At 40.8% G+C, this 119,311-nt stretch overlaps 2 protein-coding genes and 1 long non-coding RNA gene across 5 annotated transcripts; 1 reads left to right on the plus strand and 2 right to left on the minus strand.

Annotated features, from left to right (window-relative positions):
• Positions 1–3,800: 3,800 nt before the first annotated feature.
• Positions 3,801–96,889, minus strand: znf385d (zinc finger protein 385D). Of its 3 annotated transcripts, XM_037785557.1 has the most exons (9): positions 96,586–96,889; positions 84,064–84,206; positions 50,278–50,385; positions 34,344–34,512; positions 16,320–16,664; positions 12,881–13,065; positions 9,477–9,578; positions 8,529–8,591; positions 3,801–4,763 (listed from the first exon to the last, which is right to left on the minus strand). In XM_037785557.1, the coding sequence occupies exons 1-9, from the start codon at positions 96,710–96,712 to the stop codon at positions 4,512–4,514; spliced, it is 1,494 nt and encodes a 497-aa protein (XP_037641485.1). In that variant the 5' UTR covers positions 96,713–96,889; the 3' UTR covers positions 3,801–4,511. The 3 variants fall into 3 exon arrangements, with proteins under 3 accessions (XP_037641485.1, XP_037641486.1, XP_037641487.1); XM_037785558.1 differs by lacking the exon at positions 8,529–8,591; XM_037785559.1 differs by lacking the exons at positions 84,064–84,206; positions 96,586–96,889 and adding an exon at positions 74,068–74,192.
• On the minus strand, positions 41,692–43,275 carry LOC119497429 (tetraspanin-8-like). Its single transcript, XM_037785560.1, has one exon. The coding sequence runs from the start codon at positions 42,483–42,485 to the stop codon at positions 41,790–41,792; it is 696 nt and encodes a 231-aa protein (XP_037641488.1). The 5' UTR covers positions 42,486–43,275; the 3' UTR covers positions 41,692–41,789.
• LOC119497430 lies at positions 70,082–89,389 on the plus strand. Its single transcript, XR_005208917.1, has 3 exons — positions 70,082–70,410; positions 78,765–78,771; positions 89,379–89,389. It is a non-coding gene; the product is annotated as an uncharacterized LOC119497430 (long non-coding RNA).
• Positions 96,890–119,311: the final 22,422 nt, after the last annotated feature.

The following is a 119,311-nucleotide window of genomic DNA, read 5'->3' on the forward strand; positions in this document are numbered from 1 at the left end:
CAGTGTTGAGGCGCTCAGATCTGCTCTTGTCAGTGATATTATTTCCTGAATGGAAGAAAGCCATCTGGGGCTTTAAGATGTCAGACATCATGGATGTATTTATGGTGTGTGCATGCGAGCATCAGTGATGTATGAGCTGACATTTGTCTGCCACGTGTACATCTTTCATTAAAACCTCTGCATGTAGTTACGACAACATACTGCATCTTTGTCAAATTAATATGATAGAAACAGGTTAATGGCTGCAGAAAAATGTATCCATCATGGTTATGTCAATCAGTTGTTGCATGTGCTGTTAACTGTGTTTATTCCGTTTGTGCCCGATGTGTGAATGTGGTGCACAATGTTTCAGACTGACTTAAGTCTTGTCCAAATGACTTTTGTTCAACATATTTTACAGAATCAAATAGCTGACACGGGGGATGTTATTATGTAGTTGTGCTGAAAGCAAATTCCACATAGCCGTATCATTGAAGGATAAGGTTTAGGGTTATTGTTAACAAATCCCATGAGAAGTCCAAAACCAACAATGAAATTCTCTTACTAACAAGTATTGTCTGTGTAGCCAAAGTATGATATATCTTATTCCTCTATGCCATATAACTCCATTGTCCAAAAACAAAATTAAAAACAAATACACTGTTGCACTGGGTGACATGTTCCTTCATCACCATGAATAATAAATAGAATATGAATAGAACACACACACTGTAGTTTATTTTCCCTCAAACCTACATACACCGTCCTGCTGCTGTAAATACGCATTATAGCACCAAATGTGTATCAATCCACAGCTGAAAGTAGTTCCCACCAAATGCACTATTTACATCTGTTTGAGTAATGTTTTTAACAACTACAGTGCCCAGCTGTTTAAGAAAATTACTTAAAACAACGTTTAAATGAAAATATGTATATTTGTGACTTTGAATGTAGGGAAGAAGATTTGGGGCCAAAGACAAAGAAGGGAAATGTGATGGACTTCCTCCACAAACACAAATCCTTCTTCACGACACCAATCTGAATATGTTCAATAAGTTACTCAAAACTCACCTTCTTAGAACCGTTTGATTTAATGTATTGTGCTACCGTGTGTTTTTCAGTTATCTGGAATACTTCATTTAACGGTAACGGTTTTTAACTTGTAAAACGTCTTTGAGTATCTTGAAATATATTCTCTTCAAATAAAATGTATGAGCGTGAATCATAAAGTTTTGAAAGATGTAGTAACACATGAATTATTTTGTCTTTTCATGGGGTTTCTTGACCAATCCTGTCTCCTACAAAAATACGTTCCCATACAACTAACCTGCATTCTCAATTACGTTTCAAGGGAAACGTATTTTCCCCCGGATTATGGTTGCAGTTTTAAACACGTGATTAACACTGTAAATACAAACAAAAAGGATACAAAACTACATGATTGGGTTTAGTAAAAAAGCATCATGGTTTTGCCAGCCCGTTCTCATTCCCAGGGCGTCAAATACCGAGGCTTTGTCACAGCCGTCGGCGTTCGATACTGCTGCACAAGGTACCCTTGAGCGCCAGTATGAGACGCACCTGGCGTTTCTTTTAACTATAATGTAAACCCACTGCTGTTTGTGTCCCGTTAAATTTCACTTTCGCGTTACAATCAGCTGTTCGATCGTGTCAAATGTTCTCAACGTTCAGTGTCATTTTTAATTTACAAACGTAGCAGTTTTAAGCCCAACCATGTTGTCCCTTCCTAAACCTAACTAAAGTGGTTTTAATGCCAAAAATAGCGTGACGCCAAGGGGCGTGGTGTGACGCCAAGGGGCGTGGTGTGACGCCAAGGGGCGTGACAAAACGGCGGTATGTGACGAGTTGGGATGAGAACATGTTGGTTTAGCTTAAAATGACTACGTTTGTTACGTTATTAAGATACGGACGTAAATTAAAATAAGTCAACGTTGACTTTTGGTTTCACACGGGACACAAACAGCGGCTTCCTGGGTTATAGTCCTGTGTTTGTTTGACCCGTCCATCGTATGCGGACTATCATTACAAACGTATTTGTGAAACGTCAAAAACAAACGTAATCAAAATAAGGTTGCCTTGAAACATAATTCACAATGCAGTTTCCTTGTATGGGAATGTAATTTTTAGGAGACAGTGCTGTGTTGACAGAAAGAAAAATACAATTATCCTTTGACGTAAAGTGAAGTGAATGTAGTACAGATGCTGTATATAGTCGTATGCCTAAATGTCACGGTGTTCAGCATCAGCCGCTGCTGGAGTATAAATGACTACATGCAGGTAACAATCTGCTGCATTATTACTCCAATAGGTCATCTGTCATTCAGTAACATAGCGTGTTTTGTTGAATTTACCCGAATGTAATAAATTTAACATCACTTGGACGGGGACGCGTCTGCTCTGCTTGCTACTTAAATACAATATGATACTGTGAATAATTTAATAGAATCCAGCAGGAACATTTACATCAGGGTTATAGATTTGCCTCTGTATTACAAGCACACATCGTGATACAAACAAGGAGAGTGCACATCCTTCAGAAACATATTTTGTTAGTAGTGGAAATGGAGTTGTGCAAGGAATTTTAATGATGCATCCTGAATATGAATTTAGTACTGAATGTGAGTCAGTGAAACACAACGTTGTGATAAGTGTTGCTATGAATGCACATCTTCATACAAACACTCTAGGAGAGTGAACATCCTTCAGATACATATTTTATGTACTGTATTTTTTGGATTTCCATATTCTCCCCTTAATATTTTTTACCCCAGATTCATTTCAAGTACTGTACTGAACTACACAGGATGACCAGCATTAACAAATTAGGACTCTTTTTATTTGAAATTGTTCACCTTTTACACACTGACAGTTAATATACACAAGCTTTTGTGGTCCCTCTGGCCCGAGACATGGTCAGTGACAATGTGTGCTGTATATCAACTAGGATGGCTTATGGTGGATGGGAAGCTCTCTCACACACACACCAGCCTGATCGCACGGCAATTTGTGAAATAGTCACGAAATTTAATGTATTGATTCGTGTACATAGACACAAATTTAAATTTTTTTTCGTGATGGTCAGCATGAAATCAATTCGTATGTAATCTGCGCAACAGTGAACCGGGAAGTATAAAGAGCGGCGAACGCCACGTAGGGAGGAGTTTGGGGTTGATGGGTGTGTCAAAAAACACAGGAGCTTTCGTACTTAAGTTACGGTCCTTCTGGAGTTATTTTAACCCAAACCACGATCTTTTCCTAAACCTAACCAAGTTGTTTCCTGCATAGACGGAAGTTTATTTTGAAAAGACTCTATGCATGTAATGAGAGAACGCACGAAAATGAGGAATAACTTTTCATAAGATATCATACAAACTGTTGTATGAGGATACATTGCGTAAAAACATGTGTTGTCGAACATTTGCTGATGAAACAATTCTGTCTCCCAAAAAATTTGAGCGCTTTTTTTGCTTACAACGGAGCCTCTTTTCCTAAACGTATCTAAATAGTTTTTGTCACGTAACTTCCGTACTACTTCCGGTGTTAATTAAACCCAAACCGCAATCTTTTCCTAAACCTAACTTAGTAGTATTGTTGCCTAAACCTAACCAAGTCGATCTATTCCTAAACGTAACTAAGTAGTTTTATTTTGAAAAGACTGGAGCGGAAATTGTGTTTCACATGTTGCTGGACATACAAAAAATACATTGTTGAAAGTCGCGAAAGAAAAGGGAAATTCGTGTCTATGTACACAAATCAAATAGATTGAATTTTGTGACTATTTCACGGATTGCTGTGACACACGCACACACATACACATCCAAATACACACACTCAAACACACACGGACTAGCACACATGCAGGAGCACACACTTGCACACACATACACACAGATATGCAAGGACGGATACAAAAACACACGTCACGACACGTACTCGAACAATTCTAACACAGTCTAGCCATCTAATGTAGACATCAACAGAGGAGGGGCTTAAAGTGCATACAGGAACAGAGGAGGGCCTTGCTCGCTCTATGATCAGTAACATCCTCTTAAATTATGAGCGACAGTAATCCTCCACTAAAGCAATGATCTTAGTGCCACGCTGTATCTTTACAAAAAGCACATCCCTACCGTATGTTTAGCTCAAACTGTGCCTTGCATCATGAAATAATGACACTGCATAGTTCACGGGGTCAGTCTTATACATTATTGCGGTACAATGTAGGTCCAGGTCCGGGGTCCGGGTATGAGACTGCAGGATGGCACAGAAAGCATGTTTACTGTAGTTTTCAGTGGGATTAGAGAAATAAATCCATCACGAGAAAGCACCCGATGATTCGCTGCTGTCCGGTTTAGCTTTAAATGTGGGATAATCCGTACAAGGAGAGGTGAGAAGATGTCCCCGGATGCATAGAAGGAGCGCAGATGCTGACACGACTCCTCGGCCTGGTCTTGGTGACGCACAGGGTTTGGTCCTTGACAGGAGGCGGTGTGGAAGCGCCCGGGTCAGACAGGTCAATAAGGGGCAAATAGGACTTGTGGATGGGAGGTCCTGACAGGCCCGGGGGCCGGGCGGAGCAGTGCAGCGGGGAGGGTCTGTGTCTGGAAGAGGGCAGGGGTCGGGGCGTGGTTGGTGGTGTGGTTCGTGCGGTGCGCGAATGAGTTGCCGAGGGCGGCGGCGGCGGCTGCTGCCACTGCTGCCAGGTGAGCAGGTATGATGGTGGGAAGAGGCGAACACTGGCGCTCCTTGGCCAGGGACAACTTTATCTGATAGGGGAAGACAAAATTCAGTCAGTACAGTAGACAAAATAATGGAAACACCAGGGACCAGATTCTGATACAAAGAACAATCATATTTTTACCTGGGCAAGAAATCCCCTTTTTAAATTTGCAACACTACAGATACCAAAAACAATACCTTTCTCAATATCTTACAGTGAGAAATATAAACAAAGCCCTTTTTTTCATTTAACAAAAGAAGCCAAAGTCTGTTCATTTTAAATGTCTTCTAAACATAAGCTGCTATAAAGTAACTTTGCTTAAATAAAAACCAGATCAGGAACTATTTGATCAAAAAAAACAAGGAAATAAGAATGCAAGTCTGGCAGGACATTCGATGCCAACCTTTAGTGCTTTTTCGATATTTGATTAACAGAAAGTTAATCAAGAACTATCTTGATAATCGAGTAACCACTGGAGTCGTTTATCCAGGGACAATGCAAAACATTTCTGTTTCTGTTTCCAGCATCTCTGTCTACCCGATCTCATGGGAAGGTGTATAAATAGCATGACATAACAAGGACATTCTGCGTGTCATGAGGACGCATTTGTGTCATTTGTACGTTGCTTTTTGCTTGTCATTTGAACGCCACACAACAAAACCACGGTAACGTCTGCAGTTAGGTTGAGGCAACAAAACCACTTAGTTAGGTTTAGGAAAAACGTTATGGTTGGGCTTAAAATAAGCACGTAAACTAAGTAATGTGACTTACAAAACAAAACAACGGTCTCCTGGTTGAAAGTCCTGTGTTTGTTGGACACATCCACCTCCTCTCTCGCCCACCATAAATGGTCTTTCTCGCTTTTTATTCTACGTCACTCACTCATATTTACACCGATGAATTTACATTGCTGTCAGTAAGAAAGGTGTTTTTATTGTACGCTAAAATGTCTTGGCATTCATACACCCTTTCGTAAGAACAAGCTGCAAGTGTGAGGATTTTCTGCTTTTATTGTACATTATATATCCTTAGGGGTTGGACTGTTGCTCGGACAAAACATGCAATGTGAAGACGTTGCATTGAGCTCTGGGTGGCCCTTTTTTCACAGCTACATTTTACAGTCTACGCTTCATAGTGCAGTTTATTTGTTTTGTTGTCGTGATTTTCCAGACTGCTCGCTGTTACAATCCTGGATCAACAGAGGCAACATGGTGGTATCACAAACCATAGACTTATCATAAGAAACATGAATAAACAGAAAACAGAGTGGCTGGGGACACCGCTGCTGTGGTGCAGTCTGCCGGCACAGAGAGGGTTGGGGGATGGGGACCAAACAGGTGCCAGAAATCTAAGCTGCTAATTACTGAAAGTGTTCCAGGTGATCTGTGAGACACCAGAGCTCACACAGGAAACTGCAATAGACATGTTTCATTCTATATAAGTGTTCAACTGCTTAACCAATGTACTTGCAATTTAGACAAGAGACATCTTTTATGCGTGTTTACAGTGGTGATTAAATTACTACAAAGTCCTTTTTCCCATTAAAAATTGCTATAAGTGTGAGTTTTTATTGAGAAAGAATAAGAAAGAAGGAATAAAAGAAACAACAGATGGACAAAAAGAAAAAAAGCGCCCAACCTCCAAAAACAACGTAATAGGGTGAAAAGGTCACCAAAGTTATCTGGCTTAATCTTCTGTATCAGTAATGGAAAATCTACGGTCTCACAGCACCGCGATGGCAGCCGTTGTCATGGGTTATCAATCACTGACTCAGGCATCGTAACCCTATGGGAGGCATTCTTTACTCTCCGCTCATCAAAGAAGCTCCTCTCCGTTAACTCAGTCAATGATGGGTTTCAGAAAAAGTCATTTCCCCCACACTGGTAACCCCCGCGCTTTGTCTCGGCAAACAGTGGGTGTGATTAATGCCGTCCTCTGAGAGCTTCTGTAAGACGGAAAGTCAGGCTCTCCTTTATCTTCTCCACATTGAATCCACATGGCTCCTTCATGCATCCGATCAATCCCGCGTCACGTGGCACTCAAAAACAACTTTTAACACGCGCCTGGAGTGCAAGAAGCCCGGGGGGTTCTCCACAAAGGGGGACGGCGAGTACCAGAAAGTTAAACAATCACCTCAGGAAAGTATTCGAAACGTTATTTGCAGTTCGCTTCTCTTATTCCGCGGTTTGTAAACTTGCCTGACACTAATTGTGTCTTGACGCAGGAGACCGCACGGCGAGCTACTCCAAATAAGTTAAAACCGACATTTACGATTACTTATAAATAGTATTCGACCCCAGTCTGCTTTCCGCCTCCAGCGGGCTGGCTCAGAGGAGTCTTGATACATGCCATTTTTGTCAATAAAATATCAAGTTTTCGAATTGCATCCTGCTGTTCCCTGCCAGGGCTCTTTAATAAAAGCCAGGTAACAGGTGAGCCGGTTATGAAGGTTGACATTTTATTGAATTAGGAGCAGTCAAGTGGATTGAATGTGCCTTATCAAAGAACAGACACTTTGGAAGAGGTGTGGAGGATTTTTTGCAGACAAAAAAGAAACATAAAACTGCCACAAACCTGCATGTGGTTGGGTCCAACGTTCTCTCCCATAAAAACAGAGCAAGACAGAATGGTGCTATTGGGGTTGGGCACACAGGAGAAATATGGAAAATATAGAAAAAGTGAAATGTGTTTGTTAAGATTTCTTGAAATAAAATGTAATATTTAGGCCTTTCAAGATAAAAAGAGATCTTGAAATTAGCTGGGAAAACTCATTTTGTGCCATATTTCACTGGTATTGTGAATTGTTGTGTTATAGTCTGTAATGCTCAAAAGTAGTAGTTATTTTTTCCACTTAAAGAACCAGTGTGTAACAATTAGGTGGATCTATTCGCAGAAATGGAATATAATATTAATACGTTTTCTTTAGTATATAATCACCTGATAATAAGAATCGTTGTGTCTTCGTTAGCTTAGAATGAGCCGTTTATATCTACATAGGGAGGGAGTCCTCTCTGCTATGCTGCTGAATCTGCCATGTTTCTACAGTAGCCCAGAACGGACAAACCAAACTCAAACTAAATTTTCCTGTTCGGACCGGAATCGATAACGTTAATCGCTCCCGTCGCCACCGCTCTCTCTTTCTTGCTTCACCACTCACTTCCCATGTACACACACACTCTACGCAGTGGCCCTGCTCCAGATGACCTCTTACAACAACAGGCTCTATAGAGGGGGCCATTCACGTTTTTGCGTCGGCCACTGTAGCTCTCCAACACGCTTTACATACGAGAGAGGTTGGTTGCAATCTCCTCACCTTACCGGTAGCTACCACCATATCCTACACACTGGACCTTTAAGAAGATATTCAAGATGCATTGTTTAAAAGCAAGTCCCTGTATCTCACTTATTAGGTTATTGTGTCTTATAATAAGTGTTATGAGATATATTGACTAGTACTTAGAAAAATATACTTGGTAAGATTTTGCTTTTTTGCAGCGACATAGGTTGCGTCTGAAATCCCATACTAACACGCTATTCTACGCTAAAACAGTTTGTGGGATTTTTTAGTAGACTGTGTCCGAGACCTTAGTATGAAAACAATAGTACGCAAATTGCATACTGCGGCATAAATATCCCACAATGCAATGCGGTAGTGACGACAACATTCATAGCAGACGTTGACGGACAGCTCTGTAACGTCAGTAACACTTCAATATGAGTGTAAGTATAAGATTTCACTTTGCTAGCCGTAATATATATTTTTTAATTCTCACAAATCATCATTTGGTCACATGAGGTTGGCATAGGTTACCGTGTTTACGTGTTTCCAACCGGCAAGGAGGCTCTCAGGAAGTGACGTGGTAATTAAGTGCGTCTGAAAAGATACATACTACTGTTTATTCACACAAAAGAGGTTGCATCTGAAATTACATACTAACATGCTATTTAGTACGCTAAAACAATATTTGAGATTCTTTATTATGTCCGAAACTTGAATAAGAATACCAATAGTACGCAAATTACATACTATTTCCAGTAATATATTACAGTATGCCGTGGACACTACGGCGATATAAATATCCCACAATGCAATGCGGTAATACTGACAACATTAATAACAGACAATGGCGGACAGCTCTGTAACGCCAATAAGATTGTAAGTGTAAGATTTCACTTTGCTACATATGATATAGTTTTTAAATTTAAATTTTAAATTTCAAAGTTCTTGATTCTGACAAATAATTGTTTGGTCACATGAGGTTGTCATGGGTTACCATGCTTACGTGTCTCCAACCAGCAAGGAGGCTCTCAGGAAGTGACGTGGTAATTACAGTTTAGTGCGTCCGAAAAGATACATACTACTGTTTATTCACACAAAAGTATGTTGAATGATGTACACATATTGAGTATGTAGTACATAGTATGCATAGTACGCATACCATGCATACTATGTAGTGCATAGTATGCATAGTACGCAGCATAGTACGCATAGGCCTACCATGCATACTATGTAGTGCATAGTATGCATAGTACGCATACCATGCATACTATGTAGTGCTTAGTAAGCGATTTCGGACGCAGCACTATGAATTTCATGTGACTGCAAACAGAAACAGGAAGTGACTGGAACTGAAGGATGACAATGAACACATTCTCAGATATCATACGACATGTCTATTAGAACCGTGTCTGTGTGATTGTTGCGTCGATACCAGGACATTTGTCGCTGATAAGATGCCTGAGGCGTGCGGTGACTCACCGGCGGCTTGGTCTGGCCTTTCAGCGGTTTGCTGTAGGGGCTGTATTTAGGTTTGGCTGGTTTACCTGCTGCTCGGTCTTTATGACGCCGGCTGCTGATGTGCTGAAAAGGAAACAGAAAACAAGTTTCAAATGAGGCAGACCAGATACTTTTGGTTTGTTTTCTATTGAGTCTGGTTCGGTTTCACAGTGCACAAATTAACGTGGACCAAATTAAAAAAAGATATATGCTGAGGGGCGTGTACGAAGGAACGAAATTATCTTTTTTGTTTCGAGAGCTACCACTTCTATGCAGGGAATCACGGACTTTGATATACGTCACTATTTCTGCAGGCTTAATTTAGCATATTCTGTATGTTCTCTTCGGCCCAGATGTCAAGCAAACATGGGACTTCTGCAGAAGTCCACTTCAGTCCTCTCCTACTCATGTTTACCTGTTGTTTACCTGTGTCCATCTATACAAATGCCCACACAGGCAGCCTGCATTTTGGTTCGCTTGGAAACCAAAACAACCGGTCAGACACTGTTTGTGTCTGACCGGTTGTTTTGGTATTCACAACCGCCCAAACAAACCGCACCAGACCAAACAAACAGACTAAATGTTGGCTTGTGGAAGCGCCCTTAATGTTTATTCATTTTATCTGATAAACATTATTAATGTTTGGTTTATTAACCCGCCCCTGGCCTCCTGTCATTCTGACAAAGTGGCCCCAGGCAAAGTTGAGTATCCCTGCGCTAGAGGAAAGGCCTTGGGGTCATTAAAATCAAAACAGATCTGTTGGCAATTTTGATATTTCTTGTGTGCAAGTGGCCTGATAGTGGGGCCAAAAACATAGGATCCCTCTTAGATCATGAATATCCACAGCAATATTACATTTCAAGATAGCTTGTCAGACAAATTAGCTGGTCAAGGGGAAGGTTTGACCAGTTTCATGATAAGAAATACTACTGGTTTAGATACTGCAACCTTCTCTGGATATTCCATAGAAAAAATTGTCATAATCTTTTTATTACAGTGTTGCTGTGAGGCTCTATAGATGCCTCAGGCTGGATGCCATTTCAGATAGCTTATCATGCGTTGAGGTGGGAACCTGACCAACAGAGACGGAGGGGGCTGGACTAAAAATACACCTCCTGTCTCACGGCGGAGAGTATTACAGCTTTAAAGGTTTCGTTGCGACTGGAGCCACCCATGGTGAAAACGACTGCAGTTATGGCACTGCAAAGTACAGTGCAGAGAGCATGTGTTAAATGACACATTATGCTCTTATGTTAAATACAATATGTTATTAAAGCGATATTAAAGCTTGTGTGATTTTGAAAGACCAGAGACAACCAGTGGATCCGAATAAACAAGAAAAATACAAAATTCCTCAGTAACCTCAAGCCAATAAATAATTCAGCGTCGGTACACGTTGACAACAAAAAGGCAGATTTCTGTCTGTCTAAATTTCACAAGTCCTTGCAGTGGATTTAACAATCACACTTTTCCTCTGATTTCAAGCTGTAACTGGAATTTGTCATGCTGGATTCTCTTCACAGAGAACCGCTGCTGTTTTAGAAGTTCTCGGTAAAAGCCCCTGCATGAAAAATTCATACAAAGCCTGTCTATTTTCAGTGAGAAATCTCAAGGTTAGCTCAGACAAAACAGAGTGGTTTTCAAGTATTGTAGATGAAATCCCCCCTCCCGTGACAGAACGATCAGCAGCTACAAGAAAAGAAGATTTGTGGGGTGCCCCAAAGCAACAACCAAGAGACACATTCCAAGGAGGAGTTTTCAAGCCAAACCACAATAAGGGAAATATCACAGAGAGATCAGATTATTGTCAGCTTTCTAACCTGATTTCCTTTAACATCATGTAAACTAGAAAACCCTTTTTCCTTATTTGAGGAGAGGGATTAGGAGAAACTTGGGAGAAACCTCATTTCTTGGCCATGTACAATTTATGCTTAACCAGGTTTCTTGCAAGTTTTTGCAAGAGATTTGTGTCAGGGAAAGCTTTGCTGTGACAGCAGCGCAGCAGGAGGAAAGGAAAGATCATTACTAGTAGCGGTGCATTTTTGTATCCAAAATATTTCCACCTTGAATCCAACGAAACTGAAATCTGACACTGAAGTAAATGAGTCTAAATAAGTATAATAATAATAATCACAACGTAGCCACGCCCTAAAGCATCCCCTGCTTTATGGACTATTTGACTCTAAATGGGACCATAATTTACTGAATGAACATCATGCTGTATTGAAGAAGACTTGAAACTAGGGATTGAGACCATAAACTCATGTTTACAATGTTTACTGAGGTAATAAATCAAGTGAGAAGTAGGCTCATTTTCTCATAGACTTCTATACAACCAGAGTTCTTTTTGCAACCAGAGGAGTCGCCCCCTGCTGGCTATTAGAAAGAATGCAAGTTTAAGGCACTCAATTTTCAGACCCGGAGGTAGCCCACTGGTTCATACTTGTATTTGGGGTTTCTACTAGAACATGTTTACGTGCTTTAATGTTCAAAAGCACATTATTTTTCTCATACTGTCTGTCTGAATATACCTGTATTCACCCTCTCTCTGAAACGCTCCATTTGAGCGCCTATGTTTTTAAGCCCCCCTCCTGAAAAAGCCCAGTCTGCTCTGATTGGTTTGCGAGAAAAATATGGTACACCTTTGCAAAGGTAGTTATCAAGCTGTGGGTGATATATTCTAATGAGCCTGCATGTGACATAGGCAGGGGAACCAAATCTGAATGTCTTGAATCACTGTTTTTTGATCCTGAAACTGACTGGGTTGTCTTATTTCACAGTTTGTGGTTGGTAGGAACTCCAGATACCCAAATGTATGTGCACAAGTACTTCATTATATGTCCTCTTTAAATTAGTCTGTACTTGCTAAGCCACGCAACAGTTTGAGGGATTTAAATCCGCCCGCAAATTCAGTTTCTCTCTGGAATCTGTCTGTTTCTGTTGTGACTTCAAAAGAATAGTTTGAACTTTTATGAGGGGGTTATGTGCTGCACTATTTCTTGGCCAGACAGTGAATTTAGAGGTGACAGATGAGAGAGTGGTATTAATCTTCTCAACTAACTCGATGGCAATAAGGTCAATAAGCTAATTTTGCAAAATGACGACTATTTCTTCAAAGGCAAAATGATAAATAGACAGATTTATGTGGGATATTGATGAAATGTAGTTTGTCCATAACGCAGTAATATCCAGTATAATGACCTTGACCTTGTGATTAGTCGTTTGATTATATTCCAGTCCAATCTGTATCTATGTCTTTCCTTCACTGACTCTCTCTTTTGCTTGAATTTATTTTTTAAAGCTTCAGTTAAACATGCTTTGTGTGCGGGAAAGTTGAATATCATTAAAGTATTTCAGAGTTTTCAGAGATTTCCTCTGTACCTCACCTGCTTTAGCTGAGTCTCTGAGTTGACATGCACATCACACGTCTCACAGTAAAACGTTTTGTTCTGCAGGCCTGTTGTCGATTTGGTGGCGGTGACGGCCAGTTTGCTTTTGACTCCCGGCCGGGGGAAAGACTTGATGGAGCCCACGCCGGTCCTGGCCTCGAGCATTGTCTTGTGCTTCGTACCTGCAGGTTCAAACAAGAAGTGGCGCGGTCAGTACATTAACGTAATAGATGCTGCCTGAAGGAAAGGTGAGGTCAGAGGTTCACGTCTGTTATCCCTTCTCTGGTTTGGAAAATATAAGAGTCAGTGTGAAAGGGTCGACTTGTAAATTACCCTAAAACGTCCCTGATCAAAGTAGAGAACCCTGTTAAACCCATCCATGCAAAATGTCATGGTTCGCACAAATCTCTCATTTTTCGATGTCGCTGCAGGGCACTGTTAGCACAGAGGTTTAGCTCAGCCTTTAAGTGACTGGGCTTTCATGTGCAAATACCATTTTTATGTCCAGTTCGATTCCCTGCCTCTTAAAACAGCAGCAGCAGCTGCCTGCAGTGACACACATTTTCTTCAGGAAATGCAGTTCTAGGTATGATGATAAAAGGAACAGGGCATTACAACAGCGGCAGCGCTAAAAATAATAACAAGAAAAGTTCTTACTTCACTGCTTAAAAAACATTTTCTCTGTTTGTTTTCAGTTTGGATTGAACATATTCTGTTTCATAATTGAAACCTGTTATTACGTAACATTATGTACGTAACGTAACAACGTAACTACTTTAAATAAATAACAACCGCCCTTCACCTTTCTTACGTAACATTATGTAACAACGTAACGTATCGACTGTAACAATATACTGTAAATACTGTAAATAAATAATAACCACCCTTCACCTTTCTAACATAACGTTACGTAACAACGTAACGTAACAACGTAACTACTGTAAATAAATAACAACCTCCCTTCACCTTTCTTACGTAACGTTACGTAACGTTACGTAACAACGTAACGTATCAACTGTAACAATATACTGTAACTACTGTAATAAATAACAACCACCCTTCACCTTTCTTACATAACGTTATGTAACAATGTAACTACTGTAAATAAACAACCATACCCTTCACCTTTCTTACGTAACGTTATGTACGTAACGTATCAACCGTAACAACGTAACTACTATAAATAAATAACAACCTCCCTTCACCTTTCTTCTGTAACGTCACGTAACAAAGTAACGTAACAACCGTAAGAACCTAACTACTGTAAATAAATAACAGCCGCCCTTCACCTTTCTTACGTAACGTTATGTAACAATGTAACGTAACAATCTTAACAACATAACCACTGTAAATAAATAATAATCATCCTTCACTTTTCTGACGAAACATTATGTAACAACGTTAACGTAAAACAACGCTACATAAAACAGTGTAATGTAAAACAACGTTATGTAAAAAGCACAGTCAATTGGTTACTATACCACATAACTTTCAATAACGATCGCTTGATATATTACATCACTTGCTCTGACTGAATGCAAAAACATAGATTTAAATATTAAAATATTATTCATTGTGATATCATGACAATTTAAATGAATGAATCTGAAAACATTTCACAAACCGCCTGGCAGAATGTCACAGACCCCCGGGGGTCCCCGGACCCCACTTTGAGAATCACTACTGTATATTATATGCTAAAGAAGCTGTTCCAGATCTCTGCAAAACATCATCTTTGGCCTGAACCACTGAACCCAAAGGCTTTTCCTGTATTCCTTCCTTCGCTGTTAGAACAGCTAAAAGGACACTGCTGAGACTCTGGAGGAAACCCACTTATCAAGAATGGCTTACGACAATGGCTCAGCTGGCTGGTTATGAAAGGGTCACATGCTCTCCGTTGAACAAGGCTGATGAATATGAATTCGCACGGGACCCTTTCACCGCCTGGCTATCTGTGGCTTTGAGGTCACTTGTGTAATCTAGCGTGGACTGCTGTGCTTAAATGTGGAGAAGATGTTAGTGTTGTACTGTATTGTAATTGTGGCAGTATTTTTTGTCTACCATGCCCCTGTTGATGGAATAGTTGATTTGTTCTCTTGTTCAAACCCTCAATAAAATGTTCATTATAAAAGAATTATGTAATGAGGCAAAAGCAGCAGGACATTCCTGTGCATGAAGCGCCGACTGAAGTAATAGATGACTCAGAGTACTGTCATATCTCCACTCTGTGTGTGTGTGAATGGGGTATTAGAAATTAGTTTGGAGCGCCTTGGCAGCCGAGTTATTACTGCGCATACCATATAACCACAACGTCCTGGTTTCGGTTCCGGCCTTGGGACCTTTGTTACATGTCATACCTCCCCTCTCTCTCTCCCAACCCCATTTCTATACCGCCCTCTGTCAAATAAAGGCGAATCTTAAAAAACAAAAACAATTTTTGTTTTGTAAAGCAAGGCCGTCTCATAATACCTGATCAAAGTTGGATACACGGTTTCTATGGAAACTGATGACAACCACCCCCAAAAGGGGGTCTGACAGTTATTGTTGAAGACAGCCAATATAACTCAATAATGATGAAAAGAACATTTCAACATTGGTGCTGTGTAATTGTGTAGAAATCCAGCACATAACCGTCTTGACAAAAAAGCATCAACTGAAAAACAAAACTATTTCAACACTGATGCTAGTGTGTGTTTTTCATGGAAATTGCACGACATGGAAATGAATAATCCACCCACATTGAATGTTATCATGGGTGTTATCAGCGGTTGTAAGCCCCATAGATATGGGTTAGAGGGGGCCTGCTACACCTATTAGTAGTTTCAGAAGGTCGTTATCTTGCATTGACATGGTTGATCACCGATACGAATACAAGAAGACGACACCGACCTCTAGTGGCCATAATAATTATGACGATAAGGAGGAAGTCAGGTGTCGTATTATGAGCAAGTCCGCATGTGGTGGTGGTCAAAAAGTCTACACTGACTTATTTTACTGTACTTTTGTTACATACTTCACTAACACCAAGTTACGTAGATTACGAAACAAACATACTTATTTGAACCCAAACCATGATCTTTTCCTAAACCTAACCAAGTAGTTTTGTTTCCTCAGCCAGTTGTTTTGTTTCAATTCACAACGTTAAGTTTCACTTTCACAATGTGGGAGGTGCAGTTTGACCCTTCTGGAGCATTAGAATGGTAGTGATAACCACTGATAACACCCATTCAATCGGCTAATAACATTCAAAATGGGTGCATAATCATGCTAAAATCATGATATTTAATGAGAAAACCACTTTTGTCTTCTGTACAATCAGAATTTGGTTTATTGCAAAGTAGGTTTCACGTACGAGGAATTTGCAAATACCTCATAGTTATTACAATGCTCAAGTGATGTTTACTTTTGCAGCAAATGTCTCTCGCACGTCTCTTACCGCTATTGTGAGCCTCCAGCTGCGACGCCGAATTCACCGCCACTTTGCACAGCGAGCAGTACAGAAGACGTCGAGCTTTCTCCTCCTCTGTTTCCCCGTCTGTCTCCGCCTCGGGCTCGGCCTCGGGCTCCAGGTCTGGTTCTGAGGGAGAGTCGAGAGTTGAGTCCCCTCCAGCAGCTGAGGTAGTCTGTGGGGCGGCGGCTGCCGTGGTGCTCGTGACTATCGGCGAGGCCACAGTTGCCAGCGTTGGCGTTGTGAGGGTCGTCAAGGATGCCAAGGATGCCAAGGTTAGCGCCGGTCTGAGCACAGGGGACAGCGGCAGAGGCACTGCTCCAGGAACGCCATCTGCAAAGAGGAAATAGATTATTTGTTTTGAATCTTATGGCTGCATTTATCATTTAGGGCCTAAGATGTTTTATTCATGTAATGTTCAACCAACAGGTGGCTGAACATGTTTTTTCAGACTTTGAGATGTGGACATGGAAGAGAAAGCGTACTATCAACACAGATATGCAAGACTATTACCATAGTTGAATCTGAATACAGTTGGGTCCAGATAAAGACAGACATTCTGTTGACGTGCACATGTTGGTGTGTTTAAGACACTGCAAAAAACATGTTCAAAGAGTTTGAGAAGAAGACCAGAACATAAGGAGGGGGCGATACAAACAAAACACTAAAGCAAATGAAGAAAACATCTTCCAATTTGACAACACCTGTGCTGCATTTAGGAAATACACGACAGAGTGAGAAAACATGACCAAATATAGACATGCTGCACAGAAGACAACGGAAATGAGTTACAAAACCTCAACAGTTTCCAGGGAACAGAATGTAAGCGCTAACAGTCTCAAACACCAGAAAATTACATCCGTCCGGCTCTCAGAGTAAAAAGCCCCCACAACAAAAGGTATTGGCTTTTTCCAGCACTAATAGACTTAATAAATACCTGCTGCTGCCCTTTTCATGGTAAAACACATGGTGACGATATGTAGGGTCGGAAATGTGGAATTTGATCTGGTGAACTGATTATAACCCGTGGCTGCAAACTCTTCACAATGTGTGATTTTTAAAGATTTAGATTGACAAAATTCAATATTTTTGAGTAATTTATTTATCTAAATAGCAAATTTTCTGTTTGCAGCTCACACAATTTTTGGTAATTTTTCAGGTTTAGAATCTCCTACTAGGACATTTTAATCTTTAGGAAATATTTACACTGTCAATTGATTAAAATATTCAATCGCGATTAATCACAAATTAATCACACCTTTTTTATCTGTTCAAAATGTACTTTAAAGGGAGATTTGTCAAGTATTTATCACTCTTATCAACATTGCTTTATGCAAATGTATGTATACATTTATTAATGGAAATCAATTAACAATCCAAAACTATGACACATATTGTCCAGAAACCCTCACAGGTACTGCATTCATCATAAAGAAATATGCTCAAATCATAACATGGCAAACTGCAGCCCAACAGGCAACAACAGCTGTCCGTGTGTCAGTGTGCTGACTTGACTATGACTTGCCCCAAACTACATGTGATTATCATAAAGTGGGCATATCTGTAAAGGAGAGACTCGTGGGTACCCATAGAACCCATTTTCATTCACATATCTTGAGGTCAGAGGTCAAGGGACCCCTTTGAAAATGGCCACGCCAATTTTTCCTCGCCAAAATTGGATTCGTAAGTTTGGAGCGTTATTCAGCCTCCCTCTAGTACGACCTGGTTGGTACCAATGGATTCCTTAGGTTTTCTAATTTCATATGACGCCAATATCTTCACTTTAGCTTTAAAACCTAAAAATCGGAAGTTGCGTAAATACGTTAAAGAAATTAGTGGCGTTAAAGCAAATTTGCGTTAACGCATTATCGATAGCGTTAACTTTGACTGCCCTAATCATAATTGCAACTTTTTGCAATATCACCCAGCCCTAAACATACCATACCATACCAAAACATATACAATTCTGAAGACTGAAGTAGAAGATAAACAAACTGTACGTCTTTCTAAAATCACAAAATTACCTATTTTTATTTCTAGATAGGCAGGAATATTGAGTCGAGACTAACACAAGCAAAACAAACTGGAAACCAACTCGATTTTCAGAGACAAGTAGCCCTGATTTCTATTTATGCTGGTAAAGTATATAAGTGCTGAGTTATTCAGGAGATAATGGATTATATGTCATAGTATGTATGTACATATCCAACAAATGCAATCTATATTATTGAGAAAGACTGCTCAGCAGAATAATCCGACCTCTGATCCACTGTCGGTGCGTGAGATCACATTAACATGTTACACAAATAGCTGCTGTGTTCTGAAAGAAATGTCTGATATTTTTTTAGGGCACGAAGACAGCAGCGGATCGATATATTTGACTCATAACACAACACCACATGTCAGTGTACGGAATACAGAGGACTTGCTGCCACATGTACGAAAATTTAATTTTGCCTCGGGAGCACCACCTGATCGATGCCAACGCCTCTGAGTTCTCCGCACTCCGGCGTCACGAAGTGAAGATCAGCCAGCCAGGAGAGAAGATCAATAGTGAATTATGTCATGCTATTTTTGTGAGCCATTATATATGGTTCTTATTTATCCTAGCAGAGGTGTTGGAGTTCGGCGCCGCATAAACTGATCCATGTTACATCGTCAACGGGTTCACTTCTGGCAAAGGTTAGAAAAAATAAATGAGAGGTTGTGAGCAGCAGGTATGTTTCTGTTGTGAAAGACGTACATCTTTTATGTAGGAAGACTCAGAAAGAGCTTCTGGTGAATGTTGTCTATTTATTCAAGCCGAGGTATTGAATGGCATTAAAGGATTGCAGCTTATTGCACCGACACTCTTGGCAAAAGCTTCAGCTAAATGCTTTAAACGTATGTAAATGTATGCGTTGTGGGGGTTTTGTCTTTTCATCCATTAATCTTTGAAATGGGTTTATTCGTGTTGTAATGCTCTCCTCTTACAGCTGAATGACTCCAACTGTGAAATTTGCTGCACTTTCATGAAATCTTTAAAGTAATGAACAGGAGCAGGCGGTAAGTAATCTGCGCTGAAATGAAGGGGAGAGCTACAAAAGGGTTTGCTCTGACAATATGTAACAATAACAACATCATAAAACATGTGATAACAAATGCCTTGTTTTTCTATAGGGTTGCTGAGCAACAAAGTATAGAGGCTAAATGATGATGATGATGGTATCTGAGTGGCTTCCCTAAAGCAGTGTGACAATGTATTGGTCAGGCTCCGCTCTCATTTTACTGGGGTGTTGGCTATATTTACGCAGCAGGCTTACCTGCTCTGAATCAGCAACAAAAATACACAGAGAGGCGTCCAGGAGGTATCCTAACCAGATGCCAGAACCATCTCATCTGACCCCTTTGAATGCGAGAGAGCAGCAGTTCTACTCTGAGCTCCTTCTGGATGTCTGAGCTCTTCTACTTATTTATAACAGGGCTTTCACAACAAAAGTGCAAGAGCAAGGACATTATTTCCAATGGGTTCTCTCTCCAGCAGCTATATATATATACTCTGATATACTCCACAGAACGTGTCCAGTGGGATTTAGGCATTGTCAGGAGGAGAAAGTTGGCATAGCGACAATTTTATTGAAGAGACTGAAGTTCTGTAACTCTACTCTCTGATCTTACTGGGACTTCAGCAAAAAATCTAGTGACGGGAGGAAATATTAGAGTAGAAGGGGATGCCAAGTTATCAAAGTGCTGCTATGATGCTCTTCATTCCGTGCACTACCTCACGCAAACTATTTGTTCTTTTGCATTCGGTCTGAAGGCATCGTTAAGACGAGCCCAACCACCCTTTTGAAGAAAACTCATTTTGGTCGCTTGTATCCGTGATCAGTGGGCAACCTCCGGGTCTGAGAAGTGCCTTAAACTTGCATTCGTTCTAAAAGCCAGCAGGGGGCGACTGCTCTGGTTGCAAAAAGAAGTCTGATTATATAGAAGTCTATGAGAAAATGAGCCTACTTCTCACTTGATTTATTACCTCAGTAAACATCGTATACATGAGTTTATGGTTTCAATCGCTAGTTTCAAGTCTTCTTCAATACAGCATGATGTTCATTTAGTAAATTATGGTCCTATTTAGAGTAAAATGGACCATAAAGAAGGGGATCCTTTAGGGCGGGGCTAGCTTGTGATTGACAGGTTGCTACCACGGCGTTGTCCGTGTTTTACAACTTTAACCCTTTCACAGTGTGTTTTCAGTTCATGAAAGTTAATTGTAACATTTTGATTGCCTAAAAATGTTGTATTCAGCGTTCAGTTGTACTTAGCTCCACCTCTCATGTCACTACTGGATGCAAAAACAACAACATGTCAATGGCCAAATACTAAGATTGCGAAGGCCAAAATGCAGAACTCGAGGCTTCAAAACAGCAGTCCAAAAACAAATAGGTGATATCACGGTGGCTGCGTCCACTTCTTATTTACATTCTATGTCCGTTTCTGTCATTACCCAAAGCTCATGACCATATCTGAAGGAGGAAACATCAACAGTAAATCAAGAGCTTTGCAACAAACTCAGCTCCCTCTTCACCACAACACTACAGTGTCCACATTACTGCAGACACAGCACCAATCCAACTGTCGATCGCCATTTCACCCTCGCTCGTGAATAAGGTACTTGAACTTCTTCACTCGATACTCATAACATACTTTATATTTTTAATGATAAACTGGATTACACAGTGTGGTCATTGAGGCTGCATTCAGCAGCTTTTCTTTTCACTCCGTCAGTGTTGCTGCAGCAGTTCTTTCATGCTATTCGGACTGCCCCTGACAGGATCTGCCCATCAAGTGACCTTAAGCAAGGACGTCTATAGATTACTGTGGGCCAGCAGAGGATTGAGCGTCGGTGATGCAATGTGGTGCAGCTATGACTAATTGACCTCTACCTGTATGTCTGAGTGCGTTTTCAGTCGACGCTGCCTGTGGACTGATCCAAAGAAGAACATCTGGCATGAAAAGGCCATTATTCCAGGCTGTTACACTCAATATGGAACATTTATTTAAAGTCTGTGGACTCTGAAAAGGGGACCAGTGACTTCAATTATAAGTTGTGCCTCGTAATTTATGTTCTGTTTAATTTAAGTCGAGGCTGAATATGTTACAGGCAAGAGCCAGAAAGGTTCTTCCATCCACATAATATATAAACCTCCATGCTTAGATTCAACAAGATCAATCTGAATGCAAAAAATGAGCACATGAGCACTCTTACATTTGAACTTCAGCTAAAGCCAAACACCTTTTCGGGTATGTTGACAACCATCAGTTTTGATCAAACCCTAATGGTTTAAAAGCCATCAGCGACCCGAGTGTAACTTTACATTACCATGTCCCATCAAGCCCGAGCCATTACCACAAGAACAATAATTAATCTGTGAACTATTTATGATGTGGCTGACCTTGTCACTCCTGATGAATAATGTTTATGCCACGAGCAGAGCGGCAGTGACCTCTTTGCCCCCCGTAATTAGCAACCGCCTACTCCCAGTCGGCTCCGGTGTGCCAGGCATCAAAACAACCTGAAATCACGGCGATTAACTCACTCGATCTCACCAGCAAGCAAAAAGCTGCCATCACACCTGCTTCTCTGGGCATCTTTTCAATGGCACGGTCACCGGGCTGAGTGTGGGCCCAGAAAAGTGCAAGTGAAGGTTTGGTGTTCATGTGAGCCGGCAGGCTTTTCCCTGTAAGTGACTCATCACTGAACTGCTTTTGGCAGATATTTTCACCATGAACGAGCTAAAAGTAATGCGTCATCAGAATTATTTTAACTCTCTGAGACCTACAATAGACTCGTGCTTGTCTTTTTTAGGGCGGTGCAGGGGATCTTTAGGGGGAGATAGCAGGTCAACAGTAGATCTCACATAGAAGTGGTGTACATCATCTGAAAGCTGGGAACCTGAAGATTAATTTGAGATGCAGCTCAAAAACTGTGTGTCAAGTTGTTCTAGTCATAAATCTGAAATAAACCTGAATTAATTAATTAATAAAAAGATTTCTGCAAGAATTGCATTTTTCGGTGATTGGATGGTGAGCACTTCTGTTCTGGAAACTGCTCAGAAACCCCGTTATTGTCAATCTACCTGGGAAGACCATCCATCCTCTGAATGCTCTAGGTCTGTAGGTTGTGGCTGTAAAGTTTCATGAGGCTGTGATTATCCTAGGGGTCACCACCGGTCATTTTATACAGTGAGGTCAAATTTGAAAAAAATGGTCTCACTACAATGAAATGTCTCCTATGGGGACTGACATCATCACACATGAATACAGTTGGACTCTTGGATCCACAAGAGTCTCAGCTTTACAGTGATACCCAATTTATGTTATTCCAAGACTGTTTAGGGACCCCAGTATGCAGAAATATTCAAACATAAAATAACAGATTTATACTGCATGCAAAAAACAGTTTTTTTTGCCCCAAACTGCATGTGATTATCATAAAGTGGGCATATAACTAAAGGGGAGACTTGTGGGTACCCATAGAACCCATCTTCATTCACATATCTTGAGGTCAGAGGTCAAGGGACCCCTTTGAAAATGGCCATTATTTAGCCTTCTTCCCGACAGGCTAGCATGACTTGGTTGTTACCAATGGATTCCTTTCTAGTTTCATACATCTGCAGCTTCACTCTAGCTCTAAAACTGAACCTACAGCCTCTGAAAGACAGTAAAGTTGGTCGGGGAGAACCATTTAGGTTCTCTTCTCATTATCATTTTTTGGATCCACGTTGTCTTTGCTGTGGCGTTTTTTTCTGCTGAACGTCACAGATTGCTTTTGTTTCTTTATGTAGATGGCCCTCATTTCATTTATCAACAGCTGGGAAATATAATCTGCATCTTTTTCAGAGAATATTTCTCTGGCAGACTCTACAGTGACTCAGTGTTTTGAACAGCAAACACCAGTTGCGCAGAGTAAATTGTTTGGGTGCCGTTATCAAGAAATACTCCGACATTTTGGCAATCTGCTTGTGTTCTCTGATACGTGGAGCGTGACGATCAATATCAATTCAATTTTTATGAATTCAGAAGGAAGATGCATGGCTCCATGATTTGTTTAGCGCAATGTAGCACAAACACTGGAAGGAGGAGGAAATAGCCTCCAGAGATTCTCACTTCTAATATTGAGTGTGGACATTCATTCTTCAACCTAGAAACAATATCTGACACCTTATCGTAATCTCAACGGCCACCTGCTGGCTTGTTACTGAGCTTTTTAAAAGCATCTCACAGTCCTCATCAGGGGAAGGAATCTGCTCAGTTTGTTTAGTGTGAGTTTGCTAAAACCAGTCAACAATACATCAAACAATCACAAAGGTGTTGGTCAAAAATGTGCAAAGACAGCACCAATGAGGCCACGACATTGTCACAAGAAAATAGCCATCGTTGCTGTGTCTAAAGCTTTGCCAAATCTATGTTTACACGTTATTTAGCACTTTCTTGCTGAAACTAAGTTGGGAAGATTGATACCATTCTCATGCCCGTGTGTGTATGATGCTGGAACCCAGAGGAGATTAGCTTAGTTTAGCTCTTAAAACCACAATGGTGCGAGGATGACGTATTTTTGTAGGCCAACCCGGAAGTTAGAATCGCACTGGTTCCCTCGACAAAACAGCCAATGGGATTTTGGTATTTTTGGATTGATCAAACACAGCTTTAGAGTTGTGTCGCCAAATTCACACCAGGCAGTGGCGAAATGCGGCTCGCCACAGTAGTTAAATCTCTTTGCGGCCGGGAGGCGTGTTCATGTGTTTCAGGCGGGAAGAAATTCTGTGTAACATAGGTCAACATGTCAATTTTACTGATTGGCTGCGGGTCCTCTCTGGCAGAACTTTGCCGCTAAAAGTTAAACTTTTCCCAATTTTTGTTTGGCCGCTCTTCGCCGCAGTATCAAGTGGCCGCAACTCGCTGACCTCGTGAGCGGCCACCACAGCTTTTCATAGTCATTGCATGGCAGCTGGCCACTGGCCGCACTTCGCCTCTGCTCTGGTGTGAATTTGGCATTAGAAGACATTTTTGACACATCAAAGACGGACATTTTCTTGTTAAACATGTCAAGAACCTACCACTGTCATGAATGTAATGAGATAAAATTGATGAGAAAAGCTTCTTGTCTAAAAGCGCCTTCATGTGCAAGCATATTGTCCAACATGGCAGAGTATTCCTTTGATTCTAGTGACAGAAGTCAAAGCTGATGGCTGTTTAATCTACGATAGAGTGAAGAAAATTAGTATTAATCAACAAGAACGAGAAAGGCTGTATTCATCTGCCTTAATTATTATATACATTGTCTTGTGGTTGGTGAGGCCTCCCATGTTAAGCCATGCATGTCTTTGCCCTTGTGTTGGGGGTGAACCCATCTACCACGGTGTCATTAAAGAGCCATTTTCTGTTGGAGGGGCAGGTGATTAAAGTGTACTTTGGCTGCCCTAGGACGCCGTGCACTCTGGGAAGCCTCCAGTAATCCATATCCCCAGCCGGTGTGACCTAACTGGCTCTGCGAGGCCCAGTTAAGAACTCAATCCCCTCTCATTAATGGAGGTAATGACTGTGATCAATCTAAAGTTGGTATGGGCGAGTGGGGCCCGACAGCAAAGTAGGAGGAGAATGAAAGAGATAGAGAGGCCAGGTAAAAGAAAGGAGAGGATGAGAGACAAGAACAAAAGAGGATAGATTTGGAAGACAGAGAAAAGTGGAGCTGGAGAACGAGAAAAGTTAAATGAAAGTGAAACTGGAAAAAGTAAGCAAACTTTTACAAAGTGGAAAATCCAAGTGTGTGAAATAAGGAAGAAGAAAAAAGAGGGAGGCAGGTAAGGGACGTGAGAAGGTGAGAGGAAAGAGATAACATTGAGAGAGAGTAATCGAGTATGGGACACAATTAAAGAGAGAGAAATTGAGAGGGTGGGAGTGTTGGAGGTAACAAAGATAGAGAGAATCAAGAGAAAGGCAGACCAGGACAGGTGCTGCGACCCTTCGAGACAGGACACCGCCACTTTTCTTTCCTCTATTTGTCCGTCAGCCTCTCCCGACGCTCCCCCGAGATTTGCTTTGGCGATAGACGAGAAACGCCGCTCTGAAACCCTTCCACTCTACTTAGGCTTTCAGGCAATCACAGGACTCCCCGGAGATCTGATTACCTTTCTCAATGAAGCTGGATTAAGCTCTTTAATTAAAATGATTGGGCCTTATTATATGCTGTCACAACTTAAAGGACAGAAATCCCTCATGGCTCTTGAGTTCTGTCAAATTTCATTTGACGTCTATGATTTTTTCCCCCCCTCCTCTTGTCAGTTTTCAAAGAGAGTAAATGAGAAAAGAGTCACGGCTGAATATTCCTAGAATGAAAGATTGATAAGGTGAAAAATTTGCATTCACAAATAAGTGCGCATCGACGCTTGCAATCGTTTTATTTTTGTTGAAGGGAAAAAAAAGGGACACTGAATTGAATTCACTCTGATTTATCTCTTTCCAATTTCATCTGAAAGCAAATGATCCGTACCTAATTTGTGTTGGGAAGTTTTCTGCGGTTACACATCGCCTTCCAGAATCCTCACAAATGAGAACATTTGCAGCGCGGCGCAGGTATGGAGCCAATCTAATCACACACTCATCAGGTTTGCTGCTGTCTCTGACGTCTGTCTGTAAGCGCTTTTTCCAACCCAGCGCGCATCTACGGAGACTTAGACACAAAGGCAGTCTTTTTTGGGAGGGGGGTGGAGGAAGGGGGAGGTGTGGGGAGGGCGCCGGCAGCCGACGGGGACGTGAGGAAGAAGGCTGTGGAAGGAAAAAGCCTGAGCTAGCCTCCTGCCTCCCTGCAGCTTGCTCCATTGTACAGCTGCTGTCAGTGCTGGCATGGCTCCCCTGACAATCTGCTCTTTAATAGCTAATATCAGGGTACATTTCCTCAGGCACTGGACTGGAACTGAGAGATGGCAGGCCGTGCTGTGGGCATACCTCTCTCTCCCTTTCTCGCTCTATCTCTACTCTCTCTGGCACTGGTGTGAGGACACACAAACACACACACACAAAGTTGACAGGCGACCGCTGAGTCACCCGGCTAATCTATACTATCTCGCTGTGTCCAACTGTCCATCCATCTCAGCACAGACACAAGTTCAACGATAGAAGTAAAGGAAGCGGACGCTCGGTGCGTTTTATGAAATCTACCCCGTGATTACACGCTTTCACGCGGACTCATTATTCCTCGCCGATGCACTTATGTTCTTCGCACATCAACTTAAACCGCCCTGAGCAGACGGACTAAATGAACGGTTTCATTCCACAATGAATTTCTTCCATTATGTTGTGTGAGAACTCGTCTGTGTGTGTGATTACACTTAATATCTGAGTCGGTTTTCAAACCTCACGAGACGACTTTGAATGAATTAGTTCAGTTGACTCACATTTTTAAGTTGAACCAGCTTTAAAGCTGCAGTGGGTAGAAATGGAGCAAATATGATTAAAAATAAGTTATTCTTATAGAACTGCACAACTATATCTTGACAGTTGTGCATGAGACAGGTAATCTGAAAAACAATCATGTGTCTCTGTGTCCTCTGGTGCTCCTAATGGCATCTGCAAGACTTCACAGACCGGAAGAAAACAACCAATCAGCGCTGATCTGGAGCCTTGCCGTCTCTGAGCAGCTGTCAATCACTTGTGAACTCCGACCAAACGGTCAAACTAGACAGAGCTGACCAATTGGTCAGGTGGTCAGCTGGCCCACTCTGTTGTGATTGGTCAACCGAACCAAACTCTTTGGACTTTGCTCCAGCTCCGCTCAAACTAGCTCTGTTTGAGGGCGTGCCAAACGAGCCAATAAGCAAATGAATTACTTGGTGACATCACTACGTTACACAAAAAAAGACGGGACTTCAATCAAGGTGTTTCAGACAGTTCAGGAGCAGTGTTTCTGTGAGGGAGAGTAACTCCCTTTGGCGTGGACTTTGTAACTTTGCAGACCTTTTACATGCACAGAAATAACACACTAAAGGAAAGGGAAAAAGCATAAAAGCATAATAGGTCCCCTTTAAATGTTTTACAGTGTATTCCTAAAAAAATAACAGCTGCCACAATGAAAAACACTCACAATTAATCATGTAATTAGACCTCTTGTTACATAATAGCTCTTGAATGATACAATCAGGTGTATTTTTGTAACAAAAAATAAGCAATAAACTTACATTGTTCCCGGCATGGATATGTTGTGCTTTGGAATAAAATTATTACAGACCAAATATGTTTTTTGCTGGTAATTTGAGAGCAAAACAAACCCATTGAAAGGCCACTCTGCAAAAGCAAATCGAGCTCCCTGTTGTTTTTGCCTACTCTCACTACGGCCATTACTCTTCCCTGAACTCTGCTTTTCATTAGAGCCAGTTTGGTGCCACTGATATTCCGTCAAATACTTCAGCCTTACAGATAATGCAGCAGTTACCCGCCTCGACAATTAATTCTTCTGACATCTGAGCACATTAATATTCATTACTATGCCACTTGTGACAAACCGCCGCCTCCGTGCACTGTAGATACGATAGTGAGATGGTGCAGAAATGTGCTGGTGTTTTTTTTTTTTTTTTAAGGCCACTGAAATGATTAATAGCTATTTGCCTGTTTGGTTATGAAGGCTTGTTGTTTAATGTCTCTTGAGTTCTCTACCAATGTGTTTACAATGTTGTATGTTTTTAAAGTGTATGTTTCATGTCAGGGCTGTGTAGAGTCCATTATAGATGGACATCTCAGTGCAGGAGACGAGGTCTATGTCTTAATCCAGCTTTACTGTTTAGCGCTCATAGAGGGATTATGTATGAAGAAGGCTACAAATGTAAATGTTCACCCCATGTGGATGCAAACACCAAAAATGAACAAATTAAACAACATTTTCCCTTCAAGTAGCTTTAAAAATCATATTATTCCTCACTTTCTCACATATATTATTCTCTATCAGCATCTTCCAGCAAGGCTTTATGATGTTTATAATCAAATAGTCAAACCAAAGTCTCTAAGATCTCAAAGATCCTCTAGAATTTAAATTTAAAGCGCCCGGCAGCAGCGGCTCCTCCTCCAGCCGGCTTAGCCTCGCTGCTCCGCCGGTCCCCGCTGGGAGCCGACACCGACACCACGCTGCTGGTGGACGAGGCCGTATTGGTTGGCATGCTGGAGGGAAGGGAGATATGGGCGAAACAGAACCAGGACACCGCGGGCACAGGCGCAGTTTGCGTTGGATCGGGGGGCTCACTGAACCAACTAGAAAGGCTTTTATATTTCTTTGTAAACACGTAGAACTAATAATTTATTGTATGCTGAATGATATCGACTGTGATGTGTCTTCATATTGACAGAATAAGACACCAACAACATAAGAAGATAGATTTGTGGTATTTTTATTTACTTATAACATCAGACAGTCTCTGTCCACACACTGTTAAATATGCACTTCTGTTACGCCATGTACACAAACCAGGTATCTATCAGCTGTTCGGTCAAGATCAGACTAGAGACGTAACCACTTAAAAGATGGGTGAGTAGTAGGCTACTTGCTCCCTTTCGACGTTTGTGTTTTTTAAACAGAAAACAGGTTTTATACTGCGATATTTACAGCCAACAGTAGCCTATGTAAACTTTCAGGCTCCTGGTTATCTCCCTCCAGCCAGCTGTCACCTTATTTAGGTGAATGTAGTGAAACGAGAAGGTATCAGATAACTCCACATTTCAATTTCACCAATCAGCCGTTCCTCATCCGTTGGAATAAGGAATAAATAGAAACAGGGCGTCTGACAAAAGTTCAGCTCAAACATGCACGCTGCAGTGTAATCAAACTGATTTTATCACTGACTCTTGCTCGTGTCACATTCTGTTTGGAGGTTTGTAATATGTAAGCTACACACATCGCAATATACATTAGACCTCTCTGCATTGTACACATTACAACCCCCCAACCTTAAAGTTCAAACTGTGCCTATGACTAAGGGGCAGACTGTCAGACCCTGCTACAATAAAATGAAGGAGTCTGGTGCGCGGAAACACTACCGCTTTTGTCCACAGGGACCGCCAAAATCAACACAATGATAGTTCTTTGTAGAAGCTTTAAAAAAAATCAATGCTGTTGGTTTGTTGTTTAGTTTGTACACAGATGCAAAAAAAAATATACTATACTACTTTCTGGCTGCTCTTTTGTGCACTCTTTAAAAAATAACAAACTTGCTTTCACATACCTTTTTTTCCTCTATAATCAACGCTATCTTTCTCTAGATGCTCACCAGGGAAAATAAATACAGATGTTGCTTTTATCTGAATAAACAGACAACACACACACACACACACACACACAAACACACATACACCTGGCTCTGCCCTGTTTGTCTTGGTTGACTGACAGAGACAAGTGGGATTATGAAATAAACCATATGGATGGAGTTGTGAAATAAAAACAGACAGGCCGACAATAAACTGAAAAGAAGCAGCATGAAATAACATTTCATAATAATAACCTTAATTTTATACAATTATTTGATTATTTCTCAATTTGATGGTTATACATTTTGTCTCAATATTCATTTTAAAATGTTTTATTTAATCATCTAATACTGGACACATTCGGTCTCCATATATGGCTTTGTAGTAGCTAGATACCCGAGGAAGATAATTAATTTAGCTACTATTAAAGCTGCAGTTAGAAATAGAGCAAATATGATTAAAAAAAGTAATTTTTATAAGACGGGTCACTATATCCTGACAGCAGTGCACGAGACTGGTAATCTGAAAAAAATCATGTGCCTCTTTGCTCCTAATGGCATCTGCAAGATTTCACAGACCGGAGGAAAACAAGCAGTAAGAGCTGATCTGAAGCCTAAAGTCTCCCGTCACGAGCTAGATTTTTTAAAGCTTGAAAACAGAGTCATGAGGAGGTGCAGAAGTCTAGTTTTCTCTCAAAACACTTGCATTACAATATGCTGAAAGGTTATTATGGATTTTTAGCCCAATGATGCCAAAAATATCCTGCCTACCCTCGCATTAACTCCCAGTAGATATATTAATTATTCAATGGGCAATTCAGATGTTGGCTAAAAGCTGACATTTAAAAATAAATTGTAAGGAAAACAAAAATAAATGTTGTCAGTCAGTGTTTTGTAAGTAAGTTGTGTATGAACGTTTTGCAGATATGTTCATCACATTTCTTTATTAGACTGATAAAAAACATATTCCTGGGCAGCATTATAGTCCTCTTTCTTTACAAACAGTTTTTGGTGCACATCGATTAGTACTGTATGCTTCTTTCATTGAAGCTTCTTTCATTGAAAATCTGTTAATTGTTGAGTTTGGATCCTCAAGGTTCCCGCAGCACATGAACGCCCCACAGTTCACGTCCTTTATGTGCTTTTAAAAAGACGAGTGAAGACGAGTAAATAGTAAAAATACACAGTTTTAACAAAAACTGCACAAAATGTGATCCTGTCGAGAGGACACAGGTTATACTTTTAGAAAAAGCATCTAAGATTTTACAACACTGTTGAGCCCTTGAGACCTCCAAAATGGCAGCCAAAGCTCTCTTACGGTAAATGTCGACAAACTGCAACGTGGATTAGCTCAAGGGTTGCTTAAGTGCAAATTGCCCCACTTAACGGTGTGACGTTTGTGTAGCAGCTTAGTAACTCTGTGGGATGCGAGACAGAATGCTGCCAGGTGTAAAGCTCTTAAAATTACATAAACGTTAGCGTGTGACCTATGTGAGGTTAAATATGTAGAATTAAGTACTTGGTAATACTGTTTTTCTCACCTATTTTGGAACTCAACGGAGGAACGTCATTAACATTTGTAGCATTTATGAGCCAAAACCACCTGAACACCCCCTCCGAGACGTGATATGAATACCTGGCTGGGCATCTCAACCGTTTAATGGTTCAGCTTTCACCTCAAGCAACCTTTAAGCTTCAAGCATGAATAGGTCAGACTTGACAAATAGGTCATGGTACACAATGAGCTCAAGAAATGTGCTCCTGATTTAAATACTTGTGGAACATTGGAAGGAGGCATGGGCAGGGGTAAAATTAATCCCAGAGCATGATGGCTCAATGTGTTTCCAATTCCTTTAAAAAACGTCTATTGTTACAGTTAAAGGGAAGACTTTTATTGGGCCAAATTCATGACATAATAACAGTCATCTTAAAGAATATTACAGAGAGAGAGAGAGAGAGAGAGAGAGAGAGAGAGAGAGCTGGGCTGCCTAGGCGTTATCCTCCACAGAATCGATATGAAACACAGCATGTAAAATAATTTCAGATAATCTGCATCTGGTTCCCGTCAGGTGTTGGAAGTTGCATCTAGTGTTTGTTTACTTTCCCAACATGTTTTAAAGCAGGAGTTCCACCGAGAATAGGAATGTTTATTGGCAGACACCTGGGCGAGATAACCGGATTTAAACAGCCACCTGGCTGCGACGTGATGAATATTAAGGTACACACAGTCAGCACAAAACAATGCGCACCAGCAAAAATGTAATTAAAAATGGGATAATAGGCAAACATAAAGTACAAATCCAATATAGGAGGCATGAGTTCTGGAGCACATGGTTATATAAGTTGCAACGTTTTTTGCAAAATGCCAGCAAATTGGAGAATTCAGTGTGCTTCAAACAAACTAGTTCGTACAACAACTACATCTAAAAGCGTACCTGTTCTGAATGGCCAAACTCAAAGCCTGCCGTCATAGAGTCCCCCTGGCTGCCACCCTGATCTCTCTCCAATACATTTTGTGTAGAGCTTTTGTGTGTCTTTGCATTGTCAACGATGATAAAGGCACTCCCTTTCAGACAGTCTCTCCTCAGAGGCATTCAGGGTGTTGCACTTGGTTTTACGAACAAAAAAGTGACAAAAGTAGTTGTGCGATAAATGAAAAAGAGAGTTTGAGAGAGATTTCAATTTAAAAAATCCAGTAACACTTGTCCTCTAAAGAACACTGTGAGACCAATAAGTTTCAGCTTGTTTTCATCACGGTTATCCAACACGTTCTCATCCCAACTCACTGATGCTTTATCAGACCCCTCGTCATCACACAAACACAAGCGTAACGCTGTGAATTAAACAAAAACACTTGCTTGGTTTTGGCCGGTGGTTCTTGAGGGAGTTCCCAGAAACATGGGGAATAGTTTACTTTCACTATACACTCTACCGTTATCTTCTCAACTGTAGTTGACAACTACAGAATTCTGGTCTTAATCATATCTAACAACCAAAATCTTTTCAGATGGAGGTCCCTGAAGAAAAAATCTTCTCAAATGGGGGTCTGTGACCTAATGTGTATCAATTTAGGGTGTCCTTGACATGAAAAAGGTTGAGAATCTTCTGGTTTAGGCAACAAAACTACTTAGTTAGGTTTAGGAAAAAACAACATGGTTGGACCTTACTTCGTCACGGATTACGTTTGTTTTTGACGTTTCACAAATACGTTTGTAATGATAGTCCACATACGAAGGACGGGTCAAACAAACACAGGACTTTCACCCAGGAGACTGTGTGTGTCCCGTGTGAAACCAAAAGTCAACGTTGATTTATTTTAATTTGCGTCCGTTGCTTAATAACGTAACAAACGTAGTCATTTTAAGCCAAACCAACATGTTCTCAACCCCTTGGCGTCACTTTATTTTTGTCATTAAAACCACTATAGTTAGGTTAGAACTACTTGGTTGGCCTTAAAACTACTACATTTGTACAGTGAAAATGACACTGAATGTTGTGAACATGGGACACGAACAAACAGCTGTTTGTAACGTGAACGTGACATGGACAGCCGCCTCCTGGATGAAAGCCTTGTGTTTGTTGGACCCATCCACTTCCCCTCCTACAAACCCTGTGTGTGTCTTTGTCGCTCCAGCAGCACTTTCTTGAAGTGTTTAATATTGACACAAATGGGTTTACTATGTAGCTAATTGAAAGCCCAGTGCGTTTCATATCGCCACTAAAGGGTGCCTTGTGCGTTGTTATCACACGCAAATGGGCGTGACAAAGCATCGGTAATGTACTCCCTGGGAAAGAGAATGGGCTGGGTTATAATCATGCATTGTATGATGACCTTGATGAAGGCCACAAGCTAATATTGGCCGCACACAAAAGTTATTCTTTATATTATAAGTGTTGCTGGAGTTTTTACCATGAAAGTTAAACCCTCCTTAATTTTGTTGTCAGAGAGCAGCCCTGTCTCTGACAACATTACTCTCCCATACAACTAAACTGCACTCTCAATTAGGCTTGGTTTTGAGGGAAACATATTTTCTTTTCAGATTACGGCTGCAGTTTTAAAGTTGCGGTTAATGTTGTAAATTTAAATTGTTGCGTTATTAAGCTACGGACGTAAATTAAAATAAGTGAATATTGACTTTTGGTTTCACACGGGACACGAACAGCGGTCTCCTGGGTGAAAAGTCCAACACGTCTTCCGAGATAATGTATTCGAGAGACGTCAAAAACAAATTTAATCTGCAAAAAAAAAAGTTTCCCTCGAAACATAATTCACAATGCAGTTTCACTGCAGTGGAACATATTTTTTAGGAGAGATGGCTGCAGAGAGGGGGATTAAGAAATGAATGATGGAGTTGATGATGTTTTTTCCATACAGTGCTGTTGTCTGTCTGAACTCGGCTTCAGATGATCAGACAGGCATTTAGTTTGAAGCATACTGAGGCCCTTCCTCATTTTTCTAATGTCTGACTGCCCGGTGTGTCCTGCAGAGATCTCTGAACTCTAAAAATTCAATATATGAGCTCAGAGTGAGTAGCCAGCCATCGGCAGAGCAGCCAGCACAGGGCTGATATAATCAACAGTGAGTCATTCCAACTCCTAAAGTGATTGCATGTTGTGTGCAGCAAATGGAAAATGCCAAAAAGGTGTTTTTTTTTTTTTTGGGTCCATCATTCGTTCTCAACAGAAGGGCAGCAGCTACAAAAAGAAACCGTGTAGGGGAATGTGCAGCAAGCAGGAAAACACAAACCTTTCCTGTCAGTGCCGTTGGGGACCTGCGAGGTGTTGATGCCCTTGGCGGTCTCCTGGTTGGCGGTTTCCTTGGTGACCACTGAGCCTTTGAGCTTACTCTTCGGAGCGTCCAGGGCTTTTAGCTTCTTGGCATGTTTGGTCCCCTTGTAGTGGGCCAAGGCCTGGCTCTGTGAGGAGAACAAATAACAGGCTCCATTTAACGCTGGGGAAGCAGCTGAACACAGAGCCAGGATGAAATGGAAGATGAAAACTAGAGGAACACAGTCAGAGTCAATGAAGCAGGCTAAACATGATTAGCAGAGGACAGTTGACATGTCATGCAGTCCTGCAAAAACAGTTAACATTTGAAGAAAAATCTTACAAAATGATTAATACACCTAGGTAATTGGGTTTCTAAGTAATTAAGGTGTTATTCTTTTTTGGATGTACTGGGGGAATAACTTCAAGAGCATTTATTTTTATTTTACCCAAAAGGCTATATATTAGTAAATGCAATTAGTTGTTCTACAGCAGTGAGTTGCTTTAGCATATTTTTAACATATTGTTTTTGCAAAATGTGTCAGCCATTTCCCTCATTTCCACCCCTTAAATAGATGTTGAAATTTCAAATTTGTCTGGGGTGGTAATAAAATGATGATTCAGTGTGAATATGAATTTCTTTAATAATAACAAATATCTGGACGTCAGTAATTTCTGTATTTGCTTTAAAGTCTGAACACGTAGCAAATATTCACCTTCACAAAATATTCAGCAGGCACACAGAAGTGGGACATATGCAAAGACTTTGAGCTGTCCTTGTTTACCTCTGCACACGGCCCTGCATACTTTGCCTGTGGCAGTAAGGAAGGTATCAGGAGAGATGCAATTGCCTCTTGGAATATATAAGTGCCGCCAACCACGCATCCCCATCTTTATTTATGGGCCACAGTGGGGATATTCACTAAAGACTGCTGGGACAAAGAGACCATTCCAGGTAGTCCCTCTTTGCATTACCATATAAGCAAAATGTTGTTCCTGTTTTTCTTTTGTTCCTCCTCAGCAAGTAGTGTCAACTGTTTTAGCCGGTGGTGGAAGAAGTACTCAGATTCTTTAGCTGCAACTCAGTCGCTAGAATAAAATGTTGGCATTTTACGTCTCTGCAAACCTCAGGATACATTGAATCTTGACGTTTCTGGACCAAATATATGTTTCATGTCAACATCTCTACACTGGGGATGTACCCAAATCCAAATATGTTATTCGGGAAAGCACAAATAATGCGATTGAAACAGATATTCCTTCTACACAAAGTTGCTCGTTATTATTTGTTGTTGTGATACGTCAAATACAAACATGATCTTGGAGAAAAAGACGTTTCCTTGAAACATAATTGACAAAGCAGTTTTGTTATATGGGAACATAATTTTTAAGAGACCAGGCTGTTACGTAAGTAAAAATAGAAATGTTATAGTCTAAAAATACTCCATTACAAGTAAAAGCCCTGAATTCAAAATGTTACTAAAGGAAAAGTACAGAAGTATTATCGGCTAAATGTATTTAAAGTATCAAAACTAAAAGTACTCATGGTGCATAAAGGCTCATTTTACAGTGTAATACTATTATTGTGAAGAGCCCTGAGGTGTCATTTAGTTTGATTCACCTGTCTGTGTGATCGTTAGAGCAACCGGGAACACCTAAGGCTGTTTGCATGATCAGAAACTTACAAGTGTATGTGACAGGTTAATAGAACGAGACAAGTAAAGAGATCTCATTATATTAGAGGGGAATAAAGTTGCCATAGTTCAATCATTTTATTGGCAGAGGTTGTGAAATAGCTTAAGTATTTTCCCCTCGTCCTGGAAAACCATTTTTGGGATGAGGCGTCACTTTTTCAAACTGAGTGAACATCTTGTTCTGGCATGAAACGATTCATTTTGACCCACATTCATCACCGTCAAGGTACCCAAGACATAACTTATCTTTTTTTGTCATGAGACTCAGGTGTTGTGGATGGGTGTTTAATGCGACTACGCCAATAATTCATCTTTCATTAGAGCAATGGAGTGGAAGAATTGCCTGAATTCCAAGTCTGACACATGCATGATTAAAACTGGGAGGGAAATCATTTGTTTTCCTTGGAGGGGCTCTATGACGAAGGGGGGGGGAAAGACATGAAACAAATCATAGTCAGAGGGTTGTAGGATTTAGAGAGGCTGTCTGGAAACCAAAAGGTCACGGTTTAAACCCCCATGTATCAATCAACAGACATGAGCCCATGAGCAAGATGACCGGTTTTGGCAATACAAAGTAAACCTGAAGTGAACCTGTGAGTGACGGCTAAAATGGAGATTTAGCTACGTCCTTCCATTAAAAGCCCTGAAAACATATTTACTAAATCCACCAACCCAGTCACCAGAAAAAATGTTGGCATTGTATGTTTCTGCGAACCACGGGATTAGTTGAATGTTGACATTTCAGACCCAAAAAGACGTTATAAATACGTGTCATATCAGCCTCGTGTCACACTTGCAGGAACGCACAATGACACATGGTTAATGTTGTGAAACGATTGGTTAGGTTTAGGCAACAAAACTACTTGGTTAAGGTTAGAAAACAGATCATAGTTTGTGTTAAAATAATCACATAAAAACTTAACCATATAACATGAATAAACAACAACCGGCCTCAGCAGAGGCGTAACATTATGTAACAAGTGTAAAGTCAACGTTTACTTTTGGTTTCACACGAGACGCAAACAGCGTTTGACCCATCCACCAGCCTGACCACCTGCCCTTAAAGTAATACTCATTAATATACTACGTAACTTTTCAGTCACTTGTTGTACTACATCATTTGTTCTGACCGAATGCAAAAAAAACGTCCGCATTCAACGTATCCGTGGTTTGCGTACGTACATTTTGCGTACAACATTTTTTCCTGGCAACTGGGCTGCCTGAACACAAAATGTTCTGCCAAAGATAGAACAGTTTTGGTCATTTTAGATGAGAGATTTCTGCATTTGTGTTTTTCCATGTGCTTCTGTGTGCCAGTTTTTTTTAGCAATATTTGAGCTCTGGAGTGTTTAATTGATGATAAATTGGCTATAGAACCTTAACTTTATTGTTTCTTATTTAGTCCTAAATATTGAGGTGTATTATGGTTGCCGACACGGAAACGCGAATGGCTCTCTCTAGAGCCAGTGTTTAGTTTGTCCGTTCTGGGCTACTGTAGAACCAACCCGATCTCATGGGAAGGCGTATAAAAAGAACGACATTACAAGGACATTCCGCGTGTCATGTGAATGCATGCCCGCATTTTAGCCTTTTCACGTCTCATTTGTACGCCATGCAACAAAACTACGGTAATAGCTGCACTTAGAACCACTCACTTAGGTTTAGGAAAAATATCATGGTTGGGCTTAAAATAAGTACGTAAAATAAGTAAAATATGTACGGAAACAACGTAACAGAAGTACAGAAAACACTTCACAAATATCACAAAAAAATGACAATTTTTGGACATGAACACTGGTCTCGAACAACAGTCTCCTGGTTGAAAGTCCTGTGTTTGTTGGACCCATCCACCTCCCCACATCACTATGTCACTGTATCACTGCGTTTACATTGCAGTCAATACAGACTACATGGCGTAGAAATGACATGTCAAAAGCAAGCACGTTATTATTACATGCAAAATTACTTGCAATTAATGTGTCATTCATACGCCATTTATTGTGACCAGGCTGGTAGAAACATGGTGGTGCAACATGGTGGGCTCCGTGAAGAGGACCCGCTCTGATGTAGATATAAACGGCTCATTCTGGTAACAAAATTACGATTAAACACTAAAGAAAACATACTTATTAATATTATATTCCATTTGTGCTAATAGATCCCCCTAATTGCTACACACTGGTCCTTTAAATATGATATATAGTCTGTGGTTTGATGCAATCATCCAAGGATCTGAGTAAGAGTGTTGAGGACGTGGCAGAAAACAAGATCAACTTGAAATGTTCCGTTCAAATGAATCAAAGCTTTGTTCAGAAATCTGGAAATGCTAAGAATAAAACCTCCCTGAAAAATCACAAGTTTAACAATTTAATTGCAACATCAAACTGGTCATTGTTTTGCTGTAAAAAAAAGAGGGGAAACTGTAGGTATCAAGACAACGGGGGTTTCCGTAACATGTTGTTCTGGTTTCATGATTCAATTATCTCGATGTGATTTAAACAAGATCATGACCAATTTCTTCCATAAACAACAGACGGTTTCTGGTGGTCAGGGTTATTCAGAACAGTCCAACCGTGCTCCACACGGAGGAAAGTTTACAAATGTACACAGCCGTGTGTGTTTTCAGTTGCTCAGATTCATTGAATCCGGCTCTCATAAGGCATCCAACAAATGCTCATCAATTTAATGTTCTAATAGAAGTATCTCCAGAGCCCAAAATTGATGTAATTGACAGTAAACCAGCATAAATCATTTTTATTTGTGGAATAGTTTACTCAGTTTTTTTTTCATCTGTGGATTTTATCCGTTTTTTTATTTATGGAGTTGGAGTCGTCTCCCACTTTTATTTTTTGTACTGAGTTTATGCGCCATTTTTAGTCAGTCATAAATCTTTATGACCTAGATTCATATGCCAAGGCGTGTAGCCAGTAGTATTATAAGGATGGAGGGACGGTGTCTTTAAGGGCAACAGAGAATGTAAATTAAAGCCTATAGTGTTGCAGATTTTTTGGGGGGTTTCATCGTGGGGGTTGTTACCAAAGAATCAACAAACCCACCCACCCAGCCACATTCCTGTGGATAAGTTGAGACCCCAGTAAACAATACCAATTCACAACAAACATCTGGAGGTCATTGTTTTAACTCATAATAGCCGGTGTGGGAGCCTCAGGGTCTGTGGCGGAGAGAGATCAGGTATCATGGGAGTAGGCATTTCTCTTAGCAGACAGTTTGACTTGTCATAGTAGGAAAAGCACAGGTGTTACTAATAACACTAAGGATGGATCCGTTGTATTTACGCGCTCCAGTGAGAGTAACAGTGAGCCAGCATGCACAACACCAAGGCCAATTGAAGGAGGCTGGGATATAGGCAGACACGAGTCTTGGGTATAGGGTATAACACGTGCGCATGTGTTGTACCCCAAAGATGTGACGCCTTGATGAAGCATGACCCAGCCTCTTTCAATTGGCCTTTCACAATACCAGGAACTAGGGCTGAACGATTTTGAAAAATATCTAATTTATTTTTGACTAGTATTGCAATTGCGATATGATTTGCATTATTTGAGAGAATGAAAATTATTATGATGTAATTTTTGTGGGATCTGTACCAAACAAATATGTTATTTAAAGTGTTATAGGATATGATGTGCAGTCTAGACATCTTTTCTATGGACAACAGAACCTGCCAAAATAAAAAAATAAATGAATAAATAAATAAATGTCATTAAAATAGCAAAAATAATATAACAAATAAATGTAGCTATTAATTAATTGATCAAATGTGACATAAATTGATATTTATATATTAATTGGCTTCTTTAATTGTTTATCTTTGTATTAATTACCATAATTATTTACTCTTCTGTTTAATTTTCCCTTTTAATATTTATATATTTATTTTTTTACTATTGTTTAAATTAATTTATTTGATTTTGCATTTATTATTTATATATGTTTGCATTTTTTTAATTTATTTATCTTTAAATGTATGTATTTATTCATCCATTCTCTGCAGCATGACAATATTTAATTTAAAATAGTACTTTGACACATTTCGCCAGTGTCAAAATATTGCGCCTTCTGTGATTTGAAAATTGCAGTGGACCAAATTGCAATTTCATCAAATTAATAAACGATTCATTGTGCAGCCCTGCAGGAACCTGAAATCAAAGCAGCTAAATTGATTCAGCCATCATTCATTTCATTATTTACACCTGTGGTCTTCCTGTGGCAAGTTAAAATGTCTTCTGTGAAAAAGGCCTGTCTGATTCGTTGTGTGAGTCTGTGAGTCAAACGTGGTGTGTCTGATGTCTGAACCAAACAGAAATAAACACATTCTTAAAATATATATTCCTCTGGCACAAGGCTGCCACCAGCACCTGCTTGTTGCTGAGTATATTTATATTTCCTCTCAATAACGTTACATCCTGATCCAGACCTTCATCAGTGTGTACTAATGCAGGGATACAATCAAGGAGGCCAGGTGAGTTAACAGGTGAATGCAATCACGAATCACCTTCATCCAGCATGGAACGAGCCCATGTATGCCATTCAATCAATCTAAAAATAATACTTTACAAGTAAAAGCCCCGTGTTTGAAATCCTACTTAAGTAAAAGTACAGAGGTATTGGCAGCAAAATGTACTTAAAGTAAGAAAAGAATGAAAAATGGCCACTGTGAGTGATATTTTGGATCTTATCAAGAATAACCGGAAGCTGAATAATATAGTTAATATTGCTCTCCATCCAATAGAACACAAAATATAACATTACATCAAATACATTAATTTGTATGTTAGTACCCATTTTCCAATTCATAGTTTTGCATATCTGTCCAAACTAAATTTGAATGTTCACAGTGCAAGAACAAATGGAATATTGTCTCTCTCACACGTGTAGTCTATATTTACCTTAAATCTTTCCAGCACTTCTTGAGTGATATATTATTATGTACTACAATTATTCTCATTGTGTCAACCTTACAATATCATCGCAATATTGATATTGAGGTATTTGATCAAAAACATTGTGATATGAGTTTCTCCATATCGCCCAGCCCTACGTTATATACAGTTTCGTGCAGTGGTTCCCAAGCTTTATGCACCTCACGTTTTTGTTGAACACAAGTTGAAAAAAATTCTACTCAGAGCGGAAAGGCGCCCAACTTTATTAGCGTTTTTTACTCATTGCAGTGACTTTTGCTGGATACCCGGAGCTACATGACTTTGACCATAGTTACCATGATCTGAACAGAGAACAACAGGCCTGGAGGCAAATTAGTGCGTTACTTGAGATTTTGAGTAAGTTGTTTTCATTCCTTTAATCTGTACTACTAACTATTTGGTAGCGTACAGTTCATGATTTGTGTTAAGCCAACTCATTCGGTGGAACTAGCAACAATAATATTAAAAAAAAGATTTGGCAAACTGCAAATCGCGCTCTGACTGATCAGGGCCTACTGGGAAAGTAGAAAAGAAAAAAAAAGTTCTGCTACACAAATTTATATCCATTTTTTTGGACTACTAATTATCAGTTTCTTTTCCACAAAAACAACAGCAGATGGAGATTTTTCATTGTAAAAAATGTTTACTATGCAATTCATATACGCAATCTACAAACGCAGGTACAAAAAAATAGAAACCGTTAAAAAATGTACAACGCGGCAACGCCCAGTAAAGATGCAATTAACACTAACATGATGATGTGTCCTTCAGTCGACACCTGTGAACCTTTTAAACAATGCCTTTCTTCCAACTCCTAATCTGACAGATCAGGGCTAGTGAGAAAATCATGCCCAGAATCATCAAGATGCCGAATGCAAGCGCAGTCCCGATGAGTGAATCTGACATCCTGTCCAACCACGTCATGATGTGCGGCATACACGGCGTCGCGTATATATCCCGTCCATCTAAATCCGTGCAATTTCTGGAGGTGTCTGTGCAGTTACAAGAGTCGGGCACCACTGTCGAGTTGCCCCAATCGAGATGTCCAACAAAGAAACCACAACAGAAGCCGGTCCTCTCCACGTTGTGAAACGTCTCCTGAACTTCCTTCGGCTGTTCGCTCAGCGGAAGCAGCTGCTTCAAGTGTTTCCTCACCAGCTCCTGGGCAGCTGCAGTTCTTGATACGGCTCCCAGCACTCCCACGGCCAACAGCATGAGGAACATTATGAGCAGGCCCTTGAAGAACAGGGCCAGCAGGCAGCGGTTCTCTCGGATCGCTCCGCAGAAACCCAGGAAGCCAAAAACCAAAGTCATGGCACCGATAAATATGAGGAGGTGTATGGCCGGGAGAAGTTCATCAGTGATCTGGTAGTGTCCTTTGTTGCTCCTGACGTGTGTGGAGTAAGTGAGAATAATGGCTCCACCCGCAAAAAACAAAAAGTTGAAGGTGAAGAGAAGGTATTTGATGACCTTGCTGACCGTCATTGTTCAACTCCAACATCAAGCCAGAAGCCAAAGGAGAATATCTCTGCCACTTCTGCTGCTTAAATATGGGTGGGAACTTTTAGCTCTGTGTCGGGGGGCGTGTTCAGCGGGTGAGGATCACCTTGATGAAAGCAGAGCACAATGAAAACTGACTTGAGGGGTTTAAAACAAGTTGTTCTCCCAATTGTTTCAAGTTACCCAATCACAGCACAGGATGCTGTCTCACAGCCCCCCAATGCAACAGTTGTTACTCAAACAATGGGATGGCATGGAGGGAAACAAAAGACTGGGAACCAAATTCATTGGAATACAACACATTATGCTTCTTTTTGACCAAATAATCAAAATTTAGTCCCATAACATATTAAAAAACATGTCTTTAGATGACTTTGGTTTGGGGTCCCACAGACCCTACAGCTGTGTGTGTCTAAGTAATACTAATATTAATAGTTATTTTCCTTCAAAACTTCTTTTCTTTTCTTGTGGCCTTATTAAAATCCAATAAGTATTGAAGTTGTAATATATACAGAAATGACCATGTTTCATTGTTATTACACAACATTTGGATAATATTAAATGTTTAAATTAATATGTTATACGAGCTATGCATGGATAAGTTTGCCAAAAAGTCATTCTACCAAGTATAGTTTGTTTTGGGATCAATTAGACCCCAGAGAGGTCTAACTATCTGGTAGACATTTATTAACAAACTGCCATAAAACTCCAATAACATAAATCCAAAGTTTTATAGAGCAGATAAAAATCCATTGTATTTCACCACGTTTAACAACTGAAACAGAAGTAACGCATCATTTTCTGCAGCAGATTTCTAAAACATGTCATCAGTTCAAAATCATATTTGTGACCAATTCTGTTAAATATGTTCTTGAGCTGTTAAAGAGAACCCGAGGTCTTCAGGATCCCAAACAGAACAGAACCGTTTTTGAGAGGCAATTTCCACTCACAAGGAAACAAGACAGTCATTGTGTTCTGTGTGTTTATTTCTGCTTTCACTACAAAGAAACAATGTGATCTCCGGTGTTATCTGTTTTGTGATTCATTTATTGTGCGCATTTATTTAAAAGACATTTAATCTCTTTCTCTATCCCTTATCGTAGATGTGTTGCTGTTTTTCTGTTGCTTTTAAATGATCCTTCTGCTGATGTCTTGTTTTCATCTCATTCCAACGAGGACCTTTCCTGGACCTTTTTCTCTTTCCTGGTTAGATAAAAGATTTAAATTAAGTTTGGTCTCATCTCATTCGTACACTCAATTTCTTTTTATCTCACTTTCTTCAGACTTCTGGGGAAGTCAAACTACACATTACTTTGTTTCAAACGTCAATAAACATTACGAGAAATGTCTGATTATTGACATTAGTGGCACCCAGTGCTGGTTTAAACTGCTTCAGAGCTGCTTATCTGATGGTTGAATAGCTTTGGAAACCTCCTCCCCCCACACCTTACCAATGTCAGATTACGAAACCAACAATCCAACAAACCACACCCAAATCACGCCATGATCGGAGCCAGGTTTTGAACTTCTCCCTTCAGCTCTTGTTTTTCTTTCTTGAAACAATATTTATGTCACTTTTTGTGTTCAACACTGAATGCATTGTTCATTTTTCCATGTCTGTGACATATTCTACAAATATTTAGACATTGAAACTGTAGTAAAAAAATAAGCGAGACCTCAAATCTCTAGAAGAGAGCCGAGCCACAGCCAGCACACACTGCTGACGTTCCCTGTGTGGCCCGGGCCTTTGGGATTTTTTAGCCATGTTTCTACTGCATGGTACAGCTCTGCTCAACTCGACTCACTTTTTGGTACAAGGTCTTTTTCTCTATTTGTTTTCCACTGCAGATACATCTTCAACGGGACACTCCCTGAATCATTTCATCAGCACCCAAACAGAGGAACGTCTGCTCTTCGTCAGTTGCACGGCGTAGTTTTGGGGGCTGACATTTTTTAAAAATATGGGTCGAGGGAATAAAAGAAAAGTTGTGGCCGTTATTGACGGTAGCTTGGCGATTCACAAATGCCGTATTTGTACAGGATGTCCCGTGTCGCACAAGTAACGACTCTCTCTGACCAATCAGTGTGCTGCATTATATTAACTTCACCTTCTAGTATCATCTCAGCTCGCTTAGAACCTCGACTGAGGTGGTACCAAAAAAAGTACCAGGTATCATCCACAACTTTGCAAATGGAGACGTGAAAATAACCGTTCTGAGTAACGAACTGAACTGGTCTGCTTGGTGGAAACGCGGCTTTTTTGGGGCCTGGAAATATGAAAGAGTTGAACTCTGGTTCTCTCTGTTCTAAAATGCTTCCTGTCCTCCTGGAATAATCCCTACAGTGGAAAATAACTAAAATGAGAGGTGATGTGTACATTTCTTCTCGTCTATATCAAGGAAGTTTACAGAAAGAAATCCTCTTTAGATTATCAGCTTGTAAAAACTGCAGGTGGTCTGCAAAGTAAACAAGTTTGATGTACAAAAACATGAGTCAAGGTAAAGAGATGAAGGAAGTGCTGTGAATGCATCAAATGTAAACGGGTAATAAAGTATTTTCGCTTAAGGGAGCAAATCAGACTCTCTGGTGACTCACTCGCTGTCAACAAATTACAGACTTAAGTCCAGTTTATGACCTTGACTCACAAGCATGACTGCAAAGCAAAGCAGAAACATCTTCAAATCTTTTAAAACAGAGAAGTTCTTTTCTCTTTATGATCTCTTATGATAACGGGTTCACAAACAGACTTTCTGCTCTCCAACGGAGCAGCTTGAATCCGTATTTAGCAGAAAACCACGGGCTTCCTGCTCTGCATCATCTCTCACTCTACCTCATGATAACTGTCACTGCTGTAACTGTGGTTTAAATACAAAGAAAAACCTCCCTCAGGGTATTTGAGACCTCCCAGCTCACCGCACCTTGATTGACAGGTAAGCACAGAGTCTGTCTCTCTAATGAAGCCTTAAAATGAACAGCTGATAGACAGCAAGTATATACCGAGATAGATTTCCCCATGTACAACATAATAACCTCATCCGGAGTAATCACCGACACATTCAGCGGGAGAAATAGATTGATTACTCTTTTAATGAAAGAGCGATGACATTGCTATTTAGGGATGCTACTGATTTAACAACATGCAGCAGCGGCAGTGATTTTCCTTTCAAATGTTTTGATTACTTTCGAAATGGTATGGAAATTAGGTGCGAGGGAAATCGAAACCCATCTGCTGGTCCATCGGTTAGATTTAGCAAGCTTGTATTAATGCAATGCATTTCATTATTGTACTGTAGAGTGCACATATGAGCTAATGACTGCAGAAATACTGTGTGGTGAACTCAGAGCTTGTAATACGATCTCCTTCCTGTAATCTGTTTTGCTCATATGATGCATTATATTGAAACCAAAGAAAAAGACAAGAGATCTAGTCATAATCGAGCTGTCCTGAGCTTGGGTTAGGATCAGTGCTATGCAATGCTAAGAAGATGCTTTCACAGTAATGCCACAGACACACCAACCCGACACATACCGGCGGCGAAGGCAGCCAGTTGCATCGCCTCACGTCACCTTTGTCTTGACCAAAAAGTTGCTCTCGAACACATCACAAAGACCACAGCCAACAGGCAAAACTACCACGTATGTTCTGCGCCTGCGTGAGGTGAAATAACTCTCCACACAAGCAGGTCGTCTGTATTTGTCTCTCGAAAAGGGAAACCGGGAGACCGAGGAAGTTGTTGTTATGATACGTACATGACACAAAGCTGCGTTTTCACAACTATTTTCACACTCTTGTCATTCACCACTTAGCTTCCTTCCAGATGGCCATGTTGTTGTGAAAATATCCATGTATTGGAATGATCAGATGAGATGAAGATGAAAAATGAGAAGATTCAACATGCTGACTAGAAAACTAGAGCCGACGGTGCGGGACACACCGAAAAAACTAGACCGACAGACGATCACCGATGGCCCCAAACAGTCTGACGGCCGACCGTCGGCTTGGTATGTCGGGGGTTAACAGCTCCCCTTTCAGACAGGAAACTGTTCCAACAGCTCAGGACAAAACATTTACTTGACTCAATCACTTCTGTCGTTTTATCATCGTAAAGCTAACGGTGCATTATTTCAATATGAATGGATTTCTACAGGAAGCTCACTGATGGGTTCCATCGACATCATAAAATGTTTTGTTATGTAAATGGTGCAATTTGTCGTTTAACACATCAGTACGATCACAGTTGGGTTTAACCACTAGAAGCTACCGGGAACGTTTTGGCCCTGTTCAGTCCTGGGTGATCGGATCACAAGTGGACAACTCTAAGTACTAGGGATGTGCATTCCAAGCAAAAATACTATGTGATAATCACTGGGGACTAGTCGCCGCAGGACGCATGTTGATGCCAGGTCTGAAAGGGGCCTTTGAGATACTCAGGAATTGATTGCGGGAACCTTAACACCAGTTTTGGGTCCAGGCCAATAGGTTTCAAGGGAAAAGTATTTTCTCCCGGATTACGGTCGCAGTTTAAACAGTGTTAAAAAAAACATAATGGTTTGGCTTAAAATGACTATGTAAATTAAAATAAGTCAACATTGACTTTTGATTTCACACGGGACACAGACAGCGGCCCCCTGTTTGAGAGCCCTGTGTTTGTTTGACCTATCCTCCACCCTGACTACTTCATTAGAAATTAGGGCAGTCAATCAATGAAAATTATTAATCAAGATTAATCACATGATGTCCATAGTTAATCGCGATTAATTGCAAATGATTCACACATTTTTGTATCTGTTCAAAATGTATCTCAAAGGGAGATTTGTCAAATATTTAATACTATCATCAACATGGGAGTGGCCAAATATGCTGCTTTATGCAAATGTATGTATATTTGTATTATTGAAAATCAATTAACAACACAAAACAATGACAGATATTGTCCATAAACCCTCACAGGTACTGTATTTAGCATAAAAAAATATGCTCAAATCATAACATGACAAACTGCAGCCCAACAGGCAACAACAGCTGTCAGTGTGTCAGTGTGCTGACTTGACTATGACTTGCCCCAAACTGCATGTGATTATCATAAAGTGGGAATGTCTGTAAAGGGGAGACTCGTGGGTACCCATAGAACAGATTTTCATTCACATATCTTGAGGTTAGAGGTCAAGGGACCCCTTTGAAAATGGCCATGCAAGTTTTTCCTCGCCACAATTTAGCCTAATTCTGGAGCGATATTTAGACTCCTTCACGACAAGCTACTATGACATAGTTTCAATTGATCAAATAGTGTCCGGGCCTGATGGCGGCCTGTCGCATTTTTAAGAGATTAATTGCCTTGATGCGTTAAAGAAATTAGTGGCAAAGATTTGTGTTTACAAATTATTATCTCATTAATCTTGACAGCCGTAGTAAGTACATATCTTGGTCCCATTTTCACATATTGTGGTTGACACTAAAACAACAGTTATGTAGCCACCTTACGGAACAGTGTTTAAATAAAGAGAGGCGGTGAGTGAGAGGCCAAACATGATAAATTAATCTGTTAGAAGACGAAAGCAGAAAAATAACCAGAATACAGAAGAAAACAATTCACATACTTTGCTGAAAAAATCCAAATCAATCAATTCTCTTCTTCCAACTCTACAGCTTTGGTCTCAAACAAAACCATCTTCTAATTTTCCTGGCTCTTGGGGTGGAAACTTAAACCAAAATCACACCAAAGGACCATTTAGCCCATGATTTATTTAGATGCTGTCTCATATCACTGAATGTCTTGTATAAGATGTATTTTCAGAAATGGATGAGCCTCCTCTGGACCTCCACATTATTTTTCCATGATGGATCCAGCTTTGTAAAGCTAATCAAACCCTCACACTTTTCCATCACCGGCTGTACTGTGACACAAACTCAGAGACGTTATGATTTTTGTTTTCTCACATCTCTTGGTCCATCTGACAAATCAAAGCCTCACAGTAATGACAAAATATCAGCTAACAATGCGTGATTTTCTATCAACCTTTTGTCTGATTCACTCTCAACACCAACACTTACAGAAGACTGAATACATGGACTGTGTTACTGGAGTCAAATCTTTCAGTGACTCACTTATTTTTCTGTCCCCTTTCAGCTGCTGAACAAATCTGTTGTCTCTTGTCATCAACCTCTTATTCCTTCATCATACATTGTGCTTTCATTATGGCAGTATGAACTGTGTTCAGTTGAGTTCTCTGCAACGTTTATTTTATTGTTTTATCGCTCACTCACTATTTTTACTATGCATGTTGATGATAGTTGGTCCATAACAAAAGTGTTGGAATTGCTGGTTTGGCATCATGCTCAAGTCATTCACTACTTGTTAACATGTTTGCTGCTGCCGACACATCAGTGTCAATACTATGATTCATCTGACCTCATTTAGAATGGTATAGGTCAGACTAAAAAGTTATTCAAATGCTGTTCAACGCTATTCACATTCAAATGCTCCATTGACTAAAGCTTCAGACACAACTGAAGACGAGCTGAAACCCACAAAGACTGGACAAACGACACAAAGGTTGTTTCCACCAGCTTACGACTGACTGAATACACCAGACAACACGCTGAACGACTGGAGCTCTGGTGGTAGACGACCACGCAAATCCCACGAATTAGCACTAAACACAAAGTAAAGCTGAGGCTGATTGGAATTGGTCATTAGTTTTACAGGTATTTAGTCGTACACCAACATACCATTTTTGACCTGATGATTGCGCTGTAGATGAAAAGTCAGAGGATCATTAGTTATTACAATTCATCCTGTGGTGGAGTAAATTGTATCTGTAAAACTTGGATAAAAAGTCATTTGAATTTATCCTCTAGGGACCTTGAATATCATGTGGTGGCACTAGAGGGAAAAGTCAGAGAACCACCAAAGTTTGAATGATTCATCCTCTGGGGGGCACAAATTTATCTACCAAATTTCATGGCAATCCATCAGACAGTTTTTGAGATATTTGAGTTTGGACCAAAGTGTCTGTATGGACAAACAGACAAAAAGCCACAGTGCTGGCATGGCTGAAAAGACATGAAAGTATTCTTTATTACGCTATTAATACAAAATATGCCCTATCAGAATGATAACTATGTGAAGGACAGCGTGGCTGACACCAGAGCAGGTGAGGTTAAAAACAAAAAAATGTTGACGTTTGTAATGTGGCTGGGTGGTATTTCCTGTTTATTTCCTGTGTGTATGTCTGACCACCCCCTGTGTTTAAACACATGTAAACGTTGGTTAGGTTTAGTAAAAACACCCCTTTTTTTTGAGGTAAATTAACTTCCCAGTATGAACACTTGAATAGCCCTTATTCATATCATTAGGTCCTAAAAGTTGTAAAATGCACTAATAGCTGAATCCAGTTATTTTCCTTCCTCCGTGAATGAGCCCCAGACCGAGGCTGGAGCGAGGGCTGGGAGGCGGAATTAAAGGAAACGCCACTGCGCATGCTCTATGGGTCCAATGGATGCGGAAGATCGCTGGAAGATCCGGGTATTTTATCACTCGCGATCAAGCCATTTTGGCTTCATGTGCCACTGAGCAACTTTCAAAGGAATGAACGGGAGCCCGCCTCCAACGCTGTATCCAGTTGTCTTTATACATCCATGGAGAATATACATTTCCCTCTAAACGTAATTGACAATGCAGTTACGTTGTATGGGAATGTAACTTTTAGGAGACCAGGTTGCTCTGGCAGGAGCGCTTTTGAACTTTCCCTCCTCTTCAGAGGAAAACTTGCTCACCTGTGAGTTGAACCTCAGCTGGCAAACGCTGCAGGAGACGTGCCTCCTCTTGGCGGTGGGAGGGAGGCCGAGGGTGTGATGGAGGACGGCTTTCTGCACGGGGTCCATCTGGAGGACGGAGGGGGAGACAGACAGAGGCTAATTAAAACAGTTGCTAAAACTGACCTGTAAATCACCTTCACTCCTCCATCACTCACTGGGCTGTGAAGAGAAAACAGGCTGCCGGGAGCCTTTTAGAGAACGGGACGTTCATCTTTCGCTTCAACAGGTGCTTTCTGGCTCAGACATTAACACTCGAGGCACACGCTATATCAGTGTTTGACTGCAGGGACCGCACTGTAATGGCTGTAGGCAAAATCCCCCAAGTGAGCACTTTGAGGACACCACTGGCATTATTGCATCTCTTTATTATCATCAACAATTCCCCAGAAGAGACTAAAACCAACAATGAATTTCACCTACTAACAAGTATTATCTGTGTAGCTACAGCCCACTTACAGTATTTGACTGCAGTCCAAAAATATGAAAAACACATGAGAGTTCTTGAATTTAGTTAAATATTCCTTCATTTTTATTAGAAGAGTTTATCGCTTCCAGCTCATTAAACTAGCAAAGCAGTGTAAAAACAGAACCACACAAAAAAGGCTGACGTCTTTGGCAGAAGCTTTTGTCCAAAGCGACGTACAAATGAGGTACAATTCATGCCACAGTAGATCCAAGAAGAAGCTGTCGTCAAGAATAAGTGCCTGAATACTCCACATTGTTCCACTTTCCTCCTGACACAAGTGCCACAAGGTTTGCAAGGTTTGCCAATCTGAGAAACAGCTAGGCCTCGGGAAGGATCAAGAGAGAAAGAGTGGCGGCAAAGTCGCCACAGACGCCAGACACTACAACTCCGCTATACTGCGAAATACAGAGAGCTTTCCCTGGCGGCAGCGAGCTTAATCAACATTGTTTGAACTCGTTTGGCAAGGGCTTGAAGCAAACAAATGTTCATTTTCATGTAAAAGTCTTGCTGTGTGCTGCTGCTATCGGTGTGTCAGTTTGAGTTTGACCGAGAGCAGCACTGAGCCACAGCAGACAGGATGAAGGATGCCCTTTGCTGCATTCATTAAAATCCGGCAACGCTGCAACTTCCCGCAGGGTTGTGCGGAGGTGTGCAGAGTTAGTAGTGTGTTTATTTGTGCTTTAGAACATAACCGCTGGGAAACAATCAGAAAATAAAGTTTTTTATTTCTCTGATTCGCTGCTTTGTTTTCACTAACGTCGCTCCCTCTCTTCATTCACTCTACAGCTCGCTCCACCATCGCTACTCTCTCTCACTCACTTGCTCGTTGAGCCAAAGAGAAGTCGCCAAATTTGAAGGCTGTGTGTTTACAAACAGCAACAGACAAATGTAACGTATACCTTTAATTTGAAGAAACTTGCCCACAAATGAGAAGCGAGCAATTTACTACGGTGCAGTTAGGAGAGTTTGTTGAATCCGTACGACTGAAGCACATTGATCGTTTGAGAAAAGATATTAAAAATGGCATAATTATTGTCAATTTACCTGGATCGATTCACAAATTATATGCACACACAAACAAAAATGCCTCTGCTGCAACAAGCAAATACATTTTCACATACAAATTTTTTTACAATGCTTTTATGGAGATTTCAATCGTAATGCCGAAAGAAACACATCACTATACAAACATACAAAACGTTCCCCTCCATACACAATCACTTAGTCACACAAACGTTTCAAATCAAACAAATAGGAAAATGCGAAAAATGTAGTAAATAAAATAAGTATTAGATCATAATATATATTAAATAATGAAAGGCAGAATATTTTCTCCCATATGTTATCTATATTTGCATTTTCTTTTCGGTCGGTAAAACATGTTTCATTTTCCAAGAAGGACATAAATGAGTTCCAGATATAAACAAACTCTTTTCGCTTTCTTTCAACGATATACGTCATCCTCTCCAGCCCAAGGCATGCCAACAACTTCCCTTTCCACACTCAAAGTGATGGTGCTTCTACATACATTTTCATCCTGCTAGGAGTGGGCATCTTACTGCATTGCTGCACGCAGCTTGTCTGGTTGGTATGTGCCTCCCTCTGTGTGGTGAAGGCGCTTTGAGGAGTGAACAAACACATCTGCCTCGCTGAGAAAGGGTCTCAATAGGCACCACTTGGCTGCGGAAGGAGGAAGGGTGCCGGCAGTGTGTGGGAGGATTAATCCACCTTGACAATTGTGCTGCAGAAGGTAGGCACAATGATGTTATGCTGTCGCCTTCTGTGGACGCTGTTTGGCTGAACTGTGCCTGTTTTCATTATTTGAGCTTTAAAAGGTACTTGTGTGCAAAGGTGGAAAAAGTTTCTTGAGATATTCACCTCTGGAACAAAGATGGAAAACTACTACAGCAGTAGTCACCTCTGACAGTTTCATAGACATCAGTGTCTTTTCATAATCTCTATTGATACATCAGTCTTGTTGACTGAAATGATAACATTAGCTGTGTTTCCATTCAATTGTCAAGCGAATTTTAAGCAAACTTTTGAAATGTCGCAAAGAAAAGGAAAAGTGAATTAGGCCCTTTTTCATCAACTGGTTTGGAGCGAATAAACTCGGCTACAGCGTAGTTTGGTCAGAAGCTGGCGCTCCAGGCTACGCAAGGCTGTAATCCGCCAGTAAACAGAGCAGAAGAAGTAGAGGTTGTGAACCGGAAATGATTTATCAAGTATTTCATAATCTTATCAACATGGGAGTGGACACATATTCTGCTTCATGCAAATGTATGTACTGTATATACAGTATGTATTATTGGAAATCAATTAACAACACAAATATTGTTCAGAAACCCTCACAGGTACTGCATTTAGCATAAAATGCTCAACATCATAACATGGCAAACTGCAGCCCAGCAGGCAACAACAGCTGTCAGTGTGCTGACTTGACTATGACTTGCCCCAAACTGCATGTGATTATCATAAAGTGGGCATGTCTGTAAAGGAGAGACTCGTGGGTACCCATAAAACCCATTTTCATTCACATATCTTGAGGTCAGAGGTCAAGGGACCCCTTTGAAAATGGCCATGCCAGTTTTTCCTCGCCAAAATTTTGCACAAGTTTGGAGCATTATTTTGCCTACAACCTAATATCACCAGTTTTGTTCGCATGAAATAATCACTTAGTTATACGTTTATTATATACACCTGTATAGTCTAATGCAATGCAGTGGCACAACAACAAATCCCATTGTTATTAAGCTTATAATGTTTAGTTTTTGTTGTTTCAGAGAGACGTTGATTCAACTCTTTGGTCATTCTTGAGCTTGTAGTTAGTGTTAGTGGTGGCATTGCTATTTTGATTGTCAACCACATTGGCAGTAAAACCAGCTAAACAATTCTTAAAGGACAGAGGCAGGAAGTGGATTAATCCAGTGCAGGCGACAGCAATGGCTGGAATGCTACAGCAGCTTGGAAACACATACAATCTGGCAAAGACTGGCTGAAAACGGGTCTGTGTATTTACACTGTCACAGACTGAATGAGGAGCAGCTGGGTAGGCAGGTGACGGGGTCAGGTGAGCTCTAGAGGAGGTAAACTCACCGAGGGCGACTAGAGGGCATGTGACGCAAAACATGGAATGGAAAATTCCAGACAAAAACACAGCTGGAGAAGGAGAAGAAAGAGGATGACGAGAGGGAAGAGGGAGGCAGTGCAGACTCTACAGACAAACTTCCAACATCCCTCCAGGCCGGTCCAAGAACTTGGACACAGGATGACCTGGCTCAGAGAGACTGGATGGTGGAGGACTGGGCCCATAGGAGAGAAAGAGACTGAGGCAGAGAGCAGGGGGAAACAGATATGGGCCTGATGGAGACAAACTGGACCTGAAGCTCAGAAAAGGCTGAACAGATACAGACTCTTACGGAGAAATAGAAGCAGGTTCTGGTAAGGAAAAGCATTTTGCGTCACGTTACAATCAGCTGTTCGTTTGTCTCACATGTTCACAACCTTCAGTGTCATTTTCTCTGTATAAACGTAGTAAGTAGTACTAAGTAAGAAGTAGTTTAAGCCCAATCATATATTTCTTTCCTAAAACTAACTATAGTGGTTTTGATGCCGAAAATAAAGTGACGCCAAGGGGGTGTGAAAAAAGCTGCGGTATGTGACGATTTGAGATGGGAACGTGTTGTAAATTTTGGACATGTCAGTTTCCGCTTACATGCAGTGTCCTTTCAAAATAAACTTCCAACGGAGGTTTATTTCATTTATAGGTTTACTTTCGCAACAAAACCACTGAAAGTAAGTACGTTTGTTACATATCTGTCGTTGGTTAAGTACGCAAGTTACATAACAAAACTACGGTAAAATAAGTTAATGTTAAATTGGTTTCACACGTGACACAAAGTCCTATGTTTGTTTGACCCCTCCCCAACGCCCATGCGGACATCCTTGCTATACTACATCAATTGCTCTGAATGTCTAATAATGGCGCAAATGGGTTTACATTGGAGTTAGTTGAAAGCTTGGTGCGTCTCATACAGGCGCTAAAGGTGAGGCAATACAAGACGCTGAGGGGCACTGACCAAGCGTCGGTATTTGACGCGTTGGGACTGAGAGGAAGGGGGTGCAGAATCAGAAAAGAGGGACAGATGCAGGCTTGAACTAAATATTTGCACACACACAGGCTGAGAAGCAGCTATAGGCTCACCCAGAGGAAAGATCTTGCTTAGAATAGTCTTTCACTGAGAAGAAGAAAGAGTCACAATGAAAAGTAAAAGTAAAGTGGTTCTAAACGAGGAGACACATTCAGGTTCAGACAGAAACAGTCTGTCAGAGACCAAGTGAGATGCAGAAACTGATTCAGGCTCAGGCAGAAGAGACACGTTCAGGCTTAAAACAGACTGAGACTCAAATACAGGGGTGAAAAGCCAGCCGTCACAGAGAGGGACATGGTGTAATGATTGTTTAAATATGGGGATACCAACACATTCTGAGGAAGTCTCTCAAGGACGGCACTCATAGTGTTGCAATTCAGTCTTCCAGAAAAACTTCCAGTATTGGGTGATATAGAGTATCCCTTCACTGCTATCCAAACAATGAATCAATTTTTATACAGAAGCTACTCTGCAGCTACATTTTCGTTTTCCCAGTGAGTAGTTACATATCAGCTACTTCATGGACCTGCAAACCTTGTGGCACTTGTGTCAGGTGAGGAGTGGAAAGTGGAACAAGTGGAGTGTTGAGGCACTTATTGTTGAAAGCTTCTCCTTGATCTACTGTGGCTTGAATCGTAGCTCATTTGTATGTTGTTTTGGACAAAAGCATCTGCCAAATGAATAGATGTTAATGTCATCAGGAGGAAGTCAGTCTTGTGCATGTGGTTCTGTTTTTACACTGCTTTGATTAAGTTTAATGAGCTGTAAGCAAAAAGAGCTTGAAAGGAAAAGAAAGTTCAAATCCTGCGTACAGCTGGACAATTGCTGCGTGAAGTTGGTCGGTTTCGGAAAGTTACAGAAATGTTCGGATGCAGCCAATTCTGACGTCGGAAGGTGTGGTGGGAGGTGGTTTCCAAAGCTGTTCAACCATCTAACAGGCTGTTGTGATAAAGTATACCAGTGCCTTTAGACACAGAAACAAGTTCCGGCTCAGAAAGGGGGACAGCAGGGACATATTGTGGATTTATTGCAGGGTTGTAATGGGCTGCTGGAGTTATGAGCTCCCAATATGGTTCAGACATTGACTTTGGATTTAATGCCAAAAAAATTTAATAAAATAGTTGCTCATTACTGATGATTTGAGTGTGCAGTGAAGTCAAAATCTGTAAGTAGGCGATCTATACTGTACACTAAATACTGTATATTTTGTTATTTTTAATCCCTTGTATCTTTTTCTTCCACGTCTCAAATAAAGTGAGCTGTAACTGAAATATTTTTTTAATAGTTCCACTTTCACAGTTTGGATCCAGTCAATAATTTTAGCAAAAAATGAATGCACTTGGTTTTATACATGTAATCAAATTCATGCTACAACAATAAAATGTTCCTCTCACAGCAAAACAATTACAGCAATTGAGTTGTCAGCGAAGTGAGGGAGTCTCACATGAATCACTCTCAGCGCTTATGTTCACAGACAATACTCAGCGTCGCAAAGTAGTCCTTGGTGGGTGTTTCCAGACGCCGATGATCCACTGTGGCACTCAATATAAAAGATTTTCTGAGGAATGGCATTGTGCTTCAGCACTGCAGCAAATTCATATTTCTGATAAGAAATATCTCCACAGAGTGTGTTGACTCCGAATATGTGTAACCCAAAACAAAGTGCTGGGATTATATATGTGGTTTTCAAATCAAACCATAGTGTATAAAAGAAGCGGATGTAGTCACCGTGATGTCACCCATTGGTTTGTGGACTACTTTTAAAGTGTTGAGTTTGGCATTTTGACCGTCGCCATCTTTTGAGCCAGAATAGACCATATTTGGACGAGAGGGTGGAGCTAAAGAGGAACGTGGCCGCGCGGGGCGCTAAATTACAAATCCTGCTATGGCGAAGGCATGACCCACCCTACTCTTCCTCTAATTGGTTAGTACTCATTGCCTTCGTTGGTTTGATTGGTTAGGCTTAAGCATGAGGAGAGAGATTGGTTAGAGTTAGGGTAAGCCGATCAGAGGCAGAGAAGGGCAGCTCGTGGCGTTGCCACAGTAGGGAAAAAAATATTGCAAGTGGGGCCAGGTACCGTTAGCATAGCAAACACTAAGTTACCAGCTAATGCTAGTGCTGGGCTAGCTGTATCCGTAATTCAATTGGGATACTCATTTTGGCGAGCGAAAAATACTTAGCCTACCAGAAAAAAATGGACAGCCAACTCCTTAGAGTGTATTTTAAGACAACCGAACGCTGAAAAAGATTTTTTTCTATCCTGATTGACCGGTCACTGTGGTAGCAACCTGTCAATCACAAGGTAGCCACACCCTAAAGCATACATCATACTGTATTGAAGAAGAGTTGAAACTAGCGATTGTGACCATAAACTCATGTTTACGATGTTTACTGAGGTAATAAATCAAGTGAGAAGTAGGCTCATTTTCTCATAGACTTCTATACAATCAGACTTCTTTTTGCAACCAGAGGAGTCGCCCCCTGCTGGCTGTTATAGAGAATACAAGTTTAAGGCTCTTCAGCATTGGCTTCACTTTTCAGACCCGGATGTTACCCCTTGGATCAAACTCACAAACTGACAGAGCCATGACAGATCCTACACACTCATGCTTTTGGCTCATCAGCAAAATACATACATGTCATATTAGAGATTTAACACATGACTCTGCAGTTCATCTCAGGTCTACAGAGCTTTTTGGCATCTTTTAGCTCATTGTTTTTGTCTTACTGCCCGTAACTTTACTGTTTCGATTTTACTTGACTGTCACCGCTCTCGTCAACAGAATTTCCAGCGCAGGCGGCCTGTTATGTCTTCATTGAAAAAGTTGTTGACAAAGACTGTATGTTAATAAACACTTAAAATATTCTTATATCTGCTTGTAAATGCTTAATGGTTGGGCTAAAGCAAAGTGTTACCCAAAAGCTTAGATAAACCCACTGTACACTACCTGCTCATCACCAAACTGCAAACAGAAACAGTGAGCGACTAGCTGGTGAACATAGTCGAGCATTTAGCAGTTAAAGTGCCAGATATTTCCCTCAGGAGCTGGTGGAGACCAAAACAGAGCTACACATAGAATATTGGGCTTGACATTCATCAAGTCACTAAACACAAATCTAAATGAATGTTGCACAATGTCTGCTGGATGGTTAATGTTTACCAACACATTCATCATCTCAGCTTTATAAGGTGATAATATGTAGAGTTTACAGCATGTTCCGCCTGGAAGTGGCCAATAAAACCTCAGCTTCAAGGTAGAAACAAGTCCTTAGTTTTGCTCAGAATGTACATTCAGATATAACGGAAAATGAAATTCAGAGACAGCACAAATGCATTCCAGGTCTACTGAAAGACGCAGGTGGAGCAAACTGTGGCAAGGTCAATGTCCTCTTATGTTAAAAATGGTTACACTGAAGTGAAAATGCGCCGTTATTCTGAATAGTATGGCTCAGGAATGTCCAGAGACAATAAAAGCTTTTACAGCTTTAGCAGTACTCAAAAGGTAGAATGATCTAACACACCCACTTAACAGTTGGAAAAAAAAAATGGGATACATTATCGGCTTTTAATGGAGAATACATTTACTGAAAATGTCTCGGGAAAAGTGAAACGTTTAAAATATACAGCAGAGCATTTTAAAGTAGCTCATGTCATGACGGAACGGAGGTGACGGGCTTCTATTAGACACCGGAGTTCATATCAACGACATCTCTTCTTTTGTTCCATTGATTGCTATGCTACGCACATGAAACACAGTGCTCTAAATGTGTAGGCAAAGTCAACGAGGTAGAAGCAAATCACGCCCACTTCCTCAATTGAAATGCATGTGATGATATGCAGTGAAATGTGCCGCTTTTCACCCTGCAAACACTAAAAGGTCTGCATTACGTTAGCAGAGCGGGGGACTCTCTCCAGGCTCTGCCTTTGCCCTGACACACTTTGTTGCTAAATTGGAGAGAAAGAAAAGTGTTACGCAACAGTCTACCTTTGTACTGTAAATCTCACCCAAGCTTTTTGGGAAGGGAGAAGAGGATGACACATGGAGTTGGCGAGGCTCACTGGCAAAAACACTAGAGCAGAGAACCAGACGCACTGCAGCCTGCTGGGAAACTGGGGCCTGAGCTCTGGAAAGCTAACGCCAGTTAAAAACATCTGGGTTACCCGAGAGAATGGATGACCTCTTACTAGAAACACGCGCTGGGCTAGAAACATGTTATTTCTCCTTCACTCTGGTGCAGATGCTGTGAAATGAATCTGTGGCGATGAGACCGCAAGACATGGCACAGTCCTGCAAAATGATCAGGGGAGATTTAAGTGCGTGGCAATATCATTAATCACCGGGCTTAAAGTGGATTGAAAGTACTCTGTTTGAATTTATTCCACTGTGCTATTCTTGGCAGCTAATTTATCCACAATTCAGCGCTGAAATTCCACCACCTCCCGTGCATCTTTTCCGTGCATCTTTTTTAAGAAATCCCCCTGTCATGTAGCATTTTCTTTCCCTCCCTGCGCTGAAACATGATGTGTTCAGACCTCGTCTGCCGAGAGCAGCTGCAGAGCCAGGGACATGTTATTCCCCGAGCCCCTGCTCCCCATCAGCCACCCACTGAGCCACACACTCCACATGGGCCACGCCTGCCAGGGACGGAAATGTCGCCGGAGCAAATGTACCGCGACGCACATATGATGCACGCGCAAACACACAGTACAAACACCCACGCATGGCAAAGCGTATCACACACACGCCCGCTTTTAAGCCTGCGGCGGCGCACGGTGCACGGCGAATTCGGTGTCATCTTTCAAATCACTTCCTTAAGCTGTAATATGCAATTTTTCCTCAGTTGGGTGAGTTCCAGCCGCACTAACACTTGTCAATCATCCTGATGAGCTGTCTGCCTTCAAACAGCCTCTCGCCTGAGGCTGAGAGGTAACCGTAAAGCCGCCGCAGACGATCACAGAGCAGATGGCCGACAGAGCCAATCTGCAATTAAAGAAAAAGAAATGATTGCGGTGTCTTTGAACAGGTCTTGTTCTAACATAAACATCCTTAACATTGTAGAAAGAGCAATTCCAGGTAAACACGGAGGGTTTAGGATCTTACACAGAGTCAACGTGTGGTTTAGTTTATTTATTATTTTATGTGAAAAAGCTGCATAATGCATATTTATATTGCTTTTTTTAAATACTTGTTGCTGTCTTAACGTGTTCTTCTTACAGTAGGTCTGGTTAAAAGAATTGTAATTCTAATAATTAAATAAATAATTATTCCTAATTTTTGTTTGTCTCACTTAATCTCGCACTCATATTCACATTTTTAAATCTACAATTTCCTTTCTTTAACCTCCTTTTATGTTTTCTCTTTCTTTGTTTTGATGACGTCATGTAAGATTTTTTTTCCATCTTTTTTAACGTTCATCAACTCTGCAATCTCTTGAGTACTTTGATTACATTTAGGGCTGTCAAAGTTAACGCTACGATAATAACATAATATGATAATAATGCGTTAACGCAGATTCATTTTAATGTCACTAATTTCTTTAACGCGTTAACGCAATTTGCAATGTTTAGGTTGTTACAGGCACAATTTTAAAGCTAGAGTGAAGATACTAACATCATATGAAACTAGAAAACCTAAGGAATCCATTGGTACCATCTGTGTCATATTACTACTACAACTGGCATGGCCATTTTCAAAGGGGTCCCTTGACCTCTGACCTCAAGATATGTGAATGAAAATGGGTTCTCTTGGTACCCATGAGTCTCCCCTTTACAGACATGCCCACTTTATGATAATCACATGCAGTTTGGGGCAAGTCATAGTCAAGTCAGCACACTGACACAATGACAGCTGTTGTTGTCTGTTGGGCTGCAGTTTGCCATGTTATGATTGGAGCATATTTATTTATGCTAAATGCAGTACCTGTGAGGATTTCTGGACAATATTTGTCATTGTTTTGTGTTGTTAATTGATTTCCAATAATAAATATATACACACATTTGCATAAAACAAGCATATTTGACCACTCCCATGTTGATAAGAGTATTAAATACTTGATAAATCTCCCTTTATGGTACATTTGGAATGATAAAAAAATGTGCCATTCATATGCGATTAATCGTGATTAAATATTTGAATCGATTGACAGGCATAATAACATTATTATTACTACGTTTTTTTCTTTTTGACTGTTATGCTCATTGCTAAACTGACATTGTTTTCTCTTTTCATGCATCAAACAAAAAAATATGCAAATATATTTCATTTTTTAATTTGACCATAATGTCAAATCTAAAAACAGATTTCAAAGCTTGCAGATAAATAAAATGTTACATTTTAATCATCAATTTGATCTGTTGGGCTTCTGAGAAAATGTATTTCAGATTCAGATACCGTAACAATATGAGTAAATCAATTTTTTTTTTCACCCAAATCTCTGTCTGCGGGTGTCTCCTTTCATCCGTCTGTCTGTCTTTGATTCACACTGATGTGTCTCTGTCAGAGGAGACGGCGGTGGCGTGTCGACAGCGAGAGAGAATAAGCAGGTCATTTGCCGGATACTATCTGACAGCTCACAGAAGGCCTGTCCGTCTCAAAGTTCAGCACAGCAGCCGCCGCTGCCGCTCCCCCACTCAGCGCTGCCGGATAATGTGACAGGACAAGACAGTGATGAGCTGAGATGGCGGTCGAGACGGGCTGACTTTTACAACTGACGACTGATAAAAGGGACGAAAACACACACTGAGTGCTATCTGTTTTGGTTGCGCAAGGCTTCGTATGCCAACCGTCTCTGATATCGGTTTGTGGGTGACAGAAGGAGTTAGTGTCACACAAACAAGCTGGCATTAAAATACACAACAAAGGATCAAATAATCAATTTCGTGACATTTTGGTTTAATTCGGCTGTCTTTCTGGGGAGATTACAATCACTTTGAAGGAGCAGTAACTGCCCTACATGAACGTGTCTTCATTATCCTGCATCATGTATGAGGTTTGTTTTTTATTAGTTTGTAAAAGCATGATATTTGCTCTTTACACAAAGTCCCAATCCAAAGTACAAATATAAATAAAAGGTTTTCTTTTCTAGCAAAAAAAAACGACACATGACACAACCTGCTTTTCACGAGGCAATAATGATCTCCAAGTTATTAATTATTGATGTTATTATGGTTTGTTTACACCAGTAAAGCAGTAAAACCGGCATGTATTTGGTTAATCATCGAGGAACACACAAAATGGTGGTTTCCATCAACAGTAGCATACAACTCAAACTTCTTCATTATGCATGTGAATGTATATACATAATTGATGTGGTCAAACAAATGACAGATTAGAAGATCTTGGGGGTGTAAATGCTTGTTGGGAAAGGACGGTCTCGGTCCGCATCCGAGGCGATTCTGGTAGCAGGAAGCAAATGGACCGACCACAGGATTTTTCTAATGCTGTATTAGATTTGTGATTTTAGCCTGATTTCAAAAACTAAAACTCCCACACTGCTGATCGTGAACTGTTCAAGAAGAAATCTTCGATCTGTATAACCCATGTCTATATTTCAGCCCGGTCTCACCGAATGGTGTATGAATGACATGCATGAGTGAAATGACATGCAATGAGCCTAAAATGCGTGATCATGACACGCAGAATGTCCTTTAAAATATTGTGCTATTTATACGCCTTCCCATTTGATCGGGTTGATATATTTACAGTATGTAAACCATTTGGTAACCATGGTAATGGTGCAGGAATTTTCCTAATCATCCAGTGAAAAGCATGTTAAAACTGTGGTCTGCTGTGCTTTTATCCTTCTCTGTGTGGTGTGTCCTCCCACCCAGTTCATTAAAAGGGACTGGCATAGCGATCAGTGGATTTGCAGTGCCGATAATACTAATAATACTCAATCAGTTATTTCTATGTTAAAGTCCCGTGTCCACTACGCCGACTTTGATTAAAATGTACTTCTGCTGAACCTGGGAATTTGTGTGTCCACCATGAAAACGATCCTAATTGACTTTCCGTTGGCATTGTTTCAGCGTTCCCGGCATGTCATTTTAACACATTACGTACCGCCACCATGTTAATGCGCTGTTAACAATTCGTGGTCATTTCACGTATTTCTGTGAGATCATAACCACGGCTTTGGATGTGCTTCAAGTAATCGAAAGAGGAGAGCTGATGTAGCGTTAATCTTTTTTTTTTTTCACATTATAAAAAATATTTATAATAAGCACTTAATCCAAACAAAACCCAACTAAACATACGTATACATTTAAAACAAATAGGGAATTTATTTGAAGCACTGGCAGTTTTGGAGACCTTCTAATGATGTCTTGCAAAGACGTATGTCATGGTGTGTAGAGGCGCTGGATAGCACATACCTGTCCAACAGACGCCTGTGTTTTGATCTATTATATACAATGTAGGCTATATTTGAAATATGTGTATGACTGAGGCATGTAGTGTTTATACTGGCTGTTCTCTTCACATGCTCCGAAGGTACCGAGGAATCCATTGTGTAACTGCAACATATACATTCTTATCCATTAAAATACATATAGAGAGAGAGAATGACTGGTCAATGAGGGCTCCACTGGTGAGGTCTAAATGCTCTATTCACGGCCACCAGCCTCGCTTACTATTAACTAAAGTGGGATGAATGACCTGTCAAGTGTAATCCTCCCCCCTATGTATCTCCCAATTACCTCCGCTGCCTGGCCCAGTCCGTTAGTTCATCATCCGTCGATGTCGTAGATTGTTGCCACGCGGGAAGGACTTCAGGAATTAGCAAGTCAAATCCGAGAGGGGAATTTCATTGGCTTATAATGAGCGGGAACAGGCTTCCAGGTGTTCGTACGAAAACACAGAACTTTATGACACAGGAGGAAAGTGAGCGGAGTGGGACCGACAAAATATTAAGCCAATTCATTTATCAGGTAGAATATGCAGCGATGACTCCGGTTGTGAGGTTTCAAACGTAAAAACGCAGCATTAAAGCACTAAAGCCATGAAATATTTGCAGGTACTAGACTGTGGAGCCCCAAAACTGAGGAAATAAGATTAGACTTAGATCTGCAATGATTAATCAATTAGTTGTAAACTAATAAATTAATCGGCAACTATTCAGTTTGAGTAATCTTTTAAGAAAAAAATAAGTCAAAATTCTCTGATTACAGCTTCGTAAATGTGAATATTTTCTGCTTGCTTTATTCCTCTATGACAGTAAACTGAATATCTTTGAGTTGTGGACAAAACAAGACAGTTGAGGACATCATCTTGGGCTTTGGGAAACACTTATTAACATTTTATGATATTTTATAGACCAAATAACTAATCGATTAATCGTGAAAATAATCGACAGATTAATCAATGGAAATAATTATTAGTTGCAGCCCTAATTATATATTAGTTTGACTTTTTTGTATACCTCAGTGTAAATTTGTCTTTGGCTTCTCCCAAGTATAGCAAAGGTATGTGTTCAATGCTTGTATGGCATAGGGAGCAAAATGTAGGCTTATCAGACAAGTCAAAAATATAACTGACAACACAGATACATAATATTGATTGTTAAATAATTAAAATGGAGTGTACAAAGTAACTTTACACTTTTCCTCTCACCTCCAAACACTGCTCTGGCAACACGTTCTCATTGCAACATGTCACATACCGCCGCTTTTTCACGCCCCTTGGCCTCACGTTATTTTCGTCATCAAAACCCCTATAGTTACCATTGGCGTCACTTTAGGATTAGGCAACAAAACCACTATAGTTAGGTTTAGGAAAAAACGACATGGTTGGGCTTAAAACTACTACGTTTGTAAAGTGAACAGTGGTCTCCTGGATGAAAGTCTTGTGTTTGACGCCCTGGGAAAGAGAACGGGCTGGCTGTGAACATGCGTAGACACGCCCATCTCATTATATATGCATTAGAAACACTGGAAATGTGGGGAGGAAAAGGATATGTTGCATGGATAAACTATATGAATGATTAAATCTGTGCCAAGGCCAGAAAATTGGAAAATTAAGGAGTTTAAGTTTTTATCTTATCAACTGATTGGTGGTAAAATAAAACAAAACTATAAAAAGCTTCTTTTTTTTTACTAACTAACCAAACTTTCACTACATTTCGTCAGTTTTGGGGCTCCATATATGAGTAGGGGTAGGTGGGCCAAAGTGCCACCCATTTGAAAGACGGATAAATTGATCAAATGTAATGAAATAAAGAACGAGCTCAGAGCATAGACGCTATATTTATTCGGAAATCGTATGCTAAAGTGTGCAGTATAACGGGTGTAACGACTCTAACAGACACACATACACATAAGGAAGGAAAGACTGATAGGAAGGCAAAGAGAGACATTTCACTGTTGAGCGCTTCACTGAATAGGAAAATTCACACCGTCTGTGCTCTGAATGAAATTCATAAAATCTGCTTTCTGTCTTCAAACCCTCGGTTTTAACTGAGTTACTAAAGATCTATTTCCCTCCAACTTTGGGGAAAAGTCTGTTTCCACTTGATAACTTGAGAAAGCTCTCTTGTGCAGAACAAGTCAAACAGGTAAGTGTGTTTAACTTTTTTGCTAAAATGTAGAGCTTCAGCTCATTATTTAAGTCCAATTATTTAACCCAGAATAATGAGGAGCCAGGGACAATAGTAAAACAGATCATATGAACACATCTCATTATTTTTTTAAGAAGCCAGGTTGCTTAGGGATGGCAATTAAGGAATAGAATTGCCAAATGAAGGTGAAGAGACAAATAAATGAAAAGAAAGGTGCTGCACAGGCCAAACGGATGTGTTTTATAGTGAGGAAGGTCGAACAGTGCACTCTATTTGCTTTCTTTCGTTCTTTGTTTTTATATCTCTATGAATATGTTCTCCACCTTCTTCCCGCTCGAGACACCACTTTTTGTTTGTCTCCTTCTTTCGATTTCTTTCTCCATTTTTCTGTAACCCTGACCCCGTTTGTCTGCGCTCCCTTCCTCTACTCTCCTCCTCTCTCACAGACACAGTGTTTTTCACCAGGTATGAATGTTCCCTCCGGATTTTACCATTGCTCTTCGCCGCTGACCCCTCTCACATCCCTATCAGGATGAAATATTGAACTGGGAGAGCTCCCTCAAGGCATTTGGCAGCCTCACAGTCTGTCCCCCGTCCAGCTGAGATGAAAGATAACAATGTAAGAACGTAACTCCCACAAGCACCAGGTCCTCCCTTAAAGCATCACACTCCATCCAGCACCAGCATAGTGTTCCAGCTGGCTGCAAAGCTTCCACGTAGACTCTTTAAAGTAAATATATTAGTAATATTATATTTTGATCTAATTAGAGGTCTATTAGGCTTCTCTTTGAGGCCAATCAGTCTTGGATGTCCAGTGAATCAAAGCTTTTACATCCAGCGTCAGATAAAATACTCCATACAAACATACTTTTGGGGGTACAATGTTAGAAGTTCAAGGAGGTTCTTCTTTGACCAAAAGTACATTTTTGTTTGTTTTTGTTTTGTATTATTTTGTCGCACAGTGACCTTCATGAACAACAATTTTGTAGCCAAACCGGCCGTATTTTATGCTAAATACAGCCTGCACGGACTCAGAGCTCATTGGACTAAAGGTCTTTAATTCACACGTCAATATATATGTTTTAGAACTGCTGTTTATGTCATGAATACTTTCGCACAGAACGCGAATATTACACGGTAAAAATGCGATATAATTCTTTTTAAAAATGAGGTCTATTCTCTGAGATTTCGCACCACAAATAAAGGCATCAACCAATCAAGTTGAACGGAACAGGTTGAGTTACGCCTATATTTATAAAATAACAACCCTCTTGATAGTCCGAAACAATAAGGCAAACTTTATTACTCCTTTCATCCTTGACAGAGGCAGCGCAGAGCAGATCCACTCTTACCTTTCACAATGAAAGCCCTAGATATGTAATATTCGCAGGCAGATATTTAGCATTTTCGTGCCGTTTATTCGCCACGCCCCCGATGGGTAAAGTCCTTAAGACAAAAGCACCACGAAAAGTTTGCATGTCTGTCTCCAAATCCAAAATACATAAAAATGCTTGACTTCATAGAAGATGGGGCTTTTGATTAAAAAATTTTACCGCGACCGCTAGCTTCCGACTACCGACAGCCTTTTTTAAACAAATACAACGGTGTCATCTGTAAATGTGTGGATTTAGTAGTGATGACATTGCAGGAAAAAAACTTGAACTAAAAAGCTGCTTGTGTTAAGTATACATCATCGAGCCTGTACAGAAGGAGCGCCACCTGTAGAAACCCAAACCTGGGGCCGCCCACATTTTTAGATTGACAGGTGATCTCTCGGACATAAAACAGTCACAGCGTAGCGTTAAAGTTGGCAGTAAAACAAAAAACATTGAAAAAACATCTTCACGGGGACAAAAAATTGTCATTATGAAAGTGGAAAATTTGTTTTTTCATAAGGTGCATGTGCTATAAGAAATAATGTATTCGGCTTTTAGCATATACCGTAATAAGCTCTGAAATAGTGCAATGTCAGGACATTGAAAGTCTTTTTGCATATAAATCACCATCCGTGCAGTGAAACTCAAGCGGATGGAGTTCGATCGTGTTTTTGCTAAATTCCCTCTCAGGCTAATTTCTAATCCATCATTCTATCAAAGTGCTTCAGCTACACCCACAGGATGGAGGAGAGTGTCTCACTCATGACAGGGTTCAATAAAAACTAAGATTAAACGATTTATCTTCTCATAATATTCCACCATGAATGTCAAACAAGGCTGATGCCGTGGTAATGAGAGAGGAGCCCGAGGAGTGTGGCCATCTATTGGATTTCCAAAATCAATGCCCTTGGATAGAAAAATGCATGAGCCACCTGCAAACACTGGATCTTAACAATGCAACGTTCGCGCCAAATTCCCACTAACTTTCCTCACAGGCCCTGCGGGGCATCAAGTTTCTAATCCTGCCTTCATTGATGTTGGTGTTCTTCAGCTTCACTTAATGCAGGAAAAGTTTGCTGAGCAAGCTTGCTCTTTATCAACACTCCCTGCTTCTCATTTATTCAGTTATACATATTTACGCACATTATCTGCTATAGTAAAGCTCGTACTGTTAAATACCGAGGACTTGCACTTACTGGCTGCATTTTAGGGTCTTTCTTTATGGTTTTGTGCGTTCCTCAAACTGCAACACAATGACAGTTATTGCATTTTTTCCGCATGAATTTTCCCAGGCAATGCAAGGAATTCAAACTGCTGACATTCAGCCCAGTTTCTTCATCTCCGAGGTGGCTGCCACCTTCTTATGGGGGCTTTGCGGCAGAAATGATTTACGGTTGACCCTTGTTTGAGGTCTCTGGGCACACAGGGGACACATTTATGTAAGCTCGTGAAGAGAAAAACATTGCTCAAGAGAAAAATACATATGAGAAAGCTTTAGAGAGGGGAAGTATCACTGAAGACAAACAGGGTGTGCCTGAAGACCTCATACGAGTGTGTCAGCCCCAGGCTGCCTCATCAAAACGATGATTTAGTCCTGGGAGTCTGTCACTCTCGTAAATCCCCTTGTCTCCTTGCAAAAAAAGACACCGTTGAATTCTCCCTTTGGGACTGGTGTGCTTTTCATTGTGGGAACAACGGTGTTGCAGGTGCAAACTGCTCCCTCTCGTGCTCCAGCTGGTTCTGTTTTGACAGTGAAACACGGTACAGCGTGAAGCCAACCGAACGCACGCACAGTGGAGGAGATTATTGAGGAACGGATGTCAGAGATGTTGGGAAACACACACAGCTGTCTTTAAGGGTAATAGTATCCGTTTTTTTATATTTTTGCAATGTGCAGTTTGTTATACTGTAGTTTCATTGATATAAACAATTCTTGGAGGCAGACCTCCGGTTGAGTGAATCCTCAACGGACAAACACAAACCACAAAATGTTCTGGCTAAGTAGCATCAGGCTTCAGACCTCCAGTGAGACGGGCTGTTAACGTGAGAGAGAAGAAGATAATACTATGAAGCCACTGCTCTTCTTGTAAACATATGGAATTGAATCTGGCTGCATAAATCTAATAAACGCCCAAATTCAACACAGCCATACTTTCCCATAGTCATCTATGACAGCAGCTCCCAACCTATGTACTTGTGATCAAGCAATTACATGCACAAACTATTATTTTTTTTGCCCTTATTCCGAAAAAGACAATATTCCTACTAAGCTGTTTACATGGCTAATGAAAATGAATATTCCCTTTAATGCAGTCGCGCATATTACGATTAACACATAACCAAGCCCGTTATCCTTCCCAGAGTGTCAAATATGAATGCTTTGTCACGGCGGTCTGCATTTGATACGACCGCACAAGGCACCCTTGAGAGTCGGTATGAGACGCACCGAGCTTTCCATTAACTACAATGTAAATCGCTCGGTAGGTGTGCCGGGAGTGTGGTGAGATAGCTTTAAGAGTGAAAAGACAAACCGGACAGGTGGATGGGGAGGTGGATGGGTCCAACAAACACAAGGCTTTCATCCGCTTCAGCCGCTGTTTGTGTCCCGTGCTTCACGTTACAATCAGGTGTTCGTTCGTGCCACAACGTTCAGTGTCATTTTGTAAATGTAGTAGTTTTAAGTTCAACCATGTTGTTTTTTCCGAAACTTAACTATCGTGGTTTTATTGCCTGAACCTAAGCAAGTGTTTTTGTTTACTTCACAGCATTAAGCGCGTGTTTACTGCAACCGAAATGAGTGACGCCGAGGGGTCTGACAAAACATATCAGCGTAATAGTCTCTGATTGTTTCATTTGAAAACTTTTCAGAGGCCTGAGGACGTAAAAATATCCAGTATTTCATGCATGAAAAAACAAAGGTTGGAGAAAGTGGGAAAGAATAAACAATTTGTGGCAGAAATATGTTTTCCTCTCTTATTTCCAATCTTGTCAATCAATTGGTGAGCCTCTGATGTTTTTTTGTGTGACCTAAAGGGCCAAATGGATGTGAACAATCCCAAACTTTCTGCAAAGAAAGTATATTATTTTGTATTATATATTTAATGTTTTGTTACTTATTGGGTTGATTTTGTATTCTGGTCTGTTTTAGTATGATTTTTTTGGTGTTGTTTGTGTTTTTCTTTTTCTTTTAGTGTCATGTTTTTGAACACTTGTGGAGCTCTTTTGAAGAGTTCTCCTTTCCTTTCTTCCTTTCTGACTCTTGTGCTTGTAAGTGTTTGGTATGACACTTTGTGCCAAGCTTGTTTGGGTTTGTTTCCTTTAATGCAAAACATAGCGCATTTGTAACAAAAAACACATTTCAGACATTTCATCTGATAATAATGAGTAATCCACTGTGGACTAGACTAGACTGCATAATCTAATTTGGTGTACTGTAATCTAATATAACTTCTATTTTAATTGCATCCTCACAACAGGGGGTGGGGGACCCCAAACTGTGACCATCCCCGGCTCAACCAAGCTTTATCAGCATCATGATAATGTGTTCAACATTTCTGGTTGAGCACGCAACAACTGGAAAAGCAGCATTTTTAACTATCTGTGAAACTTGTTTGCCAGCAGATTCGTTTTAAATCAACTAGAGGTGCCAGTTTTGGATTAACATCAAACTTTGTACATGTTGTCCAGGAAAGAAAAATGCTGTTTTATAACTGCTACATACCTCTTTGAATTCTCAAATTGAGTAGTATTCCCTGTTTTAAGATGACCAGATGGGCATTTAAAGCTGATATATTTTTGTTATCGCCTCAAAGAACCCCGAGCACATGGCAACGCCATCAAATAAGCAGAAACAGATTGCTTCTGTCTTCCATTCCTCTCCTACATCCAAGCCTCTGATGTGCAGAGAGTGAAACACAGGAACATCACTGTCTTTTCGATTCAAACCCCCGTGTTCATCAGTTATCACACTGCGGTTGACATTTCACAGTATTCAAACACCCGGAGGAGCTTTGAGAGTCGCCAGCCTGACGGCGGCATACAGTACCAGTAGGTCACTCCGACAAGGAGGAGACACTGGACTACAGCACCGGCTCGTCTTCGCCTGGGAAGTTGGCACTAAGCACCTCCGTAAAAAATCATCTTGAGCTCCCCACTATTATCTCTGCATTCCACCGGAGAGAGAGCGGTGAGCTGGCAGCTATCCAGAGAGAGTGAAATATTATCGTGGGAGAACACATCAAGACGAGCTGCGCCAACATAAAGCTTCCACTCAGTTCAGGGGGTTAAAAAGCCCCAGAGCACGAGCTAATGATAAGGACTGCTGCGCCACACATTAGACAGATATGCACTCCACTCCACTCCAGCAGGTGTGACTCGCCGGAGGGAAGGCGGCTGGCACCGTGGAGGTCCCGCTCGCTCTCTAGCTTTGATCATTCCCCGCCGTTCTGCGGACTCGCACACTTCCCCCAGGAATACAATTTATAGAGTCCATTAGATGTTTATGGGACATGTGTAAATCAAATGAGAGTCTGCAAAACAGCGCTGACTCACCCTTTGTTCTTTTCATTTTATCTTCATACAGAGCATGATCTGAGTGATCATTTGTCATTTGAAAGTCAACAAGAAAGAAAACAAAGAGGATGAAGCTTAAGAGAGAGAGGAGCTGCTCGTTCTGGAAGTACTTTTACCATCGTAAATCCCTTTTTGAAGATTTTCTTTTAATGTTATCCAACAAAATAGAACAGGAGTCTCCTTGAAGATGTAAGAATACGTAGGTTTAGATTAGATTAGATCATACATTATTGTCAGAAATGAGTCTAACTTTAGTGTAAGACTAATTTCAATGTCTCTGAGATGACGTGATTGCCACCAGTTATAATTAATTCAACCCTAGGTGTTATGGCTAACGTGGTAGCAACAGCCTATTTACACATCCAGCAGCAAAATGGTAACATTTGGCCTCATGCAGCACCATTCTCTTAAATTTCTCTTATATTTATATTTCATATCTTAATTTTCTGTTGAGAGAAAAAATAAGAGAAGTCAACTCCAGATTCACCAAACGTTCTTACCTGTTGTGCTGATTGATGAATCCCACCTGATCACAAATTGCCTCTTGTGGCCCATTGAATGCAATTAACATAGGTAACGCCCCCTAACACCAAATAAGGGCAGGTATTAGCATAGGTGTCGCCCCCTAAACACTATAAGGGAAGGTATTAATTTAGGTAACGTCCCCTAACAATAAGGGAAAGTATTATTGTAGGTAACGCCCCCTAAACATTATATAAGGGCAGGTATTAGCATAGGTAACGCCCTCACACATAAGGGAAAGTATTAACGCCCCTTAATTACTATATAAGGGCAGCTTTTGCATAGATAACGCCCCCCTAAACAATAAGAGAAAGTATTAGCATAGGTAACGCCCCCTAACACCATACAAGGGCAGGTATTAGCATAGGTGACGCCCTCACACAATAAGGGAAAGTATTGGCATACTTAAACGCCCCCTAAACACTATAAGGGCAGGTATAAGTTTAAGTAAAGCCCCCTAAATACTAAATAAGGGCAGGTATTAACATAAGTAACACCCCCTAAACATAAGGGCAGGTATTAGGATAGATAACGCCCCCTAAACACTATAAGGGTTGGTATTAGTTTAGGCAATGCCCCCTAAACAATAAGGGAAAGTATATGCATACTTAACGCCCCCTAAACACTATAAGGGCAGGTATTATTTTAGGTAACACCCCCTAAATACTAAATAAGGGCAGGTATTAACATAAGTTACAGCCCCTAAACATAAGGGCAGGTATTATGATAGGTAACGCTCCCTAAACACTATATATGGGTAGGTATTAGTTTAGGTAACCCCCCCTAAACACTATATAAGGGCAGGTATTAGGATAGGTAACGCCTGCTAAACACTATATAAGGGCAGGTATTAGGATAGATAACGCCCCCTAAACACTATATAAGGGCAGGTATTAGGATAGATAACGCCCCCTAAACACTATATAAGGGCAGGTATTAGGATAGGTAACGCCTGCTAAACACTATATAAGGGCAGGTATTAGGATAGATAACGCCCCCTAAACACTATATAAGGGCAGGTATTAGGATAGATAACGCCCCCTAAACACTATATAAGGGCAGGTATTGTGCCCAAGAACTGTAGAGATGCCACCACAAAAAGGCAGTGAGAAGAAGAAGAACATAGCAGTGAAGTTGAGGTAATGTGAACAACGTAAACGTCATGTTTCAGAGCATCAGTACTTGTGTTACAGGAAAATCAAAAAGCATCTAAGAGCAGTATGTAATTAATATAATCCGTTCTATTTAGAGCGTCACAGTTATTCCAGTGAACCAGCATGCACCATACCAAGGCCATAATTAATGTAATTAATTACACCTGTATTTACCCTGCTATGATATGTCAAAATGGCTGCTGTGAAAAGGGCCAATAGGCTAAAGATGAGCCTCAGCTTCTGTTGCTATGGAGAGCTGCGGACACGAATCAGATGTCATGCTGACATTTTTTTATTTATGTTTTTTTATTTTCTGCCATTAAACTCACCAACAGGAAATGTTTGACCCGTTAGACAACAGGAGGGTTAATCCATCTCACCTACAAAGCACAACTGTTTCTATTAAACAGCCATCAATGAGCGCAACACCAGACCTACAGTATATAGATTAGAAACAAATACGATATGTGATTCTTGGGAGCGCTCCAACTGTCACCTAACAAAAACAAATGGGATTTCTTACTTCCACAACACTGAACGCACAAAAGAATTCCTCTCACTTCACCGTGCTTTGTCAAAGAGCACATTTCCATTACAGCCATTGATGCTAACATTGACTTAGGGAGGGTGGGTACACATTGAAATGGACTGTGATGCTGTCGCGGGTGCAGACGGAGGCCTGTGTGTCACCGCTGCTGCAGGACTACAAAGCAATCTCCCAGCGTGCAGATCTGCGCGCAGAATCGATAAATCACAATCCTGATTACTCTGCGGGGGGAAATGGAGTTTGTATTGTTTCTCCAAGACAAATGTAGGCTCCCGGCAAGATAGATCTTATTTTCAGGGCCAAAGAAAGACAACCCAAACACACACACACCTCCTCCACTCTGTTAAACCGAAAACTACTTTTACCCCCTTTCACTTTTCTCTTTCATTACACTCCAGAACTCACCCGTTCCTGTTGAGCTCTCCCTCCTTTCTCCCCGTTTTCTTCTCTGGTTTGCTCCATTTCTTTCAAGGTGGCAATTTCAATAACTCTTCCACGATTGAATCAATTGAAAAGTTGCAGAGCAATCCCAAAAGTTCTTCAAAGCTCACTCTCCGTTTCCGTTGCCTTCCTCAAGTTTCAACAGCAACACATCCTGACACATGCAGTGTGTTTGGGTTAACAGGTGTGTCGATCAGTTAAAGGACTAATGGTGCCTTCAAATGAAACTGAACTCGAGTTTACAACATGGGAAGTCGTGTACGTGATGTGCTTGGCGTTCAAGTGGTTAGGATGTGAGAACACCACTGCTACGCAACGGCAATATTAACGTGACTGTCAGCGTCTAGAAGCCACAGAGGCTAACAGTTTAAGCTAGCAAGTGGGTAACATAATGTAGGAAATGCAAAGGCATAATGACAAAGGAGAAAGATGAAGCCTAAAATTACAATATTACATATTATGCACCGAAAAATTAATTTCCATCGCCATTTCTGACAACATCAACAAACACGTGAACTCGGAGCTTTCAGAAACGTAACACTTCTGAGGTTGTGAATACCACAAGAAGGGGGCGTTCATATGGGCTCATCTCGTAAACACGGTAAAACACGACCCCATTTGAAGGCACCATATATCGCTCCTTTAGTATTTGTGAACATTTTTGAATTCTTTCACCCAACAGCGATGAGAGGGACGTAATAAAATGTGACACGTTGTTTTTCGCCTTCATTTTAGCCGCTTTGAATCCAAATTCTGGCCCCAAGGGTGAAACAAACCAAACACTGAATCTCTTCCTTGTTGATATGAAAACAGATGAGGAATGTTATGTTTCACTAATTCTGTTTGCACCAGAAATGTTTTAATTAATTTCCTAGGTGTGTCACTGAGAGGTGCTGCTGAGAATTAGAATAAGGCCCCTGACTCTGATGGGACTAACTAGGTTGGAGATATAGATTTAATTCTCCACAATGGAATTTGATATGGCAATTTTGATTTACATCACAATATAGTAAATTGTACAGAAATAGATTAAATAAGAAGATGGGGATATCTGCTTGTTCCAGAGCCTTCGAGACAACTAATTTGTGCTTACAAATAAAAAATAATTTCTAATTTAATTCATGCACATAAAATTATCAATCTGTGCACACAATAAGAGTTAGAGAATAAGAGTACAATCAATTATTTATGTGCATGATTTATTATTGTGTGCACAAATTGTGTTGTTTTTTTAAACCCACTTCACTTACACATGCACGGCGAAAACAGGATTTTAGAAATGTTTGCAAATTATTAAAAAGAAAGAAAAAAAACAACTAAATATCATATTGACATACGTATTCAGACCCTTTCCTGTGACACTTGAAATTGAGCTCAGGTGCCTCTTGATCACCTTGATTGGAGTCCACCTGTAGACCAATTCAACTGATTGGACATGATTGGGAAAGGCACACACACGCACCAGGTCTCACGGCTGACAATTCACATCAGAGCAGAAACCAAGTCATGAACTGGCTGCAGAGCTCATAGACAGGATTGTGTCGAGGCACATTTTGTATCTGGGGAAGGCTATCAAAAAATCAGATGCATTGAAGGTTCCCAAGAGCACAGTGTGGCCTCTATAATTTAAAAAATGGAAGAGGTTTGGAACAACCAGGACTCCAATCTGTCCCGTGTGAAATCAAAAGTCAATCTTCACTTGTATTATTTACGTCCGTAGCTTAATTAACATAACAGTCATATAAGCCAAACCATGATTTCTTTTTTTTTTTACTAAACCTAACAAAGTTGGTTGTTGTTTAGTTTAATTTACAACATTAACAATGTGTTTAAACCTGTCCGTAATCAGGGAGAAAATACGTTGAATTGAGAATGCAGTTTAGCTGTGTGGGAACAGGACAGAGTTGGAAAAAGAAGACTTGAGGCTGTAAGCGCTGCTTCAGCTAAGTACTGAGTTAAGGGTCTGAATACTTACATGTATCTCAATGTGATATTTCACTTTTCTTTTGCAAAAATAACTTAAATCCTGATTTTGCTTTGTCATTACGGGGTATTGAGTGAAGATTTATGAGGGGTGGAAATGAGGCTGCAACGTAACAAAGTGAAGGGGTCTGAATACGTTTTTAATGCACTGTAGATGGATAGATACTTGATTCCTGTTTAAATCAAAAAGCATGAGACTATATTAAAACAACACCCATATCAAAATATGACATATTGGAATAACACCTCGATAAAAACTGTCTGACCAAATCAGTCAGCACCCTTGTGGTGTTGGGGGTGAAGAAACAGAAGTAGCACATAAACTGCTCCACACCTGCTCATAAAAACACCACTAAAACAACCTGCCCCTATCTGCTTCTCTACTAGCCCAGTCAGTTTGTGAAGTAGTCACAAAATTTAATGTATTGATTCATGTACATAGACAAGAATTTTCCATTTTTTTCATGATGGTCTTTCGCCCAGGAGACTGGTGTTTGTGTCCCGTGTGAAACCAGATGTCAACGTTGATTTATTTGTAACGTAACTTCCGTACTCAAGTTACTCCACTTCCGGTGTTATTTTAACCTAAATCGCGATGTTTTCATAAAACCAACTTAAGTAGTTTTGTTGCTTAATGCCAGGTACACACTACACAAAAATCAAGCCCATTTTGGGACCGATTCTCCCCTCCCGACAATCGTCAGCAAAGACCAGATTTTTCAATGGTTATAAAGATTATTTTACCGGATGTTATTGTGGTGTGAGATATGTTAAGAGTGTTTTTTTTACATCCCCCAATCTTCTTGAAAATCCATCCTGGCTGCACCGATTTCAAATCGTAGATATTAAAGATGTTCAATATTTACGATCTGATAACCTGTTATGTGTGGGGAACCCCCGAGGACAGCCGATGACGCAGTCACGTGGGAAAGAACGATAGCCAATTGGGAACCAAGCTGACTGAAGAAGGAGGGACAACCACTACTAATGCATGAGTTAATGTAAAATACAAAGCATAAAATAGTAGTAAGATGGAGCTCAGAAATGGAGGACCAACTTGTTGATTTGTGGCAACAAGGCCGAGTGTTTATTTAACGTGTCTCCATGACTTCATCCATTATTTGTGAAATTTCACAAGTAGTGCAAAAACTAACTTTGCAAATTTTTCCTGCACGTAGTCCGCCTTGTTTGTTTACACTAAAGACACGTTTGATCGCGAGAGATTTTGGAAGATTTCCATTTTTTTTAGTTGAGACTTTCCTAGATTTTCTCCTAAACCTAAGTAGTTTTATTTTGAAAAAGACTGCAGTGGAAATTGACACGTGTCACGTATTGCTGCACATTCGTAGGAAAATGCACGGAAAAAAAGGGAAATCAACACGAATCAAATAGATTACATTTGTGACTATTTCATGAACTGCTGTGAGACTGTGTTGTCTCTACTCTACTCTAAGCTACATCATGTTTGTCTGAAAGCTCTGTTCAAACTAGAGCCCCCTGAGATACCTTTTTACCCCTTTACCCCCTGTGTGTCTCTGAGCACATGTAGTTACATGCATGAAGTCTTTTTTATGTCTTGAAGCCACATTTTTCTGTTTCATTTCCTTGAATTAGGAGGCCCACCGGGGACAAAAGAGAGAGGGAGGAAATGCAGTGGGATAACAAACATCCTTTTCTTTCCCTCCGGCTAAACACTTGATTGTGTCAGTCACTCAGCCCAGAACAAGATTGCTCAACAAGACACTTTGGTATTAGTCCCATTTCATGCAGGTGTGGACACGCACACACTTTCACTATCCTCTATTTTCTTTTGTACCACATATGAAAAATACATCCAATAATGTGGGTGCTTCTGGGATGAAGCGTTAATGGGAGAACTCTGTCATCATCTATGGGATTACTTGGTGTGTTTTTTGAAAATAAGGAAGTGTAATGTTTATTAAGCCCAAGAGGCGCATAAGCAAATCTGACCTCATCTCAGGCGGATATGAAGAGAGCGCTGTCAGGGGGAGTTCAGATGGAAACTAGTTTCAGCTTCATCTGCAAATCACAAAAATCTGCTGCACTCAATCGAACAGCTGTTTGGTTTTTGTGCACGATTAGAATCAGAGATCCACATCTTCTAATAAACTGCTTGACTGAAGCCATATTGCCCACATGTGCAGGCGGAAATCAACTTTTTAGTTAAAGTTATTTGTGTACTTCACTTAAGAACATATTTTATCAGTTCCATTTGTACAGCTTTGTACTTAAAGTCTGCTACATTTCAGAAGGAAATCTAACCCTAACCCCCTTTTTACTCCATATTTAACATTTAACATGAGATAAATCCATAAAATATCTTTATTTTTCTGTTTCCTTTTTATCCATCAATACTTTTCATGCCTCCAGGCCGGTGACAGCCGTGGCCGGAGGCATTATGTTTTCGGGTTGTCTGTCCATACGTCCCTCCGTCCGATCCATTTTCGTGAATATCTCAGGAACTCCTGGAGTAAATTTCTTCAATTCCAATTTGGCACAAATGTCCACTTGATATCAAGGATGAATTTATTAGATTTTGGTGGTCAAAAGTCAAGGTCACTGTGACCTCACAAAACACAGTTTTGGCCATGACTCAAGAATTCATCTGCTAATTATTACAATTGTACACAAATGTCTAAAAGGATAAAATGATGAAGTGACACAGTCTCACGGCAGTTCGTGTACATAGACACAAATTTCCCCCTTTTTTTCGTGGCGCTCAGCATGATTTTCAACAACATTTTTTGTGTGTTTTCCTACGAATGTCCAGCAACATGTGACGAACGTGTCAATTTCCGCTGAAGTCTTTTAAAAATAAAACTACTTAGTTAGGTTTAGGAAAAGATAGACTTGGTTAGGTTTAGGCAACAAAACTACTTAGTTAGGTTTAGAAGAAGATCGCGGTTCGAGTTAAAATAACTCCGGGAAGTACGGACGTTACGTGACAAATGAATCAACTTTGACTTCTGGTTTCACATGGGACACAAACACCAGTCTCCTCTGCAAATATCCTGTGTTTTTTTACCCACACATAAACTCCTCCCTATACGAACATTACATACGAGCTGATTTCGTGCTGACCATCACGGAAAAAATGTAAAATTCGTGTCTACGTCATTGAAAGTCGTGAAAAAAGGGAAATTCCTGTTTATGTATACGAATCAATACATACAATTTTGTGACTATTTCACAAACTGCTGTGCAACTGGGCTGGTCCTTTTTACTTTCCAATTTCCTTCAACCTGTCCTTCATTTTACCCTTATCGCCTTCTTTTCTTATTTTTCTATTCGTCCTCTTTCTTACCTTCTTCAGATAATCTGAAATAAAAAAAAATCCCTGGAGATCTAAGGATTTCACTCTCTTCATGGAGAGTATACTTTTACTTCAGATAATCTTGAGTACAATTTGCTCCCAGCTTTAACTAACTAATACTTTGAATCCAGGACTTTGACTCTCTGGCACTGATTTGACATTTCAGCTCTTCCAGTTTATAAGATTTGTGAAAAATCTTTTCCCAGCCAGGAAGCCGAGGACTGCGTGACACATAAAGAAACCCGATCAGACCTCCAAGCTGGCAAACAGGCTTCTTTGTTGCACCTTTGAAACCAAACTTACACTGGTGTTGAAAGCGCCGAAAAAGGGGGCAGCACAACAGAATGTAGAACAGTAACTTGTGTGTGAACTCCTTTTTATAAAGCTTCTCCTGCTTTTACAACTGTGCTGGTGATTATAGGAACTCAGGAGCTCGGAGGAAAGTCTGAGAGAATGAGCGACAAAAAGGGAAACAGAGAGAGAAAGGCGAAGGGTTGAAAGAGCAGGAATGGTGTGTGTGTGTGTGTGTGTGTGTCTGTGCTTCAGAGAGCGAGAGGTGATTACTTTGTGTTAATCTAGTATCAGCTTTCCAGCACTTGGAGGCTTCCCAGTGTATTACTCATTATCTGCAGACAAGTCTGTTAAATACAGATTAGACAGGGCGAGAAAAGGGACGCAGTATTCTTGAACTTTCTCATGAATCAATCTTCCCATGGGTTATCTCCGCAATGTCCTAACTTTTCTGTTTTGTTCCTTCATATGTTCTTTTCTCACTCTTATCCATCTGTGCTCCATATTTCAACCTCTCATTCCAGCAGATTTTAGATTGAGCTATCTTTGTAATTCAAAAGAAAAGAATAAAACCTTTTAGACTTTTATCTGTCAGGGTTTTTTCTTTTTCTAGGAGTCATCGTATTTTTTGATGACCTCGCTGATTTGAGCCGCGCGAGGCCACATACTTCCTCATAATTACTTTCTACTTTTAAAAGGAGAATCAATAGATCCATACGAGTGTACACATGAGTCCTGGTACAGTAAGTGCACATCGGAGTGCTCCATTTAAATGGTAGCGCCTCACCGACTGCAAATCCAATAAGGTCTGTGTAGCTGCATGCATTTCAGAAAGCTGTTTAAACCCCTGTTTAAAAAAAAAAACACAATGAACTGGAATTATTTCAAAATGTTTCCACATCAAAATCATAACAGATAAATAGCATAACTACGATATAATAACATGAACAGCAAACCTCACCGCATGACACAGGGAGGGATCATTATTGTGTTCATGGCTGCAACTAATGACTATTTTCATTATTGATTAATCAATCATCAGGCCAGTAAAATGTCAAAGAGCACTGGAAAAATGGGTGATCCCAAATACTCGTCTTCAAATGGCTTGTTTTTTCCAACTAATAGTCCAAAACCTCAAGATCATTAGTTTAAAACCACATGATACAAAGAAACGTAGGAAATCTTCACATTCCAGTTGCTAGCACGAGGAAACGTTTGGCTTTTTTTGCTTGAAAAACAACAATGAATCTCGCCCGTTCTCAAACACAGAGCGGGAGGGGAGGTGGATGGGTCCAATAAACACATGGCTCTCATCCAGGAAACCACTGTTTGTGTCCCGTTTATCAAGTTTCACGTTCACGTTACAACTAGCTGTTCGTTCGTGTCCCGTGTTCACGTTTCAAGTTTCATTTTCACTTAACAAACATAGTAGTTTTAAGCCCTCAGGTATGTGGCGAGTTGGTATGAGAACATAATAATCAATTCATTTCCGGCATTTCAGCTCTAATTGTATTGCAAGAGCAGATATTGTAAAAAAAAAAAAAAAGTTTTCAGCGTTAATTTTATTTATACTTTGAGCATGAACATTTTGAGAATTGACAGATACGTTAATTAACAACATTTCCTCATTATGTAATTAAGTAATTATCTGTATATAAATGTAATTTGGTTGATGCCAGAGATCATCCTTGAACAGAGACAGAGACAGAGGGCTACGATCCCCCCCAGAAATATAACCACCTGTTATCACCACATTTTTATAAAAGCTAGCAGGTGGACCTTGAGGTAGAGGCGGACGATACAACATTTGCTTTTGATCCGATACCAAGTAGTACCAGCGCCAGCATCACGATATTTATAACTCTATAAGAGAGTTGTTGCCAGGATGTCCATCACTGACAACAAAGAAGACACAAGAAGATTGGTGTTTCTTTCCAACAACAGACCCGAGAAGAAACACACATAGCTGAGGCCGATTCAATGCAAATCCCCGATCACCGGCTCCTTCAGGCCGCATGTCGAAGTGTCCTTGGACGAGACACTGAGCACCAAATTGCTCCCGATGTCTGTGGCATTGGTGTGTGAATAATTAGATTAGATCCTGATGAGCAGGTGGCACCTTGTATGCAGCCTCTGCCATCAGTGTGTAAATGTGTGTGAATGCTATATAGCACTTTGAAAGAGAAAGATGCTATATAAATGCAAGTCCATTTACCATAATAACATTCAAGGATGTTTCCGTCAAATAGCTATGTAAGTTAGTACTAACTGTGAAGCCAATAGGAATGTCACTGAAACAAAAGCTGACTTTAAACTCAAGTAAATATTCATGTTGGAAACTGTATAGTTCATATATGTTGAATTGTCTGCTTTGCTGTAGACAAAGTCCAAATTTTGCACGTTCAGCTGACCTGCTGTTTAAGTGTTAGTGTTCTGTCTCTATTTCCCCAGTTTCCAACATTTACTGCACGACATATTGCAATCTCAGGAGGAGGAGGAGACACCCATCAACACTATCATATTCCAGACTGACATTAGTGCAACGTGGAGCATGTTGTGCAAACTTTCATTGCCCTCAGAATGTCTCACATACGATGCACTGAAAGGCATTCGTACCGTAGCTGTTGCTGTGAGAAATTGAGGTTTTCAAAGAGACGTTCAAAACACCGGCACTTACTGCACATTTCAAATAAATGTCTATAATGTTTTGGACAAGTAAAGTGCCAACTGGCAACAATTTCTACGGTAAAATATGTTTCTGTGTCGGAGTTAAAAATCAAAACAGATGTGAATGTTAACAAGGAGATGAGTTGGACTCGGCAGCCAAATTCCTCAAAGAGAAATAACCTGCTCTCGGTTAATGAGTTTTGATCTCAGAGCCTAAAGACAGAGCTGTCAATAAATCTCCAAGATAGAGTAAGAAATATGCAAACTGCCTGGAGAGTAAGTGCCCTATCAGAATAATCACACAGTTTCCATGAATGCCTCTCTGCTTTTTTTGCAGGACTAAAAGAGAAATGATGATATGGTTTCAATAATAGAAATACACCGAAACGGTCAGAGACTTTTACACAATGAATAAGTGTTTGCATAACAAAACGTACATTTCTCCCACAGAAACTCCTCTTAAGTGGAGTGTCAAAACCATTAAACATCAAGTTTTCAAAGTCTTGCATTAAAGCTTTTCAAAGCGCCATTTCAATGAGATGTATAATATAAAAGAGAGAGAGAGCATTTTATAAAGAAAAAGACAGCTGCATGGACTTGACCAAAATGAGGTTGAGAGAGGTCAGATCTCACTGGCTCAAAGCTGCTAACAGTCTTAAATAAAGATGTCTCCAAATATGAATATTTTAGAGATATGTAAAGGTCATATATATGTGGAATCCTCATATCTCCTATAGACCCTTTTACAGCTGACGTCATGTTTACGTCATGGTATTAGCTGGAGGCAAAACAAAAGAAAGACTGGAGGCAAACCGAAGCACCTCAGAGTAGTAAGCTACTCAAGTTACACATCTAAAACGTCATCTTACTGTGTTGTTGGGTGCCAAAATCAATATCACTTTCATTTGGGATGACAAACTGTGATTCAAAGCTCTAGCAAGCTGCAATAGAGTGCTCCAGGGATGACATATTTTGTAGGTTTAGCATCGCCCTGGTTCCCTCGACAAAAAGCCAACGGGATTTTTCCACTGGGTTTTGGATTATTGCAGAAAATAAGCTCTGTGGAAAACACACATTTATGAAACTCACGTTTTGTTCAGCAAGATAATCTTTACAAATGAACACCACTTTTCTGATTTTTAACGTGTAAGTCCATTTGCCAGAAGTAAACAGCTAAGCTATGGACGAACTACACCATGCTCGCATGAGCGCAAGTAAACACAACGAGGCTGTAAAGGCGGACGAGTCGGCGTGATGACATGTAGTAGTTTCATTTAGCCACTTGTTTGTAACCGCCTTTTTTTTAGGATACATTAAGGCTTCAAAATTCATGAGGGGTATTTATTGATGTATTTTATGTCGTAGAACAAAACCTTTAAAATTTCTTAAGCTTGTGTTAACCACAGATCTTATTTCAGGCATCTAACTAAAAACATATTCAGAAAACATTGACTTGAGTGACTGAGAGTGAGTGAGAGTGACTGAACATATGCAGATAAACTCGTATTTTCTTTAGAGAAATTATTCTGCCTCCACTTAACGCTTCCCACAAAAAACATCATCATGTTTCCTAACAGAAAAGGAAGTTTATAGTCAAAACATCCTCAGCGAGGGTCAAAGAGCGTCTGAAAGCCTGTGAGCAGATCACGAAAACACAAGAGATTAAAGACGGTCATGAGACTCACCGTGTTGAATCCCGGGAAGAGGCTCACCGCTGAGGCCGTATCCAATGGAAACGGGAGAAACTGCTTCATGCCCAGCGAGGTCTGGACGGCAGGCAGGGTGGGACGGACCAGGGTGGGCATGAGGCCATTTTGACATGTGTTACCTGCAGGAGGGAGAGCAAAGGCAACATGTTGAACTGCAGACGGGAACGGGGACAGAAGCCTCGGCCAAAATCAGTCAGTTTATATCCAAGTGAACCGTCGGTGTGTTTGTTTAGTCTGTGTGACAATGTTTCTTTCCACTGTGTAACATCTTATCTGTGTTAGTCATCTATTTAAGTATTTAACACCTGTGCCAACAAGGCCGCCAAAGCAGTCATCCATTACATTGACATAGTTCCAGTGCTTATAAAGCGGGAGTTGATTTAAGGAGTAAAAACAATGTTTCCAATTTTCTACAGTGGGTTGTAACTCATCTAATAGCACGGAAATCCCCAAAATCTCCAGTTTGGATGGTTTTAATGCTTCAACCCAGGAAAAAAAACTTGAACCTTGTATCTTTCAGGGGATTTCAATCATTTAAAAGTAACATTTTTCATTATTTTATCACAAACTCATCATATCTTAATTTTCGAACTCAATTTTGGGGATTTCCAGGCTTTTAACACCCAATTTATAATGTTTGTGAAAAAAAAAACTCAACTAAAGGTCTACTTATAAGCTTTTTCTTAGCTTTCAAAAGCTCCAAAGAGCTGGTTGAAAGCTCCAGAATAAGTAGTTAATGGACCTTGAGTTGAGACCAGTTTGTCACAAATACTGGTCCCAAGGTCAAGAATAAATTGCTCAAATAAATAAGTAAGAATTTAATTCTTTCATTGCCATTTTTTTTTTCATTTGATTAAAAATTATTTTTCATTACATCCATTTTCCTGTTTTATTACAAACTTAAGTCTCTATCTCCAATTTTGGGGAGTTCCATGCTTTCCCACTGACGGTCAAATTCACAAAGAATGGATTGCATCACTTGCAACCGCTATCTATCCCGTCTCAAGGTCAGATTCACAAAACATATTGCGTTAATGACATTACACGCCCATAACGTTTTGCAGCTGAGTGCAATTTTCCCCTTTTCTTGGGTCTGATTAAAACCTGAGAGAGAAACGGTATAAACTTGCTTCAGTTACCACCAACTTTCTGAAAACTATAATAATTTCACTGTAACTGTGTGTGGCTATTAGCACCAATCTTTGTAAATTTGACTGTTTTTGTGTTTTTGCGTGTAATGAAATGTGCTGTATAAATAGAATTGCCATTGCAGTGAGGCTCATTTGCATAGAAAGGGGCCAATTTTGTGCGAAATGTATCCATATCATTACCTACAGTAATAGGAGATGCTATTTGCAGTTATGGGTGCATTTCATCCTTTGTGGGTGGTATATTTTTGTCTCATTTGTGCAGGTTTAGTGATGCAAAAGCTGCACAACCCTTTTGTGAATTTGCCCCTGAATGTCCAATGTTTGTGACAAAGTATCAACTCAAGGTCCAATTGTAAGCTCTCTCAGAGCTTTTCAAGCTCATTCAGCTGAAGAAGGCCGTGAGATATTGATCCTGAGGTCAAGAATGAACTTCAACGCTCTCAGTGTTCAAGGCAAAATACCTTGAATCTCACACCTTTCAGAGATTCTCATTATGGCATTACACAATTACTTCATTATTGAATTACATGCTCATCAAATTTGCTGTAATATACAGTGATAATGGCAGGGTCCATTCTTCACAATGAGTATTTTTACGCTTGATGTATAAGTACACACTAATGCATGTTTATTTACCCTATTTACTAATACATTTTGATTGCAGGACTTTTATTTGTAATAGAGTATTTGTACATTCTGAGGTTTCTACTTGTACTTGACAAGTATTTCAACACTTCAACCACCACAGTTATTAAGAGAATAATCTCCATTAGCTCAAAGTTCGTGTCTGTGATAAATTGGCTGCAGGCTCATGAATTCTTTGAATTTGGTTACTCCTTGTAATCACAAACAGACATAAATTAGAGACCGTCTTCCAGCTGTGACGCCAAATCATGACACCGTTGCTTGGACCACACCCATCTTCAAACTCGCCCTTCATCTCGATCGCAACAACACACAATTAAAGTTTTGTGACTGCATCTCGCACGGCCCCGAATCAGATGTTCTCATTCTGAAATTGTCCCCACGAATAGCCGATGACTGCAACAGACGCAGTGTGTCTTATGAGTCAATGGCAAGAGAGGCCTGGCCCTCACATCTCTAGGAAAAACAAAAGTAAATACTTCAATTTTATTGTCATGTGAGAGCGCCACGCCAGCAGACCGCTTTATAAACCACCAATTGGAAACAGCACAGGGCTGATTTCATCACTACGGGATCAAAAAAAAAAAGAGGCAGAGAAAACCGTCACAGCCCTCCAATACACTCAGAATTAAAGAAGCCATTTCACAAAGCTGTAATGAGAACCAGAGGATCGCTGCACATTTAACAACAGTGGAACTCTGGGCCAGCATGGCGCTAAAGCTCTGCCAGATACAGTATCAAACCGCCGTCATGAGACAAATAAAAACAAGGGTTGCCACGTGTGGATCCCCAGGCAGTGGTAAGGGGTAAATGAAAAGCAAAAGTCATAAAGACTAGAGGAGAAAAAGGGAAAAAACACAGACTGTCCCCCCTTCTTTCATTCTGTCTTCTCCCTCCAGTCGCCGGAGCGCTGCCATCTGTTGGAAAAAGATCACATGCCGTCTCTCATGTGGAGGCACGTCTTAGTCCCAACTTTAGCAAAGCATGTCCTTCTGTAGAGATCATCCAACCGTGCCATCTCTCGACATGCCGGCCTGACGTCAGCCCGCAGGCACGCCTCACCCGGCCAAATCCACCACTGACAGTCAAAACAGGCAGTTCGAACACAGCAGCAGGCCTGATGTGTGGGATTAGTCCGCAGCGAGATGAAGAATGACAAAATGAAACGTGAATTTGTTTGATACGGTCGTGTTTGGTTTGCTGAGTGATAGGAGATGAAATCGGATGTGTCACCACGGCTGAAGTCTGAGTTTATACTCTATAACATCACACAGAAGTGATTAGTTTCACAGTAAAGTCTTAAATTTGTCTATTGACACAGTCACTGATGGAAGAAGTATTCAGATCCTTTACGTGAGTAAAAACAGCAATACAATAATCTAAAAAACACTTCATTACAATTACAAGTCCTACATTCAAAATCTGACTTATGTAAGTACATATACATGCAGAATGTATGCTCTATTATATCATACTATTGTGTTACTATTACTTTTTAATGTTGCAGTGGGGCAAAGAAGAGCTACTTTTAACTACGTTTCATATCAGTTTAAACTATAACAATGTCTCAAATGTTATACGCTGATCATATGTTTTTAACAGACAAGAGTCAGCCAGGCTAGAAACAGATGCTGTCTATTTCCATTTTACGTGTGTAACTACAGTGATTGTGTCACTCAAAACTGTGGCTGAACGCTTCATGTATAGACACAGACACAAAAATATTTCTTATACTGTATATACTGTATATATTGTTAATACATATGTTCTTAATATGCCCTTGTATAAAGTATTTCCTTTTATAATTGTAATGTAAATGTAATTGTAATGTAAATGTAAATGTAATATAATTTATTATTTAATGGAGCTTCCTAGCGAAAAGTATTTCACATGTTTGTACCTGTACAACCGGCGTGACAATAAACATCTTGAATCTTGAATCTTGAATCTTGAATCAGATGGGACACTGAAGCTGCTTTACGCTAACATTTGCTAATTAGCACTAAACACGAAGAATCGTACAGCTGAAGCTGATGGGATGTCATTAGTTTTGCAGGTAACTGGTCATAAACCAAAGTGCTGGACAAATTAAAATCTGATGATGGTGATAGATGAAAAGTTAAACGATCGCCCACGTTGTTATAATTCATCCTGAGGGAGGCATGATGTCTGAACCAAATTTCATGACAATCCATCCATCTAGTTGTAGAGATATTTCAGTCTGGACCAAAGAAATGGGCCGAACAGCAGATATTGTCATCTCTACAAACCGGGTTGAAAAAGTATTTTAAATAAAGTAAGAATTTCTGGTCAAAGGAGAACTTTTTAAAACTTTTTGAATGGGCATCACTTTCTGAATCAGAATCAGCTTTAATGGCTAAGTGTAAACACATAAAAGGAATTTGACTCCGGTATTTTGTTGCTCTCAATGTAAATGCTCAGAAATAGACGTACAGATAAAAAGCAGGGACAACAAAGCTGAACAAGGTTAACATAACATTTGACTATTAATATGTAACTACTATGTACAGATATAAATAACTAAATATATCTATCTAATATATGTGTATGTAATAATAATGTATCCCAAAATAGCCCATGAAATAAGGAATAATCCCACAACATTATTCATATTCAACATTAATTATTATTAGTTATTCTCAGACAGATATCGCTGTTTATTGTGTGTAGAGGTGCGTGTCAGTACAGTAGTGCAGCAGCACTGTCTAAGGCACTGAAATGGAGGAGCTGGAGACAGACGGACAGAAGAATATGTATGCCTGCCGCGCATCGCAGCTTTGAATACCTTCGAATATTTCTTATCGAAGCTTCGAAGCCCAAAAAATGGTATTCAGGACAGCACTAGTTGAAACCAAGCCCCCAGGAGAAACATCGGGCTTTGAAACACATTTTTGTAGTGACCAAACAGTGGTCTGTCCCGTGGTGCCATTGGGCCCAAAAATACTTTTTCCCATAGACTTACATTGGGAAAGAGACGCCTGTAAATCAGCGGGTAATTTGTTTTTAAGGTAAATCAACATCCCAGTATGAACAATTGAATAGCCCTTATTTAAATCATTAGGTCCTAAAAGTTGTAAAATGCATCCAGAGTTATTTTCTTTCCTCCGTTCATGTGAATGAGCCCCAGACCGAGGCTGGACCGCGAGCTGGGAGGCGGAGTTAAAGGAAACGCTACTGCGCCTGCTCCATGGGCCCAATGGATGTGGAAGATTGCCGGATGATTCGGGTACTTTATCACTCGGCGGTCGAGCCATTTTGGCTTCTAACTCTCACAGGAATGAACGGGAGCCCATCGGGACAACGCTGTATCCAGTTCTCTTTATACGTCCGCGTAGATAACGTTAGCAGCCAGCAAGCAGCACTTTCCTGCACGGAGCTAAGAGCTAACGTTAATGGGAGGTGCCATTGATTTACATTATGATATGTTCAGGCTCTTTTCTAAAAATGAGTATTGTGCGAAGGTAAATTCTAAAGTTATCATGATGTGTTCAAATGTAATCTTGTAAAATGGAGTTTTTGGTTAGAAACTTGAATAAATCCACTTGTTTGAAGGAAATGTTTTCACAGCACTATAAAATAGATGATAGAGAGAGAAATATGACCTGTTTAACTTCCCAACAAAGAGCAGTATGCAAACAGTAATAAAGGAGTGTCTGTTGAAGTACATGGGAATTATTGTTTTGTTTTTTACCATGGTATCGAATTGGTAGAGAATTGTGGAATTTCACTGGTATTGGTGACATCCCTAACTACAGCTGTCAAATAAGTATAGGGAAGTCAAAAGTACCAAAATGTGGTGAAGTAGAAGTAGAACGAACTTACTATCCCTCATTGAACGCAATTGGTTTAACCTCTTCTAACCTCACATACCCTCGTAAACCTCGGCCCGTTTGAGGTATAATAAGGTAAATAGCATTTCTTTTGTCTCCTGTTGTGAAAGCTAACGGAACCATCGCAATCCATCAAACATGCCCAAACATAAAGGCACATTCCAGCCTGCAGCAGCGGATAGTGTTTCAACTCTCCTAACCCTGATCATCTGTCACCACCAGCAAAGACATAAAATATAAGGCAGAGCAGGAAAATGAGCCCTGGCTGCTGATCTAAACTTTAACCCCGACCTTTGAGCGCCACGCTGACTTCAAGATGCTCCAGCACTGAGCCTGTTACAGCAGGCTCTGGCAGAGAGGCACAGCTGGCAACCATATTTATCACTTTGTTTGTTAGAAGTGTCAATATTTGACTTGAGTTTGGCTAAAAAATGTTAATATTTGAGTTCTAAATTTTGACTCCGGCGGCAGAGTGCAGGGCCCAGGTGGGCTGAGTCTCTCCAGCAGACGCTGTCATCTACTTAGCATGGAGAGTCGCTCGGGAGAGCCGCGGCACGCTGAAAGGTCATCAGGTTGCAGTCATTAAAATAAGTAGAAGACTGTCTGAGCAGCCTGGGAGTTACGCTGAATAAAACAGTGGTAGCAAGAAAAATTCACTCTTTTGTCTTCAGCCTGGTTTTATACTGTGGTTTTCTGTCAGGAGCGTTTATTAAGATGATCAAAACAAGTCAAAGCCAAACAAATAGAGTACAAAACAAATGAAAAGCCAAGGTTGTATGTCAGTCAGGTCTGTGCAATCTCCCTCCTCCGGCACTGATGTGTTTACATAGTGAATGAAGTGGAGACTTCTCATGCAGCCACTGACAGAAAGTATGTGAGGGTTAAATGGGAGAATTTGAGGTTGTAAAATGTTTGTCTATGTAAAATTTTTCCACAAACAAACTGAAACCAACAAACACCAGATACGAATCAAATAGAAATGATGAAATGAGATGTGATCATGGCCATGCAGGTAAATCAGGCCCCTCTTTTCTGTGTGTTTTATACAGTTTTCCTACGCTGGAACACTCGATTTGCTGCAAAATAATTGAATTATGTGTGAATTAATTTCAGAATATACAACATATAAGCACATTACTGAAATAATTAAAGTCTTTAAATAAGATTTTGCCCACAACTTTATTGTTGTGGTTCACTCGCGTCATTTCCAGATGCAACTTACGTACTTACTCCTCTTCATCCCCTACGGGACATAAGGCTTCAATGAGCTCTCTCCATTGCATTCGGTCCTTGGCAGCATGTTGGGCTTCTCCCCATGACAGGTTCATCTTGTCCAGCTCCTGTGTCACAGTTCTGCGCCAGGGGGGATTTGGGCCTCCCGGGTTTTCTTTCGCCTGGTGGTGTCCATCTTCCGGTCCTGCTCCATTCTCAGCACACGGCCTAGCCATCTCAGACGTCTGTGTGTGATTTCCTTGGTGATTGTACAGTTGGTGGTTGGAGATTTTGTTTGGCCAAAAAGATCTGGCATATTCGTCTGAGGCATCCATTGTGAAAATCATCCACCCTCCTCATATCAGTTTTGATCACTCGCCAACTCTCTGAGCCATATCGCAGAACAGACTTGACATTGCTGTTGTACAAGAGCATCTTTGTTTTGAGGCTGTATTGCTTGGACCTCCAGATGGAACGGAGTTAGGAGAAAGCCCCCTGAGCCTTTCCCAGCCTTGGTTTGATGTCTTTATGTACTGCACTGTCTTTACTGATGAGGCTGCCCAGGGAGGTGAACTCTTCCACAAACTCAAGATGTGCCCCATTTACAAGAGTTTTGGAGATGTTAATGTTGAGTCCAACCTGTCCAGAAGCAACAGCCAGCTGTTTTCATCAAAAACGCTCTAAAAACCAACTCTGTGCAGCCTGCAGCGGCACCAGCAGCGGTGGCCGTCCCTATAATCTTTGGAACAGTTTACCTTTTCATATTAAAACATTTAAGTCACTGCTGAAGATTAACCTCTTCTCGCTGGCGTTTGATTAAGTTTATCTTCTGTTGTGCTGCAACTGTTTTACTGCTATTATGTGCACATTTTGTTTATTGTTTTTACTGTGTTCTTATTGCTGCTTGCTTTGTATTCATTTAAGGGCTGTCAATCGATTAAAATATTTAATCACGATTAATCGCATGATTGTCTAACGTTAATCGCAAATTCATCGAATTTTGTCAAAATGTACCTTAAAAGGATATTTGTCAAGTATTTAATACTCTTATCAACATGGGAGTGGGCAAATATGCTTGTTTTATGCAAATGTGTGTATATATTTATTATTGGAAATCAATTAACAACACAAAAAACACACAAATATTGTCCAGAAACCCTCACAGGTACTGCATTTAGCATAAAAAATATGCTCGAATCATAACATGGCAAACTGCAGCCCAACAGGCAACAACATCTGTCAGTGTGTCAGTGTGCTGACTTGACTATGACTTGCCCCAAACTGCATGTGATTATCATAAAGTGGCCATGTCTGTAAAGGGGAGACTCGTGGGTACTCATAGAACCCATTTACATTCACTGATCTGGAGGTCAGAGGTCAAGGGACCCATTTGAAAATGACCATGACAGTTTTTCCTCAGCAACATTCAGCACAAATTTGAAGCTTATTTAACCTCCTTCATGACAAGCTAGTATGACACAGCTGGTACCAATGGATTCTTTAGATTATAAAGTTTCATATGATACCAGTATCTTCAATCTTCTAGCTTTAAAACTGAGCCCGCTACAACCTAAAAAACGCAAATTGCGTTAATGTGTTGAAGAAATCAGTGGCGTTAAAACAGATTTGCATCAATGCTTTATCGCGTTAACGTTGACAGCCCTAGTTCATTTGTATTATGTACATGTTCAGCACTTTGGTCAACTGTGGTTGTTTTTTAAATGTGCAATACAAATAAAGTTTGATTAAAGAGCCAGATATTTACAGGGCAATAAATCACAGCTATAGAAGGAATGTAAATTGCATTGCATTCGTCATGGCTCCAAATTAATCTCTGCTGGATGTGTAAACAGTTTGCACACATGTTATCCATATCAATTTTTATATTAAATGTGTGTTTTCCAGTTTCTTTCAAAGTGGCCCAACAAAACTCATTAATGCAGCTTTGAAGCCCCTTATCGTGTCTGTTGGAATTATGCTTTAGGGGTGCATATTCTTAAACACAATTTCAATTGAATTGCCACAAACCAGTTGAAACACTCTGAACCTGGGGCTTTCAGAGATGCTTTTTTGCTTCGCCCAGAAGTGTAATGATGTAGAACTGAGATGAGATCTGACTGCTGGAAATATTTGAAACAGATCAGAATTGATGAAAGTTTTTTACCCACTGGCCTTTGTTTATCCATTCTCTTTGAGGCTGTGTTTAATGATGCAGCAGCCCTATACAGTACGAGACATTAAGAGCAGCTCATTGGACGAGACGTGCATGCATGGCGACTGTATCACGACGTGTTTGCCGTCCTCTGCATTGCCCTTCCTGAAAGATTCCCTTATCTGGGCTGAAGCGTTTTTTACTCCTGCGGCAGTACGTCGAGAGAGGCAGAGAGTTAAAATGATGTCTGGAGGACGCCGACTGGCATTAATAATTAATCATCTTGTGCTGCTCTCCTCCGCCGTCCGCCTCCTGTTAGTGTCCTGAACCTGGCTGCTCCTCCGATAACATCTGTCCAGAGAGTCCGCACCGCCAGAGAGCCTCAAAATAAAAAAAAAAGCTCGCTCTCACACAACCTTCTCTTTCCCCTCAGCAAACACAAATCCAATTATTAGATAAATCTGAATTTCACTGGAAGTCATTTGTATGCTGATGACGTTCCAGATGTGATTAACACCTTTGTGTTTTCATGAAGTGTGCTGATTGTATTCTGTGGCCCTTAACATGCTCTGAGATCAGTGCTTCCCCTCAAGCGAGGAGGATAAAATCATTTCACCCCTATTAAATAGAACAAAGTGAGCACAAAGGGTAGATTTAAAGCATTCTTATTTTTTTTTTTTTAACTTTCACTGATTTTCCAATTAACCTTTACAGGATAAAGATCTGCATTCTTCCACAAATTTCACCAGCATGTGATGCATTTGGCTCCGAGGTACATAACACCCGCTGCCTCCATCCCCTTCAGATTAGCATACTGTAGCTTTTGCTGCTGTCATGAGTGTAGCTCCCTAATAAACACAGCTGTCTCTGGGTCGCATCCAAAAATCACTGCCCGTGTGCTCTGTAATCTGAGGTTAACCAAAAAGATGTTTACGTGCTGCTAAACGCCGACCGCAAAGCCAGACTCACCGGGTAGATTTCCTCCGGGCCCTTCGACTCAACAACACTAATAGCTGGTATGATTGCGGCGCACACTTTAAGACCTATTAGCCTGCTGGGTTACACTTCTTTTACTGCCTGCTTTTGACGTATGTGGACAGCTTTTAAGGCAAGACGAGCGTTTCCTTTTTGACCTGTTAATTCTTTTCCATTTTGGTGTCTTGTTTCAAAGAGGTCAAGACACTCACGACATGTCACCTAATCACTGTAACAGAAAACAGTTAAACAGCAGCGATGCCGAGCTGCTGAACAAGCTGTGTCATTAATCTTTCAAGAGATACCATCAATTTTCTCTGTGCACTCAGGATTCATAAATGTTAAAACGGTACACATCCTGTACACAAACAGTGACCTCTACTCGTCTTGTTGTTTTGTTTTACACTGGAGATGCAACTCAGTCTCACGGCAGTCTGTGAAATAGTCATGAAATAGAATCTATTAGATTCGTGTGCATAGACACAAATTTACTTTTTTTCTCGTGACACTCAACACGACTTTCAACAACGTATTTTTAGTGTGTTTTCTAACGAATGTCCGGCGACACGTGACACATGTGTCAATTTCCACTCCAGTCTTTTCAAAATAAAACTACTCAGTTAGGTTTAGGAATAGATCAACTTGGTTGGGCTTAGGCAGCAAAACTACTTGGTTAGGTTTGGGAAAACATTGAGGTTAGAGTTGAAATAACACCGGAAGTGGCGTAATTGAAGTACGGAAGTTACTTGACAAAAACGACTTTGTTAGGTTTAGGAAAAGATGGTGCTTTTGGGTTAAAATAACTCCAGAAGTGCCGTAACATAAGTACGGAAGTTATGTAGCAAATAAATGAACTCTGACTTGACAACAGATCGACTTGGTTAGGCTTAGGCAACAAAACTACTTAGTTAGGTTTAGGAATAGATCGACTTGGTTAGGCTTAGGCAACGAAACTACTTAGTTAGGTTTAGGAAAACATGGAGGTTAGAGTTGAAATAACACCAAAAGTGCTGTAACTCAAGTACGGACGTTACGTGACAGAAACTACTTAGTTAGCTTTAAGGAAAAGATGGCGGTTTGGGTTAAAATAACTCCGAAAGTGCTGTAACTCAAGTACGGAAGTTACGTGACAAATAAATCAACTCTGACTAGTGGTTTCACACAGGACACGAATAGCGGTCTCCTGGGTCCTGTGTTTTTTGGACCCACCCATAAACCCCGACCTCCTCCGTATGTGGTGTTCGCCGCTCTCTATACTTCCCCGTTCACAATTACGTGGATTACATATGAACTGATTTCGTGCTGACCATCACAAATCCGTGTCTATGTACACAAATCAATATATTCAATTTCGTGACTATTTCACAAACTGCTGTGCGACTGGGCTGGGAGATAACATGGTACTTTGTCAAGACAAAACAAGCATCGCCAACCACAGGAACCTGCCTGAGCTGTTCTCCGGTTGAAGCCTCTCCACTTTCACTTCTCATGATTTTGGGTTAAAAGGGGCCAAATTCTAAACCCATCCATCCAACCAGACCTGCATCACCTCTTTGCTTTCCAGAAGCTGCACACCGGACCGAAACTGGTGCTGGATCTCAAAGAGCTGTCTCTGCACCTGACAGCTTATTCATTTATACGCTCCCCAGCACTCCCCCACACCCCCTCCTCTGTGTATGGCATAACAAGAGAAAATCCTTCTCGCTCTTACAAGCCACGGTCTGTAACTTCAGATCGCTTTAATCCCCGGGATTTAAAAAAAGAGTCTTTCATTTAACAAATCAGCCCCTCAGAACTCCGGATCCCTGTGTAATTATTCCTCCTATGTGACTGTAAGCCAGCCGTGAGAAGAGCACTTGACGAGGAGCCACTCACGCATTAAGTCTTCCTAAGCCTCCTCCATAAAACTAATGGAAGGGGCCTTCCTTGGATCTCTCTCAAAAAATCCGACAGAATATCAAGTGGCACTCGACGGTGGGCATCTCCCGTCTTATTTGGACAGTCAGCTGGTCAAACAGCCACGATGAAATCCAAAGCTTGTATTCTCAGCGGCTCAACCACCTGGGATTCAGTCCAATAAACCAGAACATGAGCATGAGGAAAAGGAGGTTACCTTGTGAGCAGGTTCATTCAACAGTTTTAGGAGCCCTCAGTGGGCAACTTCACACTTTCTCTTTCTTTTTTATGTTCTGCTGTAACAGCAACCAGCTCTCCTATCCATCTTTTTTAGTTTCCAGAACAAGTAACAGGCAGGAACCCATTTATATTTAGGAGAAGGGGAATGTGTGCACTTACACTCTGCATTTGACTGTGATAAAGCACATGCAGTGAACACACACTCATAAAAAAAAACAGTTCTCCTATAGGTGTGTAACTTCACACTCTTAATGGAAACCAGTTTGTGCTTTTCCAGAACAGTTAAGAACACACACACACTTAGATGAAGGAATCTGCACACACACACACACGAGGATGAAATGATGCATGTAAACAGGTCTGAATGCAAACTCACCAAAAAACATGCTGCTCTCCATGTAGGTCCTAAGTAGGTCCTCAGGCTCGGGGGTCTGCTGTATTTCCTCTCTGGTGCCCTGCCAGTGTGTGTGTGTCCATGGACAGCAGCCTGGGCATGTTCTCATACACTCCTCAGGGGTGTGTGTGTCTGTGCATGTGTATGTTCAATCCAACTGCAGCGTCAATGGCCAGTCTGCATGCTGCACTCTGCACGCTGCTGCTGTCTGTGGACCTCCGTATCTGCCTCTCTCTCTCTCTCTCTCTCTCTCCTTGTACTGGTCCTCCCCTGCCTGTCTCGTCCCCTCCCCTCCTCTTTAGCTCCCCCTCCTCTTCTATCTTCCTCCTCCTCCTCCTCCTCTCTGGCCCCTCCACACACTGGATCCCTTCCCTTCTTTCTTTTCCTCTCTCCGAGGTGTCTATCTACATTTTTCCAGCAACAGCCTCTTCTCTCTCTCTCTCTCTCTCTAGGTGTCTCATCTTTGTTTTATGTGTCAACTCTGCTTCTCTCTCTCACTCTCCCTCCTTGCTTTCCCCCGCTGTCTCTCCTTCATTTGATCTTATTCCCCTTTCCCAGCTTCCATCTCTGGCTCGCTCCTTTTTCCTTTTTCTTTATTCTGACTCTTCCCCTCGCTCTCCGCTGGTTCTTTCTCTTCCTTATCTCTCTCTCTCTGTGTGTTTCCACCTCGGTACGCTAAATATCTTTACGGTGTGTTTTTCCCTCTCGCTGCCTTTCCTCACTTACTCTTTTTCGTCTCAGATTGTTTTCTCGCTCTCTCTCAGCACGTTTACATGCAAAAAAATACAGGTTGCTGGGAGAAATCGGGTTATGTTGGAAGGGAATTCATCATCCGACTCTGCAGCTCCCCTCAGATCCACGGGGCGTTTTAGCTTCTTTCAGCCTGTTGTTTTGGTTTTTACAGCCCAAAGGGCCTGTCCTACGAAGCGAGTTCAACACACCCAGGGTATCTTCTCATTATCTGGCTTAACTAATCATAACAAAAGAGATCATGCTACGAAGGTGGTTATCAACTCAGTAAATCCACCCAGGGTTTCTCAATCTGGCTGTGAACATGAAAGGGGGGGTGTTTGAAGCATCTGACCAATCACAAGTCTACTGTCAGCAGGGCGGCACATTTTACAAACCAAAAACAGGCTTTAATATTACACAAATACGAAGAATTTAAACACACAATCCAGACTAAAAGTAACACAGTTGAAGCTGCCAAATGCAGGAAGGACAGCTGGCAAACGAAAAAAATTGCCAATGTGTGAATGCGTAAATTAACAGACTTATTAATTTATTAACACTCAAAAGTCAGATACAGTCGTCTAGATGGGGCAGTGATATTATATTAAATTTCAGAATATAATGGATGAATAGATCACACGTCATTATGCCCTTTGGTAATGAGACAGCATGTAGGAGTATTTCAGCCTTCTTTCAGCTGCGTCCTCGACTCCGGCGGTGTGAAACGGACTTGAGAGCAAGTAAAAAAAAAAAAATATTAAAACATAATTCAAAGTGGTCACCCACAGCATCCAGCCAGCTGTCCTTCCTGAATTTGTCAGTTTAAATTGTGTTGTTTTTAGTCTGGATTATGACTTTAACTTCTTCGTATTTGTGTAATATTATCATACAATCCGCGCACCGAGCTCTGATTGGTCAGTAGGCGGTGCTTTCATACCAGTTGATCTCTTATCTGGAATATAACCTGCTCCGGAGCAGGTTAGGTGTTCAGCATAATGGCGATCTACCCCGGTAAGAAGTGAACCACCGTCGTAGGACGGAAAACCCTGAAGGGTTAAACCCTGAAATTACCTCGCTAACCCTAAATCCTGCTTCGTAGTACAGGCCCCAAGACTTTCCTGTTTTGATTAACTCTCACTGCTCTCATCAGCCTCATTTAAACCCAACTGCATACTAACTGCAGCACTACATGGCAGACAAAGAAATGTAGCAACTAGCTGGTGAACATAGTGAAGCATTTAGCAGCTAAATTAAAGTTTACACTACAAGACTTGCGGTCTTGTAATCAGGAGTCTTTAAGTCGTTGTGGTTTTCACACTACATGACTGACCGGGAGACCACCCACTACAATATCTTTCACCAGTAGAAAACCTAAATGAGGTCTACAAACTACGTTTTGTTGAGAAAACACACGTGAGAAGTGATACGGTTAACAACATGATAACATGCGAGAGACAGTCCACGGAACTCTCCTTGCAGTCGTGTTTGTTAATGTTGTCGTTGGCACACGTGTTCAGAAAATAGTCTGTTTCCACATGACTTCACTATTTATAGCCTGTTTCCTCTAGGTGCAACATTAACTATGGTCCATGTTGCAAATGCAACACTTAAAGTTCCTACTGTTACAGGCGACCCCTCCACCAGCTTTCCCCTCATCCCGATTCTTGAGCTCTCATTGGCTGTAGCTCCCTGACAGACTCCACGACAGGTCTAAATATTTGGTAAATGGTAAATGGTAAATGGACTTCGACTTATATAGCGCCTTTTTAGTCTTCTGACCACTCAAAGCGCTTTACACTATTTGACATGCTAGGCGTTTGCGATGCATCGGCTTGCGTCTTTGAACAGTTCCCACATAGCGCTCGAGTGCCAAGGCAACGACGCTTTGCCCGTGATCTGGGGCTTTTGCCGCGGGGGAGCTCCAAAAACTAAAGTTGTGTAGTGTGAGATAGGCATAAAGACCCAGATATTTGCCAAGGGAGTTGGTGGAGACCAAAACAGAGTTAAAAGGAGACTTACATTTTCCCTGAAACAACTTCAGATGAATCGTAATGTTGCGCCGTATCCAAGTGGCCAAAACATTTATTAATGCAGGATTATTACGCGGCTTTGTTGAATACTCAATTCTGATTGGTCCATCACGGCGGTCTGTTATTTCTTTATAGCAGACCGTTGCTATGTATAACAGACCGTTGCTATGGGCGCAGTTCTGATGTCGGAGTCTGGCAGACTGTTTTTGTGTCAAGTTATTGATTTCTTAAGTAAGTAGCCGTGTAATAAACAGGTTAATGTACAGTTAGTAGGTCATTGTTGTGAAATAAACCCCTTTAGGGCGATGCAAGCCGATGCTTCGCGTCAGGGTGCCACATCGCACCGTCTGGGTTTATTTCACAACAATGACCGGCTTGCTGTACATTATCTCTTAATTAAGATGGAGAAAAACGTCAAGCCGGTGTAATGGAAAAAGAAACATTAGACAGGCCGAAGTATCTTCCATTAAATCTAATATGGTTCAGGATTTCTAGAGTACTGCTCAGCAGCGGAGCGCTCAGTGCTGCCGCAGGTGGCTGAATTGTTTTAATCACTAGCTGTAATACATCTTCTGCACCGAGCGTGCTGCTGCTTAGACGCACTCCCATTAGAAACTGAGGAAAAACTCTGGCGCCATCTTTGATTTGACGTGATTTGTATTGACGTTGATGGAAGAGAGCTTTTTCTTTCTTTTCTTTGTCACTGTGGTATTTTTGTTTGCAGTTTGTATTCTCTCTATTCCCAACTTTATTTTAGAACTCATTTATTTTAAGAGTTTTGATGCTACAAGATGTTGTTTCGTGATGTTTCATTTATTTATATCTTTTTGCGTTTGAATCTTTGGACTGACGGCGCAGTGAGAGGGCAGACTCTGTAGTGAGAGAGCACACTGCTTTTCTTGTTAAACGTGATTTATTTATACTTACGGAGGCTACTGCGGGTTTAAATTTTAGTCAGACTCTGAATTCAATTATTCTGAAACACTTTTGCATCACTACATGTAACAATCTTTCCTTTCATCCCGCCGCTCTGCTGTCACACTTTCCCAGTCTGAAGTCTTAGAAATACAGCGGGGTAATCAGGTTTCTCTAATCGCCTACCCCAATTATGGAAACCAGGTTTCTTGTTTACATGACGTTAAAGTAATCCGATTACTGCAGAAAGCTGACAGTAACACAGTTACTAAAGTGCATGTAAGTGCACTGATTGATTCTATTTTTTTGTCCTTCCCTCCCTCCTCTTTTACACCTCCCTTTCACCCTTTTGTTGATGACACTCACTCTTTTGTTTTCTCTCTGATGCTCACTCTCATTCCCAGACTTCTTTTTGTTGCATTTCGCTCCCTTCTGTCTTGTTTTGCTCTCACTCTCTCTTTCTTTTCATGATTCGTTTTTTTCCCCCGCTCTCTGGCTGGTTGTAATCAGACTCTACAGGAGCTGATATCAGGCTGCTGCTGCTCTGCTTCTGCAACCACGAGACACACTGCTGCTGCTGCTGCTGCTGCTGCTCCCCTCTATCTCTGGTCTTCACACTCACACACACACACACACACAGGATTTTTAGAAACCTAACACAGGCATGAAACATGCCCAAACTGTGCACAAGATACCGATGCACGCATGAAGACAAGCTCAGCAAGAGATATATTTACAGGCTGCTCTAAAGCACACAGAGAGACGCACACAGAAACAGATAAACAACTGCACTCTTTGCATACTAAATGCACAAAACACATGTACACTGAATAAACACACAACCGAAAGATGCTCAAAACAGACCCCAAAACACAGATGCAAATAAACTTATGCACTCTTACACAAACATATAAACATCCATACATACAGTATACAGACTGCTAAACATTAACAGCTGCAGAGCACACCCAAATGTGCACAGATACATTCACACATGCAATGCAAGGACAATTTAAATTACATGAAAATGGAATGTTTTCGAAAATTACATATAATTTATAAATAAATGATCCAGTAATTTCATGATAATTGGGTGATAATTAGCAAGTAACCTATTTGAATTTTCCTTGGAATTACTGCCAAATTACCCTGATATTTACCTCAAAATTGATCAAAAATTACTTTATTATAAGCACTATTTAATAATTATATTCCGCTATTTCCCAATAGCTATTAATTTATTTAATACATTTTGAGGAAAAAAATACAAAGTTAATTGATATGCTTTATTTCCATGTCTGCTGATAAATAGATGATAATCAGCAAATAACTTATTTAAAATTTCTTAAAAAACTTTGTGACAAATTTTAAGGTAACTATTGGGGTAATTTGGCAGTAATTCCAAGGAAATTTCAAATAGGTTACTTGCTTATTATCACCTAATTACCATGAAATTTGCGGACCTGTAAAATGAAGTGTTACCAATGATCCTTATGCAGCAAGTTACATTTCAGGCTGCAGTCTTTGTTCGATAGAAAAGTCACACTTTGTGAACCTGCAAACCTCCTTCAGTGTGATATTTTCCCTTGCAGCAGCACACAAAGGAGTCTTTTAGATGATGAGAAGTGTCTTGTCAAATAACAGTTTGGCCTTGTGGATTATATTGTGACTCAAATGCGATCCTCAATGCGAAATGATGATTACATAACAGCCTCAAAGTGAGAGCTGACGTGTCATCAGTGCTTCCCACCTGATGTGATGTTTACTGTATGTAATTGTAAAGAATCGATTTGTCTGCGGAGGCGTCCGTCTTATTAATTTTTCTTTCGGTCTTTGTGGTGAAGTGGAGAGATGCTCCAGTGAGAGAGAGAGAGAGAGAGAGGCAGCAGTGATGGAAACATGACACCCGGGTGGACACGCTAATTTTCAATCCTTTTCCGGTGCGATGCTGTGTGACGCGTGTTGAAATAAATATATAATAAATAAAATCAACATGGATTTGGACAAGTATTATAATTTATTATCATACAACACAAATAATAATATGCTCTCCTCAAAGCCACCAGACTGCAGTCAGACAACATAACACAACATAATCTGACCTCGCTGATCATCAAAACCGTATTGGTCAGTCTTAATACTGCTCCAACTCTGGTTTGAGAGTTTGAAAGAGAGACTGAAGTAACCACCGTAACATTTTCACACTTTACTAACTCTGCTTCCTGTGCCAGTTGGCTTGTCCATGATGTTGAACGTGATGCACTAGAAAAAAACCCTGAAAAGCCAGTGTAACGGCACGGCATACTTGCAATTGGAAAGGAGCCTATCACCTACCAGCCATCTGCCTCCACCCAACCGGCCGTGGTCTGGTCTGGTCGATCCGATCCCATTCCAATCACAATGCGTGCATTTACACCTGGCAGTAACAAGCATATTACCAGTTATCTAGATACAGATCGGTGTGTTTAGCATCCTCATCCTCAGCTCTGATTGGCTGCAACCTCCGATGCTGAGAAATGAAATGCCAAAAACTGCAGTTCCTCAAATGACCACTTGAGGCTAGCTCCAAACGGGAGTCAATCCCCAGAGACCCTCATGTTAAACTTTATAATAGAAATAAACATGCTTACAGCCTGGAACAAAAAAATGGTTTTGGTCTCTATAGCTAATATCACCTTTGGATTTTTATTTAACTCACCTGTTTAAATTATATTAATGCTTAAAGTTAGACATAATAGAGGGCGTGGCCGCTTTGAGTGACAGGTGGGTGTCGTACCAGATCACTAGCTGCTAGCCGTCTGTTATGCTGCATCACCCCGGACCGCCTCAGCTCCACCAACGATCCACCTCTTTGCCCATTTTTGATTGGCCGTGAGTTAGGCTGTGTCGAGGTCTCCTCACAAACCTATGGGTGACGTCACAGAGACTACATCCATATTTTATACCGTCTATAGCATGCATTGTTTATTTTAATCCAAGTCCTTGTAGATTGTTTAAGTTCTTTCCAGAGTGGATCGGTAGATGCCAGGTTGATATTTCAAGGTTAAATTCACATCAATGTCTTCTTATCAGGAGCAAGGAGCAGAGGCAGGTCCTACAACGTCATTATATATATATATTTTTTAATTTAAATCAGCTTCCACTATCCTTTATTGCATCTCACCCTAATTGACATGCAAAACAATTTTTTATTGAGATTTGCTGACAAAATGACTGATGGATGTATATTTTTGTACACGTGTTGAAACATGAATTGCAAGAAGCACATCTGTGCACATATTTGCACCTGGTTCAAACCTTCCCGAGGGTCTCAGCAGGATTGTCCCTATGTGTGTGTGTATCTGTGTGTGTGTGTGTGCCTGTGTGTGTGTGTGCGTGTGTGTATGTGTGTGTTATCTGCACGTGTTTAACCTCTGCTTCGGTTTTGGCTCGATCTCACACTCACACACACACGCACATACACCCTCTGTCTGATTGGCCCACTGTAATGCTGCCGCTGAAGGTCAGACAGAATTGACCGCTCCTGAGCTCCGGCCGCCGGTATCGACTGAGATGCTTTCTTGATCAAAGCGATGTCTGCCTTCGCACACACACACACACACACACACACGCACGCAAACACACACACACACACACACACACACACACACACTGAGATATCAAGCCAGACAGTTGGTGACATCATCAGCTGTCTCCTCAAGAGTGAAATTAATAAATAAATAAATAGCCCACAGAATGAAATATAATAAATGTTCTCAAGTGCTGTGTGAGATTCCTCTCTGCTATCATCCCCTTCAGGCTCCTCCGCTGCGGCCATTTTGCACGGCACAGATGTTTTCAATTAATCCTGAATTCCCATTCTCCCTGTCCGCCCCCCCACCGCCATCTCCCCCCATCGACTCCCCCACAGAGTCCAGCTCCAGTAAATAAGTTTATTCTATATCTGAAATGGCAGCTCTCCCTTTTCTCTTCTCCTTCCTCTTTGTCCTCCCTCCCCCCACTTCCATCTTCCATTCCTTTATCCCCGTTCCCCCATCCTGCCGTCCTTTGCCGTGCACCAGCGGTGGCGAATATGTTTTTTAACCTTGACTCGCAGGTGTCGGAGGCAGAATGGGGCATTATTTGTCACCATAAATAGCGTTTAAGCAGCGGCGGCAGCCCTGCAGGAAAAGCCCCAGTGCGCCGCATGCGAGTGCAGCCCGGGATACTTCATTAATCTTGCTGTCACTTCCATGACACTTTTCATTAGTTATAGGGCTATCTGATCAACAGGCAGACTCCCGACTTTTTAAAAGCCGTCCACCAGCAGCCGGAGAGAGGAGAGAGGAGAGAGGAGAGACGGAGGAGAGGAGCTGGAGGATTGTAAGGAGAAATGAGACTCCAGGAGAATCAGAGGAGGACTTGTGATTGTCTCGGCCTGAACAAATCAAAGTCTTGTGGGAGGTGGACCCACGTGGCGCCACAGAGAAGCCAGCTGACCCTTTAACTGAAACATCATGTGATACACAAAATCTAATAAATGTGTTTATCTGTTAGAATTCGTTTGTTTGGAACATTCAGTCTAAATCTCTCTATTTAATAGCTCCCCAATTAGATTCTTTTAAAAAACAAGCAAAAGCAATCCGTCAGTGGGTTGAAATAATTACATCTACTTTAAATGGAAATGAACGTACTTAAATAAGTCTGCAGAGTTTGGGGCCGGTTTCCACCAAAGCGTTTTTCTCCTGAGGCCAGCGTATTTTTTTAATGCTTTGCAATGGGAGCGCCGCGTGTTTACGCTACGGTATAAACGCCAGCAGCGTGACGAGACGCCGAGTGTCTGTTCTGCGCCGAACGCTAAATGTTTGTCTTTTTTTTCAGGTTGCTGAAAGTTGTAAAATGCCACGCTCGTCACTGTCACTTTTTCTTCCTCGCCGTCCAATCACAGTGGAGGAGGGGCGGGACTAATAGCCTACCAGAAAGACGTGATCAAATGTGTTTTATTATGAGGTATGTTGTGGTCTTATTGAGTATGTTATGCTATTGTTTTCATTGTTTTGTACTGTGGATTATATATTGCACGAGACTGAACAAATTTCCCCGTGTGGGATAATAAACTTGATCTGAATCTGAACTGAATGATTGAACTCGCCGAAATGTTTCCTCATCTACAAAATCTCACGGGAAAAACAATTTAGTGGACATGGCCCCTAAGTGGCAATCCATAAGACTTCAGTCCTGGTTGATTTCGAATTTCTATTTGAGTGAAAACAATGGAAATGTGCTCAGAGTTTAGCAGTCTGGAGTCTTTTTTTTGTGATTCACGAGCATAGAAATAAAACAGAAAAATTATATTTCTATGTACATGAGCTTGTGTTCATAGTTCCATTTTTTTTGTTGCGTGTACAACAACATTTAGAATATTTCTGCACACTGGAGTCCCTAAACAGTCTTTGAATTACATAAATTGGGTATGACTGTAAAGCTGAGACTTTTATGGATCCAATGAGCCCAATTGTATTCATGCGTGTTGATGTTGGTCTCCATAGTAGCCATTTCATTGTAGTGAGAACTTTTCTTTTCAAACTTGACCTCACTGTATAAAGGTATCTGTGGTGACCTCTAGGATAATCACAGTCTCATGAAACTTTACAACCACAAACTAGAGACCTAGAGCATTCAGAGGATGGATGGCTTTCCTTGGTAGATTGACAATAAAGGTATTCAAAAACAGAAGTGCTTGCTATTCAATGGCTGAAAAATCCAATTCTTGCCAAAATCTCCAAATGTGTCAGAAGATTTTGATACCAAATCCCAGCATGGCTTTTTCTATGGTGTTCCTCAAGGTCCCTCTAAAAAAAAGAGGGCGGAATGGTAAGGGGTTAAAGTTATAATCCTTCAGATTTTCATAAAATCAAACCTCATTCTTCTTGGCACTTTTCAGCAATAGTCATTCAGTGTATTTACACTCTGTGATTACTTTTCCATGTAGTAGTTTTCATTGTTAGTGGCAGAGTCCGCCGCTCCTGGCCTGGATTCAAAATTGTCCTTCACACGATTCACAGAAAACAACACATGCTCAGTGTCACTGTCTGTAATTCTCTCTCGTCGATGTCAGCCTCACTGTCGCTGCTGCTGCTGAAGGAGTGTTCGCTGTAGTACTTGCTGTTACCACGGTAACCGCAGGTGTGGTCAAATCAAGCAGGACTGAAATCACACCTTTATGCTTGTGTAATTACCTGCCTTATTTGGTTTCATTTCGATGCTTAGAAGGTAAAAACTGTGAACGAGAGAAGGAAGTGAAACATTTTTGTTGCAGTGTATTCGTGTTCAGTTTCTTATTCTCATGCAGCAAGATGAATATTTATGTCAGCTTGTCCACGCTGACAAGTCGGTGTAATGCAAGATGTTGTAATACTCTGCAACATCTATTACCGCCACACCTCTCCAGAGCACCCGACTGAAATGTCATGACAACAGGGGGAAATAAGAAATAAAACAAAAAAATTAATAAGCTGAAGCGTTTCATTTTTATTTGAATGGGATCGAGGAGCGATTATGAGTCATTCACGGAGAGAAATATCATAAAGTAGAAACTCAACACCAGATGAGAAGGCTCTGGCCCACGTCGCCTCGACCGCAAGCTTTTTCTAAGCAGACCGAGCATTACGCTGATGACTGATGATTGTGTGATGGAGGCTTTATGAACTGCACTGCTACTTCAAACTGCGCCATGGCGAATGCGGCTTGTGTGTAACCCACCTACATGTGCGCCGACGGCACTGCGGCTTGCCTCCCCTCCCACTAAGCCTTCTGGGATTGAATCTGGTTTCCCACCATTTCCTCTCCATGTGTTTTACATCACTGGGTGAATAGCGAACAGACGGGAGACAACCGCTCATACCTGTAGGCTAGAACACAGTATTTGGAAGAGCTTTTATTCTGAAATTCGATACAGACCGACTGAAAACAAGTGGCAGTATCTTGAAACAAAGCTGGCATGCGAGGAAAGCTCTTAACTGCTTCCAGTAACAGCGATGAGTCATCCAAAGACCTCTGTGTAGAGAATAGTTTTATTTCGTAAGCGATGTCATCAACGTTATTGAGATATTGACTGAAGGTTTTCTTCTCTGCGAGTTTCAGGCCACGTTAGATGGCAGCATTTAAGAAGTAATATGCCACGTAACACCACTGCAGTTACGCTCCCAGTCGCTGTTAAGATTGAAAATGGAACAGAAATGGGGTTTCAGGTAATCAGCCTGAAAATGCTGCGGCTGCATACTCTGCCACGCTCGACCGCTCACCAAACTGTTGATCTGTCTCTCATCCTGTTTTATTTTTTTTTATATATATATATTTTTGCCTCAGAGTTTCTCAGCAGAGAAGATCAAAGTGTCCTCGCAGCACTTTTTTCAACATCCACAACCCCCCCGTTTTTTACCCAATGAGGTAATTGGAAACAGATAGTGTGCGGCACCCTGGATGGTACTGTGATCGTTAGCAGAGCTGCAACAAGAAACCAAAAGAACAATGAAAGCAGTTTAAAAGAGTTCCACTGCTGATTAGTTTGTCTTTGATACTTGATCTGAACATCCTGAACATCCCCGTCAGAGGAGAAAAGCGATACGTATGTTTACTCTTAGTATTCTACAACTGGTACTTTACCTTTTTGGGGATTTTCTTCTTTTCTTCCATCACATTTCAGAGGAAAATGTTTTTCATCACTACATTTTATCAGACAGCGGTAGATGTAAGTTAGTTTTCAGATTAAAGCTGCAGTGGGTTTTATAAAACAGTTATTTTTATAAAACAGTCACTATATCTTGACAGTAGTACATGAAACAGGTAATTTGAAAAAAAACATGTGCCTCTGTGTCCTCCGGTGCTCCTAATGGCATCTGTAAGATTTCACAGACGGAAGGAAAACAACCAATCAGAGCCGAGCTGGAGTCTGCCGCCTCTGAGCAGCTGTCAATCACTTGCGAACTCTGATCAAACGGCCGAACTAGGCAGAGCTGATCAAATATGAATCAATATTCTGTTACTGTAATGCCTATTTCTCACCTCAAATGTTTTCAGAAACATCGAGTAGTGTACTGTTTAGCTGTAAAAAGAGAAAGGCTAGATTGTTTAAAGCCTGAAAACAGAGCCATGAGGAGGTGCAGAAATCTCTCAGAACACTTGAATTACAATATGCTGAAAGGTTATTATGGAATTTTTGCCCAATGATGGCAAAAATATTCTGCCTGTTGACGCTTTAAGACTTTGATGTCAACATGAGATAAATATCACTGTTGTTTGATAAAAAAAATATTCTATCTCTGAAATGTGGACTTTTCGGTAACACGGGGAAAACATACTTCTTTCATCTTGATGACATTTAAGATTGTATTCTCCATTCACTTTATCTTGCCTTGTTGCCCTCTTCCTTCCTTTCTTCCTTTAGTTCTCATTCCCAGGGTGTCAAATACCGAGGCTTCGTCACAGCCCTCCTCGTGTGATACCGCCGCACAAGGCACCTTTTAGCACCAGTATGAGGCACATCAGGCTTTCCTGTTACATCCCGGTTCTGTGTCTAAGTTATGTTTTCTTTGTTTCCAGTATTTCAGTTGTTATTTCCTATTTTATTTTGGCATACTCACCCTTGTCTTTCGTTTCAGCTACTTCACCTCCTGCCCTTGTGTTGCTGCCTTCAAATGAAACTCGTGAGCTCATGTTTACAACATGGCAGGTCGTGTACACGATATGTTTGGCGTTCAAGTGCTTAAGTTGGAGAACGCAACGGCAATATTAACGTCACTGTCATAATGCAGGAAATGCAAAGGCATAATGACAGAGGATAAAGATGAGGCTGTTTTTTTCCTCAGACATATTATGAAATTACATATATTATAAAAAAATATGCGTCTAAAATTACAATATATTAACTTATGTACCGAAAAATTAACTTCCATGGCCCCGGCATTTCTGACGTCAACAAACACGTCACAACTCGTAAACTCTGAGCTTTCAGAAACGTATTACTTACAAGGTCGTGAATACCACATTAGGGGGACGTTCATATGGAACTCTTCTCGTGAACACGGTAAACACAACCCCAACTGAAGGCACCATGTGTTTCCCGCCTGTGTAATTACCTGCCCCGCCCTGATGAGTTTCACCTGTCACCAATCATCCTTCCTCCCTTGTGTATTTTCTGTTTCAGAAAGCGTTCCAGAGATATTATCCCAGTTGATTCCTCGTGTTAACCGGCTCACAGCTGTGTTTTTTTACTACGTCTCAGCCAAGTGTTTTGTGATACCATCGCCTGACTTTCCCGGATAGTTTCCTGTATTCTGCTGTGTTTTTTTGCCAAGTAAAGACTACTGCTTGTATTGCTTGCCCAAGTTGGCGCTAGAGGCTATGCATGGCTGTAATCCGCCAGTAAACAGAGTAGAAGAAGTAGAGAACTGGAACGAAACAAGTGGCCTTGGCCATCTAACCATCCATAAGAGAAAAATGGAGAGACGTCTTCTGGAATTTGTTTCAGTTGGGCAATTGTTCTTTCACGTCAGCTAATATCGGTCATGTTTCATGTTGTCCTGAGACAAAATCAAGCAGTCGCACGTTATTGGAATATCCAAAAAGACGCCCACAGCGGAAACAGCTGATCAGTCATGTGAGTTAAATGTGCATTACGTCAGAATTTATTTGGCAAAGGCGTTTCCATAACACATTTAACTCTGTTTCGACAAAGGCAAAAACCATCTCAAGCAAGCAAGGTTTCCATACAGTTTTTCTAATGCGATACTTAAAAATATGTGAATGGAAACACAGCTAATATCAGCCTTTTATCAGCCCGTCATGTCATCGACAGGTTCCACCCTGTAACTCTGGAATGAAATATCTCTTTCTGCACACATTTCATTTGTTCGTTTAATTGTTCAATTATACCGGGTAGAATGACGCGGCGTCCGCGGTGCTGAAACGGAGCTTGAATGGAGTGAAATAGTTGAGAAGACACTCTGAATACATAACCGGAGAAGGAGGAACTGACACATTCTTCCCTCCGTTTCAGCTGGATGCGTTTATCAGACTGTGGGAGACTTCAATTATACTGAATGTGTTGTAAGTGAATCCTTAATTTAAAGGCCTAATCTGTTCCAGAGACTCCTTAGCATACAATATATGGGTCGCCCTGCCTCGACAAGCTGCTAATCTTTAAAGAAATTCGATTAGTCTGACTTTCAAAGAAGAGCTGTTGAGTTTCAGTGATGATTTTTGACCCAAAACACTGAATATTTCAAGTGTTTTAATATGAAAGTGGTGAAATTCAAAAGCGGTAGGCTTCAGAAACATTTGTCAGTAACATTTATTTTATTGAATTACAATAGTGCGAAGAGCCCGCTAACCTTGATCTGAAAACATCATACTGGCCAAGCAGAAAACATCAGGGAAGTCATGCTCTAGCAATAAAACCAATTCCAGATTTACTCTGCAGCTTGGCTGTTGTGATTCCCTCCACCTCAGTTTCCCTCTCTCTTTTCAATCTCGCTCTCCCCTCTTTCTTTCCACTTTATCTGTCTTTACAGCTTGTAAAGCCGAACCGGCAGAAAGAGACGAGCCGAGGTATTGATCTCAGGGGGAGGGAGAATTGCTGCAGTCTAACGAACACAAATTGGTGTCAAAAGCTCATCACTCGACTAAAAGACAAGTTTGCCACAGATAAATGTTTACCGCCGCTCAAAGAGAAAAAAGACGAGATTAACCAAAGTGCTTAGACAAAAGAGGCATCAAAGTTTAAAGATTATTAAAAGGGAAAAGCTTTCTGAGCTCAATGGAGCCGAGATCTAAATGTCAGCTCTGGTGTTTTTATCTCGGTTAATCTTAGAGCATTTGACTCCTTCCCAATGTGCTTAGGCATAATACGGACATGCAGGGCTGTAATGAAGAGCCGGCTCAAGTGCAGGCCTCCGGCTATGAAGTCACTCTGTGTCGAGAAAGGAAAGTCAAAACAAGAGTTCTGCAGTTTCTGTGAAAACATGGTGATGTCTGCTGGACGCTGGAATGATGTGATCTAAGACAACAGGCGTCCAAAATGAATTTAGTTCGTCTGCACTTCAACCGCCAGCGGCTGTCACTCCCCAAACCTACAGCGGGGATTATTCTCTCTCTCCACTCCCCCTTTTGACACGAGAGCAACCTCTTACTCTGCCAAACGCTACACACAAGGTTCCCAGTTTTAACAGTGTCTAATTGGATACTGATGTGTTCCCGACGACCCCCTCCTCCTCCTCCATGCGGTCCTCCTTAAAAGCCATCGCCCGGCACTAAATCAGTTAAAGCGGCAACGTGTGCAAGAGATGGCGACTATCTAAACATCTGTTTTTACAAGGCCCAGAAAGAGTAAACTGTTGTTGTTGCAGCACGGCCTGCCCTCCGTAACCCTTGGTGATGCAAACAGAATACGATAACAAACATCGACACATACCGTTACGTTAATTGAGACAAAGCGCAGGCGTAAATACTTATCGAATTGGCTTAGATATCTGCTGTCGCTGTATATGATGAAATATTACTGGCCGGCCGCGTGGCCAATCATCTGACTCTTGTTATCTTGAAAGTCGAGGAGGAATTAGCGGTGGAATGTGATTAGCTACGCGCCGGAGACGGCTTTACGAGCGCTCGACAAACTTTGTTGTGGTGACATTGTCGAGTCAAGGCCGATGACTAAAACGTCAAAGTATTGTCCACGAGGCTGCACTTTATCCTACTTGATCTCCTGACCGGGACTCTTTCTGCTGTTGTTGTTGGCCGTCTCAGAGCTTAATTAAACCTGCCAGGAACGGGCCGATTCTCTGGGAATAAATCAGAGAGAGTAACACACAGGCCCGTGGCCCTAAAGCCGATCTGGTGCGGTCGTATCGATTGCAGCCCGAGCGGCTCAACCGAGCCTCCAGGATGTCGGGTCAATGCGGATCTGATTTGCATCACCGTCTCAGAAAACTCTGTTGGAAGTTTCCCCCTGAAATCTCCAGATGCACGCTTGGTGCTGCTGCTGAGTGTGTGTTGAGGTCATTATGGAGGCTAGAGGAAATGACAGCTGAGACAAACCAAGACTTGACTTTGCTGCACTTACTGTTTGACTGTGTTTCCATCCGGATCAAAACGTTGTGCTGAAGCAGCAGCTAGAAATCTTGAAATTCAGCTCGTTTGTTTGGTTGCCTGGTTGGTTGTGTTGTCAGGAGGCGTCTCGTTAGAAGACAGTTTATACTCTTTTTATGTTTTCTTGTTGTTCATAACGACCAATAAATCAAGGTTTAGGGAACACAACCATTTAGGTAGGGTTAGGAAACTGTCGACAACTGACATGACAAAATACCGGTCTCCTGGTTGTCTTTAAAAAGACATTTTGAAAGACGTTAACTTCACTGACTCACGGGGCTGACAATAGGCACACAGCACACCATACACTAACAGATTCCATTCATCAACAATAAGATTCCCAACTATAAAAAAAAACGGAAAGCTCCCAACATCTCTCGTGATCAAAATGTGACTTTAATGTAAACAAACATGGCGGACAACGAGCAGGAAGAATTAGCGATGTTAGTTTTTGCACTACGTTGTACTGAAAATTCACGAACGATGGATGAAGTCATGGAGACGCGTTAAATAAACACTTGCGTTGTTGCCACAAATCAACAAGTTGGTCCTCCATTTCTGAGGTCCATCTTAGTACTACTTTATGCTTCACATTTAGCATTAGCTCATGCATTAGGCACGACCACCACGATGGCTGTGGTTGTCCTTCCTTCTAGAGTCAATTTGGTTCTCAATTGACTATCGTTCTTGACTGCGCCATCGGCTGTCCTCGGGGTTCCCCACACACAACAGGATATCTGATCGTAAATATTGAACATGATTAATATTAAGATTTCAGATCTGTGCGGCCAGGATGGACTTCCAAGCCAATCAGGGGATGTAAAAAATACTCTTAAAATACCTCACACCAAAGCAATATCTGGAAAGATAATCTTTAGAACCATCCAAAAATCGGGGCCCAGAATCATCTTGTTTCTCGTGTAGTGTGTACACGGCATTACCAAATGGTGGTATTTGATAAGTCGGGAGTAAGAACGGGGTTGACTAAACGCAACATAATCTTTTACACCCCTCTAAACTTCATTATTATGTCAATATTTCATTCTAATTAATGTTTGTTTTTTTTCATTATCTTTATCTTTTTAATTCATCTATTTCAATGTTCTTTTCCAGTTGTTTAAACGTAAGAATAATCACTTTCACATACTGGAGAGACATAGCTGTTCATTATTAGCAGGAGAAGTATTAGAAACTAATTATAAGCAGCATTAGAAACACGATGAGAACATTGTCTACCCTATTAATAATAAGTGAGTAAAGGTCTTAGGTTGCCTATAAATTAAAGTTAGTCACAGGATTATTTTCTCGGAGTAAGTGTTCCATTTTTCAATGTGGAAATCTTCATAGCAGAACAAAACCCAGTGGATATTTTTCCCCTCACGAGTGGTGCCGATCTCAGGCTTTAAAAGATCAATTTTCCTATCAAATCTGTCTTCATTAGTTTTTTCAAGAACCAAGAATTTCCCCGACATCAGGAATGCAGCGGCCCGAGTGAGCATTCACTGCCTATACAAGCATGTCATACATTCACTCGCCGTGCTTAAAATGCATTTGTGATCCGATCCAAAATGTTCTTGGCTGGTCAACAAAGGCTGCCTTTGTAAACCATCTGAGAAAATGTTTGCTGTATTTTCCAGCATCACTGGGTTAGCGAGCTGAGAGGAGAGAAGAGGAGCTGCAGGAAATGAATGCAGCAGGTCGGCACTACGGCTGATGACTCGACGAGACCTCTCTGCTTAATGAGTCATTCACTTCACAACACAAAAGGACACGTGTAATAGATCTAATCAGTGCATTGTACTGAATGGACCCAGGTCTCATTGTCGAGTGTGTTTATTTTATTTACAACCAGCAGGAATATGTATTACCTCTTGTTCATTCTTTTCTGCTGGATCCAGGACGTGTCAGTCCAACACATTCTCATCCCAACTCGTCACATACTAACACTTTGTCAGACCCTTCGGCATCACTTTTCGGTCACAGTAAACACGTGTTTAATGTTGTGAATTAAACAAAAACACTTGTTTAGGATTAGGCAATAAAACCACTTAGGTTTACCCTTACCAAAAATAAGTTGATTCAAGTGTGCTATTAGTATACTTCTTTTATAGAGAGTATACTGTCAGTTTACTTTTTATGTACTTATCAGAGATATCCTTATCAAAAGTATACATACATAAACAGAAAAGTCTAAGAATACTTGGCTTCTACTGACAAGTATACAGAAAAGTCTAAGTATACTTGGATTATACTAACAAGTTAGTAGTTAGTTAACAAAGGGAATATTTTACATCCCTTAATTATTGTTTTTACAGAACAACAAATAAAGAACAAAGTATTTTGTGTAGGATTATGAAAAGACTGTCCCCCTGATACCTGCCGGTCTGTTTTGTAGTTGTCGGTGCCGAACATTTGCTGTGGTTACATTGTTTTCACATTATCACCGGTAAAGCAGGCAGAATGCATTTCCTCCCCCTCTGTTCACGCTTCACTGGGAACTCCACTCATATATTCTTTTATATTTTCTTCCATAGGGCTTCAATCATAAATTTAACACAATGTATAACTCCATAAAAGACATAACCTCGAGGTTATTTACAGGGAGCTACCGACTACTCTCATCTGGGCCCATAACGCACGGAAAGAATGTGCACCTTGTCACAGGATGACACCCAAAGCCCAATAAATCCCGCCGCTGCCACTGCACCGCAAGACAAATGGAAACCTCCTCCACCCGAACTACCTGCACCCCCACCGTCCAGCAGCAGTCACTGCCAAGGTTACCCAGAGCGATGCACGTTGTGAGGGATCAGCACTCTTCATTTCCCGTCCTGAACCCCGTACAGCTGGAGTGGAAGATGTCCCGTCTGAAGAAGTGGGGGATCAACGCGTGATGTCTGAGTGACAGCTGAGCAAACCGACTCTCTGAAGGAATCACAGACGAAGGAAAAGCATTTATTTATTCACGTTCCAGTTTAATTAATATTATGCCAGAGGTTCAAAACAAAGAATTATTATTATTATTTGTTTTTCATGTCTTCCCCCGACTGCAGTCAAAGTCATGCTAATGCCATGATGTGACCAAACTTCTCTAGTCATTTAATCTCTGTTCTTTCTGTAGTTTAATTTTATTGGGAACTAAATATTTAAAATCAGGTGGGGGTGACAATAAATCAGCCTTCTTTCTTTCATTCATTTGTTTTTCATTCCCTCGTCACGCACAATATCTCAGACACAGATTGGAGTTTTCGTTATACAAACACAGCTGCATTGGGAGCAGAAATAATCATATTGGTTGGTTAAACCTCAACAGGCAGAGTCAACAAACTGATTTTTGTTCAGAGCCCAAGAAAAGCTAAATCGTCAACTGATGGAAACAGGAACACTGATTAGAATTTAAATAAAAATATGAACGGTAAACACCAAGTCTGGGCAACATGGCGATATGAGATGATAGACGTTTGCTAGATCGCTTTATGTCTGCACATGTGTATGTCGGTGCCAGCGTAGTCACCTAACAAAATATGTATGCAATCGACAATGTAATTCTCTCTGATAACGTTGTTTTTGACGTTTCACAAATGCCTTTCTAATCATAGTCTGTGGAAGTCCATGTAGGGAGGAGGATGGGGTGGATTTCTAGGGTCAAACAAACACAGGACTTTCATCTGGGAGACCGCTGTTCCAACACGTTCTCATCCCAACTCGTCACATCCCGCTGCTTTGTCACACCCCTTGGTGTCACTTTAGGATTAGGCAACAAAATTACTATAGTAGGGTTTAGGAAAAAAATATGGTTGGGCTTAAATATTACTATGTTTGTACAGTGAAAATGACACTGAACGTTGTGAACACGGGACAGCTGATTGTAACGTGATGCACGGGACACGAACAGCGGCCTCCTGGATGAAAGCCTCGAGTTTGTTGGAAACTGCAACCGTAATCCAGGAGAGAATGCAGTTTAGTTGTATGGGAACGTAATTTTGTAGGAGACAGCTTGATCAGTGCATACAGTAAAGGTGTACAATCTCTCGTGGCCACATGGTTGCAGGAAGTATAATTTGGGATTTTACAGAATTGTGGACATCACAGTTTTCCACCACTCTGTGTTCTCATTTCAAAGTTTTCTTTAAATGATGTCCTAAATGTTACTCAACATAGAAAAACAGGACTCATAAAACCAGTAAATTGTGTAAGTTTATGACATGATGACCACCACTTTTCATTATTTAAAGTATTTTGGCACAGCAGATGGATCTAAATACTACAATACCCCTGAGCCTCGGCAGCTGTTGCCAAAGAGAAATAGCCAGTCAGAGACATCAGTGAAATCAAAATTCTTCATTGTTGAATTTGTGAACAGAACACATGGCTGTAGTTGCCAAATTAATAAAAAAATGGACATCAAATCTTAAACTGTAGATTGTATTGACAGTGCTCTCAACACTGTAATCTTTAGCGTCCACCAGCCGGGACATGTTGCAGTTACCAAAATGCATCTTGGGAGTCGTAGTTAACTCATTTGTATCTTTGCCTTCTTATGAAAGAACCAGATATTTTCTAAAACAGTTTTTAATCTTGCTCTGGTGATTCAACTGGAAGATTTCCATATCCATCCAAGTCATATACAGTAAGTGCTTCAACTGTGAGTCACGTAGCATATGGGAAAAATGAAAAAAATTGGACTTTTACTGGCAGAGCCAGCAGCGCCTGGAAAAGCTCACCCCGCTTCCCAACTCTATGAGCAGGTCTACTTTATGGGAATATTGGATATACACTAGTTTTACATCAATGTCAGGAAATACCTTTTTTTAGCCAAAAGTAGACACAAACTGTTTATTTTATCTATCAAATGACATTGATTGAATTTCCAGAACTATCATGATACAACACAATAAAATGATATACACCATGACAGAGGACTAGTAAAGCAACCCAGTCACCAGAACATTTTTTGGCATTGTACGTTTCTGAAAAACATGGATACGTTGAATGTCGTGGTTTTTGCATTTGGTCAGAACAAGTGACGTAGTTTACCGAGCGACCGTTAGTGAAAGTTATGTGGTATAATAACTAGTATAACAAGCGAGAAAGTTCACTAAGGGCGGGCAGGAGGGGTGGTGGATCGGTCAAACATACAAAGGTCTTACACCTAGAAGACCACTGTTGTGTAAAACCAAAAGTAAAAGTTGACTTTACGCTTGTTACGTAATGTAAAAAGTTGCTAAGGACGTTTCTTATTTATTTACGCTAGTTATTACGGTTATGTTACGTTATTATTTTAACCTTACAGTGGCAGTAGGCAGTATATTTTTGGCATCATTGCGCAAAAAATCCATAATAACCTTTCAGCATATTGTAATTCAAGTGTTCTGAAAGAAAACTAGACTTCTGCACCTCCTCATGGCTCTGTTTTCAGGCTTTAGAAAATCTAGCCTGTGACAGGAGACTTTGACCAATCACAGATCATTTCATTGAGAGAGCGTTCCTACTGGCTGTGCTCCGGTCATGTGACCGGTACTTGGCGTTCCTTCATCAGATTTCACAATCTTGGCGTCGTCACAAACTTTCTCATTTTACAGCTAAACCGTGCACTACAAGATGATTCTAAAAACATTTGAGGAGAGAAATAGGGATTAACGTAACATAATATTGATTCATATTTGATCAGCACTGCCTAGTTTGACCGTTTGGTCGGAGTTCAAGAGTGATTGACAGCCGGCTCTCATAGACAGCAGATGGACAGCAGACCTCAGATCAGCTCTTACTGCTCGTTTTTCTCCGGTATGTGAAATCTTGCAGATGCCGTTAGGAGCACCGGAGGACACAGAGGCACATGATTTTTTCATATTATATATATTATATATATTATATATCATATTTGCTCCAATCTCGCCTACTTCAACTTTAACTTTGTATTCTTTTCCTGGAAATGTATTAAATAAAGCACCAGCTATTGGGAAATAGCGGAATATAATTATTAAATAATGTTTATAATAAAGTAATTTTTTATAAATTTGGTGCATCACAAGAGGCACATCCAAGGTAATAACTTGTGCTGGTGTTAATTTGCTGCTCCTCCTGGGAGAAAGGAATCCTTGCCACCATGTACCAGAGTTACAGACTCAAACAATTTGCTGTGCGTTTCTTGCCGTTTGATCCTGAAAATGGACTCGCAGGTATGTTTTTCATCTTCTTTCCTTGTAGCCCGTAGCACTACACCCACACGAATGCAACCGCTTGTGTTGTTTTGCTGCAACGCTTTCATCCCTCTAACATGTCAAAACATGTTTATGTATTTGTTAATTCATATTCGTGAGGGTGGCTGTACCATTCATGGTAGAACATGTATACAGCTATTTTATTATAATAGTTTTAATTAGAAACATTAAAGCAAAGTGGAAGGAACACAAGAAAGAAAGCCAAAGGACGGTGCAGCCATGTGAGTACACGCAAATGTTTCATTGCTTGTTGCGTATGTTGTTTAATGTAGGGCTTAACATAATAACAAAAAAAGAACAAGATGGCTTAAGTAAGATATTAGCAAAAATTGGTGCCATATGGATGTTGTTAAGCGAACAAAATCGACCTTGTTGGTTCAAGCAGAGATTTTAGGCTCTGAATAGTATGATTGGAGGCTGAAGAGGCTGGAAGATTGGAATAATAACATAATTATGATGGGATATTTCATTATTGTTAACCAAGAGGAGCATTATACCGAGCTCTCACCACCATCAGCTTCAGTGAATGAAAGTTGTTCTCCGCTGGCTCCGTCAACACCACGACCTGCCAAGAACCGACTCAGCACAATTCAGGCAAACCACTCCAAACTCAACAGGCAAATTACCAGTGAAACAACAGCATAATGAAGGCGAGAACAAATTAGCAGCAAGTTCATTAAAATATCT

This window comes from Sebastes umbrosus, chromosome 11, assembly GCF_015220745.1.
Source record: "Sebastes umbrosus isolate fSebUmb1 chromosome 11, fSebUmb1.pri, whole genome shotgun sequence".
Taxonomy (NCBI): domain Eukaryota; kingdom Metazoa; phylum Chordata; class Actinopteri; order Perciformes; family Sebastidae; genus Sebastes; species Sebastes umbrosus.

Coding starts and splice junctions, on each gene's coding strand:
- LOC119497429 (XM_037785560.1), bottom strand. CDS start 42,485: ATGACGGTCAGCAAGGTCATCAAATACCTTCTCTTCACCTTCAACTTT.
- znf385d (XM_037785557.1), bottom strand. CDS start 96,712: ATGAGAACATGCCCAGGCTGCTGTCCATGGACACACACACACTGGCAG. Junction 84,207..96,585: donor GGAGAGCAGCATGTTTTTTG/GTGAGTTTGCAT, acceptor TCCCTCCTGCAG/GTAACACATGTCAAAATGGC. Junction 34,513..50,277: donor AGCTGAGGTTCAACTCACAG/GTGAGCAAGTTT, acceptor TTCTCCTCACAG/AGCCAGGCCTTGGCCCACTA.